The following is a 144,179-nucleotide window of genomic DNA, read 5'->3' on the forward strand; positions in this document are numbered from 1 at the left end:
TACATGGAAGATATGCAATCAATATTTGTTTAATGAATAAACAGATTTACACTGCCATGCTCTTGTTTAAAAAGCAAAATGAAACAAACTAGTTTGGGGTGTCACCACCTTCCCATATTGAGCCAGAGATCCTCTTGCAAGACCCTCGGATACTTCTTTGGACCAACAAGATGCTCCCACATACAGTGGGGTTTACAGCTGTTTGGGTCTCCTCAATTCCTATCTTATATAACCCTACTTTTCTCACTTTTCAGAACATGCCAGGGAAGGGAAAAACACATGCTTCTAAAACACACACGCGTGCGCGCGCACACACACACACACACACACACACACACACACACCAGTTTTGCTTTATAAAGTGGCCCATTTCCGACTGCCAGCTGTCCTCGGGGTTCCTCCTCTCACTAACCCTCTGCCTCCAGTTTCTCTGATACCTAAGAATCATCTCTTGCAAACACATGACCCTTCTCCTCGCCTTTCCTATTTCTTCTCATCATTTCCCCCCACATTTCTGGTTATCCTGAATTATCTACTTCTCCCTGAAATGTCAATCTGTTCTCCCATGTTGTAAACATACTGTTCGGATAAAAACCGAAGTAATTAACCCACACGACCCCAAATCTCTAACTGGCTGCCCTCTGCCTATTTACTAACCTTACCTTGTGCTCTCCATTGTTCCCAGGACCAAGTTCAAAGTCCTGACCACAGTTCATGAGCTGTTGAAAAGCTGGACTTTACCTGTCCGGTCCCATCTCGCACCAGCTCGGATAACTTCCCTTCTCCTCAGTTCCTTCTCTTTCCTATCTACAGCCTTCGGAATGTTTTCCCTTCTTCTGGAATCCTTTCTCCGTTACCCGTCTGGCTAACCCCACTTCTCTTGCATGTCACTCCACAGATGGCACTTCCTCCAGAAAAACTTCTACATTCCCCCGATTTGGGTCTGGCATCCAACATGCTATCATATTCCATCAGGCCATTATAAAATATCATCATTTCCTATTGATAAGCCTGATATTCCTCACTCAATCTAATTTAATGTTCAATTGTGGGGGAGGTTGTTTCATTAAAATGTGTGCATATGTCCCAAAATCCATGGCAACAAAAGAGAGCTGGATCCAGAAGCTGGCCTTAACAGTGCCTTTGTAGAATTAAATAAGGTTGTCCTTCCATTGCAAAATTTAGTGCTGAATGTGGTGAAAATTATTTTAAAGATATATACAAATATATAGAGATATAGATGTATATAAATGTATCTATCTCTCATGAATAAAGTGTAAATAGTACTCTCTGGACTTACAAGCTGTACAAATGTACCTATAATCCACAGCTGGGGCTCTCAACCAGACTCCTCAACCCAGCAGATACCTCAAATAACTTTCATAGTAAGTATTAAATAGTGAAAGCTATTATTGGCAATAATACTTCTATTTTGCAAATTGGTTCAATCAAGTATTGCACAAAAGAAAGCTAAATTTATTGTATGAGATTGTGGAGAAAAAAGTAGTCTGTTTACACCAAACATGTTATTTGTTAGACGGACCTCACAGAGGTCATTTGTAAAATGCCTGTTATATGTACTGATCAAATTAGATGATAATATTTTTATTGTTATTTCAAATTGCCAGTCACTGGAAGCCATGATGGATAGAATTAGAAACTTATTCTCTTTGAACCTTATGGGCTCAGAAACTCTCCCAATCAAATGTGGTCCAATATCACATTTATTTTTTTAAAGATTTTATTTGTTTATTTGAGAGGGAGAGAATGAGAGAGAGAGAGAGAGCACGAGAGGGGGAAGGTCAGAGGGAGAAGCAGACTCCCCACCAAGCAGGGAGCCTGATGCGGGACTCGATCCTGGGACTCCAGGATCATGACCTGAGCCGAAGGCAGTCACCCAACCAACTGAGCCACTCAGGTGCCCTCAGTATCACATCTAACCTTTACCGTATTATGACTATCTTTCTCCAAATCTACAAATTGTGAAGCTTCTGTTCAGTAATCATATTTGCTTGTGATTTTTTGTGCAAGGTTGATAACACACACACACTCTGTTATGGTTTAATCTGAAGATCACCTGTGGTTCTTTCTTGATTGTAGATGTTGGGGTAAACAAGTTACAGAACACGATTTGGGATACGGAAAAACTAAGGAGTTGCGAAGCCACGGCACCATACTGGTTGGCAGGAAGGAAGATGGTAGCAGCTTTGGAATATTTTAGAAAGAATGTTGGGTCATAGGTGAGAGATGATTACCAAGGGCTTATATTGTCTTCTGTAAACACGACTCCTACAATTACACGTTCTTCAAAGAAAATAGGAGCTAGCACAATGCCATAAAAATACTCACGTGAAATAATGAAACCTTAATGCTGACGGGAAGGAGCAGTGCGTGAAAGCAAGAGAAGTGTAACTGGTCAAGGGAACTTAAAGCTAGAAATGCAAAGAATCGGAATAGGCTGGTTCCGGAGCGGGTAGAATCCGGGGCCCAGCCTCCTCTGGCTTGCTCACCTGCTGTGCGGCAGTCACGTTAGAGACCACGTCCACGTCTCCAGTGTGCAGACTTATTTGACAGTCTTCATTACATGCCTCTTAAACGGACTTTCTCAGTAAAACACGGAATGCTGACAATTTCCTCAAGCGAATTGCTGGCTAAGCTTCCTCCAGTCTGAGAGTGAGAGGGTTAAGTGGTGTGACCATAAACCATACAGTAATTGCTCTCAGACCTATTAGCAGAATGTCTTGCATAGAGTGTCATCCTGCCATTCCCCATGGGTCCTGTTCACTACCCCCTTGCATTTTGACAGTTATTATCATCCAAGCACAAAACATCATTGCTACAACACAGAGCTATCTGCATAGTAATGCATCAACATCAACTGGATTCCTGAAAATAATTGTTAAAATCCTGATTTTAATTGGAACAGGGGAGAAAAAAGTCAAGCTTCTACATTTATTTTTAAAGGATGCTAACAAAATTGATTTCTGATGAGATCACAGGAAACACAACTATGTGCACCCTCTTCGGAGGCAATGTTGCCAGCTTTATAGGAACTCAGGGGTCCTGGGATACTGCCTGTGTACTCACCTGGAGAATATGCCTGCACATCGGGCTCTCTTTAGGATTTTGTGACATGTAAATTATACACTGAGAATTTCCGGGGATGCTGATTTTCAGCAAAATGAAATGTTTTCTTTCCTAACTCTTCTGCTGTGATGCTTGCACTATAAAACTGCCCCTTCTTCAATATTTCTCAGCTCTCCTTTATTCTAACAGGTTTCTTCATTTATAGACTCAGGTCTATTGGCTTGTTTTGTTTTGTTTTCTACTCCTTAATTTTATTAGGACTGTTTTAAACAAAGAATTTTCTGTTCAGTGAATTTGAATCCTCATTCCTTCTTTTATTAAATAAATACTTATTTTGCTCAACTTTTAAAATAACTGACCAGAATTCACTTGTCTTTTTAGTCATTCACTATTGCAAATGTGGCAGGGGCTCTCCCAGGTGCTAGAGATACAAAGAAAAATGAAACATTGTCTGTGCTCCTGAAATGCTCACCATGTGGCTCTGGGTTGTCGCCTGTGGCCATTTAGTGAATCAAACAAAGATAGGATTCTACTCTAATGGTGCCAGTCATATACATCTAGCTTACCCTGAAACCTAACCACAGTCCATTTACTCATCTTTGAGTTAAACAATGCCTATGGAATATTAAGTGTTACAGACAATATAAATTGACAGGGGAAGAGTATTTCTGATTTCGAAGCATAACTTCTAGCTTAATTCAACAAACCAGAATAATGATGTATAACACTGGACCCCAAAACTCAGTGGCTTAAAATAATAACCAAATTATCATTGTTCACAGGACTACAGTTTAGCTGGGAGGTTCTCCTAGTCCGAGCTGGGCTTCCCATGTGCTGACACTTAGGTGTGGATTGGGTAGATCGGTCTGCTCATTTTGGCCAGGTCTCATTCAGTCTGGGGGTCAGTTGACTGACGGTTGGTCTGGACTATCTTCAAATCTTCCTCACATTCTCATGAAAAGGCAGAAAAAGGTATAGGAGGGCGTGAGCCTGACTGTTGAGTGTAAGCAAGAAAACTAAAATAAAAACAAAGAGAAAACAGACATTTTTAAGCCTTTGCGGTCATTCCCTTTGAAATGTGAATTTTTCTTCTCTACGGTCTTCTAAAGGGGTATCTAAAAGCCTCACAGAGCTCTGCTGCTCTTTCCTTTTCCCCCCTTTCCCCCCGAAACCCCTTCCCTGTCCTTCTCTTCCTTTCTTCACCTTCCTCTCCTTTTCTTTAACTTCTCCCTTTTTCTTTTCCCTCCCCGTGGTGTTCGATGGGATTTCAAAATATCGGTGTGATCTCATGTTTTTCAGTGTCTTGCAATACATATAGAAATAAATCCAAATCTATATCCACATACTTAGATTCTCTCCCTCTGTCCACTGTGAGGGCCGAGCAAAGAGATACCCCAGCAGCAGCAGCAGACACTGGCTTCTGGATATTCACTAACAGAAGAAAAGTTCCTTGAAGAAACGGCTGATTCTCAGGTCTAGGGCCAAGAAAGTGAAAGATGAGGCTGGGGTGTCTTGTGGGGCTGCAAAATGACAGAGACATCCCCAAAGGACTCAGAACTCCACCTGACGGAGTTCCCACTGGCCAAATCTTCAATAATTTCAGCATCAAAATAAGGAATGCTCATATGGGATTATAATGCATAGAATGAAGTTGGAATCCATGACTTTAAATAATATGAAAATAAATAAATGAATATATCAAGTTAAGAAAGAGGAAACATGTGGGTTCAAAGTACCACCCCACAAAAAATGCATTAATTTAATATGCAAGAGTATAGTAGATACAACAGTAGTCACAACTCCTCAGTAACAGGACGGATTCAGTGTGTGTCACCTGGAAAGCTGCTCTGAGAGCACAGCGTTACTTCTGTGGTATTTGTGCCAAAGACGAATAACATGACTCCAAACTTGAGAAAATAACAGAAAAAAAAATGGAGGCATATTCAACAAGGTAACTGGCCTGTATCCTCAAAACCGTCAGAGTCATGAGGGACAGGGCAGACGGAGGCACTGCTGTGATTGCTGTAACCGTCGGGATCTGCGGAAGATGAAAGACACGTGACTCGTCGATGTGGGTGTTGTTCTGGACTGGGTTGTTTGACCATGAAGTACGTTATTGGGACAAGGTGAAACTTGAATAGGGTCTGAGAATTTGAAGATTGAAATATATAATATGGATATATTATGAAGCTTGATTTATATGGTCTTGTGGTTATGTCATAAAATGTCTTTGAAGGAAATAAATGCTAAAATTGGGTTAATAGCACACCTGGTCAGCAATTTTACTTTCAAATGGTTTAGCAAAATGAAGAGTTCTATGTAGCAACTAGCTAACTCTATAATAATTATTTCAAAATTTTAAAAAATTCTCCTCTCCCACAAAACCGAATAGATCTTCAGTTAGCAGCTATGAGCCATGAGCCATTTAATCGTGCCCTGAGCCCCAAGACCAATACACATGCAATATAGCCACTGAAGAAATGGAACTGATGGCGGAAACATTCCTTATTTTTAACCTCTAGGAAATAAAATTGGAATAATTATTTCTTGACCATTTACTTTCTCCTGTCACTGAATATATATATATATATATATATATATAATTTCTAATCCTTTGCTAGCATTCCTTACCGAAGTCTAGAAACTGTATCTAGGCAAGTTAAGTTGTGCCGTCAGCCAGAGGAGCAGCTGGGATTTAAATCTGTCTGGCTTTGGGACTCAGCCTCTTCCTGCGGGGCTGTGCTGCCCCCGCTCTGTCCGGGAGTTAGAGCTTTCACATTCCATGGTCTGGTACGGGGGTTCTGAATTGTTTCCACTTCCTTTTTTTTTTTTTTTTTTAAAGATTTTATTTATTTATTTGACAGAGAGAAATCACAAGTAGATGGAGAGGCAGGCAGAGAGAGAGAGAGGGAAGCAGGCTCCCTGCTGAGCAGAGAGCCCGATGCGGGCCTCGATCCCAGGACCCTGAGATCATGACCTGAGCCGAAGGCAGCGGCTTAACCCACTGAGCCACCCAGGGGCCCTGTTTTCACTTTCTTATTTCTCACATCAGCAAGTTACAGAACTGAGTTACCAAGTGTTATAGTAATGTCTTGAGATGAGTTTCTTTCTTTTTTTTTTCCAGAAAACCCTAGAAAGGTAATCGTTAATGAATGAGATATGTTTCAATGGAGAAATGAGAGAAGAGGATAAACACATTTTGTATTTCTGGGAGAACTAGAGCAAAGGGATAAGCGGAGGGCTGGGAATGAGAAGAACTAAAAGAAGCCTTTTAGTAATCCCCACAAGGCCAGGAACGTTTTGCTTAGACGAGTGTCTAGTACATACTAGGTACTCAGTAAGTAAACATTGAATGAATGAAGGAGTAAATTGAAAACAAGGGGATTCCAAAGATAAAATTTGGCCTTCTTTATAATTTTGCCTAAAGCTACTTTGAATTCCATCCAATATGTGTTAGAGAGTACTGTGAGTGCAATTAATCTACCAGTTACGCTGGGTAACTGCTCCTTAAGCAACACTGGTTTCAGAAGGAAACATTTAAATATAAATATATATATATATTTTTTCTCCTAATGTCTCTTAATCCAAATCTTTCTGATGCTGCATAATGAATGTTAACCATGGGTGAAAGATGGGTAGTGACTGTTCAAGTGCAGTATAATTTGATTTGGCATACCCAAAATATTTTTGTCTTCTGATAAAGCCCTTACAATAAGTGTCTAAGTGTCCCAGTGTTCCTGCCAGAAGATATCAACATGACAAGTACAGCCAAACTACCCAATGCAGGTCAAGACCAACTTCCAAATGTGGAACCATTTCCAAGGTCTCTGGATGATACGGCAGCAAAACAACAAGGTGCTCTTTGGTATCCTTAGGCCCAGTTGTCGACAGCAATAGAAAATAGCACCATGCAAACCCATCCTCAGAATTCCCATCAGTCTTTATGGACGAAGCCCAGCTTGTAAGTCTGCCCAGAAACGAGTGGGAATTAATTCTTTCTAGACACCATGTGTCAACCTAATTTGTGGAGTCCTTCCCTCCTGAGTTATTGGCAGAAGAAAATGAAGTGTCAGTTGCATTGTTTGCTCACCTGAGCCACAGTTAGTCCACGTCAGTGTTCACACGAGCAACGACTGACATAGAAATAGAGATGGGACGTTAAGGTAGGTTCAGAATTTCGGAAATTTTGAGGTCCTTCATCTAAACCCTCTGCTAGTGTAATAGCACGTGCTCCTTCATGAGAGAAAATACAAATATCCTGTTTCTGAAATTCTTTTGGTGTGTCACTAGGTGTTTATCTTCTCTAGGGCAATGTAGATGAATTGCTGTGGGACCATCTTTAATGTGGTCCCTATGAAACGTTGGTCTTACATGCCATCCTGCATGTAAAGCTATGTATGTTTTCCCAGGTCTTTTACACTGTGGTCTTGGGTAAAGACAGACTACATCTAATGTGGTCTTTATCTTGGCCTCCTGGAGCTACCGTCTACCAATTTTCCTTCCCTCCTGCCCCAACTCCACCATACCTTACCTCCAATAATCACGCCCTGTTGATTCTTCTTTCTAAATATTTCTAGAATGTATCGCTCTGTCCATGCTTACTCCCACCATCTACCCTTCGGCTCCCCCTAGACTATCTCAGACTATCAACAGCCCATAACTTGCCTCCTTGACTCTAGCCTTGGCCCCATCAAGCTCATTCTCCACATAACAGCCAGAATATTTAAAAATCTGACTTAATATTCTCAAATTGTTCACTCTCAATCTCTCTACAAAGAAGAGAGCTTGCCTGTCTTGTTCAGTGCTGTTCCCTCAGCGCCCAGAGCACTGCCTGACTCAAGGGGAGCATGCAACAACTATTTGTTGAGCAAAAAAATATGGGGTTCAGAACCAGAGGCCTTGACAGACATCCCTGGGCTCTTTGTTACCCTGCACACACCAGCCCTCCACCGGAGACTGATCAGTTTCCGACCTAGAGAACAGAGACTACCATTTATAGCCTCGTGTGCCGGGCCATCCTGACCTGGCTGCTGCCTACAATCCCACCGTCAACTCCGGCTACACATTTGAATTCTGTGCATTCGAGTAATTTTGAAATATTTAGAGCACTGACACACTGCCCCGATCTCATGCCCTGTCCATCTGAAATATTATTTTACCTCCTTTTTGCCCTTTACCAGAAATTCTCCCCTGATCGCTACCTCCTCCCCTGCAGCCACACAAACACATACTTCTCAGACAAGAGAAGATACTCAGAATAATCCGTGCATTTAGCTGCCGTTGTCTTTCGTATCTTACTCTGTAACCATCTGTTCAGGCATCATCCTCCACCCTCCCTAGAGTGTCATCTTTGGGGATTAGAGACCATGACTTATTCACCTTTGTGTCCTTAATACAAAGCCTGGGGCCTGCTACACTCAGAATCAGCTTCTTGAATGAATAAATGATGCTCAAATTAGGGAAAATATAGTAGAAGTAAAGGCTGTGCTGTGTTTATATTTCTATTGTGTTGTGGCTTTAAAATTAAGATATTCTCCTGATTAAACCTTTTGTTCTAGTGAGCAATAACAAAAAGTACATTAAAATTTCAGCAGTCACATCACATTTCAGCATTATATTTTTGCTTTTCTCAGAACAAACCCTGTCTCCTCTAACACTTTCTTCGCCGGCATCTGTAATCAAGACATTAGCTTTCGCCCATACCAATCAAACAGCACAAATCATAATACAAATGTAAGGAGATGATTACTTAAATTTGTGAATTCACGTTTCTTTGCTAGGACTATTTGATGTTGTTCTATCTTTAGTGAGCAGAGTTCACGCAAGCTCTGTCTGACCAAGTCGTTAACACCACATTTGGGATGGAATGAGAAGACTTCTGTGTGGGGCTGCTTTTATGTGGCTGTGAAGTCTGTCCTTTAATTAGCATTCCTATCTGTTTGCAAAGCATGCTGTTTAATTCAATTTCTATTTAAAAAAAAAAAAAAAGAAAAGAAAAGAAGAGAAAACACAGGAGTATTTCTTGCACCAAGAGTGACAGAGGAGCATGTTTGAATTTTTAAATCAAAAGTGTGTGAACCACTTAGGCTTGAATATCTATCATCTCTGCAGAAGTTCAACTGGGCCTAAGACTGAAGGGCAGTGGGGCTTGGGAGACATGCACTGAGGCTAAAGCTGAAAACCTAGCTGAATGCACAGTGTCTCTCTGAGAAGCGTGGTTGCTGTTTTAGTTAGAGGTAATTGATGGTCTATAGGGACTGGCTTTGTCACTTCTACTCTTTTGAACTAAGCCTGATGAGTCTCTTGTTATCCGTAGGGATGCTACCTCTACCCCCAGAGCACTTTTTAATTCACTATCTCCTTTGGACAAGTGATTGAGTTCCCTTATAATATCTTTAATGGATACTGCATTGCTAAACCAAGGAAGCTTGGGATGGAAGAGACAGGTATTAATTTTTAATGGGGTCACCCTCTATCAGGTGAAACTTTCTGCTTATGGGTCAAATGCACGTGTCACACTGAATCCATGTTTCCCTAGGATGAGCAGGGAGCAGAGCTTGTTTGTGCTGTAGTTCCTGGGCCACCTGTCTTTGAGAGTACGCAGTGCTAACGGGCTTGTGAGTCGCCCTTGTAGACAACCGGTGGCACGGAGCCGTAAGATTCAAGGAGTAAGCTGGATATTTTTTCCCAGTGTATGCATGAGGATTTTGTCTTTTTGGTATTTCAGACACTGATAATTCCAGCAAGTTAAGCTTCTATTTGTCTACTGTAGGGCAGGGCTTCATCAGATGTTAGACTTCTCCAAGTCCTGCTCAACAGGATTAAGCTAATTCCTGTGACCAAGAATCCTTGACCTGTGGAATTTGTGTCTTAGGAATCATCCATCCTCAAAATCTTTACCTTAAGTACTTTAAAAATTATTCCTTGTAGGGAGACCTGGGGCGCTCAGTGGGTTGAGCCCCTGCCTTCAGCTCAGGTCATGATCTCGGGGTCCTGGGATCGAGCCCAGCATTGGGCTCTGTGCTCGTCAGGGAGCCTGCTTCCTCCTCTCTCTCTGCCTGCCTTTCTTCCTACTTGTGTTCTCTGTCTGTCAAATAGATAAATAAAATCTTTAAAAATATATTACTAGTAAATTTGTTAAAAAGACAATGCTGCTGTTCCACACTTGATACTGGGTGGAAGCATTAGGAATCAAAACTACAGGAAGGCTTAGTTTTTAGTTTTTGAAAACATGCAAGTAGCTCATATTGTACATTCATACATTCTTTTTTTTTATTGTTCTATTTTTAAAATAAAAGGAATTACTAAATTATGTATGTTTCCATGACTGTAAGTTTTGATTATGGTTCTGCTACTAACCAGATGGATGAAGTGTGGGTATGATTTAATTAACAAATAAAATAATGGGATGAGAAGGTGGATTTCTCACACCCATTTTGATTTTACGAGTTTATGATCTTGTGTTCTTCGGGAGGCCAGAAGATATATGTTACCTATAAACTAACCTTATGTGATTTCTACAAAGTCTCTGTCTAGTATTTAACTTCTTAATTTCTGTGAAATTTGAACTGCTCTATGTGGTTCCTTAATAGTTTTTCTCATGAATAACAAAATAGTAGCTGACAAGGTCTTAGGAACGAACCACGTTGTCAATATTGTTGAAAGGCTTATTATAACATACCCTCCTTAAGATCTCAGGATGTCGCCCACACTTGGTAATCAGTGAATGAATGCAGCAAGGAATATGGCTCTAGAAATCTATTCAACTCAAGACATACACCAGCCACTCCCTTTTTGAGCAATGAGGGATTAGTTTTCCCTTAAAAAAAAAAAAAAAATACTTTCTTAAAAAGAAGAAAGGAAGAAAGAGAGAAAGGAGAAAAGATTGCTTGTAAGTCTAAAAATATGGAGAGAATACCCCCTAAAACAGTAAGTGTATTCAACTCAGGCTGGACAATAAAATGTATCTAGTAGCTACCATGTTCCAGGCTTTTGTCTAATTAGTGGGGGTATCGAAATATATTAGACAGCCTGCTGTAAAAATCTTATAGTTTAGTTCATGTGTCAAGTTACCTATACTGAGAGTTGTATTGTTTTTTATGATGTTATGTTCATCACCATGCAGTGCATCATTAATTTTTGATGTAGTGCTCCATGACTCACTGTTCGTGTAAGCTCCCAGGGCTCCGTGCAATCCGTGCTCTCCGTAGTACCTGTCACCGGGCTAAGCCACCTCCCTATCTCCCGCCCTTCTAAAATCCTCCGTTTGTTTCCCAGAACCCATAGTCTCTGTAATGAGAGTTTTAATGCAATGTGGTAGATTCAGGGTGAACTCTGCCATGCAGACAGAGAGAAGGGGCCTTTTGGGAAAATCCTTGGAAGGAGACTGGGCAGAGGAATCAAGGAAAGATTCCAGGGAAGATAACTTCAAACCCATATTTGAACAATATGCAGGGATTTTTTTTTTTTAAGTTGGAAATATGTCTCAGTGTATGTGGCCATGTTTACATGTAGGTATGCGTGCGTATGGCGTGCGTATGGGTGTGGATGTGGGGGGAGTGGACACGAAGGGGAGGCCAATAGTTGGGTCAAAGAAGGAGCATATAAAGAAAGGTTATATTTTTATTAAATAGAGCAATTAAACAGATGGTTGTTATATAGAAAAATATTAGATTGGTTGACTAGTTTTTTTTCCCAATCTGTTGATTTGCAGCCATATAGACCCTATCACAACTGATACTTAACTCCACAAAGCAAATGTAATGCTAATTTATGAGGAAGACCAAAGGACACATGACTCTGCTAATCACAGTGCTAGTATGAAGCTTTTTACTTTATGTACAAAAATAACTTATTACTGAAACAACTATTTCAACAAAATCAGAGAGATATTTGGAAAGTGAAGGCAAAAAAAAAAAAAAAAAAAAAGAAAGAAATTCACTACCATACCACTGTGATTATTGTCTTTAATTTTAGGGTTTCTTCCATTTCTTCTAATTTTTTTTCTTCTTTTAACTTTTTTTTTAGTATATGTAAAATAAAGCTCACTATTTTTTTTAACCTATCTTTTTAAATGTATAGATCTGAGTTTTGATGAACGCTTAGGGTTACATAATCATCATCATAATCAAGACACAGAATGGTTCTGTTACCCTAAAAAAATTCCCTCATGCTGTCTTTTTGGAGTTAAACATTTCTCTCCCTCTTACCAGTTACAACTACTGATCTATCCTCTGTCCCTATAGTTTTCCGTTTCCCAGAACATCATATAAACAGAATCATACAGGTTATAGCATTTGTGCCCAGCTCCTTTCAGTTACTGCAATGCATTTGAGATTAATGCAGCTGCATTAATCATTCATTTTTTTTCATGTATTGCTGAAGATTTTACTGCATGGTTATACCATGGTTTACCATTCACCAATGTAAGTACATTTGCATTGTTTCCAGTGTTTAGAGATTATAAATAAAGTTGCTATAAACATGCATGTACAGATTTTTGTGTGAAAATAAGTTTTCATTTCTAGAAGTGGGACTGTTGGGCCATGTGGTAAGTGTATGTTTAACTTTATAAGAAACGAAGAAACTGTTTTTAAAGAGACTAACATTTTGCATCTCTACTAGAAATGTATGAGAGTCCTAATTACTTTGAATCCTCATCAGTACTTGATGTTGTGTACATTTTAGCTTCTCTAATGTATGTGTTGTAGTATTTCATAGTGTTTTAATTTGCACTTCCTTAATGACTAATGCTGTTGAGCGTTCTTCTTATGCTATTTGCCATCCAGATATCTTCCTTAGTCAACTCTTTTTGCCTATTTTAAATTACGTTTGTTTTCTTACAGCTAAGTTTTAAGAGACCTTTTCATATTCTTGATAAAGTACTTTATATGGTATTTAATTTACAAATAATTCTTTCCTGTCTTTTCATTTCTTTGAGAAAGTCTTTTGCAAAGATTTTAATTTTGATGAAATTCTATCTTTTGTTAAAGATTGATTGATTTTAAAGACAAAGCATGAGTGGGGTGGAGTGGGGAGAATGGGGGAGGTGTAGGGGGAAGGAGAGGGACAAGCGGACTCTGTGTTGAGTGTGGAGCCAGATGGGGGTTTAGTCCCATGCCAAAGATCATAACCTGAGCTGACCCCCAGGGTCTCATGCTGAATTTACTGAGCCACCCAGCACCCCTATATTTTTTTCTTATATAGATGATGATTTTGGTGTTATTTTTTCTATTTAAAATGCCTTTTTAAGGGGCACCTAGGTGACTCAGTTGGTTAAGGAACTGACACTTGATTTCAGCTCAGGTCATGATCTCAGGGTTGTAAGATTGAGCCCCATGTCAAGCCCTGACTTGGGCTCTGTGCTGGGCATGGAGTCTGCTTCAGGTTCTCTCACTCCCTCACCCTCAGCCCCCTCTCCCCAGCTAATGCTCTCTCTCTCTATCTAAAAAAAAAATTTTTTAAATTCTTTTTAAATATTTGTAATCTTAGAATTCACGCAATTTTTTATTGTCTATTTTCATCCATTGTTATATCAAGAACACCTTTTGGTGTTATTATATTCATTCATTCTTGGAAATAACACATTTCCTGTAGAATATAATAATGTATCCATTTGTTCAGCATAAGTTCATTGAATACTTATGATGTTCAGAGCATTATAGTAGCAAGAAAAAAATAACATTCCTTTCTTTTACTCTTACATTCTAATGTAACATTCTCCAAAATTACTTGATTTCTTAAAAATGCAGATTGTCTAGTTCTTTCCCTGAAAATTAATGTAATAAGTGTGAGATACAGCCCAATAAATCTTTTATAATTGCCTATAAGTCAAATTTTAAAAACCTCAATCACATAGATATTTATATTATGTAATGTTTCATAATCATTTTAACCTTATTGAATATTTAGATTGAATTTTGTTTTTCTACAATATAAATTATGTTAACAGTGTACTTTCATTATTTTTAACAAAGTCTACCAACACAGGTAACAATAAAGATGAACAATGATAGACTAAGAGAGATCCACATACATATGAACCCAGTGAAAACAAAGTACATTCTGTTCATATAAACTCTTCAGCAGCTGATGACAGAAATGTCCAGATTTCTTGAAAAGTGAGCAATAAATATCGTATTATCTTTGTGTATACCTAACTTGAGTCCACATTTGTAGGTATAAAACACAGTTGATCCTTGAAAATATGGGGGTTGGGAGACTGACTCTCCAGTCAAAAATCCACATTTTTGGTCCCCCAAAAAACTTTACTAAAATCTTACTGTTGACCAGAAGCCTTCTCAAAAATATACACAATCAGTGAACACAAATTTGTTATGCTATATGTATTATATACTGTATTCTTACAAGAAATTAAGCTAGTGGAAAGAAAATGTTATTAAGAAAATCACAAGAAAGAGACACTACATTTATAATTCTGTATTATATTAATAAAAAAAGATATCCATGCATGGCCAGACCAGTGCCATTCAAACTAATGTTGTCCGAGGGTCAATTGTAACTGTTCTTCTCATGACTAACTCAGATGAAGGGTATAAAGGAAATTCACATTATTTTCTTGACAATGTCTTAATGCAATTTCAAAAAGCTGGAGCTGTGTGGGAAGAGGAATAAAACTCTTAAGGGTCTATGCAATAGAAAAATATGAAAGAACTTCCTAACCAAGCAACAGATGTTCTCTTCAATAAAACTTATGATCCAGCTGCCCTGTATTTAGTTCGCTGAGCTTGTAACTGACTCTACTCTCAGTGTCCAGGAGGGAGAGTTGAATACCCAGGAAAGTTGGCAAAAAGCACACGATTGTTATGATTGCATCCAAATATGAGGAGTTGAAATGACACATTAATAGAAACCCATTTCCTTCATTGACCTTAATACTGCCTCTGGCTTTGTCAAGATAGTACATGTAGGACCTGGTTATCTGCTTCCTGAAACTTGAAATTCCTTAATTGACTTTAAAGAATATACCTATGGGGAAAAAGGAAAAAATGATTTGAATAGGGATCCTTGGACTGTTACTTCATACAAATATGTATAGTGAAACTTTCTAGAAAGAGATGAACAATTTCCAGAACCTTAAGATTAGCAGAATACAGTATTCAAATAATCCTGGGTGAGGATAGCACAAGTATCTTCTTCTATTCACTATGAACTTTGAAAAGATGTTCAAGTGAGGACTAGTAGGTTTACATAAAGAAAAAGGTTTATTATGAAAAATATATATTTGAGACCTGTTTTTTATATCTTGATTACTGCATCTTACATGGTGTTATATTTTAAATAATAATTCTCACCAAGTTCTAAAAATATCTCTTAAATGCAACACTTCAGTAAGTGCAAACATATTCCCAGGACTCCACCTGAGAATTTCAACACTTGTACCCATTTTTCAGGATTAAAGACTCAACCCATTCATCTAACAAATTCCTACTACTTTTTATTGGAAATTTATTTATTTATTTTTATTAACATATAATGTATTATTTGCTTCAGGGGAACAGGTCTGTGAATCATCAGTCTGACACCATTCACAGCACTCCCCATCGCACATACCCTCCCCAGTGTCCATAACCCAGCACCCTACCCCTCCCCGCCCACTTCCCAGCACCCCTCGGTTTGTTTCCTAAGATTAAGCTCCATATCACCCGGCATCAGGGAAATACAAATCAAAACCACAATGAGATTTCATCTCACACCAGTCAGAATGGCTAAAATCAACAAGTCGGGAAATGACAGATGCTGGCGAGGATGCGGAGAAAGGGGAACCCTCCTATACTTTTGGTGGGAATGCAAGCTGGTGCAGCCACTCTGGAAAACAGCATGGAGGTTCCTCAAAATGTTGAAAATAGAACTGCCCTATGACCCAGCAATTGCACTACTGGGTATTTACCCTAAAGATACAAACGTAGTGATCCAAAGGGGCACGTGCACCCGAATGTTTATAGCAGCAATGTCCACAATAGCCAAACTATGGAAAGAACCTAGATGTCCATCAACCGATGAATGGATCAAGAAGATGTGGTATATATACACAATGGAATACTATGCAGCCATCAAAAGAAATGAAATCTTGCCATTTGCGACAACATGGATGGAACTAGAGCGTATCATGCTTAGTGAAATAAGTCAAACAGAGAAAGACAACTATCATATGATCTCCCTGATATGAGGAAGTGGTGATACAACAGGGGGGCTTAAGTGGGTAGGAGAAGAATCAATGAAACAAGATGGGATTAGGAGGGAGACAAACCATAAGTGATTCTTAATTTCACAAAACAAACTGAGGGTTGCTGGGGGGAGGGGGTTTGGGAGAAGGGGGTGGGATTATGGACATTGGGGAGGGTATGTGCTTTGGTGAGTGCTGTGAAGTGTGTAAACCTGGTGATTCACAGACCTGTACCCCTGGGGATAAAAATATATGTTTATAAAAATAAAAAATTAAAACAAAACAAAAAAAAAAGAGTCTCTTACCCCAAGATGCCCTTCAACGGACGAATGGATAAGGAAGATGTGGTCCATATACACTATGGAGTATGATGCCTCCATCAGAAAGGACGAATACCCAACTTTTGTAGCAACATGGACGGGACTGGAAGAGATTATGCTGAGTGAAATCAGTCAAGCAGAGAGAGTTAGTTATCATATGGTTTCACTTATTTGTGGAGCATAACAAATAGCATGGAGGACATGGGGAGTTAGAGAGGAGAAGGGAGTTGGGGTAAATTGGAAGGGGAGGTGAACCATGAGAGATTGTGGACTCTGAAAAACAATCTGAGGGTTTGCAAGGGGCGGGCGGGGGGTTGGGAGGTTGGGGGAACCAGGTGGTGGGTATTATAAAGGGCACGGATTGCATGGAGGACCGGTTGTGGTGAGAAAATAATGAATACTTTTATGCTGAAATTAAATTTAAAAATTTTTTTAAAATAGGCAAACTAAAAAAAAAAAAAAAAAAGAGTCTCTTACGGTTTGTCTCCCTCCCCGATCTTATCTTCTTGTTTCATTTTTTTCCCTCCCTCCACCCCACAACCCCGTAACCACCTCTCAAATTCCTCATATCAGAGAGATTATATGATAATTATTTCTCTGATTGACTTACTTTGTTTAGCATAATACAAAGTCTTATTATATCTTAAAAATATAAAAGTTACTCACTCACCTGAGGGAAGAGGAGAAAGGAATTAACCTTTATTATATTCTGGATACAAGCAATTTTTCATAGTTCCTCTCGTTTGACCCTTACAATAATTTTTCACAGATGGCATAAACATTTTAAGGATGATGGAGACCAAGGCAGAGAAACCAAAGTAAACCTTTTAACCTTGACACTTTGTACCTCCCAATAGTGGAAAAATGATTCTTTTTCTATGGAGTGCGATCAGATGATCTTGTGAATATGTTATTAATTGATGTCAGGAATAAAACTCTAAGAACATGTCACATAATTGCAGTACTCCTTGTCGACCTTTGGAAGACAGTAAAATAATGCACACGTTACCTAATATGTTTATAAGATGAATGTGTCCAAATGGTTGGGTAACACTTTTAGAAAAAGAAAAAAAAAATCTCCTTATTGAAGCATCTGTCCAAAAATTAATCAATTAATTAATCAATTAATTTCTCTCTCTCTTTCAACATTTATCAAGCAAATATTATGAAACTAGACCTTTAATCCACATTGTCATTTTTTAAAATGCAATCAGAGTTTTGCGATTCCTGATTTAAAAATGGAGAGACTAAGGCTCAGAGAGGTGAAGGGACTCAGGTCTTCCGTGGGCACAGCCAGGATTCAAACCGATCGCCTGAATCAAAGCCCTTCACTCTGCCTTTGTCCAATTTCTTATCTAGATGCTTAGCAGATTGCCACATCTACAACATATGCTATACTTTCCCTCTTAAATTTTTACATTTCATCTTACATGGGCTTCCCAACAACTCCACCTGAAGCTTACTTTTCCTCTCTTATGCTTGGCTTATCATTTCTCCTCTCCAGGTTGGTATCTGATAAAATCTCCCAGTTTTGCTTTAATTGGCATTGGCAACATGTGGTCTCTGATAAAAAGCATATTTTCTTTCGAGATTGCAATCATCAGTTGGGCTCATTTTTCTTGGCCCCACCATCAAGCTGAACTTATTTGGAAAAAGAAACAGCAGCTTGTGGGTTACTAAATGCCAGAGAGCTGAACTTAAAAAAAGAGAGAGAAAAAGTCACACAGGAAAACAACTTAAAAATACATTCAGAGAGCCTCGTGTGTGTGCATGTGTGTGCGCGTGTGTGTGCGTGCGTGTGTGTAAGCACAGACTTACATCAATCATTCTGTTCACATATAATATATATGCAGAATTAGTCTGTGTATGCAAAACTCTTAAAGGGCATGATTTTTACCCATAGCCTATTTATTCCAAACATAGCTAAATGAGGAGGCCAAATATAGAAAGTGATGCTCCAGGGGCCCTACGGCCTATATAGAATTTAAACTCCAATGATTTGCAAAATCACTGCTAAGACAGCTTGCTCATACTGTCAGCGCGCCAGCACCAGAAGCTCGTGGTGTATTTCTGTCTTGGCAGATGCACATTCTGTTCTAAAGGTCTGTTCATCTGATGCCTTCCTTGTTTTCAGGTAATGCTCAGCGCTTTCTTGCGGGGGGGAGGAGTGCCGTGGAGCCCGTGTCCCTTCTCCCTGTCCTGTAGCAGAGACAAGTCTACACGGACTCTGAGGGTGCGACCCGTGCCCCGGTCTACCACCATCACACGTTTATTCCCGCACCACCACACTGTGGGTCACGGCGCTCTGCTTTCTTCCCTTTCCTGTGATTCTATTTTATTTTCAGTCTTTGTCAAGGCAGAGGGAAACACATCAGTGTCAGGTGATATTGACAATGATTACATTTCTTTAAAAGTCACCTTAGGTTTGAGGAGTGAAGTGTGTGTGTGCGTGCGTGTGTGCGTGCGTGTGTGGTTTTCTTTTTTCTTTTTTTTTTTTAGATTAAAACATGGTTTCCCAAACTGATTAGCATAGTTTTTAAGCCACTCTGAAGTGTTTGTTAGGCTTCCATGCTGGTCTCCATATGCCTCTTTTCAATTACATGTGCCGCCACCAGTATGGCTAAATGAAACGCTTCTTTAAAAACAGAAAGCAAACTGTTAGGCTTTGTGCAGTGTAACTAGTTAGAGTGTGACATCTCAAACTGCCCTGATTTCATCACCAAACTGCTAAATGTTCTGATTGCAGAAATAGCCATGAAAATGTATCTTGAAATGAGATAACTCTATGGGAATTAAAGAAGAGGAGAACTGGAAAGGATTAAAATGCTACAAAATGGAGTTTAAGTCACAGTCGTCCTGGAGGCTCTCTGTGGGGAGGATTTTTATCATTGTGTGGTTGAAAAATAATAGTAATCAGCCGTAATAAGAATAAATCTTATTAAATAAAGTTCATCGACCTACTTCTTAAAGGTTAGGCGTGATTCTAAAATCTTCACATTATGTCAGTTTATTAATCATCCAGTTCGTCATCACAGCAACTCTGTAAGGAAAGTATTGGAATTTTACATATGAAGAAACTGATAGATTCAGCAATTTTCCTGAAGGCCAGAAGCTAGGACATGGTGCAGCTAAGAGCAAGCCTAGGTAGTGTGGCTCCAGAATTTGTGTCTTATTTTAAGGTCACTTGGAGAAACAAATGCAAGCATTTTAATAGGAAACCCTTTGTTCTCTAAGCTTGTGCCGCTCTTCAGTGGGTTGTATTACTAGATTGTAAATTCTCTTGTATCACCCACCAGAGTGCCTGTCATATATCCAGTTCTCAGGAAATGTTTGTGGAATAAATGAATAAATGAATGAATGATGTCCTACTTTCTGGGAAGTGCCATAAGTAAACCAATTAGAGTGCAAAACAAGACATCAGTTGGGCAAAACAAACAAACAAACAAAAAACAACTTGTGAAGCATCTATTCAGCTTCTCATTTACTCTTTTCTTTTCCCAGCTTTATTGAGATATAATTGACATAGAACATCATGTAAGTCGAAGGTGTACAATGTGATGATTTGATGCAGATATCTACTGCAAAGTGTTAACACCATAAATTTACTTCAGGATGTGAAGGCGATCTGGCTGTGACGTCGGTTTTCCCCCCCAACCGGATCACTGGGCTTGATTGTGCTGATCGGGCTAGGTAAGCAGGTGTCTGTCCCCTTCTTCCCTTACTGCTTCACGTTTGTCCCTCCCAGAGCTGCAAGAGGACAAAAAAACAGTAAAGTTACTTAACACTTCCTTCACCTCTCATTGTTACCATTCTGTTGTTACGGTTGTCATCATTGCTGTTGTTGTAAAGGTGAGAATGTTAACGTTCTACCTCGAAGCCATGTTCAAGTACAAATACAGCATCATTAGCAACAGGCACCATGTTGTACGTTAGACTGTGGAACTTATTCATCTTACAACTTAGAGTTTGTATCCTTTGGCCAACATCTCCCCATTTCTCCTACCCTCCAGCCCCTGGAAACTACAATTCTACTCTGTTTCTATGAGATCAATATTTTTAGACCCTATACATAAGTGGAGTACGTACAGTATTTGTCTTACACTATCTGACTTACTTCACTTAGCATAAAACCATCAAGGTCCATCCGTGTTGTTGCAAATGGCAGAATTTCCTTCTTTCTCACCATTGAATAATATTCCATTATACATACATATACACCATAGTTTCTTTATCATTCATTCATCAACAGATACTTTGTATGTGTTCTTTGTAAAAGAGTCTACTCAAGTCCCTGCCATTTTTAAATTGAATTATTTGTACTTTTGGTATTGAGTTTTGTGGTTTCCTTATATATTTTTAACTTTTCATCAGGGATTTTAACTCTTTATCAGACATACGGTTTGCAGTTATTTTATCCCATTCCATAAGTTGTCTTTCACTTTATTGATACTTTCTTCTGCTGTGTAGAACATTTTTTTTTTTTTTGATGTGTTTAGTGTTGCTCTTGTTGCTTGCCCTTTTGGTGTCATATCCAAAAGATATATTGCCAAGTCTGATGTTAAGGATGCCAATGTTTTCTTCTCAGAATTTGCTGTTCAGGTCTTATGTTTAAGTCTTTAATCCATTTTGAGTTAATTTTTGTGCTTGGTGTAAGATAGAGTTCCAATATTATTTTTTTGCATATGAATATCCAGTTTTTCCAGCAGCATTTATAGAAGATTATCCTTTCTCCATTGAGTATTCTTATTTTTTTAAAGATTTTATTTTTATTTATTTGAGAGAGAGACAGTGAGAGAGAGCATGAGCGAAGAGAAGGTCAGAGAGAGAAGCAGACCCCCATGGAGCTGGGAGCCCGATGCGGAACTCGATCCCAGGACTCCGGGATCATGACCTGAGCCGAAGGCAGTCTTCCAACCAACTGAGCCAGCCAGGCATCCCTCCATTGAGTATTCTTAAAGAATACTTGTCGACTATTAGTTGATCATATATGTATAAATTTAGTTCTGGGATCTCAATTTTGTTCCATTGCTCTATGTGTCAGTTTTTGTGCCAGTGCCATACTGTTTGATTACTATAGCTTTGCAATATAGTTTGAAATCAGGAAATGTGATACCACCAGCTTTGTTCTTTCTCAAGAGTACTTTGACTACTTAGGGTCTTTTGTGGTTTCAAATAAATTTTTGAATCTTTTTTTTCTATTTCTGTGAAAAATTCCATTGGAATTTCCATAGGGATTACATTAAAATCTATGAATGGCTTGGGTATTTTTTACCTTGGGTATTTTTTAAAGTATTAACTTTCTGATCCATGAACATGGGATATCTCTCCATTTATTTTTGTCTTTTTCAATTTCTTTCATCAGTGTCTTATAATTTCTGACACAAAGATCTTTTACTTTCTTAAATTTATTTCTAAGTATTTTATTGCTTTTGATGCTATTGTAAATGAGATTGCTTTCTTTTTTTAATTTTATTTAATTTATTTCAGTGTTTCAAAATTCATTGTTTATGCACCACACCCAGTGTTCCATGCAATATGATGGGATTGCTTTCTTATTTCTTTTTCATGGTTCATTGTTAGTGAACAAAGTGGAACATATATATTTTTTTAAGATTTTATTCATTTAACAGAGAGAGGAGGAAGCAGGTTCCCTGCTGAGCAGAGAGCCCAATGTGGGCCTCAATCCCAGGACCCTGAGACCATGACCTGAGCCGAAGGCAGAGGCTTAACCCACTGAGCCACCCAGGTGCCCTGGAACAGATTTTTCAATATAAAATATAACTTGCTAATTGGGTTAAGAGGCATTGCAGCATGATAGGAAATGGTTATACACTAGTGTGAGAGCCAAAACAAATTCTATTCTTAGTTCCAAAGAAGCAAGATACCCACTTGATCTTATTTGGTCACTCCAAGTTGGACTTCAGTTTTCTCTTTGTCAAATAAGTGTATTTAATTAGAGAGAAATTCTTTCTAACTCTGATATCCCATAATATTTCCAAGCAATCAAGATTAGAACTTAACATTGGTTTTGTTTCTGTTTGCGTTTCTTTGAGATAAGTAGTCATTGAATATCCATAGAATGGATCTAATTTATCTATTTTTTTCTTTTTAAAAAACTTATTTATTTTTTATTAACATATAATGTATTATTTGTTTCAGGGGTACAGGTCTGTGATTCATCAAGTCTTTCACAATTCACAGCACTCACCATAGCACATACCCTCCCCAGTGTCCACCACCCAACCACCCCATGCCCCCACCTCCTTCCCTTCCAGCAACCCTCGCTTTGTTTCCTGAGATTAAGAGTCTCTAATTTATCTATTTATGAGCATGGAAAATGTTACTTTCACCAATACTATGAAATGTCCATGAAATCTGAGAGAAGGAATGATATTTTACTTTTTGTAAATAAAGTGAGGTAAGTTGTTTAGAGAACAGTGTAATTTGTTGAGTTCAACAACGTTTAGTACATTCTAGAAGATCTACAGAACAAGGTATGTAGAAGTTAATAATTTTCTATGATACAATGGATTGCTTTGGAATCACTGGCCAATTCATTGGTCCTTCTTTTATACAATGGTTCTGTTCCTGAAGGTACTAGGTATATTTAAATAATTATAAAATTAGTAATATTTTAAACATACTAGAGACATTAATTATTTAATGGAAATAAAATAGAGAGAGAAGAATCCTTTGATAAATGAATTCTCAAAATTTTAAGGGTTTATTTGAGTAAATTTCTACTTATCAAATAAAGTTGGGATCCAGAAGTGCAAAATCTACAGGTTTTATATCTACAGAAAACACAGGAACAGCCCAGAGATGGTTTTGCTCATTTCTGGAACAGGATTTTGAGTTACAGGTATATACCTGGTCACAGGAAATCCAGACACATGGAGAGCCAGATTTATACATATGATAAATTATTTTAAGGGTTCTCTGAACACCAACGCCATCATCCATCAATGTGAAGCTGCTTCTACAAATGTGCATGCATTTCCTGAAAGGATTTATAATCCAGCCAATACGGTACATTTTGAATGTGTTACAGAAAGGACAGATTTACAGGAGACAATCTGCCTTCATGATGATTGCATATTGTGGCATTTCTAGTCCATATGGATCAGTAAGACTTGGATAGCAGGCATTTGACCTTCAAAATCATGCAAATGTGAAACCAGACTTCTACTCTTACAGCTGGGAACGTCAGTGGGGCTTCTTTAGCTTATTCTAGAGGCATTGATTAAAACAGAATTTGACTTCTAAAAATTATTGAATTTTATTTTGATGCTTACTTCCCCCCTCCCTGGAGAATGATTTGGTCTTTTGCTCCCCTCATCCACATTCCCTCTGGCTAACCTTTGCTCATCAGCACCCAGAACTCAAATACTGATCATTTAAGAGAGAACTTGCTAACTCAGAGCCACAGGCTAACTGTAAACATGACTTCAAACCTTTTTGTTCATGCCATAGTTAATCTCAAGTAATAACTTCTGAAAACCTTTGAAAAGGTCTGAGAGTAGCTTTCTGTCAGAGGCCTTAGGAAACTGTACATTTTCTCACTGTGAAACCTTGATCATGCCAGATATAATCAGACTGTTTATCTGGCAATGTTAATTTTCTGGGTTTACAGTATAACAATTCTCCAAGATTATTGGAACAGAATCACAAGAAGTTATATTTGTTAATCGGCCAAATTTTTTTTGCATTTAAACATTCAGTGCAAAATGGTATCACATTTTCTAGAGTGCAGACGAGACTGTACTTGAATAAATGCATTTTGCCAAAGCAAAAGTAATATTAAAAAAATCTCAAAATTGAGAGAACAGTTTCAACAGTTTTCCTCTTTGTGATTTAAAGCTTTGAGAACCTTGCAGGAGAGGCGAACTAGAAGAAGCTATAGGCATCTTTATGACCACATTCTGCCAGGCTAAAGATAACATGAAAAACTATGATACAAGGGAAAAAAATAGATCTGAACAAGATCTCTGCCTCTAATGAGGCAAAATAGGATTTTCCTTCCTCTCCTAGCACCACCAACCACCTCAGTCACTCCAAACTCTTCCATAAAGGGATGTTTTTATGTTTTGGGTCTGGACAGCCTTTGGGCTTCTGGCTATAAGCCTTAAAGAATTCATATGTTTGGTATTTTATGTATTCCTATTTCAAGGTTGCACTCCAAGCAACTCATTTTAAACTTATTACGAATTCTTCATTGATAAACAATGAATCTTATAGTACCTGGCTTTTGTCTCATAAGTCAATTTAACCATTTCCCAAATGGAAATTTCTTTCTGCCCATTAATAATCAACTTTAAATTTTAACAGATGTGAAGTTTAGCATCTCCATTTGCTTATGATTAGGGCAATGTATTTCAGTTTTTTTCTGGAAGGTGTAAGCATCCAGTCTACTGACTCCAAAGCACCTGATACTACAGCAGCTAGTGTTTACTAAGAGAACTCACCATGTGTCATGTATAGGTTTATGCTCTTTCCATGCATTTCTGCTCATTGATTTTCTCACAATGACCCCATGTAGTAGGTATTCGGATTGTCCTAATTTCACAAATAAAGAAAGTGAGGTCTAAACGAGCTAGCTGCTGCCAACTGTATTTCCTTGGTCACATTTGGCCCTCATGAAGGATCTTGATACCAAGAGTTTGAAAAAAAATTGAAAAGTCTGCTATTTGCTTGTTCAGACAGAAAATGGCCAACACACTGATGGATATGTATTTTCATTGTTTATGGACTTGTTCAATTGCTGTATTTAATCAAAAAGTTTGGTAGAAAATTAAAAATCCTTATCAAGTATAAATTTACCCTAATAGTTAGGTAAAGTGATGACCCAGCACCATTAAGGTACAGATACGAGGAACTAGGAAGTGATAGATGGAATCGACCAGTGGTAGGCAAGTCATATTCTCTTATGAGGTCTCACCGTCCCCCTGTATAAAAGAAATAGTTAGAACAGATGAATTCTAAAGTCTTTTCCAGAGCTAACATTCCATGATCTCATGGTGAATCTTTAGTGGTAAAGACCACATTGTTTTTATTCATAAAATTTGGTATATATATATAAGCATAACTCAGAAAAAGAAGGTATATATAAGCACAACTCAGAAAAAGAAGGTTTCTTTGTAGGAAAAGTAGCTGCATCTAGAAGCTTCTCTTCTAGCATATGAAGACCACTATATATTTCATTATAAAAGCCAAGACAGGCATAATTTCTACTCGTTAAGAACCAGTGTGGCAACTTCAGAAGAGCCATATCTAAGCCGATTCGTGTAAGACTTTCCCCTACCTTCAGTATATTCCCACTATTTGTATCAACTTAAGGTTATCTTGTCGATCACACAAAAAACATTTCACGTACCTTGGAGAATATCTCGAAACTTGAAACTTGTCTCCAAATACTTGTGTGTGTGTGTGTAGGGGTGGCGTGGTTAAACATTCCCTGAAGAAAAATACATATGAACCCAGTTGGCATACATGTTCTCTGTGTTCCAGGACCATGTGTTTGAAGTGAAATCACCTTAACTCTTTTTTTTTTAAAGATTTTATTTATTCATTTGACAGAGATCACAAGTAGGCAGAGAGGAAGGCAGAGAGAGAAGGGGAAGCAGGCTCCCTGCTGAGCAGAGAGCCGGATGTGGGGCTCGATTCCAAGACCCTGGGATCATGACCTGAGCCTAAAGCAGAGGCTTTAACCCACTGAGCCACCCAGGCATCCCGTCACCTTAACTCTTGATTGGAGAGTTTAACAAAGAGCAAAAGAAAGTCTGGTGTGAATAGGACATGGTTTTTTTCCCCTATAGATACATCATGGGGCGTGCTCGCTTCGGCAGCACATATATACTAGATACATCATGGGGCTTTGGGCCAGGGTGGAGTTTTTCTGAAATAATGTTCAAGATTATTCTGCACGTGCGTATAGAAAGATGTCATCATAGTCTCCAAGGAGTCTCTACTCAAAACTGAAGAAAAGAGGGTCTGTTAATAATGAAAATAGTCACATGCTTGCCAAAAGGCCAGGATCCCAAAAAAGAAACTACTTATTAACAGCAAAAATATTTCTTCTACTCAACTTATGTTACCCCTTACCCTTGTTTCCAATGTCTGGATACCCACTCCCCCAAAATGCTCTCGTCTAACTTCTACTTGTAAAGAAATAGACTTCTATTAATGCACTCTAGATGGAAGAAATCAAAATTAAAATTCAGACTGATTTCTTTTTATACAAAGTAGTTAAACAGGTTTTTGTTTTTGTTTTGTTTGTTTGTTTGTTTTGTTTTGTTTATGCAGACTTTTGTGTTAAGGAGAATCCTTAAGTGAGGTAATTAGTTGACCAACTGCTCATTTGTTTTCAGATGCGTCTTCTCCCTTTTTCTGCTCTGCATTTCAGGAAAATTATCTTTAAACCTGCTTGTTCTCTTGCAAACCTGATAGAAGACTGAAGTCTGAGAAAGGGAGGTCAAGGTTTTCCCCACAACCCTTTCCAGATGTGTCTGCTGTCCTCCATGGGGCTAGCTCTACTGCTCGGGACTGTTTGTGCCTCCAGCTCCCCGTGGGAGTGTGCTTCTAGCTCTGCTGAATGGTCCTGGCTTCCAGATTCTGGGAATACCACCTCCCTCTGTTCTTCCAGCTCTAGCAATGTCACTATCTATTGTTAATGATCTCTAGTTTGTCTTACCATCTCCTCTTTGACCTTCAGCTAGTCATAACCCTTGTGACTCTGAATTTTTTATTCAAGACTTCTACAGTGGTTTCTGTTGTCCTGGTTGAACTCTGATCATCTCAGGTAGATTGGCTGTAGATGTGCTATTTCTGGTGTAGGAGGCAGGGGGAGTCACGACAAGTATTCTGGAAAGCAAACAGATCTGAAATATAGATAGAATGGTGGTATATAATTTCTGATAAAAGATACATGTGGAAATATTTTTTGTGCAATATAGGCAGTTTTCTATGACTCACTTTTATCTAGGCATACAGAATACCTGGTATATTTACTGTCATTCTCACTTTCAATCTATTTTCTTGCTGCATTTTGCCCTATGGAATCTACAGGTCCTTCTATGTCACATTATGTAATCCCAGAGTAATTAAAAAACATAAATTGCCTGGGGTTGAATAAAATTCTTTTCAACTACTTTGAATGAAGAGACCATGACATGAGTGCAGATATCACTTTACAAATGCACAATTTCAGCCAAATAAAATACATAGATAAGGAGACCTGTAGGTTTTGTACATTTTCCTCTGTGGGATCCAGTGGGTAAGCAGTGGCCTAGAAGTCAAAAGCCTTTGAAATATCCTCTACTTTGTCCCTCATGTTCAGCGACCTTAAGTAAGTCACCTAAACTGGAGGCAACACTGGCTCTGGAGGGAATGATCTAGTGTCTGGGACAACAATCCATTTTAAGATAAAACTGGCTGTAGAGATGTTCAGTGCTAGAAAAACTTAACAAAATGGCATTTGGATGTGTCCATGTGCATGAAGCCCTCTGGAGAGTTCTCTCCATTATTATAATCAGTCATGTTTAGTTATCTCTGTTTATGTTGATGCATGGGGATTTATATCTCTAACACCCATTCTTGTTAGCTCCATAGGCCCCCTAGAGAGAAATTCATTTTATAAATTCAAAATAATTGCTTAGTTTTCATTTGAATTAAATTTCCCATCTTTTCCGCTTTGCAATAAATGTCAGCTGGTTAACGCAGAAAACACTGAGACTTAGGTTAAAAGTATTTGCAAACATGCAATTAGGAATTGACGAAAACAGTTGTCTACTTCCATGTTTGATTAAAGCATCAACTGCCATCTTCAGCATTGCATGCCAGATTTATCAGCAAAAGGTTACCTTCCTCACGTTAGGGGGCACTTTCCCCCTGGGTGTGCCCTTGTTTTAAAGAGAACTGAACATCACACCGCTCATTCTGGAAATCTCATAATCTAGATTATGATTCAAGTTGCCATTAGAACAAGGCACATGGGTTCCGCTCCTTCCCCTGTGTCCACCACAAACATTGACAATTACTTGTGGCATTTTTTTTTTTCCACTGAACACTTTTCAAGCTAGTGTTTCAGGAAACCTTTACCAATTAGTTGGAAATATCATACTGGCAAAATTACTCTTAAGACTTGTTTTAGAACATATAATGCAAACTCTTTAACACAAGATTGACATCAAGTATTTATCTTAATATGAGGTTCTTGGACAATTCCAGCAAATAGTGTCTTTCAGAAAGTATTACTATGAGATTTTTAACTTGACAGATCTGGAAGAGAACACAGCAAAATTTGCTGGCAGTAACTAGTGTTTGAAACCTGTGATATATACATTTTCCCTAGGAAGAGGAAAAAATAAAAGTTGAAGGCAATGGGAAAACCAAGAAGCTCATTTTTGTGTCATAAGGATAATATTCTGAGACCTGGAAGGGATGTCACTTGGGTATAATATCTAAATTGGGGTTGTGGCCAGTATGGCTTGGGATATTTAATGGCGGTAAGAAGAGAATGTTTGGGTTTGACATAAGGCAGAAACCAACTTACTTGATTCTCACTTTCTATGTTTAAAAGAATCTTATTTTGGTAAAGGATGACACTAAAATTTAAAAATTATAATCTAGCTCATTGAGAAAGTTTTAGCAACAACCTGTTTGTAGAAATCCTTCAAATAAATATTTATTAAATAATCACTGTATATAAGACTGTGTTTGGGCATTTTGCTCCTCATAAAATAGGGAACACAATGCTTATTTTGTCTCTCTCACAAGGTCACTGGGAGGATAAAAGTGAATAAACGTTTATAAAAGCATTATTGAAATATCAAGGAGTATCTTCTTATAGACATATTTTAATGATATTTTTTATTACATGATAAAGGAAGAACTTGAATAGAAATTAGTCCTTATTATGAAATGTAAGCAAAAGGGGAAAAGCAAGCAGGGATTTCATAAGATTTTCAAAAATGGTCTGGTATTTTAGAGCTATCACATAATATTTTGAGACCCAGAACAATGTCTTGGTCATAGAGTTACTCATTAAATGTTGAGTAAGTGGAGAAATTAGCAGATGATTAAATTTAAAAACATGAGACTTTGTGACTTTACCTTGATGGTGATTGTGTGTCTCTAATCTCTTTTCTCATGTCACCTGGGCTTTAAACCTGCCATTTTTCTGGGTCTTTATAAACTCAAGTTTTATGGGAGCAAGAAAATTCTCTGCTGACTCCTTTCCTTCCATCAAGGACTTTACATTCCTATGGGCATTTGTAAAGTTTCGTTCTCTAGCTTGGATCATGATATGACCATCTTCACAAATGCCTTTATATGGTCCCATAGCTTCACTTCTGAATTTAATCTAAATGTCCAGCCCTGACCCTAAACTTCTGACCCACATTTACAATGGCCTGCTAGATATTTCCTCACAGAGATATTTCTCTTCTCTCTCTCATCTTCTTTTTATCACAGCAGTCATGAAGCCAAAAATCCAGCTAAGAATCTTGCAATTATCATCAGTTTTTAAAGGTTTTTCTTATTTGAAAGAGAGAGAGAAAGCGAGAGACAGAGCGTGAGTGGAGGAAGAAGGGCAGCAGAAGAGGAAGCAGACCCCCGCTGAGCAGGGATCCTGACTCCAGGCTTAATCCCAGGACCCTGAGATCATGACTTAAACCAAAGGCAGACGCTTAATCAGCTGAACCACCCAGGTACCTCAGTTATTATCACTTTTGTCCTCTCTTTCTTTTTCCCAACGATCCTCCTCTGGCATTTAATGCCCAGTTTCCTAGTACATAAAGTTCTACATCTCCATTCCTACGAACACATAGCCTCCACTTTCTGCCTCCTCTTTGGGGCTATTACATCTTTGGACTTTAGCTTTTAATTGCTTTGCCCAAAACCCCATTTCCAACTTTTCCCTAGTGTAGTATATGAACCCCGTTTGCAACAGGAATAGCTCTCTGAAACATCATCTGCTCTCACATCACCACATGCTGCTCTACATCCATCTCAGCCCTGCTAGAACCCTCATAGCTCTAAGTCATCTATAGAGTCAAGAACAAACGCCTCAATGTGTCCTTCAAAGCCCTCACCAGTCTGACCCCTGCCTACCTTTTAACCTCATCCCTCGGTTTACTTTCAGTCACTCTACGTTTCAATAATGCAGAACGACTTATTTTTTCTCAGAACATGCCTACCTCTATGCTTTTGTCCAGTGTTTTATCCAAATAGAACGACTCTCTTCTTCCTTGTATCAAAGTCATATACATCTTGGGCTGAGGCACAAATCTTTCATTGATCTCCCTTTTAAATTCTATAAAGGATTGTCAGTAGATTGTCCCTTTCTTAGAGTTCTTATTTATCTTTCTTACTCTCCAGTGGGACCGTCTATATCCTGCTTTGTGCTATTATATGGAATTACGTATATGCCACCTCCACTGGAAGTTCTTGGGTAAAGGACGTTATACATTATTAATTTGTGACCACCATTCCATCTCTAAATACCTGGCACAAACATAATTATTGTTCATTAAATTTTAGTTGAATTGAAGTTTTATAGAAAAAAATTCTTGGTACTGCTACGGACATTTAAAATTACTAATATATGGGAGGAAAGTAAGCCCTGATTTATTTTCTGTGGGGGTCAGAAAATTAATTTGTGAATTAAATAAAATATTGGGTCAAGGCAAAAGGGCTCTACTACATTTTGCTATCATTTCTTTTTCATATACATTTATATATATATAAATATATTAACTGTACACATGTTCTTATGATTTCAGGATAATTGATACAAATCAAGTGAATAAGACAAAATTAGTTAGATCTGAGCAATAGTTAGTCTGGAAGGAAAAGATATTGTTAAATGGCGAAGATGACTGCTTAACATCAAACAAGATTTTTTTAGGATTAATTGAGAGGAACTTCTTAAAAGATAAATTTCTGTTTCTTTTAGGTACTAAACCTATTCATAGTAAGGCCTGAATAAAACTTTCACATTTAAGATGAAAAAGAAAAAAACAATTTTCTCAAATTTCATTATTATTAAAGAAATTCAATATAAAGAGTAGCAAGTGGGGCATCTGCGTGGCTCAGTCGTTAGCTCAGTCTGACTCTTGATTTCAGCTCAGGTCATGATCTCAGGGTCATGAGACTGAGCCCCCGAATTGGGCTCTGCACTGAGTGTGAAGCCTACTTAAGATTTACTCTCTCTCCCTCTCCCTCTCCCTCTCCCTCTCTCTCTCTCTAAAAAGAAAAAAAAAAGTAGCAAGTGAATTATACTGTTTATGTTAAACTGATCTCAGAATTACATAGTACATAGTATTTTATTTATGCCTTATTACTGCAAATCAATTATTGAAAATGCTTCTCAATACTCAGCTCAAAATACTGGTCGCTCCAAATAAAAAAACAGAAAGTTCTCATCTTACAGGCATCCATGTTTATATACATAAAACTATCTTATCGGCATATAATATTAGACATACAAATGGAAACTAGCCCACTTATTTAAAGATGATCAAAGTAACAAAAGGAAACAACCGCTCAGATAGTAAATAAAATACGTTGGATCTATGAATTAATCCCAGCTTACTTAGTCAAAATGAAGAGTCACAATAAAGGAAACCTTTAAAAACTATTTATAAGATTTTACTACCAATGGTAATTTTTAAATGTTGTTTAACTCAATACATCCTAAAGATACTTTTTATGGACTTTTAAAAAATATTCCTTGATACAACACAAGTATCAGGAGCCAATTTTCCAGAATAGCAATTAAAACAATGGAGTAACTGTAATTAGTATTAAAAAAGCTAAGAAAATAATCACTCTTTAGACCTTACGGTCGAATAAGATTATTACAAAATTATATTGTTTTTAGTAAAAATCTATTTTGTGAGGGTGACACTTAGTGGGACACGTTCCCTGTCCCTCTGGCTATAGCCTCCTAAATATTCTAATAACTCAAGTAAACTGCCGGGACAAACAACGCAGCTATGAATGTGTCTGGAGATTCTGCATCTGCCTTCCTTAATCAACTTCCTTTCCTGAATATGAATTGCAATAATGAGTCAATTAACGTCCTCAAATGCCAATGAGATGCAAAAGAGATTGGTGGTGGTGGTGGTGGCAATGCGTTTCTCGGGAGCCGTTCCAATGTCTGGATTTTAACGAGAATCACACACTGAGCTCACAACTGATTATTTATCTCATGCAAACGTGACTGGCTGGCACTTTCCCCTGTAGCCTTCCCCGTCGCTCCCCCAAGAAAGTAGGGAAGATAAATCTAGCCTTATTATCTAGACAGTCTCTTTGGTTTGGAGTCATTACTCCGAAGGCTTCACTCCTAACCTCTTTACTCCGATGAAAAGGTACCTTTTTGATAATTTTCCCTATCGATGTTCTGCATTGACACTTTACACATATTCTGAGATTGTGATCCTTTTTGGTATATGCTAACGAGACATTAGCAATCTATTTTCAACGCATAGACTCTGCATATTCCTTTAAGGTGCATTTAAATAGTTTATTATAATGTATTGTCTTCTAACTGCCAAGAACTTTAAACATATTACTGTATCACAAAACACATTTTTTTGTTTCTTTCATTGTCTTTTTTAAAAATCAAATATTATTGGTAGGTAACATCCTGTTAGTGTTAGGTGTACAACATAATAATTTGAAAGATGATCAGCACAGTAAGTTTAGTTAGCGTCCATCACCACACATAATTCTAATTACTATTAATGTAAACATTATAAGTATGATTCCTCTTCCCATTTAGCAGACAATAGAACTGAGGCTCAGAAAGTTTATACAACTGCGGAAAGGCAGCTGCCGACTCCACATCAGGCCCATCGGCCTTAATGCTTATGTTCTTTGCACCAGGAAGCAATGCTCACAGCTGTGTGAGATTTGATTTCCTGTCTAACTGTTTACATGGAATTTAAGGGAATATTAAAACTCCAAATTTCAAAACAGCAATTCTCTATCTTTAATTTCATTAAGAATCCTTCAGGTTTAATGAATATTAAATGTTCCAGTGCAATTTACCTCCCAGATTTTTCAGTTTCCTCATTTTAAAAGCCTGGACAGCTGGCTGACCACTTGGCAAACACAAGACCCCCAAAGTAAAATGATAACTCTGGCCGCATGGCCACTTTTCCCTGACAGATTGGAACCCCTCACTGGCCATATTTTAATGTAAAAACTGAACTACTGAAATTCAGTCATATGCTCTCTTCCCAGGGAGTCGAGAAGTGTCTTTCTGAGGAGCACGTAGGCATCCATAATAAAATCTGCCATGCCAGAATGACCAATTTGAAGCTTGTTCTTCTGAAAATTCATCTTTCCTAATTGTAGCCCTAGACAGAGTGGAGAGAAAGACATAGTTTAGTGAATTTCCATGAAAGTCAAGTTATTCTCAAGTTAACTGGGGTTTAAAAAAGACTATAGAGAGATGGTGGCTTTGTTTGCACGAATTATCCATGCCATTTTAGCGATGCCTTTTGTGGACTTGCAACGTGCGCCAAGTTAGCTTCCTGTTCATTGTTTATATCTGTGTCATGAAAAAAAATTCTCATATTTCAGACAGAGAATCCTTTAGTTCTAATAACACTATTTGCCAATGCTGACACTGTTCTATTTAGCAAGAATTCTAGAATCATCCTCTCTCATTAAGATGCATCCTGTAAAACAAAACAAATTGCATTTGAAATACAGTTAAAAGATGTGTGTCATTATTTATGATGCCTTGACATGTTTCACTACGAAAAAGGCGGAGATACTATGACCTTTCATTCATGAAATGTACCATCAAATGAGGAGGATGTAAAAGTAAACTGGGACCTCGCCCCCTTTCCTTATCACGTGTGGAGAGACGTGTTAACAAATGTGCGGTGGCAGCGCATCAGTTAGGGGCCGAAGACATCATTTTATGCTTAAATGTTGAAGTCATGGTGTTGGCTTCTTCAAAAGAAAATATCTAATGGGACCTTGGTGTAAATGCTTTAGGAATTAAATTGTGCAGACACAAGATAGTCTTGCCATTCTTTAGCTTGGGAAACCCTTGCAGAGGGATCCAAAATGAGGCAACACATGAGGAAGAAAAAAGTCATTACGCCTTGAGAATCCAACAGAAACCCAAACAATTAAGCTGTTACTGGGTCCTGTAAAATGATACTCAGAAAAGTAAATCCACAAAGGCATTCCACAATTCATTGCTGCCAACAAATCACACTTTGGCTTGCTTCAGTTTATCAAGACTGTACTTTAAGTCACAGAGCACACGCAGAGAGAACCGAGAAAGGATCTCGGCATTCCGTGACGTGGCCTGGGGTTGGCAGCGAAGTAAGCTCTTTACACACGTTACTGAATAATCTATACGCTCGAATAATTAAAAGCAACAATCCCAGTTTACTCATAAAAAGTTCTTCCAGAGTCCCCTTCAGAGTAGTTACAGATGTTCCTCTGCTTCCAATCTAAATGAGCTTCAATAAAATGCACTTTACAACTCTCCTTGGTACATTTAGATTCCTAATGAATGTCAAAAAAATTCCCCTTCCCTTCAACCCCCTTTAAACAAATGGGAAACTAAGTTCTTTACATCTCCGAGAAATAATCTGATAGTTTCATCTAAGAAAAACTTTTTATAAAACTCTTATGTCCAGCTTAGTTTCCTACAGCTCATAAAATTTGATTCTGTAGAATGTGACTATAAGCAAGGTTTTATTTTATGAAGCCACATAAAAATCATCACTGAGGAACCTGAGGGGTGGGGTCGGGGTTGACTGACATAATGGACTTCAAGTACTTTGTGACTTTAACCTATCACTTGTGGGAAACTCTTAGCAAATTCTGAATTTCTGATATCTGAATTTCTTTGGATTTTCTGAATAAACTCAAAGTGAGAATGTCTACTACACACACACACACACACACACACACACACACACAAAAGGTGTACACAATTTCATTGAAATAATAACCAGTGGTTGAACTTGAACCAAGTTGCAGCAGTTAGGTACCACAGCTATCTCATTTCTGTGCTCAAAAAAAAGTTCAATATGGGACCTTTTGATAATATATTCAGTAGAATCTCACATTCTGCAAACTGGCTTTTTCCCAAATTCTGCCATCTGATCTGTTTTCTGCTGGTGCCTTTCATTCTTTCATAAGGCAGGTGGTCAGAATTGAGCAGAGAAGGAGTCACCTCATGGTCAAAAAGATGCTTGTGTTATGATAAATTGACCCCATGACTGCTAAGTGTTTTTCGTTGTTCCTTGAGCACAATCATCATTTTTAAATGTATACTAATTTAGCAATTAAAACAATGATTTATTAATAAAACATATGACATAGATTCTAATGATAAGAAAATCATGAAAGAAAACCCAATATTTGACAGAGAATATTATAAAATTCCATTCTTTCCAGAATTTTCATTTTTCTCAGTAAGAAAAGGCCTCATGCATAATGTTTTTCAAAGGATTCTGGTGCTGAAATTATCAAGTGCTGAGGAGAAGAAGGCAAGAAATATTATCACAATGGTGACTTGGTTATTTGTGGAACTACCTTCATTGATAAAAACAAAAACCTCTCTCATGAGCTGAGAAGTTGACACCTCAGTCACGGATGGGCAACTGAGATAATATTTTACTCAGTGTTTTAGAAGTTGTAGGGTGAGTGGGCCATTGACCTAAATATACAGTGGAGATGTGGAATACATCTCTAAGACCATTGAGTCGACTGTAAACTACCTCAAATATCAGTCTAAGTACTGTCTTAAAACTTCCCATGACACCATCATTTTTTCTGCCACATACAATTGAAGCATAAGGTCTCATTCACAAAATGTATAATCACTCAGGATTATTGCCTAAAATTGTAAAAATATTTAAATTACAGCATTGTAACCAAAATACAGCCATAATCGCTTGCCAATTAAGTGCCAGATAATGACTTTGGCTGGCCAGGCTTTCATCACTACTTCAGGCTCTGTCCTGACACAGTGGAGATGCAGACAAGGTCTGGTGGGAGCAAAGATCTTCTGAAATGTCTTCACCTTTTGGATCCATTCTTTCATAAAGGAACTAACAGATAATTATATATTTTAAAGCTGGTGTCTTAGAAAGGCATACTTCAAATCCTCTCATCCTTAACTCGGTTCTCATCTTTACTCTGGCCTTCTCACTGTGGTTTGGACACACCAAGCACACTGCTGTCACACATAGTCTTCGCTCTAGCCTTTCCCTCCACCTTCCATGCTCGTCCCCTCAATTTCAGCATGCCTCACTGCTTGACTTTCCAGATTTTGTTCAAAGATCTCCCCATCAGAGAGATGTTCCTGCCCACGAATTGTAAATTATTAACTACTGCTCTTCCAAAATTCTAGCTCTTTACCCAGCTTTATATTTCCTCTTGTTCCATGTTGAATGTTATATCTTTATTGATTGATTGATTTAGTGTTTCTCCCACTAGAATTTAAGTTCCACAAGAGCAGGAGTTTTGCTTATTTTGCTCATTAGTATAACCCACCACTTGTAACCATAACAGGCATACAGTTGATGCTCAATAAACATTTGTTACATGAATGAATAAAATCAACATCACATACTTGGAGAAGCTATTGTGACTCTCTTGTATGAACTTCAGGGTAGAGGTACTGCTATGCATTTTCAATTTAAAATCATATATATATAGTTGCCTCATACATGTTAGATGCGATTTGTATTATTCAACTTGAAGAATTAAGTCATTTCTAAAGACTTAATTTGTAGGTAGGCATATGGAAGGAGGGACCATGTTTATAATTAAAATATTGGAAGAATCTCTATTAGTAGTCTGCTGATTGTGTGATCGCGGTAAATCTCCCTAGGGTTGCTTCTCCTTACTTCCTTTTTATTTCACTTTCACACAGATTCACGGGAAAATATTTGAGATTATTGCCTCTCCTTTTAAAATAATTCAAGATGTACACTCACCAGCAATATTAAATTCTTGGGTCATGGAATAAACATCAGATTTTATATTTAGTGCAGAACCTGACATATCATAGTTCAGTACAGACTTGTGTTTGAATATTGCAACAGTGAGTTATCAGCTGTATGACTTCGAGTAAGTTTCACAATTTCTCTGTAAGATGAAAATAAGCCAACAGCTACCTCACAAGATGATTGTGAGAATTTAATGAGATAATATATTAAAAATTCGGCATGATATGCAAATTACACACAAGAAGTCTTTGAACCTTTTTTTTTTTTTTTTTTTTACTTTCCCTTAAAGAGTTATTTGGAGAACTTCCAAAAATCAACTATTTTGAATGATGACAGCATTAAGATTAATGGTTTTAATTTATTAATTAGAATAGAGCTAATATTTACTGGATATTTATTTTGTGCAAAGTACTATCTAGGTAAAATATATATTTTATCTCCTTTAAAATATATATTTTATCTCCTTTAAAGATCACAAAAACCGCATTATGTGGGTATTATCTTACTTTCCTCATTTTAAAATTGAAAAAACTATCCAAGACCACACAGATATAAAGCAGGTATCTGAGTCTTGGTCTTTCTGATATTCAATCACATCCTTCTAATCACTGTGCTATACTACCTATTTTATGTGTGTCTTTGAGAGTACTGTGTTTGAAGGCACAAAGATGTTTGAGGATTGAATATACATAGACTGTATATATATACATATGTATACATATACTACGTATTTCATCCCATTTAATTAAAACACATTTACCAATTACTTAATATGTGACAGTGTTTGTTAAATGCTATCTTATATGGAATTATAAATATAACCTTTGACTTCAAGGAGCTCTTTATATATATATGTGTGTGTGTATATATATACACATATATGTGTATGCATATATACATATACACGTATATATACATATACACGTGTATATATACAGATACACATATATATATGACTGTGTATGTGTGTGTATTAGCATATTCTTTATATGCCTACAAGAAGAAGATTGACTTGTCCAACAGAGCTTTAAAAAGCTTTTAACAAATATATTAATCATACAAAGTTAGTCAATGAAAAATTATTCCTAGAAGTCAAACTGAACACCATCAGAAAATGTTATTATTTTATGAAGAAGATAAAATTATATAAAGCACATCAAATAGAAAACTGAGGGAATATTAGGGGCAAAATAATATTTGTGACTCTAACAATGTTCATACATAGGCTCTGATTCCTAGAATATTAGAGTTTATTTTTTTAATTTTTAAAATTTTTGTAAGTTTCATTTATTGACACAGAGAGAGAGCACAAGTGGAGTGGGGTGGTGGGCAGGGGCTCAGAGAGAGGGACAAGCAGACTCCCTGATGTGAGGCTCAATTCCAGGACTCTGGGATCATGACCTGAGCTGAAGGCAGATGCTTAGCAGACTGAGGTGCCCAGGCACTCCTGAAATATTAGAGTTTAAAAAGAGGTCCTTGATCTATGCTGGCTTGTTATACTTCGACATTGTAAGTCTTTGATAAAGAAATCGATGAAATAACTATCACAGTCTTTCAATTCATGGGTAAAGGAAAGAAACACTGGAGTCATGAAGGAAGTTAGCTGCATTCATACACTAGGTTACAACCAGAAGGTAGTACCTTGATTTCCTATTCTGTGGTTTTCCTGCAATAGATGTATTATTTCCATGGATATAGAGAAGGTAATTAATTCCTGGCTGGATTCATTGACTTTTCCAAAGGTAAAATTACTCATTGGCCAGTGTTAGATAAAATGTCTTAGATTTGATTAGATAAAAATGTCTTAGTTTTGTGATATTTAACTTGTGCTCTGGTCACTTGAAGTTTCCAGGGATGAAGCTCAGAATGGCGAGGACTCTAGGACTTTTGCATTTTCCCAGTTACACGTTGGGGTTCCATGAAACATACCAGAGACATATGGTAGTGGAGAAGAGGCAAATGCTGTCTGGACTAAACTAATCCATTCTTTTGTTCTTTTGGGCAGTTAAATGACACAGAATTATCACTCTTGGGTTCTCAATAAAGAATCCTTAGATATTCTGGGGATTGCTCACTTTGAAGTTTGGTAATTCATTGTTTATTTGGGCATCTCACACTTTCCTCAACTGGCCTGTTCAAGACCCTCCTCTCAGGTCATCATCATTGTTGCCCCACCTTTCATGTCCATGGCAGATATTACTAATTTATTAAGGCATTCTTTGCTGTTGGACCTTGAAAAAAACCTCAACGGTCTTATTAACATGGTACTTGGGTAGCCAATACCAACTGATCAGCATCTTCATGTGTGATGAAAGCTACTTGCTCTTCCTGGTGCATTAGGAAAAACTGAGGGTATTGAATTACGGGGTTCAGTTCTAGTGATAACTCTAATTACTGCATAATTCTGGACAATACACTTAACCTCCCAGTTCTCAATTTCATTACTTATATAAGGGAGAAAATAGTTACTTTTACAATAATTACTTTTTCTAAGTTATAGGATGGTTGTAAGGATAAACGAGATTGTATATGAACATCCTTGGAGAAAAATAAAAATCTCAAGAACACCTATACCACTCTAAGTTGTTATTACCTAAGTGTGGAGAATTGTCTACCAATATTCAAGTCCAAAGGTATTCCCATTTTTTGCTTCTTTTACCTCTAAGACCACCTTTTTCCTTATCTATAAAATGTCAATATTAATACTTACAGAGTTACTGTGAGGATTAAATGAAAAACGTACGCAAAAGGCCCTAGCTCAGCTTTTGGAAGAATTCAGACTCCATAAATTGTCATTATTATCTTCCTTACTAGCCAGCCCTCTGGCCAATGTTAGCAAAGTTATGGGTGAGTTGGCTCTTATCCTTCAGTATAAATGAGCATGTTCAGACCACACCAATGTAAGAGCCAGGAGGATCAACATGCATGTTATGGTTATAGAATGTGACTCTAATTAATAGTACTGTAATAGAAGAGTCAAAAGTCACTAGGAGAGTAGATCTTAAATGTTCTCATCACAAAAAGAGATGGTAATTATGTAAGGTGATGGAGATGTTAACCAACAATTCTGGGTAATCATTTTACAATATGTAAGTATATCAGATTTTCCCTTTGTACACCTTAAACTTATATAATGTTATATGTCAATTATATCTTAATAAAGCTGGGGAAAAACATAAAAAACAGGAAATAAAATCCAATGGGGGTTTGGGGTTCTATTGATGGTGATGTATTGGAATAGTTATATAAGCTCGATGATTCATTCCAGAAAAGGTAAATAAGATGAGAAAGGAAATGCATGTGTGAGAAATGTTGGGTGCTGAGAAATGTTGGGTGAGATGTGGCCACTTGTAATCCAGAGGACTACAACTTTATGACAATGAAAACATGATGATTATCATCATCATCATCATGTATATATTATGGGCTTACTAACTGGCAGGCAATACAGTAATTGTTAAATATGGTACCTGATTTTCTATTGTTAGCAATCCTAAGAAGACCTGTGTTACAGCAAGAAAACTGAGACCTGGAGAAGTTAAATGATTTGAAAGCAATGAAACTGGGAATGAATTCAGACATAAGTAATTCTTACTCACATAATTAATGTAAAAGTCAAGTTGTGGTTCATGAATCCAATAGATTTCTGAATGAGAAGAAAAGGAAGATGGAAGAATGAGGAAAGAAGATCTTTACAAGTAGAGAGTCAAATAAAATACAGGATGCCTACTCAAATCTGAATTTCAGCTAAAAAATAATGTTTAGAATATATATGGGCCAAATATTTATTAGTTATGTGCATATTTTATGAAATGCTTAAGCACAGTAAAATTGGTCAACACATCCTTTACTTCACATAATTACCTCTTTGTTGTTGTTTTTATGGTGAGAACACCGAAGTTGTACTCTCACAGACTTCAAATATGCAGATAGTATTGTGAACAATAGTCACGATACTACATATTAGATACCCAGAAATTACTCATCTTATAACCGAAAGTTTGTGCTCTTTGACCAACATCACCTCACTTCCCCCACCATTCTGTTTAGAAACCACAATTCTGCTGTTTCCATGAGTTCAATATTTTTGGATTCCACACATCAATGAGATTGTAAAACATTTGTCATTTCTTATCTGAATTCCTTCATTTAGCCCAATGCCCTCATGGTCTATCCATGTTGTGGCAGATGGCAGGATTTCCTTCTGTTTTATGACTGAATAAGAGTCCATTGTGTGTGTGTGTGTGTGTGTGTGTGTGTGTGTGAATAATCTTACATCCTTACCCATTCGTCCGTCAACAGATACTTACGCTATTTCCACGTCTCAGCTACTGAAAGTAATGCTGCTGTGAACATGAGCTGTGGTTCTCTCTTCCGGATAGTGATTTCATTTCCTTCAGATATATACTCCTATTATTCTGATCTATGTTTAGTTTCTTTCTTTTTTTTAAAAATTTTTTATTTTTTATAAACATATATTTTTATCCCCAGGGGTACAGGTCTGTGAATCACCAGGTTTACACACTTCACAGCACTCACCAAAGCACATACCCTCCCCAATGTCCATATTCCCACCCCCTTCTCCCAAACCCCCTCCCCCCAGCAAGCCTCAGTTTGTTTTGTGAGATTAAGAGTCACTTATGGTTTGTCTCCCTCCCAATCCCATCTTGTTTCATTTATTCTTCTCCTACCCATTTAAGCCCCCATGTTGCATCACTGCTTCCTCATATCAGGGAGATCATATGATAGTTGTCTTTCTCTGCTTGACTTATTTCGCTAAGCATGATACGCTCTAGTTCCATCCATGTTGTCGCAAATGGCAAGATTTCATTTCTTTTGATGGCTGCATAGTATTCCATTGTGTATATATACCACATCTTCTTGATCCATTCATCTGTTGATGGACATCTAGGTTCTTTCCATAGTTTGGCTATTGTGGACATTGCTGCTATAAACATTCGGGTGCACGTGCCCCAAATCGGCAAAGAAGAAGTCAAATTATGTTTAGTTTCTTAAAGACCATCCATGCTGCTTTTCTTGATGGCTGCCCCGGTTTACATTCCCACCAACCACACACCAGTGTGTCCTTTCCTCCTGATCTTCACCAGCATTTGTTCTCTCTTCTCTTTCGGGTAAGAGTTGATCTAACAGCTGTGAGGTGACACTACAGTCTTCACCTCCACCTTCTTCTCACAGTTCTACAGGTTTAGGTCTTACCTCTAAGTCCGTAATAGAGTTTGAGCTAACTGTGGGTGGTATAAAATACGGGCCCCGTTTCCTTCTTTTGGCTGAGAATATCCAATTTTCTCAGTACCACATGTTGAAGAGACCATCCTTTCCCCACTGAAAATTCTTGGTTCCCTTATGAATATTAGTTGACTGGATGTGCAAAGGCTTATTTCTAGGCTATCTTGTTCAGCCTGCTTCTTTGTCTGTGCCAGTACCATATGGTTTTGATTACTGTAACTTTGTAATGTAGCTTGTAGCTAAAAAGTGTAATGCATCCACCTTTGTTCTTTCTCAAGATTGCTTTGGCTGATTGGGGTCTTTTATAGTTCTATATGAATTTTATGAATATTTTTTCTATTTATGTGAAAAATTCCATTGGAATTTTCACAGGGGTTGCATTGAATGTGCACATGGTTTTGGGTAATATGGACATTTTAGCATATTACTTCTTCTGATCCATAAATATAAAACATCTTTCCATTTGTTTGTGTCTTATTCAATTTCTCTCATCAATGTCTTATGGTTTTTGGTGTATTAGATCTTTTACTTCCTTAGTTTAATTTATTCCTAAGTATTTGATTGCATTTAATGCTATTGGGAGACTTTTTGCTAAATCTGGAAACTTTTTAAAAGGGGAAACAGCAAGGGAAAAATAAGTGAAGAAAGTTTCGCTAAGTAACATATACGCATAAGGGACATTTTCAGGAACACATTATGAGGAGAAAATCCTTAATCATATCTACTACAGGCTACTTGATCTCTTTATTTCAGACAAAAAGAAGGCTTGCAGAAGATACAGTATTTTATCCTATATAAATGATTTTTTATCAATTTTTTTAAAAGTTTCTTTTAGGTTAGGGAGTCTCTGAAAATCTAATAGAAGCTACAGACTATCTCTCCAGAAAAAGCTTATACACATGGCTAAATCCCTCTCCCAAAGCCAACAGAGACCATAAAGAAAACCCATGTTTCAAACCATTCAAAAGGAGACAGCATGGCTTACTGCATAATGTGCCTTGAAGTCAGAAAAACATGTCTCAAATAGTGATAGACTAGTAATTGTGAACACCTGAGTCTTGGGGTGGGAGAGCCAATTCCATGGTATAAACAGTCCCACTGTGGTTGACTTCTAGCCACCTGCATAGTATGGCATCACTGAATACAGAGTTGGGAAGACATACATAGTAGCACACAATCGTATAGAATTCCATTCATATACATATAGGAACTATAAATGTAAAAGAACTCAAGTACATAGATAATAGTAAAATATAATGAAATATTTAGAGCATGGTGAGTTCTAAGTATTTATTACCTTGTATATAATATAGTTTATATAATTGTAAGCTTATATAATTTAATTTTTATTAATGGCCTTGTTTAACAATAACTTGCAAATTTCCTGAAATTTCACAAAAACCTCTCCCTGGTTCAGCACAGCACTGACCTGGTTCCATGTGGAGTCTATAAGTAAGTCTTATGGTTGTCATAAAAACTGAAGATAGGTAATGTATGTGCAAGGCATAGAATTTTTTGAATAAAGCAAGTAATTATAAATGAAAGTATTATTTCTATTGCTATTAATGGCAACTTTACACAGAAGGGCTACTCTTCTAATTCTAGTCAGTGAACAAGAGAATTAATATTTTTCTGTAATTTTCTGTGTTACTGTTTCATAAACAGGGACTGGGGGATGCACTCTGTTCCTTCCAGTTTAAGTGACGTTGAGTGAAAAGTACAGTCACATACTTGCTACATAATAAGTGAGTCCAACAATATCACATTATAAATGGAACTTGATTATTTCAATAAAATATTCATCGTAAGTGGTATTACATTGGGTTAAACTTCCCATGAAATGGTATATAATTTTTTCCAAAATATACTAATGGTTCACTTGGTCACTGAAGTTTTTTAATTTATTTTCTTTTATCCACACTATCTGCCAATTTTAGGTGCTTAGAGAATAACTCAATTCAAGTTTAAATGCTCTCACTAAAACAATAAATCCTTGCTTTTTGAAAAATGCATTTAAAATATATTTTCTTGTCTCATTTCCTTTTCCCTTTTAAATGTGATATTAAAAGTAGTACTGCAGCTGTTTCTACAAGCTACTTAACCACTGAGACAAAGAAGGGAACACCAGGGAATGTATTTTTTTTTAAGTTCCGTAAATTGCCCCTTTGTTTCTAGGATATGTCGATAGACTGCAGATACTGTGTGTTTCTCTATATCACTTTCCTACAGCAGGATAAAACTGCCAGGGCCCCTTCTAGAAGGTCATCATTTATGGAATAACCACAAATGTGATCAATCAAGTCATTCCAATGGAGCAATAGCCAGTATGACCTCAACAGACTTTGGCTTTTGGAGCCAGATCGCTTTAGTGACAGACATAGCCCTGGTGGGCCGGCAGCATCCTTCACTGCTCACTCTGCCATCTGCCACTGTGGAAACTTCATCATTAAAGGCAGAGTTGTTGCTGGACGAATTTGCAAATGGTTTTGAGAGCATTATTATTGCACAGAATGTTACCATCTGTAAGTAGGCAAATCTGAATTACAATGTATGTCTACCTAACTTTATTTCTCTATGTATATCTTAATAGAAAGTTCATGCATTAGTCTCAAAATTGGAACATCTCAAAAAGGAATATTTCCTTTGTAATACGAAATTATGGCCTTGCAAAAGACCTTGAGAGCTTAACTTCTGACTTTTAAATACATCTGCATTTAAACTATCACAGATCAAAAAATATCTATATTACTTTACCTGTCCCTCACAAACTATTTTTTTAATTTATTATTTATTTATTTTCAGCATAACAGTATTCATTGTTTTTGCACCACACCCAGTGCTCCATGCAATCTGTGCCCTCTATAATACCCACCACCTGGTTCCCCCAACCTCTCACCCCCCGCCCCTTTAAACTCCTCAGATTGTTTTCCTGAGTCCATAGTCTCTCATGGTTCACCTCCCCTTCCAATTTACCCCAACCCCCTTCTCCTCTCTAACTCCCCAAGTCCTCCATGATATTTGTTATGCTCCACAAATAAGTGAAACCATATGATACTTGACTCTCTCTGCTTGACTTATTTCACTCATCATAATCTCTTCCAGTCCCGTCCATGTTGCTACAAAAGTTGGGTATTCGTCCTTTCTGATGGAGGCATCATACTCCATAGTGTATATGGACCACATCTTCCTTATCCATTCGTCCATTGAAGGGCATCTTGGTTCTTTCCACAGTTTGGCAACCGTGGCCATTGCTGCTGTGAACATTCATCTTATAACAAAACCAAATAGCTTAGCTTAAAAATTTATGTTTGGGGAGAAGATTCAGAGTGGGAGAGCCCTAGGTATATCTGGTCCCACAAATACAACTACATGATACTCACAGCAGTGCAAATTACCCAGAAAATGACCCACAGACTGGCAGAACAACTCCACAGTTAAATGTAGAGAAGAGGCCACAATGAAGAAGGTAGGAAGGGCCAAGAGGCAGGAAGTAGATTCACAGGGCTGTCCGTGGGAGGGAGGGACTCTGTGGACACAAAGAGGGGAGAGAAATAACCCTCAAAATGGAGATCCTGCATGGGGTGACAAATCCCTATAACATTTGGCTTTGCAAAACAGAGGGGCCCAATTTCATGAGTTCTTACAACCCATGGGACTTCAATCCTGGAATTTTAAAAAGTCCGTAAGGTTGGCTCTGGGAGAGTCAGGAGAACCAGAAGAAACTGATTCCTCACCTTCAAAGAGACAGCACATCTAACAACCCACAGAGATACAGCATAGAAGCAACAGTTTGAAAGGTGCTAGCTCATATAGGAGGGAGAGTTATTTGCTAATCTCAAATCAAGTCCCAGTGGGACAGAAATCATTGGGAAACTGCTCCAGGAACAAAGAAACTAACAGGCACCATTTCCTTCCCCACCCCCAGCGTAAACACATGGCTATGTGGGGGACATGTTATCTAACTTGCTAGCAAGGCTTCCTGTCCCCCCTGCACTGTGCTCACACCAATCTACTCCTCTGGACAGCCCACTGCAGTCCTGGCACTGTAGGGTCTCTCTCACACAGGACCCAGGGCACACAAAGCTTGTTAGCACCACTTCCCACACCCACACTGCACCCCAATGCTGTGCTTCAGTGGATCTTCCCTCTCCAATACTCTCTGGGAGCTCATTCATGGCTGTGCCAGATGCCTGGCAGTATGCGAGCAGCCACTGCAGTGGCCAGTGCCACTCCAAAGTGACTTCTGCTTCAGAAAGAAGGAAAGATAACCACACACATGAGGTCTGACTGCAGACCCCACACACCAAAGAAAGCTTCTTAGGGGACAATAGAAGGAAAATGCCTGGCAGTGTGGTGCTGCTACATCTCTGGCAAACACCTGGTCTGACCCAACTCAAGCCTAAGGAGTCCCCAGACTGGCCCACTAACACCACAGGAACCAATCACTGCCCACAACAGGCAAAGAACCATTGTAGATGACTGGACTAAAGGAAAAATTGGCTCAGCCACAACAGTAGGGCACATGCAACACACATAGGAGACACTCCCGAAATGCCAGTTTCCAGTGAAGAGAGGATGCACATATCAGGGCACTAAAGGAACTCTTCTTCATAAGGCCACTAGGTTCCAGTGCAGGAGACATGGCTGTCTCTTCTAACACAAAGAAACAGACACAGACAGTTAGACAAAATGAAGAGACAGAGGAAAGTGTACCAAGTGAAAGAACAAGACAAAACCATAATAAGAGACCTAAGGAAAACAGATATAATTAATATCCCTGATAGAAAATTTAGAGTAATGATCAGAAAGATACTCTCTGGACATGAGAAAAGAGTGGAGGAAATTGGTGAGACCCTTAACAATGAGATAAAAAAGAACCAATCAGAGATGAAGACACAATGAATGAAATTAAAAATACACTAGATAGTAAAAATAGTAGGCCAGAAAAAAACAGAAGAATGAATCAGTCACCTAGAGGGCAGAGTAATGGATAGTAATCAAGCTGAGCAAGTGAGAAAAAAAATATTATACAAAAAAATAGACTCAGGGAAATCAGTGACACCATTAAGCATCATAGCATTCACACTGTAAGCATTCCACAAGGCGAAGGGAAAGAAAAGGGAGCAGAGAATTTATCTGAAGAAAAAATAGCTGAAATTTTCCTGAATCTGGGGAAAGAAACAGAAATCCAGGGGCAGGAGAAACAGAGATTTCCCAGGTAAATAAACCCAAGGAGGACCACACGAAATTAAAGAGCAATTAAAATGGCAAAAAGTAATGATAAAGACAGAATTTTAAAAGCAACAAGAGAAAAGATAGCAGTTACATACAAGGGAAACTCCATAATGCTATCAGCTGATTTTTCAGCAGAACAGAGCAACATGTTATTTTCAAAGTGCTAAAAGGAAAAAATTCAGCCAAGAATATTTTATCCAGCAATGCTATCATTCAGAATAGAAGGAGACATAAAGAGTTTCTCAGACACACTTGATCTTAGCCAACAGGCTGAGAAGCGATGGGAGAGTTTCTCAGACAAACAAAAGTTAAATGAATTTATGACCACTAAATGAGCCCTACAGGAAATGTTAAAAGGGACTCAGAATGGAAAGATCATAAATAAGACTTAAGAAAGTAGGAAGCCCAAAAGCAGTAAAAATAAGTATATCTGTAAAAATCAGGCAATGGAATCAGAAAATAAAAGGATGTAAAGTATGACAACACTTACCTAAAATGTGGGAAGAAAACGAGTAACGAATGGATTCAAATTTAAGAGACCATCAACTTAATATAGACTGCTACATGCAGAAGATGTTATATACAGACCTAATCGTAACCACAAATCTAAAGCCAGTAACAGATATGAAGAAAAAAGAGAAAGGAATCCAAGTATATCATGAAAGAAAGACAACTAACAACGAGAGAAGAGAACAAGAAAAGAAGGGAATGGATAAAAACAATGAAAATGACCATAAAATGAATAACAAAATGCCAATAAATGCATATGTAGAAATAATTCCTTTGAGTGTAAACTGACTAAACACTTCAATCAAAAGACATAGCATAACAGAATGGATACCATAGATGTTTTTTAAGTTATTTATTTTATTTAGGTCTGGTGATGGATGAAAAATGTTGAAGTTTATCTTAATTGACTTGAGATACTATAACCAAATACCATACACTGGGTGGTTTCAACAACAGATACTTATTTCTCACAGGTCTGCAGCCTAGGAAGTCTAAAATAAGGTGCTGGTCAATTTGGTTCTGTTGAGATCCCTCTCCTGGCTTGCAGTGGATGCCTACTTGCTATGCCCTTAGATGGTGGGGAGAGAGTGACCTCTGGTCTCTTTTCCTTCTGTTATGAGGATACTAATCCCATCATGAGGACCCTACCTTCATGACCTCCAGAGAATCTAATTACCTCCCAATGGCCCCCCCTCCCAGTGCCATCCCATCAAGGGTTAGGACTTCAATATATGAACTTAGGGGGACATCAACATTAAGTCAATAGCAAGACATTAGGTGGTCTAGAGGTATTAGGTGTTCTAATAAAATGACCTCAGAAAAGGAGGAAGTATTTGCAAACATTCTAGTTTTAACACCAAAATACTCCCTATAGCATGTCTTTAATTATTCCATGAGTCAAATCAGGATGCCCAAAATTGTACCGGCACTGGAGAATAAAAAGTAAGGAAATGCAGTACCTCTTGGTCTAGTCTTCTTTAAAATTAGGTTGAAAATATTATGCAGACACTGAAAGGAATGAGGAAGTTTTGTATATACTGACCTGAAATGACTGGATATATTAAATTTTTAAAAAATCAAAAGGCAAAAGGGTTTTTAAAAGTAAATTATATTTTGTATAAGTGATAGTGAAACATAAATATAGATATATATTTGTAGAAAGAAACTTAGGAAGGATAAATCGATGTTATAAAAATGGTTATTTAAATGGGAAAAAGTATAGCATAAAGAAGGTAGTTAACTTGGAGTTCTCTAAATAAGTCTTCTTATGTAATTCTCACCTTTGGGACATAGGTAATTTTCATACTCCAAAAATAAATTACTTTGAAATGGAAAAATATATCTAGGGGTACCTGGGTGGCTTAGTCGTTAAGTGTCTGCCTTCCACTCAGGTCATGATCTCAGGGTCCTGGGATCAAGCCCCACACTAGGCTCCCTTCCAGGAGCCTGCTTCTCCCTCTCCCACTCCTCCTGCTTGTGTTCTCTTTCTTGCTGTGTCTCTTTCTGTAAAATAAATAAATAAAATCTTTTAAAAAAAGAGAAAAATAAATCTAATCTTAAAACACTGAGTCAAACTGAAATGAATGAGCCAATTATATATCAAGTTGGCCAAAAAAATACACAAAGAAAATACTTATTGTAGTTGACTTTTATACCCAGTATTTTTACTGTAAATCTTTGATGCAATGTATTAAAAACTGAACTTCAAAAAAGTCTTACATTTCATTCGTTAATCTAATTATTAGAAATACTATTGATACCATTAATTTTAGTGTGTGTGTGTGTGTTTGTATGTATGTGTGTTAGGATAAAGCAAAAAAAACAATTTATGAAATTCCACATATAACTGTTAAAAAAAACTGTTAAAAATAACTGTTAAAAATAAGATAAATAACATGATTGCATTTTTCTTCCATTCATTTATTAAAATTTTAACTTTCATTTATTTTATTATTTTTTAATATTTAAATTCATTTTTTTAATGAAACTATATAATTTGGCTTAAAGATTTAAATTCAGCTTTAATGTGAAAACATTTAGGGTTTTACCATTGTGAACTCTTTGGCACCTGCCTGCTTGCTAAGGAGAGAGTCCCAGCTGCGACTGCCACGCCTCCTATCTAAACACTGCCCTGTTGTTTTGGACTCCTGAATGAGGGTTTGGGCTTCATCATGTCTGCCATGGCTGGGGCTGCATCAGCTCCAGTGCACAGGCCTGACTTGACAAGACCAGAGTTCTAGCTCCTCTAATTTTGTGTACTCAGATGATATGTGGCATACTAGAGTGTGGAATTCGGTGTACTTAGGCTCCCTGAGTAATTCCAGGAAACACATGTGAAGTGTAGGACCATCAACAACTCTTGAGACAAATTTGACCAGTGCGCCGGGAGTCAGGAAGGAGCCTGAAAATAAATTCTTCTCACTTCCTTTGCCCCCACTGAGGACTATTTTAAGGCTGATTGGAAGGTTTCTTACATGACTAGCCTTCTTCCTCTGTCTCAATTCCCTTTAACCTCACTCCACATGTCCTGTGTTTGGGTTTGCATCTTCCAGTAAATAAACCCTTAATAGGTAATCTGCCTCCAGTTCCGTTTCGCAGACAATCGGGGCTAAGAAAGCAATTTCATTAACGTGTTAGCACACACACACACAAAATTATTGTAAAGGGGGGCAAAGAGAGGGAGGTACGAAAATAAAGAAGTAAATAAAAATCATGTAATTCAATTTGAATTGGAAATATCTGCATGAATTAACAAAAATAACAGCTACCACCACCTCTTTTCCTGGTTTTGACCACTGGAAAGCAGTAATAGTAGCAATGAGCTTATCTATTATCTGGATTATGATCTGTATTTATTTATTTCCATAAAAGTATCAGGATAATGGCTGTGTCTAAATTTAAGCCAAGTTATATAAGATGAACCTAAAATCTGGGGGAGGCCAAAATGCAAGCTATCAAAGAAAATGGATTTCCTCGGGCGCCTGGGTGGCTCAGTGGGTTAAGACGCTGCCTTTGGCTCAGGTCATGATCTCAGGGACCTGGGATTGAGTCCCGCATCGGGCTCTCTGCTCAGCAGGGAGCCTGCTTCCCTCTCTCTCTCTCTGCCTGCCTCTCCGTCTACTTGTGATTTCTCTCTGTCAAATAAATAAATAAAATCTTTAAAAAAGAAAATGGATTTCCTCAAAAGACCTCAGTAGCCAAAATGGAGAGGATCTCAACAATCAAAGATAGTAAAATTTAAGCATCAAAAAGAATACTGAATACAATTTATTAGGAAAAAAATTGTTACGTAGAAGTCCATAAGTTCATAATGTAAAAGAGAGAACCAACAAAACTCAATTCATTAGCTAGCTTATTCAAAAGCAAAAAACTAAAAATAAAAATTTGACCTGCTTTTCCTTCATGAAATGAAATTGAAGCTAACTAAATAGTGCTGGTTAATAATGGAAAGTCCTTTGAGAAGAATTCTTACTGGCAGATATTGATGGAATAATAGAATTGGAAAATAATGATTTTGTCACCTTTATTAAATAATATTTATTTTGAATCTTAACAGGAAGTGAATATTTACTCACTTCTCTAAGAAAAGACCTTTCAATAAGAATGAAAAAATGTATAAATAGATTAAAAGAGTTTTGATTTATAATCTGGAGATTAGAAATTCTTTTGATGCCAAGCTATATTTGTGAGAATATTTGTTATATAAAGTATTGTTCACTTAAATTTTAAAATACTTTTCTTATTTATTTGAGAAAGGAGGTGGCACAGAGGGAGAGGAGCAAGCAGAATCCTCACCGAGGACGGAATCTAATGCAGGGCTGGATCTCAAGACCCTGAGTTCATGACCTGAGCCCAAATCAAGAGTTGAGTGCTCAACTGACTGAGCCACACAGGCTCTTAAAGTGTTTTTCCTAGCAGTTTGATTTTATTCACAAGATTTGTGATAATTTAGTTGCTGATTATGACCTCACTGATCAAGCTCTCAACAGAGTAGTATAAAAGAGAAATGTAGAATCTTTTAGCATGTAGAACATTGCTACAATACTTTCTCCTTAAACAATATTTATTATTATTATTATTATCATTGTTATTATTTTAATGCTTCATGAATTTGCATGTTATTTTTGTGCAGGGGCTAATATTCTCTGTAGTGTTGCAACTTTATGCACTGTCAAAGTGAGCACAGAAGACATTATTTTAAAAATAAATAGTGCTTCTGGTAGATTAAATTAAAATTTAGAGTAAAAAGTTAATGGATCAGATAAGTGTTTAATGTTTCAGAAGTAACTGGAGGTGATCTGAACGATCTATTCCAAATAAGAGATCAGGGAGATAATATTTTAATGACTTGAACTCAGCAGCAGAGAGTGGGCATAATTATCTAAATTTGAGAGGTATTCCAAAAATGGGGGTTTAGTTTGGAAAAGAGGAAATATTAAACAGAAAGTCACAATATAATCCCAAGGGAAGAGCTGTGGTGAATGCTTGCCTAGCTTTTTCATAAAAGTCGAGATACAGATTGCATGGTGTTGAGCGGTGACTAAGAGATGAGGAAAAGTGTTTCGAAAGCTCCACTTTTGCATCAGCATGGACGGGACTGGAGGAGATGATGCTGAGTGAAATAAGTCAAGCAGAGAGAGTCAATTATCATATGGTTTCACTCACTTGTGGAACATAAGGAATAACATGGAGGACATTGGAAGAAGGAAGGGAAAATCGAAGGGGCGAAATCGGAGGGGGAGACGAACCATGAGAAATGGTGGACTCGGAGAAACACACTGAGGGTTTTAGAAGACAGGAGGGTGGGGGTGGGGGATGGGTGAGCCTGGTGGTGGGTATTAAGGGCGGCATGGATTGCGTGGAGCACGGGGTGTTATGAAAACAAACAATGAATCCTGGAACACGACATCAAAAACTTACGATGTACTGTACGGTGACTAACATAACATAATTTAAGAAAAGAAAAGACAGCTTCACATCATGATATAATATCATGACATTTAAGACATTTAAAAGTCTAAACATCTCCCCATCTCCCCGTAAGTCAGAGCATTACAGTCCCTGCTAAAGCTCCCTTTACTCTCCAATAAACCTGTCTCTGACCCCCAGTGCACTCCTCCAACGTCTTGTGAGTCAGTAGTAGAAACACATTCTGAAGTTTCCCACCTTGTGTTTTTATCTGTACCATTTCCCCCTGTGTGACATAACCCTTCTCTCACACCTCTGCTGCTTGGTGAAATCACTCTGGTTCTACAAGGCTCAGCACAAATGTTGTATGCTTCACCTCCCAGGAAAGATCAATTACTTTTTTTCTATGTCTCTATAAAATTTAGTTCATAATTTAATTATAACCCTCATAACATAATTATTTTCAACTACAGGTTTCAGTCTATTCCACTAGAATATAAGTGTTTACATGCTTAACTTTGTTGCATAAATGAAAGTTTCCTTATGTAAACTGCTATGTGTTATTTAACATTAATTAAGACATATTTACCTACTCTTGTCATTCACTGTGCTAAGCTGCTAGTGATGCAACAGTAAGTCAGAGTGTTACGGTCCCTGATAAATCTAACACCTACGAAAGGACACAGAGATTCAAAGAGACTAATAAAACGTAGTGTCATAAGCTTGATAAGCATAAGGATGATGGTGATGATTATGTTAGCTAATAGTTACTGAGTATTTTTATGAGCCGAGCGTGAATCAAGCATGCTACATGTATTATCAAATCCAACCCTCACAATGTCTCAGTGACAGAGGAAGCACAGGAGAACATTTAAGTAAGACTTTGAGAGTCCGTGAAAGCTTCCCTAACAGAGGGATTTCTCTGTTGAGACCTGAAAGAATGATTGGAGATTAGGAGGTAAGAGAGAAGAAGAGTGAGGGGCCCCTGGGTGGCTCAGTGGGTTAAAGCCTCTGCCTTCAGCTCAGGTCATGATCCCAGGGTCCTGAGATCGAGCCCCGCATTGGGCTCTCTGCTCAGCGTGGAGCCTGCTTCCTCCTCTCTCTCTGCCTGCCTCTCTGCCTACTTGAGCTCTCCCTCTCTGTCAAATAAATAAATAAAATCTTTAAAAAGAGAGAAAGAGAGAAAGAGAAGGGTGTGTGTGTGTGTGTGTGTGTGTGTGTCTGTATTCCAGTGAGTTGCAGACAGGAAAATTATTTCTAACAGAAAGCAAAAACCAAAGTTTAATCAATATATATATTTAGTGGATATTGGGCTTTTTACCTCCAAAGTCAGACCATATCACAGAGCTTAATTCCTTTGGAAACAGTCGCAAAAAGCTAAAAACTGGACCAGATCCGTTGTCCTCATTTTTCAGAGAGAAGCCCTGAATACTGGTTCAAGGAAATGAGTTCCCAGTTCCATACAGAGTCATTGGCAGGAGTCGGGCTCCCGGGCCAGTCTATTTCCAGGACACCCTGCTGGGGCCTCTATGGACTGTCACGTGGTTTCCATTTCAGCCAACCAGCCATAAATGTATGCAGACAAAAACACGTTTTATGATTCCCAACCACCACATTCCAGCTCACGTTCTTCTCTTGATTATTATTTCATAAGAAAACTATAAATTATGGAATATAACAGTACATATCTGTACTTAATCTCTAAACAGATGTGGTCTAGAAATGATTCCTCTCAATCTTCCCTTCAACACATCAGGTCCATCCTGAAAATGCATCGTGACTTGTTATCTCGTAGGCTGTATTTCCATCTTAATCAGGTCTCTGATGGACGGTCTTAGTTGACTCCTATTTTGAAGCGGCTTATGTCAGTGGTAAAAGCATGGCCTTTGAGGCTGACAGACTGGCGTCCCGATTCTGGGTCTGCCACTTACCAGCTACGGGACCTTGGGACAGGCATATAATATAATATAATATAATATAATATAATATAATATAATATAATACAGACATGTTATAGTCTGTATTAGTGCCTTGCCTCATGGTGTCCTTGTGGGCACTGAGACAGCACGCATGTAAGATACAGTCATACTGCCTGATACATGGTTCATTGTGAGAACGTTCGACTTGTGAGACATTTTTTACATCAAATCATAAAATCACAGCTAAAATAATAGCTGCTTTAACTATTCTGCTTTACCGATAGGACCTACAGACTGATAATGTTCTTACCTGCCAAAATGAAATACTCCTTCAGCTTCTGCCCCTGCACTGCAGAGTTTGGAAGAGCAAGAACCGGGAATTTCCTTTAGACTCTGGCATCTACTAATATGATCATCACACAGTGAGTACTCACATGTATTGACTGAATTACTTACTTATTTGGTGTCTGAGCCAAACTAGAACTCAGACATCTAATTACATATATAAGTATATGTTTCTTTTACTACACCAAAAATTAAGAAAAAATAAAAATTTATGATTCTTCATTTTGTAGAGCATATTCTGGGAGAAATTTGGTCTTAGAAATTTCAAGTTATTCTATGATGTTCCAATATGATGCTTCTTATTCCGCTTGACCCCAATGGTACAGATTCACATGAATATTAACAGCAGGGAAGTGAGCTAGGACTTCAGCTGAGCCGTTAGGAAGTGAGGCAGTGCTTAGCATGAGTGCCCTGCTGGGTAGTGGATATACGGCATGGCTCAGGCACTGTGTTTATGCATTTTAAATTGCTTTCTTTACAACTCCAGTCCAGAGGAAATATTATCTCTGAGCCAAACTGGATCAGGGCATTCCAACCCACTGAAGTAGAATAGAGAAATCTCAAATAGGCATCATACCCCTTGAACTTGGCTACAGCTATTTTTGTAGAAATAAATCCCACAAATGAGCCCCTTCAACATACCATCCTTACCCAAACCATAACCTTATAAAGAGACTATGAACAAATGCCATTTCCAAACCCACTTAAGTCACTTCAACTGTGGAGTTCCTGGCCCTAATTTTAGTAGCAGCATTAACAGCTGATGGAAATAATGCTGTGGCTTGCAGATGTAAAATACCGTAGAAACCTGAACAGTTTCTCTTAATGGGATGACTTCAGATTCTCCTAATAAGTGAATGCATGCTTTCTGGATTCACCTACTTTTTTACAGAACAGCCGTTACTGTATGCCAAACAGAGTGAGCAGTGGTTTCCCTTCCTCCTATTACTCTTTTCTCTTGAGTCAATGACAAAATACACATGGAACACATTACCCCTGTCTGCCCATTGTGGTTAGATGTACAAAATTATCCTTTACCTTAACATTCATGAAGCAATTGGCTCTAAAAATAGTGGTGACATGGGACACCTTGTGGCTCAGTTGGTTGAGCAGCTGACTCTTGATTTCAGCTCAGGTCATGATCTCAGGGTCTTGGGACGAAGCCCTGCATCTGCCTCCAAGCTCAGTGGAGAATCTGCTTGAGGCTTCTCACTCTCCTGCTGTCCTTCCCCTGCTCAGTCTCTCTCTCTATCCTTAAAACAAACAAATAAATCTTAAAGAAAAAGAAAAGAAAAGAGTAGCAGTGATGTGATGGTTTTCAGACAGTAAATTGTGCTAACTACTTGAGAATACCCAAAATTTAGGAGCTGGCAGATTCCATTCTTAAGTAGAAGAGGTGCATTGTGATGTTTGGGCACTGGTTAAACACTCAGTCATCCTCTGCCCTGTCTGTGGGAAATATGCTAATAGCTTATTGTTACTGCTTGTGAACTTCCTGGGCAGTTGAAACCCAGAATTTCATCACCCTGATGCCAGTGGGTCTCACTGCATTTGATGGATGCAAATAACCGTGGCCTTAGTATTTTGATTGATCTGGAGGGAATTAACAAGGTATTTTTGTCAAAAGAGAATCATAGAGAAGCAAATCTTGCTCCAAGAGTTCGTTCAGTTTACCCTTACTAATGCCTGATGTCTTTGATCTAGAAATGTCTACTGAGTTTTCATATTCTGTATTAACAGTACGTATTTTAGGTGGTCATCATCCAACAAATTAAAGTGAGCCTTTAAAAATAGTGTGTCTCCATATATCTAATTTTTCAGCAAACAAAACCAAAAACTACATAAAAATATCAAACCTTTAACTTTCTGGAAAAGTTAAAAGTCCTTGATACTAGGAAAACTTATATTTTTAGGGAAAGGACAGCCAAAGGTCTGGTTTGGCATAGGGAATAAAATTGCAAGTTAAGAAATGGAAACAGATTTTTTTTTTCCAGCTATAAAAGAAAGAAAGAAAAAATATAATCTGTGGCATGTGGTAAAGTCTCCCTGTTGTGAGGATCATGAAGCTTATGAGGTTTGTGACTCAGTGGAAAGCTCACAAAGGGACAAGAAATCATTTAGTTTTACTGGGTGAGTCTCATGGATATGTTTAAATGTATACAGTGATAAAATACTTTTAAAATATTTATATTAAACTTGGAATGTTTGACACAATTGAAATTTGAAAGTTTTATGTGGGTTCCTAGTAACAGCAAAGATTTTCCTCTCCTGGTCTGATTTGTGCCCATATTTCAATTTTCTTTTTCTTTCTTTCTTTTTTTTTTTTTTAATTTATTTGACAGACAGAGATCATAAGCAAGCAGAGAGGCAGGCAGAGAGAGAGAGAGAGGAGGAAGCAGGCTCCCTGCTGAGCAGAAAGCCCAATGCAGGGCTTGATCCCAGGAACCTGAGATCATGACCTGAGCCAAAAGCAGAGGCTTTAACCCACTGAGCCACCCAGGCGCCCCCAATTTTATTTTTCTTTCTGGAGGGTTGGGTTCCCAGATTTTGGGAGGGGAAAAAAAATGAGATTGTGCACAAAATTTCCCTAAATAAATACAAGGTGTGGCCTTTGTTGTTGTCTCTGTCAGCTGGTGAACTTCTTGGCCACATAATAATCATGTTCATACTCTCATTTTATGACAATTTTATGGAACCATTGTGTGCCAGGTACTTGCCCTTTATAGATATAGATACTCTTTCTCAATCAGACAACTGAGGTGAATAAATATGTACAAGTTGCAATAACGCTGGAAATCTACTCTGGCAGCCCATCTCATGTTTGGACTGCTTTTAGGTTGGTCTTCATTTGGGGATAATGTACTGAGCCAGGACACAGGCATAAACATTAACCCTGGCACTGCAACCTTGCTGGCTTGTACTGTGCTAGAATTTATGAGGTCTCTTCATAGAATTAGGACTCCAGTAGTGATTTAAACCAAATTAATCACACTGGCCATATTGGTTCAGTTCAACTCTGGGATGTCTTAATTTGGTCAGAGATGCCTTAACCAGCAATTAAAATAAACACAAAAATATTTATTGTTCTTTCACTGATAGGCAAAACTAGTAAGTATAATGTAATTGAACTGTTGAATTATTCGGTTTTTAACAACCCTTCAATATTTAAAATACGTCTTGTGGTAAGGATGCCAGGGTCTATTTAAAAATAAAAACAGACTTTCCCCCATTTATGATTGTTCGACTTACAATTTTTGAATTTATAATGGTGTGAAAGCAATAAGCATTTAGTAGAAGTTGTACTGAAGATTTGGAGTTTCAATCTTTTCTTGGGCGAACAAGATGCAGCTCAATGCTCTTGTGATGTCGGTGGCAGCGGCCGCCGTCCCAGTCAGCCACAGTCTCCGGAGGCCGAAGAACTGAGGTGCTGTCCAACACTCTGTGCCCTCACAACCATTCTGTCTTTTCACCTTCGGTACAGTAGCGAATAAGTTACATACATATTCCACACTTTATTCTACAGCAAGCTTTGTGTGACGTCATTTTGGCCAACTGTAGGCTAATGTAAATGTTCTGAGCACATTTGAAGTAGGCTCCGCTAAGCTATGCTGTTCAGAGGGTTAAATATATTAAATGAATTTTTGACTTATGTTATTTTCAACTTACGATAAGTTCATCTGACCATAACCTCATTGTAAATCAAGGAGGATCTGTAGGTAATGTAAAGCAGCTTGTATTTATATAATTATTGATATTTATTGATATTGATATTGATTTTTATTGTATTTTTAAAGTATTAATTCCTTTTCAATAAATATATTTCAAGTTACTTCATCTAAAAATAAACCCCACCAATAGCAATAATTCTGGAAGCCAAATTTCCCTTCTTCTTTTTCTCGTAACACCCAGCATAGAGATTATTCATAGAGGGAAAGAAGACCATAGTGCTGTTGGGTTAAAACTAATGCAGATTTTAGTTTCTGGATCTGTCAGCTTTGCCACAAAAATGTTGTATAGCAAACATCTCTAAAACACGGCGGCTTAAAACAACAATTATTTCTATTTACCTATAAGTTCTTTCCTGAGCTCATCTCAATGTTATAGGACCTTACCAAATGCAGTTAGTAACAATCACCATATTTTCAACTTTTTGCCTCAAAACTTTTTTCTTCCAATGCTGGAAATTCAATAGGTATTTCTTTTCTCTTTTTGAGGTTCTCATAGGTGATAGGTTTAACACATGCTGTCTCTATGTAATATTTTCCCAGGCTTTTCTCAAAGTTCCTTTGTTCTCCACCAGCCAATCCCAAAACTGACACACATATTTCAAATATTTGTTAAGGCAGCACCTCACTCTTGGGTACAAATTTCTGCATTAGTTAATAGTGCCACAAAATGCTACTTAGAAAATCACTTCACAATCCAGTGGTTTAGGAGTACCAATCATTTATTCTCTTTTGTATGTTAATAGAATGCCTAGGGCTTGCTTGACTAGGCTGGGCTCAGCTGGTCTTGGCTGTGAGCTAGGGGATGGGTCGGAATCTCCTTTAGTCTCCACTGACGAGTGGGCTCAGGTCTCTTCCAAGTGTGATAATTCTGGGGTCAAGGCTATCGTAGTAATAGTTATCCAGGGGAAACTTTCCTTTTCCTTTCTTTCTTTCTTTCTTTTTTTTTTTTTGTTTAAGATTTTATTTATTTACTTGACAGAGAGAGACACAGCAAGAGAGGGAACACAAGCAGGAGGAGTGGGAGAGGGAGAAGCAGGCTTCTTATGGAACAGGGAGCCTGATGTGGGGCTCAATCCCAGGACCCTGGAATCATGACCTCAGCCAAAGGCAGATGCTTAACAACTGATCCAAGTAGGGACCCTGGAGAAGCTATTCTCATGGTAACCACAGAACTGTAGGATGTGTGGCCAAGCACCAGCACATTTCAGGCCTCTGCTCTATCCCATCTGCTAATATTTTTTTGACCAAAGCAAGTCACATGGCAGAGGTTTAGGGAAGTACACTTTGTTTCAGAGTGTAGGTGTAATTAAGAGTAGAGGGAATTAAACAATTTTCACCAATAATTCAATCTACCATAGATTTCTCTGTTGAATATCACTGAAATAAACAAGTAATAATTATCCTAACAAAGCCCATGAACAGTAATACCTGAGCTATTTTTCAGTTCCACATTCATCATTCTTACCATATTTTCTAAGATACCAGGTAAACAGTAGTAACATTAAACCAACTTAATAATCTTATAATCAACCTGATCATATACTTAAAAAGATTACTAAAACATGAAGCAATCATTTGTGCATTTTATAAAGCTTAACAATTTTCTTAGGAATGAATGAAATAACAAAGAAAATCATCAGATATTTCTTTTTTAAATTAATTTATTTAATTATTTATTTTCTTTTTTCAGTGTTCCAAAATTCATTGTTTATGCACCACACCCAGTGCTCCATGCAATACATGCCCTCTATAATACCCACCACCTTCCACCTACTACCCATCCCCCTACCCCCTTCCCCTCCAAAACCCTCAGATTCTTTTTCAGAGTCCACAGTCTCTCATGATTCATTTCCCCCTCTGATCTATCTCAATTCACTTTTCCTTTCCTTCTCCTAACGTCCTCCATGTTATTCCCTATGCTCCACAAGTAACTGAAACCATATGGTAATTGACTTTCTCTGCTTGACTTATTTCACTCAACGTAATCTCCTCCAGGCCCATCCATGTTCATACAAAAGTTGGGTATTCAGCCTTTCTGATGGCTACATAATATTCCATTGTATGTGTGGACCACGTCTTTATCCATTCATCTGTTAAAGGGCATCTTGGCTCTTTCCACAGTTTGACAATTGTGGCCATTGCTGCTATGAACATTGGGGTACATATGACTTTCTAAGTTGTTTTGAAAGATTCTCTTCAATACAATACCATTAGGAAATAATTTTTGTTAATTCCTTCTCTTAAAAACACCTGACAGGCTTATATTAATGGTAAGCTCCCTGTCTGAAATCTAACTCTTTATCTTGTCATAACTGGTTTATATTTCATTTGGTCCTTAATGGTGAAATGGCAGGGAGAGTAGAAAGAGGCCAATAGTCCCAGGTCACATTGTCCTGAGAGGATTAAGTTTCTTAGTCCAAATCCATGCTTTAGTCATTGTTCAAGGGATTTTAAGGATGGGCATAGGTAAGACAATGGAAAGCTTTGGGCAGAGTTTAACTCTAGCAATTAAAGGCAAATTTATTCCTAAATGCAGATGAATTTTGTCCATATTAGAGCTGCCAGTCACAGAGATACAGAGTCATTTTCCAGTAACCCTGAGAGAGGAGACTTATTTGGCTCTATTTGCCAGGTTTAGAGAACAGGAACAGTTTCAGATCTCATTTATTGACATGGGAGAAAGCTCTAAGAGTCTGCCATCTTGGTAAGGATTGGCTTTAAAAAAGTCCTATGTATTATTTAAGAATTTTTCTGACATTTCTCCCCTGGTTCCTGAGAGGTCACCTACAAATCTCTGGAATTCCGAGTGATAAAAGTGTGTTTGTTATTTACGGTGAGCCCCTAAATAGTTTTGGGTAATGAGATAAACTCAAGATGGAGGCTGGCCACAACCAGAAAGACCAATCATGTAATTAGAGGGTTGTGGCTTGAGTCACATGATAACCACCAAAGCTCCAGGAAGGAGAGAGAGACTGAAGACTGAGTTCAATCACATAGCCAATGATTCAATCAATCATATTCACTTAATGGAATCCCAACAAAACTCTGGACACCAACACCTGAGAGAGCCTCCCTGTTGGCAATATTCTGTGCATATTGTTATACACTGACATGCTAGGGGACTGATACATCCTGGTTCCACAAGAAGATGACACTGGAAGCTTTATGTTGGAACCCTCTCAGGCTTCCCACTATATACCTCTTCTTTTGGCTAGTTATGATTTGTATCTTTTTTGTTCTTGCTATAATAAAACTGTTATAAATATAGTGCCTTCCTGAGTTCTGCGAGTTATTACAGAGCAAAGATAAAGGGGTAATGGAAACTTCAAATGTGAGTCAGTTCAGGAATGAGGTACCCAGAGCTGATAGTCTAACTTCAGGGGGTCAGCATGAGAAGTACTGAGAGTGGTCGGAACAGAACCTGCAATTGCAGCAGTTGCCTCCATAGAGAGAATGGGCTGAGATGGCCAAAGCAGGTTGGGATTTGTATTTGCAGATGACTAAAAAGTCCTCTTATCTCTCTGAGGTAACAAGAATTTCATTTGACTTTCTAAGCACATATTATTTGTATGTATGTATGTAGTCAAGATTTCCTATTAAATCATATTCAAAGCAAATGTTCAAAGTATTAAATAATTGTTTGTTAATAAATATTACAAGTATAATAATTATTTTAATGTTCATATCTTTCAAGTGTTTGAGAAAAATGTTTACCAATTGTATATTATTAGTATTATATTATTATTATATATTATATATACTAATAATGTATATTATTAGTATACATTATTTACCTGGTCCTTTTATTTGTTTGTTTGGGGTTTTCTGTCCATCTGCATCATTCTGTGCTCTGTTCTGTGCCATGGTGGATAGATGTCTGGAAACTATAATTCCCAGCCACCCTTTTCAGCTGGCTACCTTTATGTTTTGGCAGTGGGAGGTAGGGGAAAGTGACAAAGTGAAAGGGAAAAGGTATTTTTCTTTTTTTCTCTTTTAGACATTAGCTCTGGCAGTGGCAGAAATAACAGCAAAGATACAAGTTCTTCTATGGCAGTATGGACTCCAGATTTCCACTCAGGTTCTTGATGTAGAGTTGTTGGAGGCAAGAGGTACTTCAGATGTCACTATAGAACAGTGTTCTTGGGCTCTGAATCCATTGCTATAGCTACAGGCTTTGGGATTTTGCAATGTTAGTAGTAGTAGAACCTCCTGGTTTCTTTCATCTGGCCCCAGGGACAGCAGTTACAGCAACCTCAGTGGCACAGTGATCATGGGATCTGGCTGATTTTCCTTCCTCTATCCTAGGAGCAATAGCACCTTTGTATAGTTTCTAAGATCAGAGTTATGTCACCCTTTTGCTCTTACAACATTCCAACACTTTTGTATCCAATTCCTGGTTACATTTTTCTGTTTGTAATATTAATATTTTCCTGACCAGATACAGACTGATAAAGAGGGTAAGTAATATATTCATGAAAAATTCATCAAATGGAATTTTTACAAATTACAAAATACTTTATGTAAATAGGAAAACTCTTTAGAAGAAAAAAAAACCTTCTGAAAGTGATATACCCAATTTGAATTCAAGTACCTATTACATAAATCTTCTGCTACATAAAATTTTATCTTATGTTCCACTTTTTTTTTCATTTTAAAGCTATTTGCATTGCAATTTTATTCCCAATTTATTCTACTCTCATATTGTTTGCAAATCATTTTAATAATTTTAAAGAAAAGTATATTGTGATAATGTAAATATGCTATTGTCAAATTTAATAACTAACACAATCAGCCTGAATGACAATGCAATTGGCTTATTTTATCTACTTAAGTTTAGAGTTCCAATCTATAGCATAAATGCTGAATAGAGCTTGGGCCAGAAAGACTAAAAATCAATTTTCCTAAACAATGATATACAATTAAAAAAAAAAAAAGAAGAGAGGGCATTGAACAAGTTGGCAGAGGAGTAGAAGACCTTAATTTCATCTTATCCCAGGAATTCAGCCAGATAGTTATCAAACCATTCTGAACACCTATGAAGGAGATCTAAGAAAAGAAAAGCAGCAATCCTATGAACAGAAAAGTGACCACTTTCTTGAAGGTAGGACATGAGGAGAAGTGAATCTGAGGTAATATTTGGGAACATAGACCACAGGGGGAGGGAGTCGCCATCAGCCAGCAACTGCCAAAGGAAAGGGCAACAGAACACAAAATCAGAACATTTAGAAGTCTGTTCCATGGAGGGACATTGCTCCAGTGGGTAAGCAGAAGGTGGAACCCTTGCTGGGACAGTGTGGTCTCAGGTCCTTCAGGGTCACAGAAAGACTGAGGATGTCTGAGTGCAGCAGAGCTCCCAGGTGTCAGAGTGGGGAAGCTGGCTGCAAAAATGGAGCCAAGGGGGAAGGGGGACTGAGCTTGGGGTTGTCATAAGCTGTGGCATAGTCAGGCCACTACCCTTCCAGCTGGGGCCTTGTAAGTGGCAGATCTGGGGAGACTCCCCTTCCTCCCCCAGGATGAGAGGCATGGGATCATACTGCAGGAGTCTACTGGATTGGAAGATTCCAAATGGGATCATGTGCCAGACATAGAAATGTTTGGTAACAGGCCAGGTGAACAGAGTGCAACTGGAGACTAGGGAGACAGGAAGGATTGAGTGCTTTTCTCTGAGGATGTACTGAGGAGAGGGGCCCCAAGATCCTGGCTCTTCCAGGGTGAGAGATTGGGAGGCCGCCATTTTTATTTTATCCTGTAAAGCTGTGTGGAAATCCTTTAGGGAACAAAAGCTACTGAGAGCAAACCCTAGCAGATTACTTAGTCCAGACCCTGACAAGGTTGGTGCAAATCCGTCTCAGGCAAAGACGTTTGAAAATCTCTGCACAGGCCCCTCCCCCAGAAGATCAGCAAGAACATCCAGTCAAGACCAAGTTTACTAGTCAATAAGAACTGCAAAACTTCAGTGCTAGGGGAACACAGCACGTAGAATTCATGGCTTTCCCCCCCATGATTCTTTAGTCTTTCAAAGTTAACTTTTAAAATTTTCTTAATTTTTCTTTATTTTTTCTTCTTTTTTTTCTTTTTCTTTTCTTTTTTCTATTCTTTTCCTTTTCCTTTTCTATTTTTTAAATTTTTCTTCTTTCCTTTTTCAACCAACATCTTATCAATTTCTTATTTGAAATCTTTTTTGAAATTTTCATTTTTACAGTCATAGTCTATCCCTTTATTGTTTTTAACCTTATTTTGTGTGTGTGTGTGTATATATATATATATATATACCTTTTTTATATATATATTAAATAACCTTATTTTATATATAGCCTTGTTTTATATATATTATTTTATATATAAATAATATAAATAAAATATAAATAATATTTTATATATAAATAAGCATATATATATATATGTTTTCTTTCTTTAAAATTCTGGGATGCAGTTTCTTCTAACAGACTAAAATATATACTAAATCTAGTGTATGACTTTGTTCTATTCACCCACCTGATTATATTATCTCCTTTTAAAAAAATTTTTTTCTTCTTTTTCAAACGAACTTCTTATCAATTTCTTTTTTAAAATCTTTTTTAAGTTTCAGTTTTACAGCCATATCCCACCCCTACACTGTATTTACCCTTGTTTTTGTAAATATATGTGATTTTTTTTCCTTAAAATTTTGGGAGGCAGTTTCTTCTAACAGACCAAAATACACCAAAAATCTGGAGTGTGGGTCTATTTTATTCACCTGTCTGCTCAAATTCTTCATATCTTTTTTCCTCTTTTCCTCCCGGTTTTGGGTCTTTTCTGATTTGTTTAGTGTATATTTTTCTGTGGTCATTGTTATCCTTTTTGCATTTTGTTCTCTCATTCACCTATTCTTTTCTGAACAAAATGATAAAATGGAAAAACTCACCTAAAAAAATAAAGAACAAGAAGAAGTACCGACTACCAGGGACTTAATCAACATGGACATTAGTAAGCTGTTGGGACAGAATGACAATTATAAAGATACTAGCTGGGCTTGAAAAAAGCATAGAAGATACTAGAGAATCCCTTTCTGGAGAAATAAAATCTAACCAAGTCGAAATCAAAAAGGCTATTAATGAGGTGCAATTAAAAAATGGAGGTTCTAACTGCTAGGGTAAATAAGACAGAAGAGAGAATTAGTGACAAAGAAGACCAAATGATGAAAAATATAGAAGCTAAGAAAAAGAGAGATATACAAATACTGGATCATGTGGGAGAATTTCAGAGATAAGTGATACCATAAGATGAAAGAGTATTAGAATAATTGGGATCCCAGAAGAAGAAGAAAGAGAGACAGGGAAGAGGTACATTGAAGCAATTATAGCAGAGAACTTCCTTATTTGGGGGAAGGAAATTGGCATCAAAATCCAGGAGGCACATAAAACTCCCTCAAAATCAATCAAATTGGTCAGCACTTAATCTCTAATAGTAAAACTTACAACTCTCAGAGACAAAGAGAAAATCTTGAAAGCAACTCAAGAAAAGGGGTCTGTAACCTACAAAAGTAGAAGGATTAGATTGGCAGCAGACCTATCCACAAAGACCTGGCAGGCCAGAAAGGACTGGCATGAGATATTTAATGCACTAAATGTGAAAAATATGCAGCCAAGAATACTATATTCAGCTAGGCTGTCACTGAAAATAGAAGGGGAGATAAAAAGTTTCCAGGAAAACAAAAATTAAAAGAATTTGTGACCACCAAACCAGCCCTACAAGAAATATTGAAATGGGTCCTCTAAGCAAAGAGAGAGCCTAAAAGCAACATAGATCAGAAAGGAACAGAGACAACATAAAATAGCAGTCACCTTACAAGCAATGCAATGGCACTAAATTTGTATCTTTCAATAGCTACCCTGAATATAAATGGGCTAAATGCCCCAATCAAAATGCACAGGGTATCAGATTGGAAAAAAAAAAAAAAATCCATTGATATGCTGTCTGCAAGAGATTCATTTTAGACCCAAAGACACTTCTAGATTAATAATGAGGGGGTGGAAACAATGGACCATGCTAATGGACATCAAAAGAAAGCAGGGGTGACAATCCTTATATCAGACAAATTAGAATTTAAACCAAAGACTATAATAACAGGTGAGGAAGGACACTATGTCATACTTAAAAGGTATATCAACAAGAAGTTCTAACAGTTGTAAATATTTATATCCCTAACATGGGAGCAGCCAAATATATAAAGCAATTAAAAAGAAAATCAAAGAAACACACTGACAATAATACAATAATAGTAGGGGACTTTAACATCCTCTCTCACTGAAATGAACAGGTCTTCTAAGCAAAAGATCAACGAGGAAATAAGGCTTTTAAATGACACACTGGAACAGATGGACATCACAGATATATTCAGAGCATTCCATCCCAAAGCAACAGAATACACATTCTTCTCTGGTGCACATGAAACGTGCCCCAGAATAGAACACATCCTGGGTCGCAATTCAGGTTTCAACCAGTACCAAAATATTGGGATCATTCCCTGCCTATTTTCAGACCACAATGCTCTGAAACTAGAACTCAATCACAAGAGGAAAGTCAGAAAGAACTCAAATACATGGAGGCTAAAGAGCATCCTGCTAAAGAATGAATGGGTCAACCAGGAAATCAGAGAAGAATTGAAAAAATTCATGGAAACAAATGAAAATGAAAACACAACTGTTCAAAATCTTTGGGATGCAGCAAAGGCAGTCCTGAGAGAAAAGTATATAGTGATACAAGCCTTTCTCAAGAAACAGGAAAGGTCTCAAGTACACAACCTAACCCTACACCTAAAGGAGCTGGAGAAAGAACATCAAATAAAGCCTAAACCCAGCAGGAGATGATAAATAATAAAGATCAGAGCATAAGTCAATGAAATAGGAACCGAAAGAATAGTAGAACTGGTCAATGAAAGTAGGAGCTTGTTCTTTGAGAGAATTAATAAGATTGATAAACCCCTGGCTAGGCTTATCAAAAAGAAAAGATAAAGGACCCAAATAAATAAAATCATGAATGAAAGAGGAGTGATCACAGCCAACACCAAAGAAATAGAAACATTTATAAGAACATATTATTAGCAACTATATGTCAGGAAATTAGGCAATCTGGAAGAAATGGATGCACTCCTAGAGACATCTGAACTATCAAAACTGAACAGGAATAAATAGAAAACATAAACAGACCATAACCAGCAAGAAAATTGAAGCAGTAATCAAAAATCTCCCTATAAACAAGAGCCAAGGGACAGACGGCTTCCCAGGGGGAATTCTACTAAACATTTAAAGAATTAATACCTATTCTTCTGAAACCATACCAAAAAATAGAAATGGAAGGAAAACTTCCAAACTCATTTTATGAGGCCAACATTACATTGATCCCCAAAACAGACAGACCCATCAAAAAGGAGAATTACAGACCAATATCCCTGATGAACATGGATGCAAAAATTCTCACCAAAATACGAGCTAATAGGATCCAATAGCACATTAAAAAGATTATTCACCAGGAACAAGTGGAATTTATTCCTGGATGCAAGTTTGGTTAAACATCTGCAAATCAACCAATGTGATACAATACATTAATAAAAGAAAGAACAAGAATGATAGGATACTCTCAATAGATGCTGAAAAAGCATCTGACAAAGTACGGCATCCTTTCTTGATCAAAACTCTTCAACGTATAGGGATGGAGGGTACATTCCTCAACATCATCAAAGAGATCTATGAAAACCCACAAAAAAATATCATTCTCAATGTGAAAAAAACAGAGTTTTTCCCCTAAGGTCAGGAACACGGCAGGGATGTCCACTATCACCACTGCTATTCAACATAGTACTAGAAGTCCTAGCCTCAGCAATCGGACAACAAAAAGAAATTAAAGGCATCCAAAGTGGCAAAGAAGTCAAACTCTCACTCTTTGCAGATGATATGATACTTTATGTAGAAAACCCAAAAGACTCCACCCTAAAACTGCTAGAACTCATGCAGGAATTCAGTTAAGTGTCAGGATATAAAATCAAGGCACAAAAGTCGGTTGCATTTCTCTACACCAACAACAAGACAGAAGAAAGAGAAATTAAGGAGTCAATAACATTTACAGTTGTACCCAAAAAAACGTAAGATACCTAGGAATAAACCTAACCAAAGAGGCAAAGAATCTGTGCTCAGAAAACTATAAAGTACTCTTGAAAGAAATTGGTGAAGACACAAAGAAATGGACAAATGTTCCATGCTCATGGATTGGAAGAACAAATATTGTGAAAATGTCTGTGCTACCTAACACAATCTACATGTTTAATACAATCCCTATCAAAATCCCATCCATTTTTTTCAAAGAAATGGGACAAATAATCTTAAAATTTATATGGAACCAGGAAAGGCCTTGGATAGCCAAAAGAGTGTTGAAAAAGAAAGCCAAAGTTGGTGGCATCACAATTCCAGAATTCAAGCTCTATTACAAAGCTGTCATCATCAAGACAGTATGGTGCTCCACAAAAACAGACATATAGATCAATGGAACAGAATAGAAAGCCCAGAAATAGACCCTCAACTCCATGGTCAACTAATCTTTGACAAAGCAGGAAAGAATGTCCATTGGAAAAAAAAAAGCAGCCTCTTCAACAAATGGTTGTGGGAAAATTGGACAGCCACATGCAGAAAAATGAAACTGGACCATTTCCTTACACCACACATGAAAATAGACTCAAAATAGATAAAGGACCTCAATGTGAGAAAGGAATCCATCAACATCCTTGAGGAGAACATAGGCAGCAACCTCTTCGACCTCAGCCTCAGCAACTTCTTTCTAGAAACATCACCAAAGATAAGAGAAGCAAGGGCAAAGATGAACTACTGGGACTTCATCAAGATGAAAAGCTTTTGCACAGCAAAGGAAACAGTTAACAAAACCAAAAGACAACTGACAGAATGGGAGAAGATATTTGCAAATGACATATCAGATAAAGGGCTAGTATCCAAAATCTATAAAGAACTTACCAAACTCAACTCCCAAAGAACAAATAATCCAATCAAGAAATGGGCAGAGTACAAGAACAGACATTTCTACAAATTCATCCAGATGGCCAAGAGATACATGAAAAAGTGCTCCACATCACTTGGCATCAGGGAAATATAAATTAAAACCACAATGAGATACCACCTCACACCAGTCAGAATGGCTAAAATTAACAAGTCAGAAAATGATAGATGTTGGTGAAGATGCAGAGAAAGGGGAACCCTCCTACCTTGTTGGTGAGAATGCAAACTGGTGCATCCACTCTGGAAAACAACATGGAGGTTCCTCAAAAAGTTGAAAATAGAGCTACCCTATGACCCAGCAATTGCATTACTGGGTATTTACCCTAAAGATACAAATGTAGTGATCCGAAGAGGCACGTGCACCTGAATATTTATGGCAGCAATGTCCACAATAGCCAAACTATGGAAAGAATCTAGATGTCCATCAACAGATGAATGGATAAAGAAGATATAGTGTATACACACACACACACACACACACACACACACACACCCAAACACACCACAGCCATCAAAAAGTGAAATCTTGACATTTGCAATGACATGGATGGAACTAGAGGGTATTATGCTAAGCAAAACAAGTCAATCAGAGAAAGATAATTACCATATGATCTCCCCGATATGTGGAATTCGAGAAGCAAGGGAGAGGATCATAGGGGAAGAGAGGGAAAAAATGGAACAAGATGAAACCAAAGAGGGAGACAAAACCATAAGACACTGTTAATCTCAGGAAACAAACTGAGGGTTGTGGAGAGGAGGGGAGTGGAAGGGTGTGGGAGGAATGGGGTGGCTGGGTGATGGACGTTAGGGAAGGTATGAGTTGTAATGAACTCTGGGTATTACATAAAACTGATGAATCAGAGACCTGTACCCCTGAAACAAGTAATACATGATATGTTGATAAAAAAATAAAAATGTTTTAAAAAGTAAAAAAAAAAAAAAAAGTGCAGATATTATTATACATGTAATTATTTAGGATTTATACTGCCAATTGAAAATGGCCTTGACACTAAGATTGCTTTTAGCAGACGAGTTCAAAATGAGTTCAAATAAGTCCAAAATGGTGCCTCATGAAATCTGAAGGTTTTCATGGATTTTTATGTCGGAAACCTTTAAGAATAAATTTAAAACAAGAACAGAAGCCCTAATCACTTATAAGTAATGAATATTTATTTTAAGCAAATAATGCACATTCCAGGTGATCGTTATAAGACTGACTGATATGATACGTGTCTGTAACTGGGCCAGAGACAAAGCTAGAATGATGTTTAGATGGTTGTCATAGCTCAGGCTGCTGTAGCAAAACCCCGTAGTCTAGGTCGCTCACGGTTTACTCTTGGTTAGAACCTTTTTCTTGCTTTGTAGACACTTGCCTTCTTGCTGTGTTTTCACGCGGTCGAAATAAAAAGATCTCCAGTGTTTTCCTCTTCTTATAAAGACATAAATTATTTTCCTGACCTCCTCTGAACCTAATCATGTCCCAAATCCTCATCTCCTAAGACCATCACACGGAGGATTAGAACTTCAATGTATGGATGAGGGTGGGGACAGGGACACAAACATTCAATACATAAATAGAGTTAAACACAGTTCATAGACTTTAAACAAGGGAGTCATGGCTTAGCCAAATGCAATAAATAAGGAAAAGAACCATTTTAGTAGTCATCAGATAATAGTATTCCATACTTTTTCATGTCCTATTTTACAGCCTCAGTCCTCCTAAAATAATAAAATAGGAACTGTCATTTTTATGCTGATTTCAGCGTTAGTATATTCTGTTCCAAATTTAAGTTGTTTTAAATTATGGGAGCATCCCTTACTGCATTTCTCTATTTTGTAGTTGATATTCTGATTAGGAGCGAGGTATATTTACATAGCATAATGACATCCAGATGAAAATATTAAAAAGCCGTTCATCTACTTTTATATTCAGATGTTTGGATTCTATAAATTACAGAACTCTTGATTGTTTTTTTAATCTAGCTATCATAGCCTTATTCCACAAACATAGCCGTATTCCTTACACTGCTCTACACCTCGGTTTTCTTGTTTATAATATTTGAGTTTGGTGTTTATCAGTAAAATAACCAAAATATACAAAATTATTTTAAAATTTGGTGGGGAAAGCCCAAATGCAAGTTATCACTACAATATCCTCATCGTTAGGGGTGTAATTTTTATTTCTAATATTTAAAAGAACTTGCATAATTAACTATGATCATCATATAGTCATTCCTTTTAACCCAGTAACACTACTCCTTTTTCCTCTCAGTATCAGACCAGTGATGGAGATAGTGTTACAACTATTAAAAAAGAAAATGCCCATGATCTGGATATTATGTCATTTATGCCATGGCCATTAAAAAATGTTAAATCCCATGGCAGTCAACATCATGTGTCTCTGTGATTTATTAGAAACAAAGGATTAAGAATGACTTCAGTGATAGTTCCCCAACAATGCAATGTTATAGACATGATACCATTTGGACCTTCCAAAATTTGTGCTTAATATAGAACTTTAATGGAAACACCCCATATGTCATTAAGCATTTCTACTTTACCCCCACATCCTCTGCCTTTTTACGCTTTGCACTCTTTCTTAGGAGTACTTGTGGGTACTCCAGTACCAGATATGGTGTTTCTGAAGGTATTAAACATATATAGGAGAGGCTATCTGAAACCTAGGTTGAACCCAAAGGCTGGGGTTGTCACCGAATAGAGATATATCATTCATTGACAATTCTGCTTTCAGTGGGTCTGATAATTTGTAGGGAAAGTTTCCATGATAACCATGGAAAGCTTAAAAAGGATAAAAATGTGTAGGAAACAATGGAAAAGTAGAGCTTAATGTAGTTTTTTACTTTTCCAAGAATTTTTAAAAATATATATATAATCCTACATAAATGTATTTTAATTTCAGAATTTCAGATTATAGAAAATATAAACTTGAGTTTGTGATTCTAAGAAAAAAACACAATTTTAGTGTGAAAAATAAAGTAAATATTAACCAAGCAAAATTTGATATAGGTTTTATATAAGTCTAGCCCAAGAACGTTATAATAATAGGTGATTTGCAGTTTTATTTATTTACATAAAGAATAAATTAAAACATGGTTATTACATCCAAGCTCGTGTTTGGACCTGGGAAGACCCCAAAGATGGTCTTTACCTACAAAGATGCATTTGAAGGTATCCCAACATTGAAAGAGCTTGCCATGTCGTCCAGGAAGTAGACTGCATACACGTTACCCAGGGAATTAAGGAAGCAAGAATGAGGAAGGTAAGAGAGAGGCAGCTGTTACTGATGTGACTGGATAGGGGCCAAGTGTAAAGAGGCTAAGCCTCCAGGTTTCAGTTTGGAATGTTGCTATTACAGAGAGAACGGTCCGACTTCAAATTCCATCCTAACACATGGTTTCTGGTAAAGAGCCCCAGTAGGTCATTGGTCAAAAGAACAGGGTATTTGGAGAGACTACTGTTATGTGTTACTGCTGAAAAAAAATATCAGCAAAAATACTAATACCCAGATTGGAAACAGAACTCAAGAGGGGTCACCTTTCCTTTTCCTGGTGTCTTTTTATTTGTGTTAATAAAATCTAACGCAATATGCTATTTTCCACAGGGAGCGCATTAGCCTTTATATTAAAATTACATTTAGTGGCCAGAGTTTAAAAGCTCTATTTAAATCTGTAAAATGCTTGGACATTGCCTAAACTGGTAGTTCAAAGCTTGAGAGTCCTCAGTCTTAGGGATGCTGCAGAAAACAGTCCATATGTCCTAATATTTACTACGCAGAGGGAAAAGACAAAATTTGTAACTTTTGCTCTGAGTTCAAATGGTACATAGTTAAAATAGCCTGTGCTTCTAAAACACCCCAAAACTGTTATAGTCATAAGGTTTGGTGTTAACACCTTTAATTCAAGGCCATTTCAAAACCATATTGTATGTGAATTGGTGACCCAGTAGTTGCAGAGCAAGATTGTTAGAATAGACTGGAAAATGGTTCTCTTCACCCAAGATTGGAAAGGGGATTTTATTAGCAGAATAAAAGAAAATCCAAATATACATGGGATCTGCACATTAAGAGGACCTAGAACAGGCCGTGTGCTGGTTTGCAGCGCTCTGAATGATAATGGTGCGTTTCTATATGGTTCTGGGTGATAACACAAGATGACCCTGATGGCAAGGTCACACTGAAGAAACACATACATATTTTTTCTTTTGTTTGTAATTTTCCTATCCTTTCCTGAAATGCCAGTTTGGGAGATTTCATGCAAACACAAGGCTAGAAAGATAATAAAAATCAAATGAGTGCTTGGCACATTTCTCAGACTGTAATGAAACTGGAGTAATTGAGAGAGTCAGCAAATCACAGTTATCAATCAAATTGTGAAGGTGGTGGGTACAGATGCCAGGTCTGATTTGCTGTTGTGGTCCAGAGAACCTGTTTTGTTTTGTTATTGATTATTTTTATTTGGTGTTTGCATTATTCTTAAAAACAGGACGGCACACATTGTCCCATTAGGACATATGCACACTTCAACGTGAGAGTGAGGGTCAAAGGTCAGGGTACGGTCAATTTTTAAAAGGAATCTGCATAGCAAATAGCCGATCCTAAAAGTGTAAAGAAAGCAGATGAGCTAGTTGCAAATATAAATAAAAAGAAAACAGGCACTTCAATTAGTGCATCAGTTAATCTGGATAGATTGAAAACTCACTTCCCACTCAACTCTAAAATTAATCTTCTCTGATAATGAAAGAGATGTCATTGCAGTGATTTCAGAAATAATGAATTTACCAAGAAATTTAATAAAAGAAAAGGATAAATCCCAGAACTTGGCATTTAAGGAAGATATTGTTGCTCCTAAATTTTCATTTACCTCCCTTTTTCTTCCTTCAGTTGATCTTGCTTTTATCCAGAAAACACAATTATCTTTTTTTTTCTTCCTTTTTTTCTAAATAAAAGACCATTTCTGGTATTCAAAGTGGATTCAGAACAAAAGCATGTTTTACCCTAATTCTGAATTTTTAAAATTTTGAGATTTTGTGTGTGTGTGTGTGTGGTTCCAAACATGTTACTGAATGTAAATGTTGACAAGAGAGTCACCCAAGGCTCAATTTTTATCATTTAACTCTGATGAAAAAGGAACTGGCTTTAACCACCATTTAAGGGAAAGAACAGTTGCTTCTCTCCTACTGATGAAAATTTCAGCACTATAGGCAAGTTCCCTTGATGCTAATATAGATATGGTGGGCCCAACAGACAGGTGGAGTTGGCAAATAAATGTTCATTTCTTCCTTTTATGACTCAATGTTATCATGAGGGAAATCGAGAACATTTCCACAACACAGCTGTGTGGGATTCTCCAGCTCGTCTATCAAGATAACGCGGAGTCTTCTACTCCCCTGCAGTTTGGCAACCAGTGCAGATCTGAGTAGGAGACAGAAGATTACTCTCGAGTTCTGGGCTCCACAGGAAATGCAAGTTGTGTTTCAGAGTCGCCGCCTGCATCTATCAAGTTAAGAGTCTCTGGAGCTGCCTGTAGGATGCTGTGGCTCATAGAATCATACAGTGGTAAGACTGGACAAGACAGTCGGCGTCTGCATCCCTCGCCGGCTCCCTGACAAGTCATTTTCTAGCACGTGGCTGTGCGCCCCTGGTGAAAGGAAACTCACCACTTTCCAGAGGGATTTCTCTGTTTCTGATGGTCTCTCATTTTTAGATGGGTTTCCATCATATTTGTTCTTGAAACTGCCAAAACACAATTTTTACTTATGATTCCTAATTTTATACTTCAAAGGCATCCATAAGAAATGGATTCTTTTTTTTTTTTTTAATACAAAAACAACCTTACGTGTTTGAAAGTAGCCATCGTGTTCTTCAGGCTGATGGTCTGGTTATTCTAAGAACTCCTTTTGAAATGGGGTCTCAAGTCTTTTCTGCTCTGGACAGAGTCATTTGACTCAGCACCCAAAGTGTGATCACAGCCCTGAGGGGTCAGTGGGCTCTTGCCTTGGCCGACCCCATGGCCAAGCTCGTCCTCTGCAGTTCAGTTCTTCCTCTGATCTCAGCCAGCATCAGCAAGAGAAATCGAAGATATTGCTGGCCATTTCTAAGAATCATATTTGCCTCCGGAAGCTTCACAGTTAGGGCAGACAAACAATAATAATTTATACTTTTAAATTCCTCCAGAAAGGACTTCAGAGAAAAAACAAAATCCATAGAGTCAAAGGCCAACTTGTCATCTTCCCCTACCAGTCAACGACCTTGGAGTCTCCACTGCACAGGGTTCGATGTTGGGACCCTCCTTCCCTCCATCTTCCGTGCTGCATCCAGTGACTTGTAGCTTCACTGTCCCCTCTGCTCTACTCCCTCAGACCTTACGGCCAAAGCAAAGCCTTAGACTCACAAAGTGGTGTGGCCTTAAAGGCATCTACCCCAACCATGCACCCGGCTTGAATCTCCTCTAAGTTTCTTAGCCTCTGATGCAGTCAAATTAAGTGAGTGGGAGCCACAAAGACGGGGATTCCAACAGACTGAAAAGTTGACATCAAGTGCACAGTGGACCATACTCTATTGCTAAATATCCTTGTACAGGAAAAAGCAGACGCAATATCGCCAGGTCCGAGTTTTTTTTGTTTTTTTTTTAATTTTTTATTTTTTATAAACATATATTTTTATCCCCAGGGGTACAGGTCTGTGAATCGCCAGGTTTACACACTTCACAGCACTCACCCAAGCACATACCCTCCCCAATGTCCATAATCCCACCCCCTTCTCCCAAACCCCCTCCCCCCAGCAACCCTCAGTTTGTTTTGTGAGATTAAGAGTCACGAATCCGAGTTTTCAAGAGAAGCAGAAAACCATATTTTAAAACAAACTTCATTGAATTTTTAAAAGCTTTTTTTTTCTGTTTGTTTTTTAAACTTGGTTCTCCTTCCCAAATATGTCTTCTGGATGGTTCTAGACCGTAGGCCGTCGCTATGGCACCTTTGTTCCATAGCTACATTTTCTCAGTTATCTCAATAATTCCTATAATAACCATAAAAGTATTAAAGAGAATATTAGTTAGACACTAAAAATGGTATAATAAAACATGCACCAACTGTGATACAATGTCAAATAAAACAATGAAATGTATGTCTATCATGAACAACAATTATATTTTTAAAACACTGATTTAGAAAAAAAGACAATTAGAAAGCATGAAAATGATGAGTTTGGATGGAAAGATTATAGTGATTTAAAACTTCCCTTCTTTGTCCTATGTCACATTTTTCTAATTCTCTTCTGTGAGCCTATATAACTTCTAGAAAGAAAAAGGAAATTAATAAGTCTCAACTATTATATGTTAATAAAAGGAAAATTAGAACACAAGATTTTATTGAGACTAGAAGAATTTCTTGATATGTTAACTGTTCCTTGTAGCATGTCTGTGCTTTTTAGTCTTTTGATATTCTTTTTTAATGCTAACACATGCTCAAATTACCCTTTTTTCAGAATCAATTTTGGTAGAAAAACTAGAAATGTTGTAACATCAAGATGAAGGGAACAGAAATGGAAAATGAAAATACAGTATTTGTTAATAAGGGTATGAAATAAGAGAGAGAATCATACACTAGACACAAGATTGATGGAATTCTCTTAGGCGGCTGCTTTCTAATGGGATCTGACTTATTCAAAGCTAACAGCTTTGAGCACTCACTCACTCACTATTATTATCTCCATATTAGATAAAGAAACTTTGACCTGGGGAGGTCAGCCCAATGTCACGGCTGCTAAGTGCCAGAGCCAGGATCCCCACCCAGGCCGTCAGCCCTCCAAAGCTGCCATGACTGCCCACTGCATACAAGCCAAATAATCTCAAGTCAGATGGAAAGCTCCCTGCCGCCCAATAAAGCAAAACAAAACCGATTTCGGATCCGAAGCTTCTCTAATGTCTCTTCTCTCATCAGATTTCCAGCCCATCATGTGGCCCCGTCACCATGACCTTGAGTGTTTCCATTCAGCACAGTTATGTTTCCAATGAAGTTTCTTTCCTTTCTTCCACACCCCCCGCCCCCGCCCGCACACACTTGGAATAATTGCTGTGGCCGGCAGTTGTAAATTAGCCTGGGGCAGCTGACTCCTAGGGATAGGGAACAACTCACATGGGAGCATGTCGCTCCTACCAGACTAACCATCCACAGCATCCACGGCCTGCACCCCAACCCCTTCCTGCAATGGCCTCTCGCACTCGGGGCCACTCTTCTTCTGGCTTAATCATCCCAGGGCCAGGTGCCACAACCAGGAACAGTCTCTATGTCCCAGAGCCTGCTGAAATTATTCAGACGAGCCCACCCTAACCTTCAGGACAGTCTGGCCCGTCCCTTCTATGGAAAACACGGTCAAGACTCTCGTCCGCATTTTTCGCTTATCCCCTCTGCTTCCTGACGGACCCTGGTGTTTCCTGATGTGGCCCCCTTGGCACGGAGGCCCCTCCTCTTGGTATCTGTGAATACACCAAGCTGTCTTTTCAATGGCAATTACCTCCTAAACTATAAGCCTCACCGTATCTGGATAAAAGTAAAATCTACATTTTAGAACATTCTAGAAAGCTTTGGTCTCACGGCAAGATTCGCACAGCCTGGAACACTAAGATGTTGTTATGAGTCCGTGTGTGCTGGGCGTGGGCCGCGCAGCGGCAGCTATGACTCCGACCGGGTCTGCGCAGCCCCGTTTGGACAGTAGCTCGGAAGTGACCCCACCGATGTCATGGGACATGGTCTGGTGTATTCCGTGCGGACACACCCTTCTGTTTGTCGGCAGACGATGCCGTATATAAATAAGTGGTGTCAGTGCTGGGAGCGCGAGGCAAGGTGGGGTGGGCACCCTCGCCCTTCCGGACGGTCTGCCCCCAGAGCCTCTGTCCCCTTGCCTTGACTCCTCACCAGCTAAGGGAACATCCTAGTTCTAGGTCAGAACTTAAAAGCCACACCCACGTGACGAGGAGCTTCCAGACCAAAAGATAAACTCTTCGCGTCCACTCTGAGGAAGGCTCTAAATGCCCGAAATGAAGTCGGGCTGGAGAGAACAGGCCAGCAGCTACCTCATAAAGCACTGTTTATTTTCTCTTATGAAGGCTCACTCCCTCGGCATCCTTTCCGAGCCAAGGCGAGCCGTTCTCTGGGGCAACCTCCCATCACCGCTGCTGCTAGCCAGCTGGTCACTGCAGTAGTCAACACACTGACCCTGGAGAGCGGCGAGAGGCCCCACTGCCAGCCAGCTCGCAGGATGCAGCCTCAGCAAGGGGAAAGCTCCCAACAGCCCAGTGCTCTCTGGCTCAGACTTGGCAGTTTGGGGAGGCTGCCAGGACAGCACCAGGAGGGGAGCCAGGGGAACGGTGTGCCAGAGCCAGCAGGTGGCCATGGCCAACAGCGGCTCGGAAAGCAGATCGGTATTTCCAGCAGTTAAGACAGCCCACGGAGGTGGGAGCCAATGCTGCCCTATTATCCAACGTATAGGCATTGTTATAAATGACATCGGAGCCCCTGTACGTCCCTCATTGGGCTTGTTAGCCAGGTGGTAGTTTTACCGGAGTCATCACCGCTCCAAGCAAAGCGTATGTTATATCATTTAACTTACATTAGAAACTGGGGAATTACGTTTCTTAAAATAATGTCATGGAGACCCCATAACAATGATCTCTGGTATTCATACAGCACTTTCCTCTAAGGCGGTTAACGCACCCGACAGACAGCGTCGAAATCAGACTTACACCACCGGTCCCTCGGGCAAGAAGAGGAAAGGCTGTCTGCTATAAACATTAGAAACCCAAGATCTAGATAAGTTGTTTCGGGATGAGGGTCATGCAAAATTGGAGACAGACTTGAGATGAAAATCCAGGCGTTCTGAATGGCATTTCACACAGAAGCCCGTGTATTAGTTGGTGAAGTGTATGGAGCTCTGAGCGACGCTGCTGTGCTTGTGTCCGTGTTCTATTTCGTTCAAATGACAAGACTGAAAGATGGTAAAATACAGGTTCCTTCTCACTTCGATCTGGAGTAGGATTACATACGTACTGGAGAAGAGAAAAATGGTCATTCTAAAAGTTGTTCTAAATTCTTTCCAGAACAGAGATAATAGAGAAAGCAGATGTTCTAAGAGCCGTTTTCCAAGTCGGAACAAATTTCAGTAAGTTGTAATGTTTCTGAAATGAGCAAGGCCTAGCAATCAGCAGGTATTTACTGCTTGCCTATCACTGAGCCAGCGCTGCCGTACTGGGCAAACACACACAAGAACTCCAAGACCACGTCTGTGCTTTTAGGACATCACCGTGTTGACAAAGCGGAACCAGTGACAGAATCACCACCCAGCATGAAGGGAGACTGTGCATCGGCTCCTCCTGCCGTCAGCGGAGGAAAGGAGAGCTCAGTGGAGCCTGGAGAGGGGCGGGGAGGTGCCCAGGAGGGGGGGATACAGGCTGGGCCTCGGCGTGGCTAAGATGGGCCCCAAGAGCCTCATCCTACAGAGGCCTAGACAGGGAGTCTGAGTCTTATCTGTCGAAACTTAACAGGGATTACTGGAACAAGCTTCGGGCGCTGAGACCCAAGAACGATGTTGGGATATTGGTGAACAAGACAGGTTGTGATGGCTTTGAGAAGTGGAGAAAGGAGTTTTGTGAATAGCTCTCGATGTTCCCAGGTCGACCCACATCCCATCTAGCTTGCCGTCGGTGCTTGGAACCATCCTGTAGGTCCAAGGAGTCAAACTCACCCAAAAGAAGAAGCAAACATATTGCCTCGGTTCAAACTTCCGTCCACCTGCTGTCTTTACAAAGCCAATGCTTATTTTTATGGCTTTTTAAAAAGCAGAACCAGTTGGAAACGGGGTAGGGAGCTGAAAGCTCCTTCTCCTCCTCTCAGTCCCCTCCATCCCGGGCGTGGACCCCCCGATGGAGTTTAGCTAAAGCCCTAGGCCCTGGGAGAACACAGTTCAAAAGTCACTCGATGTGCTAACTCATGAAGGGCTGTTGCATCCTGTGAGCCTGAGAATAAAGCCAAGAATTCCAGGTGTTATTTTTAAGTTCAGGCGAAGGCTAAAGACGCACTCTGTCTGAGGCATTGCAGTCGACAACTGACATGCGAATTCGGGACCTGGATCCGGGCCACACTCAGGGCCTCCCCAGCAACACCTCGCTTCCTGTGTGGTGCTTTACAATTAGGCTAACACATCACCCCCTTCTTTTCTTTCGCTGCTGTCGACATCCCCTCGCTAACAGGGGGACTGCCCGCACCTTTACTCCAGTCGCAAGAGAGGTCGGCTCCGGGAACTTCCCTCTCCCAAGGCCACTGAACATTTCAGCAGGACCGAGTCATCTCACACATCCCCTCGCTGTTTCTAAGCAGCATGTAGCACAAATTGTTTAGAACGGCTGCTTCCTGGCTTTGGATTTGTTTCATGCTATTATTATTATTTTATTTATTTATTTTTTTTTTTTAAAGAAGAAGAACATTTTGAGCTGACTTCCTCTCTGGTACCATTCTCTTTTCATTCCGTTCAGTTCTGAGGCATCTGGGCCAACTCTAGGCGTTACTCAGCTTTCTGCTGACATTTGCCGAACCCCTGGTAAAGTTCCCCAGCTTCCTTCATAACTGAGAGTGGGGACACTGCTGTCAGGAGGGAAGAAGGGGAGGTGTGACTGAACAGACACAGCATCCCCACCGGCCTCTCTCCCTTCTGGGACATGACCCCGGGTTTAGAGAAGCAGCCGAGGGGCTGCCGGATGGCCTTGACTACAGAACAGAGCCTTTGCGCGATCCCTCAGGGGACTCGCTGGCTCAGCACGGTCAAAGTCCCAGGGCTAAGTTCCTTCTGTATCTTTTTTCCCACAACCCTCCACTTAAAATAATTTAAAAAGCTGAATTTGCCCATAGTACAAAGGCTGCCAGGGCCCCAGCTAAAATGCCTTATTCCAATCCCTCAAACGGACCGAGCCGGCTTCTGCCACAGGACGCCCGCCCAAGCCCTTCCCTGATGACTGTCTGAAGCAGCAGCTTCCCACCCCACACCCCGGGTGCCCTTCAATGCACTTTCCTGTTTCGCCATCCAGAGAGCAGTTCTCAAAATCGCAAGTGATCTGGTTAATTTATTGGTTCAGTTTCTTGCTCTATTGTTTTTTACCAGCTGCTCTGTATTAAAATATAAGTTTCACGTATAGTGAGCGTGTCCCTGACTGTATCCCTGGCATACTGCCTGGCCCTATGGTGTGCACCCCCAACTCGCCCTCCCCCCAAGAAAGAGAACGAGTAGGTAAGAGGCTTGTTGCTTCAGTTAGGGCTCTGTGACTGTCCTTCACCGGCCCCTTCTCTTTGCTCCTCTTTCCTTCTGACGCTGGAGCAGACAACCTGGATGGCATAGTGTGCTCAAGTACAATGACGGCTAGCAGCATTGTTGTTTGAGAGTCTGTAAAAATAGAATTCCAGGCAGCACCTCTCCCACGTCCGCTCAGCTTCGAGGGAATTAGCCACTTGCTGGCATCAGGGCGTTGGCTTGTCAAGGTGAGTAGCCGACGCAGGCAAATGGGAGGCAGGGGAGCACACAGGGATCAGGGAGGGAACAGGCTGGGATTATGGCCCACGCCTCTTCCCTTTAAACATGCATGTGCCACCCATGTGGTCTCTGCAGTGCAGGGAAGCAGGAGACTTGTTGATTCTTGTTTTGAGCAAGTTATAGTTATGACCCGCATTGTTCAACACTTTTGCTTTGTAGTCCGAGATTTCAGATTGTTCCAAGGAATCCTGGAATTCTTGGAATTCCATCTTGGAAGCACATATGGGTGTCAGACTACCAGTTGTAGACTTGGAAACACCATGTCTGAACCACTGAATCTGGCAAGCAGAGATGCACGTTTGCAGTACCAGGACCTCAACTCATCCTACGTGCAGAAACACGGAGTCCTGTATGCATCACGGCGATGTTCAACTCCCAGAGTGAGAAGAGAGGAAGACAGCACATTGTGGCATTGGTTCCCTATCAAAATCAAAATAGAACGGCATCAAAGGGAATACACTAAAAGAAGCACACACTGAAGTATTTATCAAGAAAATACCTTGACGGAACACGAGCTGATCTTAGGTGAAGTGCTTTCGTGGGTAGCTGATTTTGCATTGGAATCTTTACCTAAGAGGGAGGGATTGCTTCAACGGGGCAGCCCTTCTCCAAGAAGCCATCATTGGGCCCATCTGCTGAAGAGCTGTGGGGAATAACGTCTGCCCTACTGGCCTCAGCAGTCCACTGCATTAATAGGACGTAAGTGCTTATGCAATGGCGCTGGATCTGTGGCAGCTGTTTGTTCAATGTTTCATGCTTTTAGCCACATCTGCTCCAAATGAGTGTTAATATTGCAGTGGCATCCACCAAGGATGGGCTCTGTCAGCTTTGCTGAGGATCAGTCTGACCCCAGCAACAATGGAAAAGCACTCTGTGCCCAAGTGCCACCTTTCCAAACATCCTTCTCCTCTGAACCTGCAGGTTACATCATCATACCCGCTCTACCTTCAGCTTTCTCCTTTTCCGTGCCCCTCCCCAAATAAAAACCCAAGTCAGTGATTCTCAAGGAGAAAAATTGCATTTATTTCTAGCACCCTGTCCAGCAATGTCAGATAACAGTTTATTCATCCCCCGGCCCCTGGATGACATTGAAGCATATCAACAGTGACAAAAGTATATTGAATAATTATCTTGAAATTAATACATTATCCCAAACTTAAATAAATGTCATCTGATCAATATATCTTGGAATGGAAAGGGAAGAGAATGTGAAGGGCATCGCTTCATTATTCATTAATTTTAGAGTAATGTAGGCAGATGAAATGGTTATTTCAGAGCACTGCTATTATACTCACTGGCATTTTAAATAACTCCCAATATTTAACAGTATATATTCCCTTGTTGGAACAGCTTATAGATGTTAACACTTTAGCTTCCAGATTCTGCTGTTCTGGATGTGGCTATTCCCTTTATTTCTCGCTTTAAAAAAATGCCTTTCCATTTTCACTGGAAACTGGTAGCTAGAGCATATACTTGTCTTTAGTCCTTATAAAATGGCTTGTTAATGTTGCAATCTTGAGGGTTCTAATTGTTCCATTCATTATATTCCCCAGGACGAAATAAATCATCCAGTGGTATCTCTCTTCTCTAGTATGCAAATGGGATGTATAAGATAATACTTCCCAGAACTTATATAAAACTCTACGGTGGATACCTTTAAAGGAAGACAATGTATATCATGAGGAAATCAGTCTCTGGCTTCAGGAGATACACTATGACCAAGGACCATGATTAATGCAAATATACATTATAGAATATACATATTCTATTTGTATTTTTCTGTTCCATTTCCAAATTAGAAATCAATGCATTTCTATATATAGTTATTGTAATAGCTTATAAATCAACACTGTGTTCATATTTAATCAAGTTGCTTACTTCCTCCCTCGCCCTCAAAAAAAAAAAAAAAACCACTAAAAAAAATGATTGCCCCAAACCTTAGAAACATGTCAATGTAAAAATAGTGTTTGTTAAAAATTGAGATATGGAACTCTTAATATCAGTGAACCCTAAGGTTATTTAATGATAGAACTCTTCATTTGTAAGTAATAGGAAAGGGTATCAGTACCCACAAAATCTACTGAAAGTAGAATGATTGCCCGAAGAAGCTGAAGAAGAAGCTTCTATCAAACCTAGCGAGTTCTTAATAGGTGATAAAATCTGTTAGAAAATAAATAAATTCAAAAGCTTTCAGGACAGCGGATGGAATGTTTCTACCTAGGGGTGCCTTGTCTCCCAAGTGCATGTGCTTATTACCCAGGCACGGACTTGGTTAATTAGGCTGCCTTGTATTTTCTGCCTCTTACGAAGTCTTTAAGTTGTGTCAGGTCTCAGGCAGACGCAGTGAAGGAGGAGCTGTCAGTGATCACCACAGATCCGTGACATACCTGCTTATTTTACAGGCCTGGGTATTTCACACAGAGAGCGGCCACCTGTGCTGGGACTCAGGGCACTCTGATGACCTCAATTCAGAGAAAGTAACACAATTTTTAAATGCTCAGTTTTTCTCTAACCTGATAGATGTGAATTCAGGGCAGTAGACTGACATCCTCTTATTGGAGCTCGTAACATGATCGTCATATGTTCTGGAGTACAGACAGACATTTTACACACTAGCTTGAGGAGAATTGATAAGATGTGACTCTTCTTGAAACCTAAAAATTAAGTTTTAAAAAACTGTTTGAATGAAGTTTTTTCTTATTGATCTTTAAGCCACTATATTGTGAAAGTCTTCACTCTTATGCTTTCTTTTGAATGAGTTTCCTTTTTCTTCATACTCATTCATGACAAACCAAACAATTCTCTAACACCCAGGGTAGAACACTTCTCTATCATGAAGCCTTTCCCACTCTCTTCATTTCAGGGAATCTTGCTCCTTTGAACTCCTAAAGTGAACTTCTTTTTCAAAACATTGTCTATGGATAGTCTGCATCAGAATCACCAATATTAAGATTAATTCAATTAAATTAAAATTTAAAAAATCCAGAATACCCTTCAGAACTATTGAATCAAAATTTAATAACCCTTATCAAAGTACTTTTCTTGGCTTATGCTTTAATTAAAAATTTTCTGGAGAAATTTCTCATAGGGTTGTTATTTCTTCCATTTTCATGTACTTGCCCTCTTCCTGGGATTTATTTTTTTGTTATTTCTTCTACTAGGTTAGTATCTATTTTTGTATTTACTTATTTATTTTTATTTCTATATTATTTATTTGTGTTACTTCTTCCACTAGGGAAGCTCTCTCTGAAATGGTGTTGGTTCAAGACACGTTTGCTCAAACGACTAAAAGAAGGCCACCAATTCTGGGAAGAGTCCAAATAATGCAGAACTTTTTAAACCAGGATGGGGACTTTGAATTTTATTCCAAGTATGGGGAAGCCATTGGCTACAGAGTGACATGATTTCGTTTGAGTTTTTAATAGATCAATACAGCTACTTTATGGAGTATAGACCATGATGGGACAAGAGTGCCTCAAGGGCAATGGGTTGGAGGCTGATACCAATCTAGATGAGTGGCAAGGGTGGCTTACAAGTAAAATGGAGATAAACTCAAATGCATTCAAAGTCTGCTTCATAGATAAATGAACAAACTAACGAGGGCCTTTCAACTGAGAGATGGGTTGTGAGGTTGAAAAAGTATAAAAAGGTAGCTAGCTGACACAGTTTTGGCTGTTAAATATGTAAACACAGTATTTCAACACAGAACCCTATTTGCTGCAAATCTGATGCATACAGAATTCAATGGACATATACAGGGGAACATACCTAAGATTACCTAAAAGAATCAAAGAACGTTATACAAAGAGATTTAAAGGATGCATATATTTCAGTACTGAGTAAAGATGAAGAGTTCAACTTTGTACTTGCATGTCACCACATACTGGTTGAGCTTCTGCCCTCAACTCCCTACTGACATCTGCTCATTTCCCGATGTTTCTGATATTAAGTAATCATGCCATCACAATTTAACCTCCAGAGTTATATCCTACATGGTGATGTCCACATACACAAAATATTTAGAGTAAATATCATCGATAATGAGAAAACTTTAGAAGCATTCCTTTCAAAACAAGAAATGGTAAAGATGACCACTACTACCTGTTGTATTCAATATTCTCCTGAGGTTTTATCTAACGTAGTAAGATGAAAAAATGAAATTTAAGATACAAGGACTGGAAAGACATTAACATTTTATTTTCAGATGAAATTTATTTTAAAAAGTGATTGAAAATCCAAAGAAACTAAACACAACTTCTTAGACAAATTTTTGGTTGTAAGAGGAATTTAGTAACTGGCATATACACCAGCAACAAATAGAAAATATAGTGAGAAGGAAAGCATTTATAATAAGAATAAACATTTGATGTACTTAATGTTTACTTAAGGTACTAAACAAAATACATAAGACCTGTATGCAGAAAATTTTAAAACTTTTGTGAATGACGTAAGATAAAATAGTAATTTAAAGGATATCCCAAATTCATGTTAAGTAAACTCAAAATCACAAAAAGATGTCAATTTTTCCCAAATTAAGGTACAGATTCACTGTAATTATAATGAAGTGTTCAAAGAATTTTTCATAAAATTTAACAAGCTAAATGAACAATAGGCCAATAATAGCCAGAATATTCCTGAAAAGAACAATCAATATATTCCTGAAAGGAAAAATCAAGGTGGGAATATAGAAATTAATTCATCTGTAAAATGGCACTGTAGTATTCAAAGTCTGTTATGCAGCCATCTATTATAAAATCTGAATTATAAACTTTACCCACATTTATTTGGTAATGCCTATCAATCAAGCCTTCTAAATAACAATGAAAATAGCCAAATTCACAAACATAGGTCTAACAAGAACCAAGTTCCCAAACACATGTCTAATGAAAGGACAGACCCCTTTCACAAAGAGCTTATGATATTTGTGAGTTCTGACTGCTCTTTTACAGGTAACTATATGCTTTTATGCACTGTAATAAAAAAATAAACTTTAGAAAGAACAGCTCTATTTGTTTATTCTGCTTGTTTTCTGAATTTGTTTTTCTAATTAATTTTTTTTTGAGATTTTATTTATTTATCTGACAGGCAGAGATCACAAGCAGGCAGAGAGGCAGGCAGAGAGAGGGGAGAAGCAGGCTCCCTGCTGAGCAGAGAGCCCGATGCGGGACTCGATCCCAGGACCCTGGGATCATGACCTGAGCAGAAGGCAGAGGCTTTAACCCACTGAGCCACCCAGGCGCCCCTAATTAATTGTTTTTTATGTTGAGATGATTGTATTTCATATCAGTTGTAAGAATGGCTTCCCCCAGTGATAACATCTTGCAACACTGTAATACAATATCACAACTAGTGTAGTGGCATTGATGCAGTCAAGATTCAGAATATTTCCATCACAAGGATCCCTTATTTTACATTGTGGCTTTTTATACTCACAACCACTTCTTCCCACACTATCTGTTTCTTTACCCCAGACAACCACTAATCTCTTATTCATTTCTATACATTTGTTATCTCAAGAATGTTGTATAGATTGAATCACAGAGTCTACAACCTTTTGTGATTGGCTTTTTTATCCAGCCCAATTCTCTGGAAGATACCTCCAGTTGTTGCATGTATCAATAACGTTTCTTTTTATTGCTAAATAGTATTCCAGGGCATGGGTGTACCACACTTTGTTTCGACATTTGTCCATCAGATAACATCTGAGTTGTTTCTATAATTTGTCTATTACAATGAAGATGCTATTTGTGTACAGGTTTTTATGTAAACGTAAGTCTTCATTTCTCTGAGAGGCATGCCCAGGAGCACCACTGTTGGACCATATGGTATTCGCATGTCTACTTACTTCTGACCCACATGGTATTTGATGAAAAAAATCCTCTGTCGTTCTAATTGTTTTTACCTTAATGGAAAGGGGACAGTTCTCTTTCACTGCCTTCAAGATTTTTTTTTTCTTTCTGTTTAATTTTCAGACTTTTAATTATGGTGTGTCTCCTTGTATATTTCTTTGGGTTTATCCTGTTTGTGTTTCACTCAACCTCTTGAATCTGTAGATGTATGTTTTATCAGTTTGGGAAGTTTTCAGCCATTATCTCTTCATATCTTTTTTTCATTCTGTTCTTATTTTCTTTTCCTTCCAAGACTCTTTGGGTGCCTGGGTGGCTCAGTTAGTTAAGGTTTTCACTCTTGGATTTGACTCAGGTCATGTCCTCCAGGGTCATGAAATTGAGTCTTGCATCAGGCTCCATGAAGGGCATGGGGTCTACTTAAGATTCTCTCTCTTTTCCTCTGTCCCACCCCCACCTCTGAAAAAAAAAGAATCTCATGACATGAATGTTAGATGTTTTGTTATAGTCCTACAGGTCCTACAGGTCCCTGAGTTTTTGTTATTTTTTAAAAAATAACAAATAACAAAGTAACTATTTTTTGATAGAATATGAAAGTAAAACAACAGGATTTCCTGTCAGATTGAACATGGGATGCTGGAGGAAGGCAGGAGTGAGGGTAATGCCAACAATTTTTATCTGAGCAACTGCAAGTATAGAAATGGGGGAGGCAACAAATGAAGTAGGATTAGATTGTGTGTGTGTGTGTGTGTGTGTGTGTGCGTGCACATATATGTAAGTGAACAGGTAGGTTGGGAGTGGGAGATTGGATAGTGTTTAAAGCCATGAGGCCAGATGAAGTTGTAAAGATAAATGGACCAAAGACATTTAACAAAAAAAGTTGGGGAAATAATACAGAACTTACTAAAGAAAGCTGAGAAGGATCGGCCAGTGAAGTAACAGGAAGGCTGGGAAAGTGTGGGGTCTTGGAACTGTAGAGAAGAAAGTGTTTCAACAAAAGAGATATAATTCATTGGGTTAAATCTTGCCAAGAGGTCAAAAAGAACTGAATATTAGATATTGCAACACCAAAGAATTACTGGTAATGTTGACAAGAGGAGTTTCAAGGCTGTTGTGGGGGCAAAAGCTTGGTTGGAGTAGGCTTGGGAGAGAGTAAGAGAAGAATTCCAGAATTCAAGTACGGGCAAATTTTACTCCTGATGCGATCTCTTTATCAACCATGTTATGTGACAAAAATCACAATAATTAAGAACATCTGACCAAAAAATCATAAATAATTAAGCTTTAAAAAAATCAGTTCTGTGTCTGTGATCGTGTATCCTTTCTCATTCATATATTTTTCTCTCATTTTTACTCTGGAGGTAATCTTTCATAATCTTTTTCAAAGTACCAAGTTTTGGACTCATTTATTCCTTCTCTTATTTATTGATTTTCAGTTTAAGTAATTGAGCCTTTATCTTTAATAATTCCACCTTTCTAGTTTCTTTAACACATGTTTTTTTAAGTAGGCTCCATGCCCAGTATACCCAACACAGGGCGTGAACCCACAACCCTGAGATCGAGACCTCAGCAAGATCAAGAGTCAGAAGCTTAATCAACTGAGCCACCCAGGCACCTCCCCTTTTAACACATTTTGTAGTTATTTTTCTAACTTCTTTCTTTTGGCCATGCAACCAAATAACAAAGAAATAACAAATATTTCTATGAGCATAATTTTCCATTACCATGTGTTCTCATATTGTTTTGGTTTTTTTTTATATCTGGATTTGAATTTTCTTTTTATTTACTCTTTGATTTAAATATATTTCTTAATTTCTATGTAAGTAAGACTTCTCTCACTGTTCAATTTTTTCTTTTTTAAAATTATATATCTATATATTTAGGGGTTTTTTTGTTTGTTTGTTTGTTTTTAATAATCTCTACACCCAGTGTGGGGCTGGAACTCATGTCTGTGAGATCATGAGTCACATTCTCTTCCAACTGAGCCAGACAGACAACCCTGTTTAATTTTTAATTTCTAGTTTTACTAAATTATGACCAAAAGGGGCCTGTATAATTTCTCTTTTTAAAATATATTGGTAATTTCTTTATAGATAATGATATGATTAATACAAATATCAACACTGACCATTTTCTCCTTCATTTCATGTACTGAATTATTAATTTAAGATTTTTTTTTAATCCTCAGGAAATTGTGTGTGTGTGTGTAGGTTTGAATGTGTGCTGCACTCAATTCTTCTTGACTTCTCTTGGTGTGTTTTTCATAAAACAAACAAACAAACTCGTGTATTTCTCTGTGTCCCCACACTGTTCTGTTTCAGTGGACCTGACACTGATTATTTGGACTATTTTTCTGCACTCTGACTACGGAACCAGTTGGGAAGTTTGTTATTTTTCTTTACTGGATTAATGAGGTTTACTTCTATTTTCTAAAGTATGCTAAAAGTCATGAATATCACAGAAGGTCTCTATCTTGATAAACTTGTGTTGTAGAAGTTGACAGGCTGTCAGCCCCTGCTGCGGCCCCTGGAAAGGGGCCATGGGTGGGGCACAGCAGGAAAGTGGGAAGGAGCTCATCACTAGTTCCTTATTCTTTCCAGCGGGACCTCAACAGAGCCTTCAGGACCCACTCTCAGATCCCAGGTCACAGAGCCAGAGAGACAAAAGAGCTGGAAGTCACAAGTAAAGGGAAAGGCATTTCATTTAGTTCACCTTCCCGACAATCACCTGTCCGTGAGTGTTGTCTCAGCTCATGGTGTTTTCCAGAACCCACTTAAATACTGAAATACATGAATAACTATTTTTATGAGTCATTTAAGAAAAACCGTGTCAGAGGAGATGTGCTTTAGCAGTAATGACATTTTTAAATTAAAAAAAATATATTCCCAAACACGATATTTGATACAAGCTTAACTTTGGAAGTCCAAACTGAGCAGTGACCCAAATAGAATTTAAAGAGGAATTCTGGGATTATGTTAGTCAATAGCACCATTTGTGAAATTTATTCAGAAATATTTTTTAGAAAACTATTTTTAGAAAACTATTGCAGAAAAGAAGTTGAAATGAGAAATAGAAAAATCTACTATAGTATTTCATAATGCAGTTATTCTATTAGGACCAGACATTTAAAATAGAATATATATTATCTTGTAATAAAACAGGGAATCGCGAATCTTTTTAGCCCACAGAGATTCACTGATTATCTCATGGTAAAGTTCTGATAAGTTTGTGGAATTTTAAAAAATTACTCATTATTCTTCTAGGAAAAGTAAAGTAATCCAAATTTGCTAAACTTCTTTATGATGGCAAGTGTATGACATGAGTATGCTGCCCAGCAGATATTTGAGGAAAAATATTAATATGTCCCTCCAAGGTAAAGGTGACACTAAGTAGCTGGGACTATGGAGAGGGCTTCTTTAAAACTGGTATTTGGAAATTTTTTCATTATTAAGCAGTATTTTTAGCTCCCCCAAATAAATAAATGTAAGATTTTTATTTGTTATTTCATTTATTTTTTAAAGATTTTATTTATTTATTTGACAGAGAGTACAAGCAGGGGAAGAGGGAGAGGCAGCCTCCCCACAGAGCAAGGACCCTGATGTGGGGCTCCGTTCCAGGACTGTGGGATCATGAACTGGCCTGTCAGGAGATGCTTAACTGGCTAAGCTACACAGGTGTCCCTATGTAAGATTTTTAAACCTATGCATGCTAAAATCTTGAAAATAAAACTTTCAGTGTATTGAAGAAATTTGTTAAAATTAATGTAACATTTCTTAGTAGTTGGCAAGGAATATTGTTTGGCCTCAGGGAAAGAGGAAAAGTATTAGTCAAATTTTAAGAAAAATAGTTTTGCTTAACTGGGGTGATTGAAGTTTTTTAAGTGAATATCATAATTTATTAATCACAGCCAAAAATATCCTCCTGTTTGGCTCACTATATTTCTATAAAGTATCTTTTCAACTATGGCAGTTATAACCAAATATGGAAATAAACTACGCTTAAAAGCAGATCCTTAAATTGCTGTGTTGTAAGGGTTAAGCCAGATTTGTAAGGCATATTTAGTCATTTTGATCACATGGCTATCAGTCCTAGAGGCCCTTTAACCCAAAATAAAAATGCTAGTGCAAGAGGGCTTCCAAATTAAGAATAAATAAAATCAAAATTATATTTAAAGCTTTATTCTTGCTTTATCTGTTCTTAACTTTTATCCTTGAGTATGCTTTACAATGTCTATATTATTCTAATAAGTCATAAAACAATGAGCATCTCTATTCAAAATATTGATGAGCGTATTATTAGAAAAGTGTAAAGGACACTGCAATATAGAGAGTATAAGAGCACACAAACACTAGCAAATGACAGACAAATGGGGCCTGTCGCATCTAAAGCATGATACTTAAAATGTAAGTCAGTGGAAAATAAATGAACAAGACTTCTGGCCTTCTCGAGAGAGGTTACTTATTCCCTAAAATGCTTTTCACATATTTTTGTACTAATTAGAATATGACTGCTAGGATTGATTTCCCATTACAACTGAGACAATATTGCTGGCAGAGCATAGATTTTGTTGGCCTTCTAAAGCTCTCCCCACCCTCCCACAGGATTTAGGTATATTTTGGATTAAAACGATTTCAAGACAGAAGTGTTCACAAAAATGTATAGTTCCAGAAATCACAATAACCCCAAAACTTAATCTCCCTTTTCCAATCCTACCCTATTCTATCCTTTCCAATCACATGCCAGTATTGGGGGAAAGGGGAACTATTTTAAGTAGATATTTTCAATAGACCATAGCTGAGTGTCAGGGCAATTCTAGGCCACATATCAGAAATCCCCGTGTTCTTTATCTTTTGCGACTCTGTTTTTATTTCTGGGAGAAACACATTTGAGTCCCAGGAATGTTTGTTTAGCCGAGATACTCTCTTGCAATTAGCTGAGAATGAAAGGAACAAAGGGAAGTCAATTATAGCTGTCTGGTCATTTGGAACCGCCCAGCATTAACTGTCAGTTAATGGGAGAGGCTAGTAACTTTTCCTTCCTCAGACCTTCTTATAATTAATACGGTTATTAATATTATACCTTACAGATAGAAATCAATAAATCACTGACAAGAAAGGCACTGCCTAAGATGCATGTGAAATTTAGTTCTTCTCTAGCTCAAAAACATCCAAACCGATATTTGCACACAGTGCACATAGACTTCTGCACACACACACACACACACACACACACAGACACACGCACACACACACACAGAACTAGTTCAGTGTGTTCACAGCTATCGTCAGGAAAGATGATTTTTAAAATAGATGAATCAATCCTTTTAAGCGATGTTTGCAGCCTCCACAGAAGATACTGCTGTGGGGTATGTAAGGAGGCATTATCTTTTACAGAGCCAGGCATCCCTCTTTATGCACCATCTCCTCCTAGCCAGTTGCCTGAGTGTGGAACATCTGTGTTTATTTTGCATGACGAAGTTGTTCCTTGGCTTTGCCAAAATGAGCTCCGATGTGGGACTCTGGGTTTGTGGATCTTCCATAGGGTAGTGATAAAGCTCAAGTGGCAGGACATTGTTTTTGTATATAATGCATATTAGATGAAGTCATGCATATTTAATGACAAGTGTGCTATATTTTTAATCTTTATAGCTTTAATGTGTGTAAGAGGTTTTAATAATTGGTGCTGGGATGATGGTAACTTCCCAGAAATGCTCAGCACAACTGCTATGGTTCTCAGCCCACAGTTTGCACAGGTTGTAAATTATAAAACTTGATTAGTGATAGACTTGGCAAGATGTCTTGTCTTTTGAAGATGCCAATCTGTGGCATCATGGGTACAAAATATTTCCATTCGCACTTTTAATATTCACCTAAATAGCCTACATGAAAAACCCCAGAAGAAAAATGATGAGCTATTCAGGGAAATGAAATTGTTCTCCTAAAGAATTTCTTAAATTTCTAATCCTATTGGCAGAGATATTTAAATTCTACATGCAGAAACTAAGCACGTTCACTTCAGTAATTATCCATTTAGGGTTATAATATTTCTGCTTATGACAGCAGAGTTTTAAATATTATAGATATAAATTCCACAATGTTTCTTAAAAAAAGACTTTGGGAAGAAATCATATATTCGTAATGACTAATGGGTTGCAATTAAAAATTTCAGGAATCTAACAATTTTAATCACTTTCATTTTCAGCAATACCAATTCTTTCTTCCTTGAACTTTTTTTTTACTACTTTTGTCTACACTTTCTGCTCCTCAATCCAGCAATCAGTCCGCTAATGCTCAAAGACAAGATCGATCAACCAATGAGCATCACTGAATCTTTACTCAAGGCAGTAAGGAATATCACTGGAGACTCCAGACCCTGTCTTCTACCGCACGGGAAAACAACTATCTCCCTTCTCATCCTCATATCCATCACAGCAGAAGACTGGGGATTTACTTTCTGCTGATCCAAGAGACCCTGGGCGTAATACCACCCGGCTCAACAGAGAGTAGAGAGGCTATAGTGAAAATACAGTTATATGAAAGTTCATGTATGAAAAATGAGACTCCACCCCTACAGGCTAATTTATCAAAGAACCTCAAATTGCTCAAATAATCTAGAGAAGGAAAAACAAACATAGAGATCTCACACATCCCGTTTTCAAAACTTGTTAACGAAGCAATAGCAATCAAAACAGTATGGTGCCGATAATGAAGACTGACAAATAAGCCAATGGAACAGAATAGAGAGCCCTGAAGTAAACCTTTGTCTACATGACCAAATGATCTCTGACAAGAATGTCAAGGTTACACAATTTGTAAAGGATAGTTTTTCAATAAGTTGTGCGGGGAAAACTGGGTACCTACATGCAAAAGAATAAATTTGGACCCTCACTTCATACCATGTACAGAAATTAATTCACAACAGGCTGAAGCTCTATATGTAATATCTGAAAATATGAAACTCCTAGAATAAAATATAGATCAAAATTTCATGACAGCAGATTTGGCATTACCTTGGATATGAAAAGTACAGTCAACAAAAGCAAAGAGACAAATGGACTACAACACACTTAAAAACTTCTGCACAGGAAGGGAAACAAAGTAAAAGAGAAACTTATAGAATCAGAGGGAATATTTTCAAACCATATATCTGGTAAAGAATTAATATCCAGAATACATACACCTTTACATTTATTTCAGCATTATTTATAATAGCCAAGATGTGGAAGCAACCTAAGGGTTCACTGATAGATGAATGGATAAAGAAGATGTAGTATGTATGTGTATATGTGTGTATATATAAAATCCATGTGTATAGTGGATATATAATAGAATATTACTTAGCCATAAAAAGAATTAAACCTTGCCATTCATGACAACATGGATGTATGCAGAGTATTATGGTAAGTGAAGTAAGTCAGACAGAAGAAGACAAATACTGTATGATTTCACTTATATATCACATTTGAGAAAAAAACAAACAAAAAACTCCAAAATAAACACCAAACAAACAGTCTTAAATATTGAGAACAAACTGGTGGTTATCCGATTATCAGGGGGGGGGTGGGTAGAGGGATGGGAAAAATAGGTAAAGGGGGTTAAGAGATAAACTTCTAGTTATAAAACAAATGAGTTATGGCGATGAGAAGTATCGCATAGGGAATGCAGTCAATAATATTTTAATAACTTTGTATAATAGTGGACAGTGACTATGCTTATTGGGATGAGCACTGAGTAACATATAGTCAAATTACTATGTTGTACACCTGAAATTAATAAAACATTGTACAATACTTCAATAATAAAAAAATATTGCTTACATATATAAAGAACTCCTACAATTCAAGAACACCAAAAACAAATAATTTAAAAATGGGTAAGGACCTGTGTAGACATTTATCCCAAAAAGTTATACAAATGACCAGCAAGCATCATCACTAATCACCAGGGAAATGCAAACCTAAACCAAAATGAGATATCACCTCACACATGTTAGGATGTTCACTATCAAAAAATGAAACAAAACAAACACAAGTGTGGGTGAGGATGTGAAGAAATTGGAACTCTTCTGCAGTGTTGATGAGAATGAGAAATGGTATAGCCAATATGGAAAAAAAATAAAGATTCCTCAGAAATTAGAAATAAAATTATCAATCACAGTTCTGTATATGTATCAATCACTAGCAATCACAATTCTGTATTATATACAAAAGAACTGAAAACCAAATTTCAATCAGATATTTGCATATCCATGTCCATTGCAACATTATTCAAAATAATTAAGAGGTCAAAACAATGTAAATGTCCATTGTCAGATGAATGGAGAAGGAAAATGTGGCATATACATACAGTGGGATATTATTCAGCCCTAAAAAAGAGGGCAGTCCTATCGCACACTACAACATGGATGAACCTAAAGGACATTATGCCAAGTGAAATAAACCAATCACAGAAAGACAAGTACTGCGTGATTCCTCTTGTAGGAGTTGTTTAAAGGAGTTAAACTCTGAGAAATAGAATCGCAGGGAGAGAAAAACCACGAGAGAATGTGGACTCTGAGAAACAAACTGAGGGTTTGGGAGGGGCGGGGAGTGGGGTATCGGTGGTGGGTGGTAGGTGGTGGGTATTAAGGAGGGCATTGTTGCATGGAGGCCTGGGTGTGGTACATAAACAATGAATCTTGGAACACTGAAAAAATAAAATTAAATTAAAAAAGAGAAAGAAAAAGAAATAGGGGCACCTGGGTGGCTCAGTGGGTTGAGCCTCTGCCTTCCGCTTGGGTCATGATCTCAGGGTCCTGGGGTTGAGTTCCGCATCAGGCTCTCTGCTCAGTGGGGAGTCTGCTTCCCCCTCTCTCTCTCTGCCTGCCTCTGCCTACTTGTGGTCTGTCAAATAAATAAATATCTTAAAAAAAAAAAAAAGAGAAAGTATAACGGTGGTTGCTGGGCCTCAGAGGAGGACAAAAAGGAGAGCTATTGTTCAACAAGTATAGTTTCAGTGTTACAAGGTGAAACACTTCTGTAGATATGTTGCACTATGATGTGCCTTAGTTAACATTACTGTACTGTACACTTAAAAATGGTTATGATCATAAATGTTATGTTGTGTATTAATTTGCCACAATAAAAAAATCAAGAAAAGAAATTGAGCAAATATCCAGAAATTAAAATCACCATGATATGAAATAGGAGAGATACTAGAAAAGCCGAAAAACTGGTCTAGAATTCCAATACCTGAATAATAGATTTTCTGAAAGAAAAAAAAAAGGTAAAAGAAAACCAGATATTTATATTTAAAATTCCATAAAATATCCCCAAAATGAGAAGCATAAGAGTCTAAATTGTAAGTGTGCCAAAAGTACCTAGCACAGTACAGAAAATAGACACACACTAAAGAATGTTATCATGAAATTTTAGGTGAATGAGAATGAAAATAACTTAAAAGCATTCAAATGTATGTGTGTATATGCACACACAACATTCTGTTTAGATAATGGGACAGATGCCTCTTGCATGCCCACTCACAAACACACACACATACTCACTCATAAAAAGATCTGGACTCAAAAGTACATCAAACCTCCCAACAGAAACATGGGAAGCAAAAAAAATAAATAAATAAAGCAACCATTAAAAATTCTGAGGGAAAAATGATTCTAACCTACAATTTTACATCCACTTATAAGGTCAGTTAAGGAAAAATAAAGACACTATTCAAGCACAAAATTTCTCAAAAAATTAATGCTCTAAATATTTTCTTAGCCACTGGAGGATGTGTTCCATACTAAATAAAAAGAAGACATAGGATGCAAGAAATAGAAAACCTTAATCTAATACAGGATATAAATGAAGAGGATCCCCAGAGTTATGGTGCTAAATTCTGGGATGACAACTGTGTATCAAGCTTAGAGAGAAAACATTATTATTAGAACAGAAGTTGATGGCATGCTAACAATACATTTGAACACTTTTCAAAGAAATTTGAATTTCTAGTATGGAGTTGGGGGAGAATTGGAGATAGTTATATCTAAGTTTAAATGAATGGCAATATAAGGCAAATACCAACCCCAGGAAAAACAAAAATTTTACAAAAAACCTTCTTTCCAAGAAAGAGAATGTAAATGTTTATATATCATATGAATCACTTATAAGTAATATTATAACTCTATAATAGCCAAGCAATAAACTGATCCCTGACTTAACCAAAAATTTTGACAAAATTACAATAGGGAAAGAAGAAAATAGCTAACCACTCACCTTGAGAATTAAGTGGTCAATACATAATATGTAAAATAGAAATTAAAAAATAGTGGAATAAGAAACCTAGAATAACTAAAGGAAGAAGACAGAAAGGACTGTAGGATGTATCCTACATGATTTTAATACTTACCATAAAGCTATAATAATTATGTGTGCTGTAGACATAAAATTTTTGAAAAATTGATGAATGATCAAAAAGATTCCAGAAAGTGATCTATACATATATGGTCACTTGATTTTTAAAAAGGTGTCAAAATAATTTTATGGAAATGTAGCTTTCAAACAAATGGTGATTGATCATTTGAATATCAATACAAAAAAAAATCCTTGACCCTACACATAAAAATTAACTTGAAATGAATGCAGTTTTTTTTTTAAAGAGTTTATTCATTTATTTCAGAAAAAAAGAGTAAGTGTGTGTGAGTGGGGAAACCAGCAGAAGGAGAGAGTCTCAAGCAGACTCCATGCTGAGTGGAGCCAGAGGTAGAGCTGGATCCCATGAACCTCACATCATGATCCGATCTGGAGCCAAGAGTCATCTGCTTAAACGATGAAGCCACCCTGGTGCCCCTGAATCACAGTTCTAAATGAAAAATCTAAATCCATAAAACTTCTAAATGAAAGCAGAGTAGAGAAACTTAATGCCCTTCATGTAGGCAAAAATTTCATAGAAAATAGAAGGCACTCATATGATTAAAATTGATAAATAGGAAGTCAACAAAATTAACAACTTCTGCTTTTCAAAAGATGTAATTAAGAAAATAATGCGTCAAATCACACTTTGGGAGAAAATATTTGCAGTAAATATGTCTGACAAAATACATACAAAAACTACGTTCGTGATTCTTACAACTCAAAAATAAGAGGAAAAAAATACCAGTAAAGTATGGGCAAGCACTTCAAGAGGTATTTCCCAAAAGAAAATAAATGAATAGCCAATAAACTCATGAATAGATGCTCAAAATCATTATGCTTTAGGAAGATATAAAACCATAATGAGCTATAACTACAGATCCAAGAGAATAGCTAAAATAAAAATACTGATAAAAATAAATGTCAGTGGGAAAGTGTAACTGGAAGTCTCCTACACCATTAGTGAAAATGTGAATGGTACTTTTTAGGAAAATGTTTTAGCAGTTCCTTGTTAAGTTAAACATACACCTACCTCATTCTACTTCAAAGAAATAAAAACATGTCCACACAAAGACTTGTGGAAAAATATTCATGGTAAATTTAGTCCTAATGGCCAAACATCAGAAATAACTTGAATATCCATCAAAGTAAAATTAATTTTAAAAATTGAGGCATATCTATACAATGGAGTACTACTAAGTCCCAATACAACAATGCAACAACATGGCTGCATTTCAAGATTATTTTGCTGAGCTGAAAGCAGCCAGAAACATACAGAATTACTATACACGATGTTCTAGAAAAATAAAACTAACTTATGTAAATTTATGTTGATAAAAATTACATCAGTGCCTTGGGTCAGAGTGGGTGGAAAGAGTGACTGAAAAGGAGTACCCAGGGTACTTTCTGGTGTGATGATAATGTCTATCTTTTGATTAGAGTGATTACATGAATGAACATATTTATCTAAACTCATCTTGTGATATATTAGAGCTCAGTAAACTTTATTTACAAAAATTCACAGTCTAAATTTGATATTTAGATGTACTGGGGTAAATGACCAAAGGACACAGGTAGAAGGATTAAGTGTATTGTATCTGGCATGTGGGATTTCAGAAATAGGGTGACTGATTGCTTTTTCCTTTTTTTTAGTTTTATGTCTCATTAAACTATTTGAATATTTAAATTAGGTACATATATCACTTTCATAAGTAAGAAAGGGAAGAAAGAAACAAAACAAAAGTCCAAGTTTCTAATTCACATAAGTTTGTGTGCTGACGCTACCTCTGCTGCTAACCTCCTTGACCTTGGGAAAGAGGTTCCACTTCTCTAAGCCTCAGTTCTTATTCACATCATTGGGGGGCTGCCTGGGTGGCTCAGTGGGTTAACACCTCTGCCTTTGGCTCAGGTCATGATACCAGGATACTGGGATCGAGCCCCACATCAGGCTCTCTGCTCAGCAGGGAGCCTGCCTCCCCCCCTCTCTCTGCCTGCCTCTCTGCCTACTTGTGATCTCTGTCTGTCAAATAAATAAATAAAATCTTTATTATTCACATCATTGGGAATTAAAAGCAACAGCTGCCTTATAAATTTGTTTTGAAAGCTGAAACCTGGGGCACCTGGGTGGCTCAGTGGGTTACAGCATCTGCCTTCGGCTCAGGTCATGATCCCAGGGTCCTGGGATCGAGGCCCTCATCGGGTTCTCTGCTATGCAGGGAGCCTGCTTCCCCCTCTCTCTCTCTCTCTGTGTCTGCCTCTCTGCCTACTTGTGATCTCTGTCTGTCAAATAAATAAAAATATTAAAAAAAAAAAAAAGAAAGAAAGCTGAAACCTATACTTTCATGGGGAAGCACTTAAGTGTAATGCTTGGCAAATGCTAAGTATAAATTCCAGCCATTGGTATCATTAGCTGTCTCTCTCCTTCTCATTTCCATACATTACAAATCCCTCATCAGTTATAATAGTCCTCCCTCCTCAGGTCTGTCTCTGGCATGGGATATTTTGGCTGTTCAGAGAAATCCAAAAAGTGACCACATACCTATATCATCAGTGTAAGAAATAGTGTACAAAATGTATCTAACTACCAATCTTGTCTTTTTAAAACATTATTTAAAAACTAAATTACAAATTTGTTAAATTTGGTAAAAATTTGTAAAATTTGTGTTATGTTAAAATCTATTTCCACTGGTGAGGCCTTCCATCAATAAGACTGAACACCTATTCCCTAAATATCTAAAAATTAGAATTTGCTTTCTATGTAAAATCATTCATCCGGATTTTATTTTGATTTCAGTATAAGGAGAAAAATGATAACCTATAACTTTTCAGGGAAGAAGATAGCTATTTGATCCCATAATAGAGTTGATATAAATAATGCAAGATCTCCCTAAAATTGGGGGTAATCTACAGATTCTATAACAATTTTCTTTAGATTTTAAAATGACCTTATTTATCTGCTGCTTCTAATAACTGTATTTAACTTCCTTTTCTTGGTATGACACAATGACTAGCAGCTTTAAAGTATTAACTAATAAAGGTGATAGGAAGTGTCTTTATTTTCTGAGATTTGTGCTGTTTAGCCAAATTTAAAATAGCATGGTAAATAGAATGTATAAGCAATATTCCACTGTATTCTCATCACAATTTTGGGCAGATTTATCACTAAATTGTCACCAAGGATTGATGACTGAAAGAAGGCAAAAAACTGTTTGGTTTTATTTATACCTCATTCTCACTGAAGACGTTCATAAACCAAAACAATGGAGAGAATGGAAGCAAAATACAGGGACAGAATTATCACAGATGACACCATCAGACCTAAACAGCCAACATATGTTGCATGATATAATAGAAAAATAATTCACAGAAGATTTAAAACATTTCACCTCACTAATAAAGAATTTCTAGTGAACAAATAATGAGAGATTTTTCTGCATAAAACTAAAAAGCATTAGAAAAAGTTTTAACACTTAATGCTGACAAAGGTACAAATTTGCCTTTGTCACATAATACCATTGAATAATAGTTGGTATATTCTTTTCTGAAATCACTTTAGAAATGTGCCTTTGGGAATGATTTTATGGGTAGGGCGTAGACCAAACTTTCAAGTCAGGAGACGTTATCGTTGTTCTAGACCCTCAACCTCCATCTTGAGGAATCTTCCTCTTCTGAGTCTCAAAAAAGTTATTCTTGTCCCTCGTGATTTTACTAACTGTTCCATTCGCCTTTCAACTTAAGGAATCCATTTGGAATTAAGTAATTTTTAAATATTTAATACTTTAGAGCGAACATAAAACCAATAATATTAGTTTAAGTGAGATTTCATTTTTATGTGTTAAAATGATATAGAAAGTGTTAGTATTTGGGAATCATAGGAATGAGGTTAGTATTGAGCTGACAAGGAGCCACATTCTCATACTATTCCTAGAGTTAAGTCTAAGTGTAGAAAGAGAATTTTTGAATGAAGTATTCTTTCTGCGTGGATGTGGGTGTGCTAGTGTGTTCCAGTGGGTCAAGAGTCAAGTATAAAATAAAACGACTCTCTGCCACCTTGTTTTTTCCTTTTGAAGCTATTAAATATCAGAGTCTTTGGTTCATGAAAAGCATTTTCCTAGGCAAGATTTTCAAACTGTACTTCATAGGATAACAATATAAACAACAAACTCTTATTAAATGTTTCATGGAAAAAAGAAGTGACTAAAGTTTGGGAAACATAGCCAATAATTTTTTTTTAATAAATAAATAAAATAAAACTTCACTATACTACACAAGGCATAATGGAGCCTTTTAAATACTAATCACATTATGAAGTTTTCAGACACATAAACTTTTTCTGAAGATTATATCACAGAATTCTTTGTTTAAGAAAAAAAAATATTCTGTTGAAAGCAGCTCAGATGTCCTTCTCCCCAAAAGTCTTTGCAGGCGAGCTCACTCAGACCATGACAGCTTCTTGAATTGTCAGAACAGTGATTTAAGGGTGACTGCTGTGACTTTTCTTTCTCCTCCCATGATTTTATAAAGGAATAAATTAGTGAAATAACTTCATAGACCCCCACTCAATGGTAAGGAGCTCCTGATCTAGAAAAGAAACAAAATTCTACCTTTAGAACTTCCCTATTCCTCCATCTGAAAATTTAGATACTTTTTTTTTTTTCATTCTATCTCTCAAGGATTCGTTTCTCACCAGAAACTTGGAAAGCCAACGGTAATGATTTGTGAATGGAAAGAGATCTGAAAGGAAATGAGTTGAGACGTGCTTTAAAAATTCATTCCCAGGGTACTTTTTAAGACGCATGAACTTCCTGATAACTGTTTGGGATTCAACATAGAGGGCTTCTGACAACTGATAGAACATTAGAAACGTAATTAAGATTTTAAACTTTGAGTAGGTTGCATTGTCCAATCATTTCCCCTGGCACTTCAAACTCACACACCATTGAGCAAGCACAATTTCAAATGTTCAAAACAAATATGTGAGAGTGAGTGAAGCAGACGAGACAGGGGGAATGTTTTACTCCAAGGTAAACTAAAGAGATGCTTGTGAAGCCATGAGAATTAAATAGAATGAAAATTTTAAATGTCAAGTATGTAAGCCTTGAAACACAAATGAAATAATGAAACTAGAGTGACCATAGAGGTTCCCACTATCAAATGAGATAAATGAAAAGTAAAAAAATGAAATGAAAGAAAGATTTTTAAAATGAACATTATTGAGAGTACAAGAAAAGTGAAACAACTTTTCTTTCCTCATTTGGAAATTCCACTTACTATGCTGAGAACTGCTGTTAGGGGGCATAGTTAGTGGCCACCCTACCCATTGCTGAATCCCTAGTTCCTGGCACATTGCCCAGAATAAACTAAGTTCTCAATTTACCTTGAGGTGTAATTAACCAACCATGAGGTGTGGTATGAAAGAGGTGGCAGGAATTGAAACTCTGAACATGGACCTAAGGCTATCATTGAGGCAACCACGTAACAAATTATAATATCTTTACTAAAATTGATTGGGGGGAAAAGTCTCAGAGCAAATTAACAAAACTTGGAAAACAGAGAAAAGAAGGAGGGAATGAAAATGTCTATAAGTGTGCAAATTTATTCATATTTCACACTTGGTATTCATTAGATACTGCCTCATTTCTAAAAGTGATAGATTAAGAGATATAGGTTTTATCATTATTATAAAAGTTTATAAAAGTAACCACAACTAGAATTAAAAACAGTGCTATACCTTTTCCTAACTATTCAAAATAACTAAGCATAAATAATAAATTAGGGGGAGAAACCTACACTAAAGAGTAAAATAGGACAGCAAAGTTAAATGAAAATGTTATTACAATGATAAACATCATAAACTCATAAGTTAAATGGTAGGGATTCCTGGGTTTCGTTAAAATAAAATACAATAAAATCTCATTATAACTAAATACTACAGGCTTATATAAAAGAAGTTGACTCACAGGGGCACCTGAGTGGCTCAGCTGGTTAAGTGTCTAATTCTTGATTTTTGGCTTAGGTCATTATCTCAGGATTATCAGATTGAGGCCTTCCTTGGGCTCCCCACTTAGTGGGGAGTCAGCTTAAAATTTAAGAATCCCTTCTCCCTCTCCCTCTACCCCTCCTTTTCCACATATACTCTCTCTCGCTCGCTCACTCAAATAAATAATCTTAAGAAAAAAAAGAAGTTGACTCATAATATTTCATGGTAATGAAATGATTAATGCTATAAAAGAAAATGCCAGAAAAAAAAAGAAAACAAGGGTTGCAATATAAATATCCAATAAAGATGACTTCATGTAAATGTGATGAAGTCTTTTTTTTTCAATAATTAGGAGTATGATCTAAAATTAAAACATTAGAAAACTGTATGTAAAAGTTGCTCATTATTTAAATAATTATTTAAGAAATAAATAAAAATTAACAGAAGCCCTCTGTCTAATCTCCAGTTCTCCCCCTTTGATTGCATGGTCAAAAATAGGCTATAGGTGATCTAAATAATGTAACTGTTAATGCTGAAGAAAGAAGTCTATAGCTTTCAGCATAGACTTTCAGCATTTTATTGATATGTCCTAAAAGCTTAAAAATTATTATTCTCAGAAGTCTACTTTATTCTGTGAGAGAGTAGTAACATAGCCTTTCCTATATAAGCAATTACAAAACTGTGTTATATAGGGGTAACTCTTTCTAGGTAGGATACAATAAGCTGTACAAAACTGTGATCCCTGAAAAAGGGAAACTCATAGAGTGAGCCTTATCTTCACTCTGTTCTCTGTATTCATTTAATTTCCCAGCACTGCATAAGACTCTCGGGAGCCCATGGCCTGACAAGCTGACGAGGCATAAACCACATTTTGGGACTGATGAAATTATTACATTTGGCAGAGCAAGGCAACTATAGAAAGGTGATTCCACAGGGTAAAAGTGGAAGTTCCCAAAGTCTGGATGGGACTTATACAGCTCTTGGTCAAGAGTCGGACCTGACATGTACACAGCAAGAGTACCCAAGGTTTACCAGAAAGTTGCCTTAATGGGGTGGGAAATAGGATGGGGATAGTGAAGTCAAGCAATAATGGGAGATTCTAGAGTTGCAGCTTAATCAGAGTGGATAGACTTTGTTAAAACTGCCAAGTATCTGGCTAAGATGCTAGAAAGCCAGAATTTAGGATTAAGTGCAAAACTCATTCACAAAAATATTACTTCAGATCTACCCTAACAAATCCTAAAGTCTAGACAGTTTCCAAGGAAGACAACATTTGATGTTTGAGCCATGTCAAGTTGTGTTTGGTTAATCCCTTGGAATTCCAACAACTCACTTGGAAAAAATTTAACAAATTCTAACTATACAAATAACTACATTAAATATGAATGAAATAAATACTTCATTTAAAAAGCAGAGTTTAGGGGCATCTGGGTGACTCAGTCATTAAGCATCTGCCTTTGGCTCAGGTCATTATCTCAGAGTCCTGTGATTGAACCCTGCATTGGGCTCCCTGCTCAGCAAGAAGCCTGCTTCTCTCTCCTACTCCCCCCGCTTGTGTTCCCACTCTTGTTGTGTCTCTGTCTACCAAATATAAATAAATAAATAAATAAATAAATAAATAAATAAATAGCAGTGCTTACAAGATTATAGAAAACGCAAGACCTAACTTTATGATATCAACAAGACAGTAAAATATAAAGACACACAATGGTTGGGAAAAAATAAATACCATGCAATACAAAAGCTGAAAAAATATATATATATTCAAAATATATACATTACAAGATATATATATATATATTACTCAAAGGTAGAATTTATGATAAAGTGTATTATTAGGGTAGAGAGACATTATTTAATAATAAAAGGATAGATATATCAAGAGACAACACCATCAAGAAAATATAGAGATATATTGTGAAAAATATTCGGTATACATATATTTAACAAACAACTTGCATTTAGAACACATAAAGAACTCCTACAGTGCAATAAGAAATTTGACTACCTAATTAAAACATTAGCAGAATACTTGAATAAACAATTCAAAAAAGAATATATACAAATAATTAATAAACACATGAAAAGATGCTTAGCATCACTAACTATCAAGAAAATGAAAATTAAAACCACACTATAACAACATTTCACCTATACTGCAATATCTAATTAAAAATACCAGCCACCAGGGGAGGAGTCAAGTTGGCAGAGGAGTAACAAGCTGAGATGACACCACGTAGCAGAAGATCAGCTAGATAGTTTATCAAACCATTCTGAACACTTACAAATCCAACAGGAGATCAAAGAGAAGAGCAGCAATTCTAGAAACAGAAAATCGACTGGCTTTCTGAAAGGTAGGACTTGCAGAGAAGTGAATCCAAAGTGATAGGAAGATGGACCCTGGGGGGGAAGGGGCCAGCTCCCAGCAAGCAGCAGGGCAATGGAGCACAAAATCTGAAATTTAAAAGTCTGCTCCACTGAGGGACATAGCTCCAGAGGCTAAGTGGGGGTGGAACCCTCATGAGGACAGTGTTGTCTCAAGTCCCATGGGGTCACCAAAGGATGTGGTGTCTCAGGATCACAGAGCTCACAAATATTAAAGCAGGGAAGCCAGCTACAGAGACAGAGCCATGGAGTGAGCTCTCAGTTGGGCGTTACTTTAAACTGTGATCCATGACACAGTTAGACCACTGCTCTTTGAGTAGGGACCCCACAAGTGGAAGATCTGGGGAGACCTCCCTGGAAAAGCACAGGGATCTGCTGGGTTTGGAGAGCCCAGGCAGGGCTGTGTGCCAGAGACAGAGATGCTGGGTCACAGGCTGGGTGAGGTCAGAGTATGGCTGGAGGCCAGGGAGATGAGAGTGATTGAGTGCTTTTCTCCGAGGGTGCACTGAGGTTTGGGGCCCTGAGCTCTCAGCTCCTTGGGGCCAGAGAATGGGAGGGTGCCATTTTCATTCCTGCCCTCCAGAATTCTACAAAAAGCAATCAGGGAACAAAAGCTCCTGAGAGCAGACCTGAGTGGATTATGTAGCCTGGCCCCTGGCAAGGGTGGTGCAATTCTGCTTCAGGCAAAGACATTTGAGAATCACTAAAACAGGCCCCTCCCACAGAAGATCAGCAAGAACATCCAGCCAAGACCAAGCTAACTTATCAAGAAGAACAGCAGAATTCCAAAGGAGGAGAAAGCAAAGCATGGAATTCATGGCTTTCTCCCCATGATTCTTTAGTCTTGCAAAGTTAATTAATTCTTTTAATTTTATTTTTTTCTTATTCTAATTTTTTTAACATTTCCTCTTTCCTCTTTTAACATTTTTAAACTAGTATATCTTAACAATACCTTTCATTTGAAAAAAATCTTTTTGAACTTTTATCATTATAATCATATTTTATCCTTCATTGTATCAAACTTTATTTTTTGTATACACATAGGGTTTTTTCCTTCTAAAAAATTTTAGGATACAACTTCTTCTGATAGATCAAAGTATACCCTAAATCTAGCACAGGACTTTGTTCTAGTCTCCAGCCTGAGCAATTCTGTCCACTTTCTTTTTGTTTCTTTTCCCAACCAAATTATCTTAACTCATTTTTTAGAATTTTTAAAAAATTTCCATTTTTACAGTCATATTCCATCCCTTCATCATGTTTACTTTCTTTAAAATTTTGGGAGGTAGTTTCTTCTAAGAAACCAAAATACTCCCAAAATTAAGAGGGTGACTGTGTTATATTCACCAGTCTAATATCAATATTTGCTTTTTTTTTTTTTTAACTTCTTTTTACCCGCTTTCTTCCCCTCCATGATTTGTGGTCTCTTCTGATTTGGTTAACACACACTTTTCTGGGGTCTTTGCCACCCTTTTAGTATTTTATTCTCTCCTTCATATATTCTTATCTGGATAAAATGACAAAGCAGAAAAACTCACCACAAAAAAAAAAAAAAAAAAGGCAGTACTGAAGGCTAGAGACCTAATCAATACAGACATTGGTAATATATCAGCTCTAGAGTTTAAAATGATGATTCTCAGAGTGCTAGCTGGGCTTGAAAAGGGCATGGAAGATGTTAGAGAAACACTGTCTGGAGAAATAAAAGCCCTTTCTGGAGAAATAAAAGAACTAAAATCTAACCAAGCTGAAATCAAAAAAGCTATTAATGAGGTGCAATAAAAAAATGGAGGCTCAACTGCTAGGACAAATGAGGCAGAAGAAAGAATTAGTTATTCTAATCAGAGAATAAGAGAAGACCAGAATTAGAGAAGACCAAATGACAGAGAATAAAAAAGCTGAGCAAAAGAGAGACAAACAACTACTGGACCATGAGGATAGAATTTAAGAGATAAGTGATACTATAAGATGAAAGAACATTAGAATAATCGGGATTCCAGAAGAAGAAGAAAGAGGGAGGGGAGAAGAAGGTATATTGGAGAGAATTATTGTAGAGAATTTCCCTAATATGCAAAGGGAACAAGCATTAAAACCCAGGGGCGCAGAATAAGAATAAGAATAGGTCCACACCCCGTCATCTAATAGTAAAACTTACATGTCTGAGTGAAAAAGAGAAAATCCTGAAAGCAGCCCAGGACAAGTAGACTGTAACATACAATGGTAGAAATATTAGATTGCCAGCAGACTTATCCACAGAGACCTGGAAGGCCAGAAGTACTGGCATGATATATTCAGAGTACTAAACGAGAAAAACAAGCAGCCAAGAATACTATATCCAGCTAGGTTATCATTGAAAAAAGAAGGAGAGATAAAACGCTCCCAGAACAAACAAAAACTAAAAGAATTTGTAAACACCAAATCAGTTCTACAAGAAATATTGAAAGGGGTCCTCTAAGCAAAGAGAGAGCCTTAACAGTAGTAGACCAGAAAGGAACAGAGACAATATGCAGTAACAGTCACCTTATAGGCAATAAAATGGCACTAAATTCATATCTCTCAACAGTTACCCTGAAAGTAAATGGGCTAAATGCCCCAATCAAAACATACAGGGTATCAGAATGGATAAAAAGCAAAACCCATCAATATGCTATCTACAAGAAACTCATTTTAGACCCAAAGACACCTCCAGATTGAAAGGGAGGGGGTGGAAAACAATTTACTATGCTAATGGACATCAAAAAAAAAAAAAAAAAAGCTGGGGTGACAATCCTTATACCAGATCAATTAGATTTTAAGCCAAAGTCTATAATAAGAGATGAGGAAGGACACTATATTATACTGAAAGGGTCTATCCAACAAGAATATCTAACAACTTTAAATATCTATGCCCCTAACATGAGAGCAGTTAACTATATAAACTAATGAATAACAAATTCAAAGAAACACATTGACAATAATACAATAATAGTAGGGGACTTTAACACCCCCCTCACTGAAATGGACAGATCATCAAAGCAAAAGATCAACGAGGAAATAAAGGCCTTAAATGCCACACTGGACTCTATGGACATCACAGATATATTCAGAACATTCCCTCCCAAAGCAATAGAATACACATTCTTCTCTAGTGCACATGGAACATTCTCCAGAATAGATCACTTCCTGGGACACAAATCAGGTCTCAACCATACCAAAAGATTGGGATCATTCCCTGCATATTTTCAGACCACAGTGCTCTGAAACTAGAACTCAATCACAAGAGGAAATTTGGAAAGAACTCAAATACATGGAGGTTAAAGAGCATCCTTCTAAAGAATGAATGGGTCAACCATGAAATTAAAGAAGAATTGAAAAAATTCATGGAAACAAAAAATAATGAAACACAATGGTTCAAAATCTGTGGGACACAACAAAGGCAGTCCTGAGAGGAAAATATATAGTGATACAAGCCTTTCTCAAGAAACAAGAAAGGTCTCAAATACACAACCTAACCCTTCACCTAAAGGAGCTGGAGAAAGAACCCTTCACCACAGCAAGAGAAGAGAAATAATAAAGATCAGAGCAGAAATCAATGACATAGAAACAAAACAAAAAACAAAAAACAAAAACGAAACAAAAAAAAAGCAAAACAAAAACAAAAAACAGTAGAACAAATCAACAAAACTAGAAGCTGGTTCTTTAAAAGAATTAGTAAGATTGATAAACCCCTGGCCAGACTTAACAAAAAGAAAAGAGAAAGGACCCAAATAAATAAAATCATGAAAGAAAGAGGAGAGATTACAACCAATACCAAAGAAATCAAACAATTATAAGAACATATTATGAGCAACTCTACACCAGAAAAATTGATAATCTGGAAGAAATGGATGCATTCTTAGAGATATATAAACTACCAAAACTAAACCAGGAAGAAATAGAAAACCTGAACAGACCCATAACCAGTAAGGAGATTAAAGCAGTCATTAAAATCTCCCAACAAACAAGAGCCGAGGCCCAGATGGCTTCCCAGGGGAATTCTACCAAACATTTAAAGAATAATTAATTCCTATTCTCCTGAAACTTTTCCAAAAAATAGAAATGGAAGGAAAACTTCCAAACTCATTTTATGAGGCCAGCATTACTTGATCCCCAAACCAGACAAAGATCCCATCAAGAAAGAGAATTACAGACCAATATCCTTGATGAACACAGATGTGAAAATTCTCACCAAAATATTAGCTAATAGGATCCAATAGTACATTAAAAGGATTATTCACCACAACCAAGTGGGATTTACTCCAGGATTGCAAGGTTGGTTCAACATAAGCAAATCAATCAATGTGATACAATACATTAATTAAAGAAAGAACAAGAACTATATGATACTCTCAATAAATGCTGAAAAAGCATTTGACAAAGTACATCATCCTTTCTTGATCAAAACTCTTCAAAGGGTAGTGAAAGAGGGATCATACCTCAATATCATCAAAGCCATCTATGAAAAACCAACCGTGAATATTATTCTCAATGGAGAAAAACTGAGAGCTTTTCTGCTAAGGTCAGGAACATGGAAAGGATGTCTATTATCACCACTGCTATTCAACATAGTACTAGAAGTCCTAGCCTCAGCCATCAGATCACAAAAATCAATTAAAGGCATCCAAATTGGCAAAGAAGAAGTCAAACTATCACTCTCTGCAAATGATGATACTATATGTGGAAAACCCAAAAGACTCCACTCCAAATCTGCTAGAACTTGTACAGGAATTCAGTAGTGTCAGGTTATAAAATCAATGCACAGAAGTCAGTTGCATTTCTATACACCACCAACAAGACAAAAGAAAGAGAAATTAAGGAGTCAATGCCATTTACAGTTGCACTCAAAACCATAAGATACCTAGGAATAAACCTAACCAAAGAGGCAAAGAATCTGTGCTCAGAAAACTATAAAGTACTCATGAAGGAAATTGAGGAAGACACAAAGAAATGGAAAAATGTTCCATGCTCATGGATTGGAAGAACAAATGTTGTGAAAATGTCTATGCTACCTAAAGCAATCTACACATTTAATTCAATTCCTATCAAAATCCCATCCATTTTTTTTCAAAGAAATGGAACAAAATCTTAAAATTTATATGAAACCAGAAAAGTCCCCCAAATAGCCAGAGGAATGTAGCAAAAGAAAGCCAAAGCTGGTGGCATCACAATTCCAGACTTCAAGCTCTATTACAAAGCCATCATCATCAACGACAGTATGGTGCTCCACAAAAAAGACACATAGATCAATGGAACAAAATAGAAAGCCCAAAAATAGACCCTCAACTCTATGGTCAACTAATCTTTGACAAAGCAGGAAAGAACTTTCTCTGGAAAAAAGACCATCTCTTCAACAAATGGTTTTGAGAAAATTGGACAGCTACATGCAGAAAAACAAAACTAGACCATTTCCTTACACCACACATGAAAATAGACTCAAAATGGATAAAGGACCAATATGAGAAAGGAATCCATCAAAATTCTTGAGGAGAACACAGGCAGCAACCTCTTCGACCTCAGCCACAGCAACTTCTTCCTAGGAACATCACCAAAGGCAAGGGAAGCAAGGGCAAAGATGAATTATTGGGACTTCATCAAGATCAAAAGATTTTGTACAGCAAAGGAAAGAGATGGGGTTGGGTTATGGGCATTGAGGAAAGTATATGATATAGTGAGTACTGTGAAATGTGTAGACCTGGCTATTCACACTCCTGTACCTCTGGGGCTAATAACATTATATGTTAATAAAAAAATTTTAAAAAATTAAAAAAAAATACTAGCCACCAAGTGTTGACGGAAGATGTAGAACAACTGAAACTTTCCTATTTTGCAGATGAGAATGTAAAATGATGCAATCATTTTGGAAAACAGTCTTCCAATTTCTAATAAAGTTAGATACAGATTTAGTATTTATTTATCCCAGCAATTCACTCTTACATATTTTTCTAAGAAAAATAAAACCTTATGTTTAAATAAAGACTTGTATACAAATGTTTATAGTAACTTCAGTCATAAAGTCCTCAAATTACAGCCACACAAATGTCCTTTAAGAGCTGAATGAATACCATATAATGGAATACTATAAAGACATAAAAAGGAACAAACTACAAATGCACATAAGAACATGGATAAATCTCAAATTTATTATGCTATACAACAAGACAGACACAGGTGTACATGCCACAAGATTCCATTTGTGTGATATTCTAGAAAAAGGAACATTATTTTATAGTGAGTGAAATGAGATCTCTGGTTGCCTGGCATGGGGAGCAATGTAAGTTTATAGTGTGATACAAATGTTCTATATCTTTTTGGGATGGTTTTCATGCAGTTTAAGCCTTTTCAAAACTCAGGAGACTGTATACAATATGGATATTTTATTGCATATATTTTATGTTTCAATAACTGATGTATTTTAAAGTACTGCTTTCACTATGGGGAACTATATCAGAATCAACAGGAACATTGTAAAAATATAGCTCCCTGGCTTCTTAATACTACTATTCCTGGGTTTAGTGTTCAGATGAGACCAAGAAGCTACAAATATGTTCTTCTTCACATACATACTAGAGATTAAAGATTACTGTTCTGGAGAGTAAAGAGATAAAGAGATCTAAGTATATGTATTTACAATTATATATAAGGAATAATGCAGTCAATAACAAACTATTAGACTTTGAAGATCACAGTATTAGTTGGATATCAAAGGCCTTACTTTAGATGTGCACAAAAGTCAAATCTAAAGCAGGGAGATATTGACTATAGGAAATAAATCAGAGTTACAGAATAAAACTCCAAATTGATAAAGCTGGACCTAAAAATTTTCTAATTTCCTCTTTGTATTGTGAAAGAATGTTTGGGCCATGCATCATTGGACAAAATAGAATATTTGACAATAACTGGTTTGGACATTTCTTATGGTTATGTCAATCCTTTAGTTAAAAATAACTTCTTTTTCAAGTAGGTGACAACAAATACTTGGAAGAATATGGAAATAGTTTTGTTTCTTGTTTTGTTTTCTAAGATAATTAAAAACTGAAAATAGCAAGAGTATAATTTTCACTTGCATTCCATTGCACATATCTCCTATAAAAATGGTGCCTTGTCCACTAGGGTCATTGAATCATAGAATTGGTAGACACCCTGATTTCATGTAAATACAACTTTCTGATTTCACAAGAGACTCAGAGATTAATGTGTTTGATATAAACATCCCATGGATATCAGAAGGTGTTCTTCCAAAATAACAAATATATGGATTTAGAATTGGTCCTCACAATACCAAGTCAAAGATAGCATACATAGGATGGTATCAATAGATGCTAAGCATTCTATCCAACTGTCTGCAAAAATAATGATGCCTGTACTTTGAGGTAACAGTAGAGTGCTATTCAAAGAAAAGCCCTGTCTGGGACACTGGGGTATATATCATTTTCATAAGATTATGGTAGTCAGGTAACCAAAGTCTGTTTGGATGCTAAAAGAATTACAATCAATTTGGTAAGAGGTGAAAGAAATCACTGAAATCTTCTATAAATAAATAGTTAAACTGTTTTTATTTTATGGGTGACCAATTTTTGTCTCGCTGTCAGTTGATTTGCTGTTTTCATCAACATTTTGAAATTATAGGTGAGCTTTTAACAAACACAGTATTTACCAAAACTTGAACGAATAAATGCATAATATATGAAGTAATCCACATGCAAAACAGTATCTGCTTTTGTAATGTGCAGTTGCTTTGAGAGGTTATTTACCTTAATAACCACCTAACTGTTCCCCTAGCTTCATCCTTTGCCCCCCAGAGTGTATAAAGTTTTCAAAGCAGAGAATTCCCCACTCGCCTTTTGACTTTATTACCCACCCCTTTCATCACTGGGTTGTAGCCACATTGAACTCCTGCTGTTCCAGGAACACGGGCATGCTCCCACCTATGGCACAGGGCACTGCTCTTCCCTTTGTGGAGAACAGATGTCTTCAGGGTTAACTCCCTCCAAGGTTTTGCTCAATTTCACCTACTCAATGAGACCTGCCCTGAAAACCCTGATTAATGTGATAAACTGTCCCTGCTCTACCCCTTTGCACTTTCAGTCCCTTTTACCTGCTCTAGCTCTCATCACCGTCTTATATACTCTATAATTTACTTATGTGTTATATCATTGATTATTATCTCCCTCTCATCCCCCAACCTGGAATGCATGCTCCAGAAAGGCAGGCATTTTTGATCATTAATGAATCCCCAATGCTCAAAAGTATATCTGGCACATAGTACATAATATACTCAATGCATATTTGTTGAATGAATAAATTTTATCAGATTTATAATAGAAGTCCATTGCAAAATTTCTATACTCATATACAATTCAGGAATATGAGTTATGGTTAAGTATCATAACTAATGCTGTTTTCTGAAGCATGTAAAATTTAGCTCTCTGATATAATCCTTTCTACCCACAGACCTGTCATAAGGAAGATCTGGAATTCCCACTCTAGAATTGGCCCTTTAGGTTACTTGATAAATTGGGGGAATTATCTCTCCCAAAGACCTCACTAAATCGTAATCTCTGAAATAGACAAAAGGGCTCTTTATTTTTTATATAATTTTTTATTTTTTATAAACATATATTTTTATCCCCAGGGGTACAGGTCTGTGAATCACCAGGTTTACACACTTCACAGCACTCACCAAAGCACATACCCTCCCCAATGTCCATAATCCCACCCCCTTCTCCCAAACCCCCTCCCCCCAGCAACCCTCAGTTTGTTTTGTGAGATTAAGAGTCACTTATGCTTTGTCTCCCTCCCAATCCCATCTTGTTTCATTGATTCTTCTCCTACCCACTTAAGCCCCCATGTTGCATCACCCCTTCCTCATATCAGGGAGATCATATGATAGTTGTCTTTCTCTGCTTGACTTATTTCGCTAAGCATGATACGCTCTAGTTCCATCCATGTTGTCGCAAATGGCAAGATTTCCTTTCTTTTGATGGCTGCATAGTATTCCATTGTGTATATATACCACATCTTCTTGATCCATTCATCTGTTGATGGACATCTAGGTTCTTTCCATAGTTTGGCTATTGTGGACATTGCTGCTATAAACATTCGGGTGCACGTGCCCCTTTGGATCACTATGTTTGTATCTTTAGGGTAAATACCCAATAGTGCAATTGCTGGGTCATAAGGCAGTTCTATTTTCAACATTTTGAGGAACCTCCATGCTGTTCCAGAGTGGCTGCACCAGCTTGCATTCCCACCAACAGTGTAGGAGGGTTCCCCTTTCTCCGCATCCTTGCCAGCATCTGTCATTTCCTGACTTGTTGATTTTAGCCATTCTGACTGGTGTGAGGTGATACCGCACTTTGGTTTTGATTTGTATTTCCCTGATGCCGAGTGATATGGAGCACTTTTTCATGTGTCTGTTGGCCATCTGGATGTCTTCTTTGCAGAAATCTCTGTTCATGTCCTCTGCCCATTTCTTGATTGGATTATTTGTTCTTTGGGTGTTGAGTTTGCTAAGTTCTTTATAGATTCTGGACACTAGTCCTTTATCTGATATGTCGTTTGCAAATATCTTCTCCCATTCTGTCCGTTGTCTTTTGATTTTGTTAACTGTTTCCTTTGCTGTGCAAAAGCTTTTGATCTTGATGAAATCCCAATAGTTCATTTTTGAAAAGGGCTCTTTATTTTATGTTTCATGAGAACTCTTCTGATAAACCGTAATAATTATCACACTACAAGGCAGACTCAAAAAAAAAATCCAAAGCTACTTATTAATATTAGCTAAAGACACAATTATCACCCAATTCTCTGGACAGAAATATTTGCTATACATTGATGACCACCAGTCTATACTGAGCAAGGAGGTGCTACCATTTCCCACAGCTCGACTCAACTTTAAACCGTTTTCTTCCTGACTCTAAGTCCCAAATCTCCCTTTTCTTTTAGGACATACATTAGAAAATGTATATAGTAAGGATGCCTGAGTGGCACAGACATTAAGCGTCTGCCTTCCGCTCAGGTCATGATCCCAGGGTCCAGGGATTGAGCCTGAAATCAGGCTCCTTGCTCCACAGAGAGTCAGCTTCTCCCACTCCCACTCCCCCTGCTCATGTTCCCTCTCTCACTGTACCTCTCCCTGTCAAGAAAATAATAAAATCTTAGAAGGAGGAGGAGGAGGAGGAGGAGAAGAAGAAAGAAAGAAAATGTATATTGTAAATTCTTTCTCTACCCCCCTTTGAGATGTAAATCTTCTCCCAATCTCTTAACAGTTTTACAACTTGGGAATGTCTTTATCCTGAACCCAGGAAGCATCTTATTGAACTCTGATCAAGAAAGACATGCCCCTCTCTGCCAGTCTCTATGGGAGGGTAGGAGCCCAACATCTACTAACACAGATAAGCTAACGACACTGACCAGCCTCCCACCTGATGTCCTCCAGTACTTCTCCACTAGCTCACCCCAGCTCCTAACAGTTCTCCTGACTTCTGCCTCCGGGGAGGTGAGTTCACTCTCTCTTGCCTGGCCCCAGTAGCCCACCCCACCTGGTTAACGTCTGGTTCAAGCTTCCTTGGGCAGCGCTCTCCTTCATTTCATATACTGGGGTCCGATTCTGTATTGAAATACTGGGTATTTGTTTTTGACACTAATGGTTAAACAACTTTTGCTGTCCATGAAATCACCTTATACTTGGCATATTTGCAACAGATTCTAATGAACTTAGATTGTGTAAATGACCTCAAATGGGGAGGTATGAAACTGATAATGTTCACTCAGGTGCTAAGTAAGATACGGTAGTAAAAGATGGTAGATCCAGATGAAAGAATCATAGCAAAAAAATAATTAGGAAGCCCTCACAACCAGGGAGCTGTGTTTGGAACCTGAGAGTTAGTTTTGGGGGCTGGAAAATATGTGTCCAATATGAGAGCATTTGCATCAGGCCAAACTGCTGAGTACAGGATTGAATTGCAGGTTCAGTTTTAGGTAGGCGGTGGAAAATTTTGCTGTTGGATCATAAAACTCAGTATGTTCCATTCTGGAGGATTCTACAGAAAGCATGGGGTTTTATGTTTAAGTGGGGTTTAAGTGCCAGCCTTGCCTTGCTAATTGAATGATTCTAAGGTAATGACTTAAATTTTCTGTGCATTAGCTTCCTTACCATCAAAATGGGATAATAATAACCACTCCAGAAAGTTATTTCAAAGACTAAGTGAGAAAATCCACGTGCTTGGCTTACCACAGATCCCCAGTAAATGGCCCGTTTAAATATTTACTCAATAAATTGAACCTTACCACGGATTAGTAGGATATATGATTTAATTTCTACTTTTAAATATCTTCTAGGATTCCTGGGAGATAAATCAAATATAAATATCAGAAATTCATTTATCAAGTCAACAAATCTTTTATTGAGCACCTGATATTTTCCAGGTACTCTTCTAAGCTTTGGAGACACAGCTGTAATCTAGTAATCTCTACAGACAAGATCCCTGCCTGCATAAACCTTATAGCCCAGTGTGTGTGTGTGTGTGTGTGTGTGTGTGTGTGTGTGTGTGTGGTGATGGGGGGGCAATAACGAAATTCCTAATTGCGTGAAACAATATTTATTAAATCATAACCTAAACCTTGCTTCACACACTGTTTATTAGTTCAACATCACCTTTTATGAGTCAATTCTCTGCTAGATCTTGAAAATATATTAAAAATATCTGACATTCCCTTTGTTTTCATAAGCGTGTAGTCTAGCACTATGTTTTCACCACTATTAATCTCCACAGTTTATTTGTACTAGATTTGGACGGCAATCTACCCAAGTCTCTTGGCATAGCGTGCAGGGGAGCTTTACTTAATCTCCTAGAAAAGAAAGCAAGCTGCAGACTGGAGTTCATGCCCCTCAGAAAACATACGATTATACCCAGAAGTCCATAACAGGGTCTAAGAAATAACCATGGTTTTCAAGCTTCAAGTTTTTAAGACAAGCCTCTAGGACAATTTTGAATATTTTACAGTAAGAAAAAATGTTAGAAGTAAATGCAGTTTAGTAGGTAATATAAAAATCATGGCTGAACGAGAACTCACCTGAACGATAGCCTTCTCTGGTTGCTGTACCTCTATGTTTAGTTTTATAGAGCATTTTAAGTATTTTTATGTTCTTTCTACACAGTTGAAAAATGAGTGAAAAAGATTTACCGAAAAAGAGAAATCAAGATCATTTTGAAAGGGGATAATCAAAATGAAACGAATTAGTAGTATTGTTAGCATAATTTAATACTAATGATATGATACACATATAATAATTTCATACATTTGCTATTTAAGATAAAACCAATACAACAAAAAATAAGACTATTAAAAACATACTTAAGGCCAGAAATCCTGGGAGCTATAAATGCTTACAGAAACAATTTTATGGAGACTGACAGATCTGTAGGGGTAGATCCAAGAATCCTTAATAGAGGTGATCATTCACTCAACAAACATTTATTGAGTAAGCCAGACAGTAGATGAAAACCTAATGCCTGTACATAACACATCTACATATATCATTTCATTTGCGACTTGTTACAAGCCTGTGAAGTGTATACAGAAAGTCAGCGGGGTTAATGGCCATGACCTAGCTCATCCCGTTAGTAAGTAGAAATGCTGAGCTGGAAACCCAGGCTTTTCGGCAGCATGTTTCCTGCCCTTCCAGTGTCCCGTGCTCCCTTTCCTGGCCACCTGTACAAGGGTGGGGCTAGGACATTCTTCTTCTCTGGCTTAATTTTCTTTAATTAAGAGTCCTTTTTACCACAAAGACAATGAAAAGGCTGAGACTCTCTTAAAGTGGTGTCGAACCAAGCGCAGGCGGAGGAGGGAGAGGAGGAAAGAAACAAAAGGACAGGGGGGCGCCGTGAAAACAGAAGCTGCACAGGACGGGACAGGGCCATGGGAGTGAGAGCGAAGGGGGTACGTGGGCACAGGGCCACAGAGGGGCAGACACTCGGGGACACTTCCTTTGTTGTCTGTATTTTTTAAGTAGTTTTGGTGCTTATTATATTAGCTTCTCAAGACATTACTAGGGGGAAAACATGTTAATCACCAATATTTCTTAATGTATGCCCAACATGCATTCCCCCCAAATTTTATAACATCCTCAATACATTCTCACAGCACAGCTTCCATTAGCCCATTAGTCACTAATTTCCTAGTTTTTATTTCAACCCAACTGCTGTCAGGAAAAGGGAACATTTCCAGATGCCTCCTGAAAAAAATCAACTTAGAGAATGCCCCAAGCACCTGAAGTTCAACTTGTCCAAACCCTAACTTACAATCTGTGGGAAAACCTCTTATTCCTCCTCCTGCCTCCGCTTATGCCCTTCGTCTCCCTCGAGCAGGAGAGCGACCTTTGCTCCCACGACAAGCAAGTCGGCCACGGTGCTGCTCATCGCTGCGTCCTTTGCAGCCAGTCACCAGCACTGGGCCTTCGCTCTCCCTGGCCGTGTGCCATCTGTCCTCACTACCTTGGTAGCCCGTCCCCGTTTCAACTACCACAAGAGCCGCCTCCTTCTTCCTGCCTTCTTTGTCGTTCCTTTCCGTCCCGGTCTCTACACCATTAGTAGAGGAAACAGCCTAAAACACAAATTTAGTCATGTAATTTTCTGGAAAAAATAATTCATACTGGATTCCCTACCAGCCTCAAGGTCAAGCCCAATTCCACCAGCTTGGCTCTCAGTGCTCTCAGGAAACTATATCAACCTTCCCGCCCATCTTCAGCTCCCTCCACTCTTCCCCAAGCCAAATTTAGGGGTGGTGGTTCCTGTTTTGTTGTCCTCGTCGTTGTTTTCAGAGCACTCATCAAGGCTTGGGACTGTCTCAGTGATGGGCATTGCTGGTCTCCTCCGCCACTAGAAGGCAAGTTTTCTAAGAGCAAGCACTCGATTTGCTTTGTTTCCTGCAGAACCTAGTGTCCAGTAGAGTACCTGACCCATAATAGGTCCCCAATAGATATCTGTTGGTTGACTCACCCGGAAATAACCAGACAATTGCCTTTGAAGCCTAAACCCATATTATCTGTTATATATTATTATATATGATAGATGGTCACTTTCCGACTTTTCACCACACCTTGCATTCTAAGTAGTAAAATTTAAAAATTGATACATGAGGGAAGTACGTGTCAGGGTATCAAAGACACTCAGGTGTGGACTCCAGCTCCTCATTAACTCCGTTACCTCACTTAAAAAATGTGGAAATACTTTCTTCTTTACCTCGCTATTTTAAATTGGGAGTAATACATGATTTATACAGCCAATATTTCCTCCCTCTCTTTCTTCCTTCTACCTCCTCTTCTCTCTCTTGGTACAGAATGTGGTTTTGCAGGATAAAATCTCTGGTGGGAAGGAAAAGGAGAAAAGGGGACGTTTCCACATATTATTTTTAAATTATGTCCCTTACAGATTAAAAATCACAGTGTCAGGTTTGGAAGAGGATTTTAAGATTCATCTGGTCTCCTCTAAGATGTTGATTTCCTCTATAATTTCACAACCACGTGACTGTCCAGCCTATAGTTAAACAGCTCTAGCAAAAAAAAAAAAGAAAAAAAATCTACCTCCTATTACTACCTAGCCATCAAAAAAAAAAAAAATTGTAAACCATATATCACAACCATGTAAAATTGTAACATCAGCTAATATTAAAGATAGTTTGTATAGTATAATAAATTAATTAAATTATCTTTACTGAGTCTATTTGAATGGAAACTTCAACATCAAGTTTCCTGCAATTTCTTTATCAGGACCTCTGAAGTTGTATTTTTATTGATATTTTAAAAATAAATTCCTGTAACATCAAACCTATAAAGGGTTCATCACAGACCAAATACCTCTCTAACCTTTTAAGCTTTCACAGTAAAAACTGTCTTTTTTATTTATATAAGTTTGGGAAAGATACAAATGTAATCATAACCCCCAAGGCAAAATTTTATGGCACTTTTCAGAACTCTTCACTATAAAAACTACTCAAACCTACAAACATAAAAGTTTCCAATAAAATTTGTTTTAGATTCTGGCAATAAAACATTCTTTGCTTGCCTCTTAACTCCAAATTTTGAAGCCATGGCTGTCCAAATGCCAAAGATATATTTCACATTCCCCAGCCACACATTCTCCAAACTTTTAATCTCCAATTGAAAAACACTATTATTATTTATTAAATATCAGTAATATTTCATATTTAAGGAAGTGTGTTAATGAGAATAAAAGAAAAAATAGGTCATAGTAAAAAAAAAAAATCACAAACAGAACATCACATAAATCTTTAAGTAAGTAACTCTATTTTAAAATAATGTCTTTATATTTTCACCTAAAAATGTTTGTGTTTTTTAACCCAGAACATGTTTCATAATGAAAGTTTAAATAATAAGGGAGATAAGTGTGCCTATAAGCATATATGTGATTCATGCTGGAAAGTTTTCCGAGAGCATGTCTATGTTTTACTATTAAGGGCATTTGGAAAGCTGATTTCTCTTCCAGTGCTGGCCTCTCAGTGCAACGGGGGAGGCTGCCGGGGCTTCCATACTCAGGAAGCACCTGGAAGTATCGCTCTGGGCCCAACAATTTTACCCAACGGTTACTTTCTGGCCTCAGACCCTGAGGTCAGCTCATTCCATTCATTGCTCTGATCTCTGTTTCTCTGAGGCACCAGGCAAATATAACCCGGGCTCATTGCTTTAACAACAGTGTCACCATGCAGATGGCACCCAGGGGTATATTGTCAAGGCACTTGCAGACCTGTTCCTCTGCCTTAAAGAGTGTTGTGTGCAAGGGACAAATGGATAAAGAAGATGTGGTCCATCTATACGATGGAATCTTACTCAACCATCAGAAAGGACGAATACCCAACTTTTGTATCCACATGGACAGGACTGGAAGCGATTATACTGAGTGAAATAAGTCAAACAGAGAAAATGAATGATCATGTGATTTCACTTACTTGTGGAACACAAGGAGTAGCATGGAGGACTTTAGGAGAAGGAAGGGAGAAAATCAGAGAGGGAGACGAACCGTGAGACTGTGGACTCCGGGAAACACACTGAGGGCTCTGGGGGTTAGATGAGTCTGGTGCTAGGTATTACGGAGGGCACATATTGCATGAAGCACTGGCTGTGGGGCATAAACAATGAATTCTGGAACACTGAAAAGAAATTTAAAAAATAAAATGAAAAACAAAACAAAACCTCCAGGAGACAGCTAGAAAACTTAAGAAGCAGCTATAATGTGAATACAATTCTTAGATTCTAAGATTATTTCTGGTAACATTCTACCAAAGGTGTTTTCTACTCACCAAAAGCTACAGCGTTCAGTGAAAGTCCTCCCTGAAAATGCATGAAGGGCATTCATAGGCATTACAAACTGAACAGGAGGCATTTTACAGCAGACGTTTCTGCAGAGCCTATTTATAAGGAAAGAACATAATCTTCAGCATTTTACATATCTGTGGAATTAGTGATTAAGGAAAGAAAATCCCAAGAACAATGGAAAAAGAAAAACTGAAGTCTATACTTTAAAGATTGGACTGCACATATAGCTACAATGTTAGATCTCAGACCATAGAATAGTCTATATTCAGAAAGTATGATTTTAGACGGAGAGCCTATGAATGCTTCAACTTTTCAATCATTTCCAACAGCACCACGGTGGCTACCTAGCTTGGACTGATCTAGAAATAGACAAGATGCACAGGATAAAAACAGATCCGCGCAAGACTCAGGAAAGGCCAACACTACAGTCCGACCGAGACTAAGGGAGGCCTTACTGGGACAGAGAACCGTCCCCAGCCGGTTTTCCTACGTATAAATGAAACCGAATTGGGAATTAATATGAGAAGAACTGTTCTGATGCTTGATGTATAGCCTATTGCTGAAACTGATAAGATTTGTTAAAAAAAATATACAGCCAAAAAAAAAAGAGTGTTGTGTGCAGACATGGGCAAAGGCTTTGACATCAGATCGTTTACGTTTGATCCTCAGCACAGCCACTTTCTAACTGTCTGAGCCTGGCAAGTTAAGGAATTTTTCCAAGTGACAGTTTCCTCATCTGTAAAACTAGAGGTGGTGGTGGTGGGGGGGGGGGGTCCTTCCTTTTGCCTTCTTCTGGACTCATGGTCCCACTGCTGACCTCTTTACAAACGCTTTCAATCTTATACTCAGTTGCTCTTTAAATAAAGTCCTTGTCACAATTCATGTGCCACAAAAGCAAACCTGAGACAAGAAGTCATATGAAGTGACTCACCAAGGTACCAGGAGAGACCTGGAAGGGAATGAGGGGGACAGGGCAGAGAGAGAGAAGAAGTCAAGCAGGGATCCACCTTCGGGCAAAGACTTAGCCTCACTTGATCCCACACATGAACCCTGGAGCCTAAACTACTCCTACAAGTCTGTTCCTCTTAGGAGGTTGCCAGATAAAATACAGGACATCTGATTAAATTTGAGTTTCAGATTTAACAACAAATTCTTTTGTAGTGTTAAGTATGTCTCAAACACTACATGGAACAAATTCACACTAAAAAAAAATATTGGCTGTTTACCTGAAATTCAAATTTAATCGGCCATTCTATATTTTCATTTGTAAATCCAGAAACCCTACGAAGTCCACGCTACTGAAGCACGGCAGTGAGGCACGGGGAGGGGACGTGAATGGGGTGGGGGAGCCCCCATGAGCAGGAGAAAGGTTTAGATGAGATCCGAGTGGACCACCGTCAGTGTCTTTCGTTTTCTTCACACAGTGTTCCTTCCACTCTCTTTCCATTGTGGAAATTTGGCTCATCCCTAAAAAACCCATGCTTCCTTTGCAGTTTTCACAATGGAGCCTGCTTTTTTTCTGTGAAAACAACAACAACAACAATAAAACTAGCTTTCTGCAATTCTTCACTGTGGCTTTTAGACCACAGATTCCTTGTTCTGACTCCCTGGAGCTTAAGTCTCTCATCTCTGAGCTCTGGCTGTCTGTTGCCTTCTACCCTGCTGAAGTTTTGCCAACTTTCAAGTGATTCTTGACTGACTCACTGATAACAGTGGCCTCTAGATCAGAGGTACCCTCAGACCACAGATGCCCCCACTAGTTTGGTCGCTACTTTATCAATGAAGTAGTCTCAGAGTTTGGGTATCTCTTCTCATTTTCCACAGCACATTCTCTTGATTTTTACCTTACCTAACCATTCCTTGGGGCTGCCCCACCCTTGAAATTTTAACTTAATTGGCCCACTTTGACAATACTCTTACTCATTCAGTTTTCATTCTATTACTCCATTACATTAGGCCTTGACCTTAATGGAGACACTTACCTAATCCATTAAGTCTTCCTGAATTTGCTTCCTTCTCTCTTCAGCCACATATTTCATCCTTTTACCAACGTTTCTAAACATTTGAATATCTTCTTCCCTTTTACATTCTTGTATATCCATTCTAAACCCTTCAACCCTTAGTTATGCAAACACTTCCTTCCTCCATTCTTCCTGAATTTGATTAGAAGGTTATGATGATTATAATATATATTGGGACACCAGAACTTTCTTTAATAATAAGAGAAACAAGTTTAAATCATACTGAAGTTAACTTATTGTATTGCTATATTGTATTTCCAGTAGACAGTGTTTTAAGTGCAGAGATGCTATGATACATTGCAATTTTTCTCTAGAAGTCATTAGGCATTTAATATGAAGAATATTAGTTTGAATAGACTAGAAGCTTGGGTCTATGTACTTAAGCATTTCTCATGCTACAGTATAAATTATAAATATGAGTTTTTTAAATGCCAGACCTATGTTAATATAATATATTCAAAATAGACACAAGGAAAAGATGTAATTCTTTTTCTTGACGAGTAGGCTTGAATTTAACCCTTATTTCCAATATCTTTGATTACATATGCCTACTTTGAAATCTAAAACAAGAAAAAGTCAGAAATATGAAACAAAGTAAGAATTATCATGTGTACAATATTTACTTATACATAAACACAAAAATGAAGATGACACAAGGGCACTTGTCATACAAACATATTCATGAAAACAAAAATGAAATATTCACAAAATTTAGGTTCTTCTTTTTCTTGAAATTAAATAAAAATAATCTAAGGAGCAATTTAAAAACCCTAAAACATTTTCAAGTTCAACATTGTACAATTAAATATAGAAGCATAGTTATTTCAAAACAGAGCTAATAATATATTTTATAGTAGGTTCGTAATTCACTAACCTATCACTGTTTAAAACCAAAACAGTTAAAAGTTGAAACCATGTCAAGAAACTCCTCTACTCCAAATAGTGAAATTGAGGTAAAGGTTAATCATATCGTAAGCCTATTTTTTCCTTCCTTGTCTTATTTTACTGTCTAAGTCATTTAGCATTTAGTATTCATGAAGGTGTGTGAACATTAATTTTGGTTTTTATATACTTGTTTCAGACATACTTAAACTGAAATAGTTTGATTACTACACAAAGTATAAGGTACTAAATCATAACGCTTCTCCATTTAGTGAAATTGGATTTTACTAATCTTTTGCTTTAAATTTTATTTGCTGGGCTGTAATATCCTCAAATATTTCCATATATTGCTAGACTCCTTCAGCATGTGTCCTGAGTCCCAGTGAAAGCTGTTGTGTGTGGGGAGATGGCCTAATAGGATCAGAAAATGATTACTTCAAGCAGCAGGAGTAAGGACCAAAGAATGAGCTCCTGATGAATAATAACTTGTTAGATTCTCTTCTGATTTAAAACTGAATCTAAATTTTCAGGAGACCCAAGTAGTTTCTCACAACTGGAGCTTACAGTGACTCAGGGAATAGTACCTTCTACAGATGTTCCTCTGGGAACTTAAGCATGTTAATGCAAGAAGCTGTGGGGGCATCTAACTTCACTCTTCACCTGCAAGGTGCATGCGTGTGTGTGCACGAACACATGTGCGCACACACACACACACACACACACACACACACACATTAAATGAGTTGGGTGCTACGGAGATAGACATTTGTTTGAGACCCATTACCTAATATAGGATAGGTATTCTAGACCTAATAAGTATAAAGTTCTCCTGAATAAAAAGTTTCCTAAATGTATCCTTCCAGGTGATACCTGTAAAATGTTATCTAAAAATCTCTAAAAATTCCTGGAACAATTATATTTTTACCATGTAAGCTTTTCATTAATTCATTTGTTCATTCATTTAACAAATACAGATTAAATGTCTATCATGTGCTAGGCACTCCACTGAGTACTGAAAGGAAGGGAACTAGGCCAAAGATAAATGTTGTCTTAGGACCCTGGAAACTTACATATGACGAGTATGATGACCCAAACGGCATGCACTGCGCCTGGCCAGGGAGCTTTACAAGTCTGAAAGCCAGGGAAGGCTTCTTCACTCGATTGACCTTTGAGACGAGACGCGATTTGCATAGCCAGAAAGAAGTGGAGAGAATCCAAAAGATTGGATAGCAACTTCTTGAAAGGATTAGCTTTTTATTTTTTCCCTGTTCAAATAACTACATTCGCAGTGGTTTAAAATAAACTAAGATATAAAACATAAAACATGAGCTATAAAACATAAAACATGAGCAAGGTGAAATTTGGCATTCTCCATGGTATTTCTGTTATTGGAAGGGTTCCTTCATGTGGGTTTGATTTGAAAACAGATGGCATGTGGTAGTGATTTAATGAGATAAATGCTCCTCCCCCTTAGGATCTGTGGCTGGGTCTTTCTCTTAGTAAAGTATTTACTAAAGAATAAAGTCATCTGCTTATATATTAGTACTTCCTAATTTGGTAATATTTTATGTTCTTGTAACCAATGTTAGAATTTATGATCTGGGATATGGAAATGCTATCAATTCAGCCAGTATTTTGACTTCTTCTGGTTTATCTTAAACAGGACTACTGTGTAATTGCTTTTGTGCTTTCCCATTTGTTTTCTCTTGTAAAAGAAAAAAGACTGAGAATATTAACAAGCCAGCTGTTAGCACTTCTTTGATATTTCCCTGTGGCCTGCTCCATTAGAGGGGGCTAAGTCCTTAATATCAGTTGGATTTGTTAATTATTGGTAAACAGTGCTCTATGAGTATTAGGTAATGGATTCATTTTCAGCATTTATTTTTATCTTGGCAATTTGAGTGTTCTCTTGTCTTTAATTGCTTTGTTTAAAAAGTACCTAAAAGCATAATCCAGAATTCCAAGTCTTCCACCGAAGTAAAGAAAGCAATACTTTCCTTTATGTATGTGACCAAAGCAAATATAATTTCCAGCTCATTTTCAAAAATTTACTTCAGATGACTTGAATCAAATTTTCTATATCTAACATTGTGGGGAAAAGACTTTAAAAGGCCACTACATTCATGATATGAACAAACTCTTTATTCAATTATTCATTTACTCAGGGTCAACTTTATACCAGGTTTTGTGTTGGGCTTTGGGGAGATGAAAGCAATGATAATGATGGAGAAAATGTCACCCTAGAGACTCCTAAATACTTGATCCTTTCAAATAAAGTTCAAGGGCATTTGGTATGTCATTTGCTGTTCTATAAGAAACAAAGACAAGCTCTAGTAAATTATGCCACAAGACAGCCAACGAATGCCTAATTCTAGTCTCCTTGGTGGTTGCCCAAGTCTGGGATATATCAGTTCATTTCTTTATAGCACATCACAAGAGATATCCATGGGGAAACCAAGAGACATAGATCTTGATGTTTAGCCCTAAGGCAGAGAGATGACAGGAATAATTTATTTGAATAGGAGTGTTTTAAAAAGAGAAAGGTCCTCTGCTCAGTGAGTTCATGTAGAGAACATCTCTGAGATGAACCATATAATATCAGTTGTGGCACCTGCTGCATGGTTCTAAGACCAGACATCTGGGAGAGCTCACCTTCTCCCATGAGGCAATCTTCAGAAAGTATGTGTCAGCTGGAAACACAGAGAAAAAGATATTGATGGAACTGAAGCCTAAGGTGCTTTCAGAATCCTCAAGACCAGGTTTCTAATTTACCTGGGATAGGGCTGAATTTTATTTATACTTCTTGCTGAGACAGAAGCATAAATAACATGCACACTGCTTCACAATTTGCTTAGCTGGTGATTGTTTCCCAGAACTAACTTCTAAAAGCCTATTCAGTCCGTCCCAAGAACATCCTAAAGAAGTTGACCACTTCCTTGATGGGAAGATTTACAAGGCAGTAGATTCCCCTCCACCTCCCTGTACATATAGGTCCATGGAGAACAACAAACGGAAATGATCCTCCTCTCCTGGAACCAATATGGAGGCTACATGAATTGCAGGGAAGTCCCCCGAGTCCTAAATGGCCTTCAACAGACATGTCCTAATGAAGCAAAGTTAAAAATCGGTAGTAAATTAATGAGAATGTGCCTCTTAGTGGCAATCATCCATCCATTCCCTCTTAGAGCACCTTTTAATTATTGTTACTAATGACAGAGTTTGGGGGTCACTGATTTCAGAAAAGAAAAGAAAACTTTTTTGCTTTCAAGGCAGTAATGTGCAGCCTCTGAATTCTGCATGTTTGGAATAACCAATATTTATTACTTGTGGCTGTTAGTTTTTTAAGTGTGGGCAATGCCATGGCTTTACTGGGCTGAAAAGACACTTTCTAAATTTACCCTTTTCCTTCTAATGTCCAAGGACATTGTCCTTTGGGGCTGTTCATCATTTGTAGATAGGAACAATAAGTATAATATGCCCCACACACCTTCTCTGTCTTCACAGGGTACCTCAATAATCCTTAAGGAGTCATAGAGGTAGGGGGAAATCTCTGTTTTATCTATTTCCCATCTTTCTGTTATCTGGGCTTATACCCAACTTAAGCAGAGAATCGTTCAGCTGCTCCCTGGTGATCTCCACAGCTGCTGGCTAATGCAGCCTCTTAAACATCTCTAAGAAGCTTTAAAATCTGCTTAGGAATTTGTCAGAGAGACACACGTTGGCAGCAATGTAATTTCATAAAGAATCATGGAGTGAATGCCCTACCCACCTCTCCTCTCCCGCTTTCCTTCCTTCCCATGATACCACACGACATATTCCAAACGGATGACTTTCTGGGGTTACCTCTCCTAGAATGTCACCTACAAGTTGGGAAGGCAGAAGAGCAATCAACACAAGTCAACAATTTGACACTTTTTCTTTCTTTTTTTTTTTTTTATTTATTTTCAGCATAACAGTATCATTATTTTTGCACCACACCCAGTGCTCCATGCAATCATGCCCTCTATAATACCCACCACCTGGTACCCCGAACTCCCACCCCCCGCCACTTCAAACCCCTCAAATTGTTTTTCAGAGTCCATAGTCTCTCATGGTTCACCTCCCCTTCCAATTTACCCCAACTCCCTTCTCCTCTCCATCTCCCCATGTCCTCCATGCTATTTGTTATGCTCCACAAATAAGTGAAACCATATGATAATTGACTCTCTGCTTGACTCATTTCACTCAGCATCATCTCTTCCAGTCCCGTCCATGTTGCAACAAAAGTTGGGTATTCGTCCTTTTTTTATTTAAATAGTAACGAGGCTGTGATTGGGGAAGAGAGGGTGAGGACAAGCCACCGGGCAGCAACAGAGCAAGGAACAGAAGCGACTGTCTCAGAGTTCCCTGTTCAGCCACCCATGGAAAGCTCATGGCTGCTGCTGTCTTGCCTTTTTACTTCAACCACCAAACCCATTTGATCTCTTCTACATCCTCAAACTTCCAGATTCAGAAATGGTGGAGAGTGCCAAAAAGTTATCAAAGGAAAATGAATGGGTGTGTTTTGATAGCAACTCATGAGAAACTATGGCCTTCACCACTTTGCTGGTGTACTAACTTTAGCTTACTCCTTCCTGTTTAACAAAAAAAGGAGACATTGTAGGCAGTGCTAGAAAACTCACTATTAGGAAAATAGAAAGGATAACCATCAATTTATATTTTTAAGGAATTTGTTGAGCTTACATTTTCAAAGCTCCTTCCACAATAAAACGTTTTTTCCCCTTCAAGATTGCTAATAGAGGATCTATCCCTCAAGAGAAAATAATGTTGTGAGAGTTTTTAAAAACAATCATCGAGTGGAGAGAGATTGTAGGACTCATCTTTTTAAATGAATTGTAGGGTCTGTATGCCCCACTCTTCACGGTTTAGTCCTGGCAGAACAAAATATTGATTCCAGTCCACTGTGAAAATACCCAGCACAGTGAAAGAAGTTAATGTAGGCCGCAAACTCATGGTTGATGCCATTCACTGAGAGATTTACATAACGAAAAGACAGGCGTCATCCGATTTGGTGTTTGCTCTCAATCCTCACGAGGCCAGCTAGCCTCAGCCCATCTTATCATTTCTATTAATTCCCATCTTTGGATGAAACCTGAACACTGAACCATCCAAGTTCCCCAGAGGCTTTTGCAAAAAATGTACCCTCCCCAGAATTAGCATCCCTGGTACAGTTTTTCTAAAACGCTAATGCAGTCAACCCCCTTTGAGGAGAAACCCTTTGAGGGGCAAAAGAAAATGCAGTCAAACACACCAGCCTCAAAGCTCTCATTGATAGTGAAATAAGTTCAGCAGAATTTCTTTCAACTGATTAAACTCTGAAATATCATCCACACGACAGCAAATGCAAAGTTACTCTTCTGCCTTCCTAGGACTGGAACACCTTCTCACCACCAATGACGAGGCTTCAAGCCCCTGACACTGGTGAGAGATACCCTCATCTATGTACATATTCATATGTTTTGAGGACTTTTCCCATTAAAAAATGTTATTATTCAGTTTCCCAGAAGTCCTAGAGGTCTTGAGAAGAAACCACAAATTTAAGTCACTGTGGTTTGAGTGTTAAATCGGGAGCAACCATGAGAAAGGCTGCCCGAGTTGATTATGTGGGGTTTACCTGCCCTGCAGAGGTGTGAATTATATTGCACTGCAGTTCCATCATGATTTGTACCACTCAGAGAAGTAAATAACCCTCCCATTTCTACTGTATGATTTATTTAACACCACATGTATCTCTTAGCCAATGGGTAGAAAGTAATACGTTATTGGTGCAACTCAGAAATAAGAAGCAAAACCGTGAGGAGCTGTAGTTTGTATATAAACTTGCTGATTCTAGTTTCCGTGATTAGAAGTTGACAATGTACCTTTATCCCAAACCTTCCATGGGATCTCTGTGTCCCGTGAGACACAAAAAGAGAACTGGCATTGCTTCCCTTAATTCAAATCCCAGCCATCTACTGCTCTTTAGTATTAACAGTCATTGCTGGTCTGCCTCTTACAGCACAGCAGCTTCGGCTCCACATCTCAAGGTCTAAAGACCATCATCACTTCTCTAATGAGCCCCAGGAGGATCCAGGGGAGCTCAGCCCGTTAAACAAGCTGGGTCTCAAGCAAGGACTGTTGGAAGTTGACCTGAAACTGCCAGAATTCTCCTCTGTGGGGCTCCGCTATGAATCATAAAACTCACTTCCTCCATGGCAAATCCAGCAGTATTTGTTAATTGTGTCTCTGCTCCATGCCATAAGCTTTACCTCACCAGAGCATCTGCTCGGGCTTCATCCTGTTGCTAATGATCATTTCTTACTTTCCAGTCACTAATTTTTAAGAAGCACCAGTGAGATATAGTGAAAATATGCCCCTCAAGAGGTGCTGTGAGACTTGATTTCTATTCCCATTTCTTCCAGTAACTGTCTCAATGACCTTGAGGGAGATGTGACCTCGCTAAACTTTGGTTTCCTCATCTGCAAAACTTGATGACACACAAGGTTCCCCTGGCTTTAAAATCCCAATTATAGCCACATATAAAGAAAGGACTTTAGTCTTACTAGTTTATTATAACTTTTGGCGAAAGTGGGCAATTTCACATGGCGTTTAAAAATCCACTACATATTCAGTTACTAAATCCTGGGGCTAACTCTTTAAAATTGGAGAAAACTTAAAATAATGTAAAAAAGAAAAATACACAACTCTGAGTTTCACAGCACACTAGCCCAATATGATTCTATTAGGGTGCAAAAGATAATTTAAATCTTTATTATTCCCTTCTTAAAATCTGGATTTGCTAAAAGTAATGCTTGGTGTTTAGTATTGTGTGGTTTCATTGTGTTTGTTTTGCAGCACTTCAATTAGCTTTATTTTATAAATATGGAAATTAAAACACAACAACTTTGAACCTGTGGTCTTTTTTCATTCCTCATTACCATCAATCTCTTTGCAAAATTTGACAATTGTTCATTCCCTTAACACACTCCTCTCATTCAACTTCTATGATACTATATTTCTAGATTTTCTTTCCCTTTGTGTCTGCTCCTTCTTTTTTTTTTTTTCTCAAAATTTATGGTTAGTAAACATACAGTGCAATATTGGTTTCCAGAGTAGAATTCAGTGATTCATCACTTACATGCAATACCCAGTGTTCATCACAAGTGCCCTCTCTAATACCCATCACCCATTTAACCCACCCACCATCCACCTCTCTCCATCAATCCTCAGTTTGTTTTCTATTAAGAGTGTCTTGTGTTTTGCTTACTTCTCTTAACCCCCCGTATATTTTGTTTCTTAAATTCTACATATGAGTGAAATCATATGGTATTTGTCTTCCTCTGACTTATTTTCCTTAGCATAATACACTCTAGCCCAGTCCATGTCATTGCAAATGGCAAGATTTCATTCTTTTTGATAGCGAGGTAATAATATATCACGTCTTCGTTATTCATTCATCAGTCAATGGACATTTGGTCTCTTTCCATAGTTTGCTATGGAAATATTGCACTATTGTTGATAATGCTGCCATGTATCCCTCTGAATCGGTATTTTTGTATCCTCTGGGTGAATACTCAGTAGTACAATTGCTGAGTTGTAGGGTAGTTCAATTTTTAACTTTTTGAGGAAACTTCCTACTGTTTTCCAGAGTGGTTGCACCAGTTTGCATTTCCACCAGCAGTGCAAGAGTTTTCCCCTTTCTCCACATCCTTACCAACACCTGTTATTGCTTGTGTTGTTAATTTTAGCCTTTCTGGACAGGTGTGAGGTGGTACCTCATTGTGGTTTTCACCTGTATTTCCCTGAGGATGAGTGACATTGATCATCTTTCCATGCTCCTTCTTGACTTCCACTGGATCCTCTTCTACTGCCCTAACACATGAGTGTTTTCCCAGTCTCCATTCTAAGTTCCCCATGTTAATGCCTTCATACATGCCCCATTAGTAATCTCGTTTATTATGTGCCCATCATTTTCAAAGTCATTCCTTTCATTTGAAAAACAGAGAGAGACTAAGAGAATGATTTTCTGTCTCTTTATAAGGGTGTTGATCCCATCATTAGAACACATCTTCATTCTCACATCTAAATCTAATTATATCCCGAAGTCTCCATCTCCAAATACTATCACATTTGGGGTTAGAGCCTCAATGGATGGATTTTGGAAAGATATGATTCAGTCCATAGCACCAATCTTGCTGTTAACCATTCACTAAGGGTTTCTTCGTCTAAGAAATGTTCTTTCCAGTTGAATGTTCATGACCACCCTTTATCCTCTGGCTTTCAGCAGTCCATCAGATACATAAAGACTGTCTATTGAGGATAACTTGCCCTCCAGACAGGGATCAATTTCAAGTTCTGCACTTTTCCAAGGGCTCACTTAGCCTCCTGGCAAAATTCAAACTATCTTTCCATCGATGGAAGCCCAGGTTTCTCCTTCTATAAGGTTCTTCACTCCTCCACAATCAGGTCACTGTCAGACATCTTCAGGTGAAAGTTACAGAGCATTTCCTGTGTTCTTCATCCTGTCCCGTACCATGTTGAGAATTCTGAGTAGATTTCTGAAACTACTTGGCATAGAGGCCGGAGAAGGAATCCCCTTCTCAAGAGGTGGTAGAAAAATACATGGTACATCAGTAACTCTCTTTCTTTATATTTTTAAAACCCCCAGTCTTCAGTTATATATTTTGGGGACAAAAGTGAAGGACGGCTGACTTAAGAAGCTGAAACCCAATTTTTATAGCCGGAATGTAGTTTGTAGAGAGGAGAGTGACAGATAGTGAAACCAGACAAATAAGCAATATTGAAATCATATAGTCTTGGAGATCATGGTGAAAAGCTGGGTTTTATCCTAAATGTAGTGGGTAGTCATTGAAGGTCATTAAGCAGAGAAGTGATGTGAGCAACAGACTGAGATTTACATTGAAAAATGTATCTCTATCTGTTATATAGAAAATGTATTATAAAAAGGAAAGAGTGGAAGCAAGAGCATCAAAATCAGACTCCCAAGTAATTCAGGTGTGAGATGTAAGTGATTTGACTTAGACTGATAGCAGTGGAGAAGAAATATAGGGGATGAAAATGAAATATGGTTTGGAAGAAGAATTGAGAGGATGTGCTAAAGGACTGATTGTAGAGAGTAAGAGGATAAGAAGTTAAGAACGACTTAATTTGGGAGTGAACAACTAGGTGGATGGGTTACTATTAATTAATATGGAAAATACTGAACTAAGAGTGGTTTTGTTTTGTTTACTGAAGTTAGTTGATGTCAATGTTACATTAGTTTCAGGTGTATGCATAGTGACTTGACCTCCTATACATTACCCCATGCCCTCACAACAGTAAGTGATTCCCATCTGACACCACACAACTTATCACAAAATTATTGATGGTAATCCCAATGCTGTACCTTTAATCCCTGTGACTTATTTGTTTTATAACTGGGATTTTATACCTCTTCATCCACTTCACTTATTTTGCTTATCCTCTCAATTCTCTCCCCTCTAGCAATCACCAGTTTGTTCTCTTTATTTATGATTCTGTTTCTGTTTGTTTGTTCATTTGTTTTCATTTTTAGATCCTAAAGACAAGTGAAATCATATTATATGGGGTTTTTTTGTATCTGACTTATGGATCTTGACCCTCAAGGTCCATCCATGTTGCTGCAAATGGAAAAATCTTTATGCCTGACTAATATTCCACATCTTTATCCATTCAGCTGTCAATGGACACGAGTTACTTACATAGCTCAGCTGTTCTCAATAATGCAGCAGTAAACATAAGGGTGCATATCTTTTTGAATTAGTGTTTTCATTTTCTTTGCATAAATGCCCAGGCATGGAATTACTAGATTGTATGGTTTTTCTACTTTTAACTTTTTGAGGAAACTCCCTACTGTTTTCCACAATGACCGCACCAACTTACATTCCTACCAACAGTGCACAAAGTTACCTTTTCTCCACATCTTCACCAACACTTATTTTATTTCTTGTCCTTGTGATACCAGCCATTCTGACAAGTGTAAAGTAATATTTCAGTGTGGTTTTGATTTGCATTTTCCTAACGATTAGTGATGCTGAGCATCTTTTCTTGTTTCTGTGTCATTGTTCTTTGGAAAAATGTCTATTCAGATTCTCCACCCATTTTTTAATCAGATTATTGGGGGAGGTTGTTGTTGAGTTGTGTAACTCTCTATATATTTTGGATAATAACCCTTAATCAGATATATCATCTGTGAATATCCCCTCTCATTCAGGAGGTTGCATTTTCATTTTATTGGTGGTTCCTTTTATGGTGCAAAAGTTTTTTTATTTTGGTGGAGTCTCAATAGTTTATTGTGGTTTTGTTTCCTAAGAGTAAGTTTTGTTTTTATTTTTTTTCTGATCTGTGTTTGAGGGCAGAAGGGATTATAGAGTTTTATTTAGGTTATATTAAATTTGGGATAGTTAATAATTCAAGTGGAGATGATAAAAGGCAAATCCACAAATGTTCAATTTTGGAACTCAGTTGCCATGGCTAAAGAAACTTAACTGCCATTGATATAAAAAAATGAGTGATAGTTTTTCAGATTCAAGCATGAATTGAAAGTTAAGTTCGTTATGTCCTGGAGATAACTGGTTAACAACTAGCTAGGAGACAAGCATGTCCTGTATTCTGGACTTACCAGAGTTACAGCTTTGAGAAAGTCATTTAAATCATGGGCTCCAGGTGTCTGTTTAAAGAGTGGGGAAGTGGACAGAGTAGAAGCTTTTAATGGTTTTCCCTAAATTTTATGAATTTTAAGTTTTCTTTCTTTTTCTTTTCTTTTCTAATTTTTATTTATTTTTTAAATTTCTTTTCAATGTTCCAGAATTCATTGTTTATGCACCACACCCAGTGCTCCATGCAGTCCATGCCCTCCATAATACCCACCACCAGGCTCACCCAACCTTCCCCCCACTCCAAAACCCTCAGTTTGTTTCTCAGAGTCCATAGTCTCTCATGGTTCAGCTCCCCTTACAATTTCCCCCAACTCCCTTCTCCTCTCCATCTCCCCATGTCCTCCATGCTATTTGTTATGCTCCACAAATAAGTGAAACCATATGATACTTGTCTCTCTCCTTGACTTATTTCACTCAGCGTCATCTCTTCCAGTCCTGTCCATGTTGATACAAAAGTTGGGTATTCGTCCTTTCTGATGGAGGCATCATACTCCATAGTGTATATGGACCACATCTTCCTTATCCATTCGTCCGTTGAAGGGCATCTTGGTTCTTTCCACAGTTTGGTGGCTGTGGCCATTGCTGCTATGAACATTGGGGTACAGATGGCCCTTCTTTTCACTGCATCTGTATCTTTGGGGTATTTCACATGATTTTCTTTGTTTTGACTCTACTCATGGATGAAATCCACTGCAAAATGGATTAAGAGCTTCACTTAAATAGTCTGTGCATAATTCTCCTCACACCTAGGTTTTAAGGAACTTCATAAGGAATAATAATTACTTTTTGGTATTTTTGCAGATACATACCAAAGCTCCAAAATAACTCTTACTGTAAATCTGTCTAAATAGCATGCTGGCAGGCTAGAGTGCAAGCTTTCTAGGAACATGTTTACTTCAGTTGAGTCTGAGATAATTTACTTTGTCTAACACGCATTTGTAAGGTGTCTTTTAAGAAAACATACAGTTTCAATATATTTAGTTTAAAATTTTCAAACTATTAGAAACTGCACATTCAGGAGATATTTCTTTGGATCTTAAGTTTGCATATGAATTTTTATTTAGCTGAAGACATATACAAAATGTAATTTAAAGTGTGACTATCATACAATCAGAAAGTTGTAAACTATTACAAATTTTTTCCCTTTTCAAATACGTCAAACTTCACTTAGGAAAATAAATATCATCATTTGGTTATGAGGAGTTATTTTGGGCACTGAGACCCCAGCTTTCTGAAGACCTTACTCCTAACTACAGGCACAAAACTGGTTCCCTCCTTCTGATTAGCAGTGGGATCTTTTACCTAGAGATTTCAGAACAAAAGGTAAGAAAGACAGTTAATTATAGCCCAGGCCTCACATGCAGAGTTAATGAATTTTAATGCACATCAATTAATAACTAATTGGGTTTTTGCCTGACTCTAGATAGAGGTTTTGGGTGATGAGAAGAAAAGAGGCCCCATTTTAATTGAAATACAACAGTCATTCTGCTATGGCTTTGTGTCCCTGGCTCTCCTTGTCTTTAAGTCAAAATCAAGAATTAAAAAAAAAAAAAAAAATCTGAAGATTCTTAAAAGGTACACAGGTCTTTTCACACAGTGTAAAAACAAAACTCTTTATTACTCTATATAGATCAATGATGTTTCACAACATTTTTATGTGATGTGTAGGCAAAGTGGATATTATATTTTTAATTTAAATAAATAAAAATTGAAAAAGAAAATACAGAAAAAGAGAAGATATAAGAGCTTAGATTTAAAAATCTTGATTTCATTTCTTTGCCAGTGAAATTAAAACAGATATAAGACTCTGAGCCTTATGAGTCCAACTCTAGGACCTTCTCAGCACAGTGTAAAACACCATCCAACTTCAATATACTGTTAAAGAAAAACAAGGACATACAATCAAGCTATAGTAATCATGTTTGGTGGTACTGACTGAAGGATAGACAAGTGTATTCATAGAAAAAATAATTAATGGAGTAGAGCAGGAGAAACACATACATGTGGCCAACTGATTTTCCACAAAGGAATCAAGATAATTCAGTGGGGGAAGGAATAGACTTTTCAGCCTGTCATGCTAGAAACAACTACATAAATATTTAAGGGAAAAGTTGAACCTTGACTCCTATATTGTACCACACACAAAAATTAATTTGATTTGAATCACAGGCCTGAAAACAAGAAATCCAAAATTGTGAAGCTCCTACAAGAAAAAAGAGAATTTTTTGTTATTAAAGTAGGAAATGATGTTTTAAAATAAGAAGGAAAATAAAAACCATAGGAAATCAATAAATTGAACTTCAATTTCTTTATCAAAAGACACAATTAAAAAATAAAAAAGCAAGTCACATCCAAGAAGACAATATTTTCAATGAATCTATATGACAAAGGACTTGTATCCAAAATATGTAATGAGCTCTTCAAAATCAATAATAAATAGACAACCCAATTAAACAATACTTAAAAAAACTTGAGCATAAAGTCTTTCAACTACACTACAAGTATACAAATGGCTGACAACTGCATAAAAAGATGCATCATCAGAAAAATGCAACTGAGCTGTGAATTGTGTAAACCTGGTGATTCACATACCTATGCCCCTGGGGCTAATAATACATTATATGTTATTAAAAAATTAAAAACTATTTTAAAAAAAGAAAAGAAAAAGAAAAATGCAACTGAGAAGCCCAATGAGATACTGCTATACTACCACTAGAATAGACAAACTAAAAACATTGATAATTTTTTATCATATTTATATTTATATAATATTTATATATTTATAAATTTATCAATAAATTTCCTGTTTCATTCCAGTGTATAGAGAAGAGTAAAGATCATTAATCTCAGTCTTATAATTAAAAAAAAAAGACTTACCAAATTCAAAATTAATGTCCTTTTTTTAATCTATCAGAAAACATTCACTTCTGGGCAGAAAACATTCACTTTTCATGGAAAAAAGAACCAGGAAGATCCATGGAAAAGAAGAACCTACCTGGGTCGACTGCTGCCAGATACCATAAAGCTAGTAATAAGAGTCAGCTAGTTTTTTTAATGAATTACTAAGGGCCAAATATACAGAGATGGGAGAGTAGTAAGTCATTTGCATCTGCTAATATAGTTTTCCTCCATGAATCACACCAAGTACTCACAGACCAGACTACAGAATTCTGAGAAAATTTCCCTCGTGATACTTGTTGGGGGAGCGGAACAGCAGCCATTGCCAAAACTTCATCCACACCCATCTCCCCTAACTCCTCTGTTAGGAAGAGAGACTTCTGGGACAAGATCCACAACACTCTTCTTAGGGCACTGCTGGAAATCCATCCAAGCTACAGAAAAGGAGCGGGGAACATGAAGTTCTGCCTCTGGGGAAGGGGCAAGAACATGGACTAAGCAAAGCACTCTAGCTGGAGCAAGGAAGGGCAGGGGCACTTGGGAAGGCCACACCACTCTGAGTCCCAGGTTCACCCTGCCTAAGGATAAGGCTTAATCAGAACATCAGAGAACATTTCCTCCCCCCACCTCCCACCGCTGTACTAACAGCGTCTGGTGATTATAGCAGTGGGACGCAGGTGGAGGGCTACATCTTCTCTGGGGAGAAAAAAGTGAGAAGACGACCTCTGGGATTCTCCACACCCTCTAAGTGTAGGAATTCAAAGCCTGTGCAACAAATTGCAACCCAGCCTAACTCCTGAGCGTATTACAATCCCCACTAAAAGCCCAGCATAAAGATAGGCATACACATATCCATGCATAAAAAGTGATTTACCTCAGTCTCTACTGTTCTATACAATAGGTCTGTTTTTTTTTTTTTTAAGATTTTATTTATTTATTTGACAGACAGAGATCACAAGTAGGCAGAGAGGCAGGCAGAGAGAGAGAGGAGGAAGCAGGCTTCCCGCTGAGCAGAGAGCCCGATGCGGGGCTCGATCCCAGGACCCTGAGATCATGACCTGAGCCGAAGGCAGAGGCTTAACCCACTGAGCCACCCAGGCGCCCCTAGGTCTGGTTTTTTAACAACAACAACAAAAAAATTACCGAGCAAGTGATGATGCAGAACAAGCAAAATTTTGAGAAGACAAAGCAATTATCAGAACCACACTGAGATATGACATGGATGTTGGAAATACCAAAGAATTTAAAATAACTATAATTAATATGTTAAAGGCTCTTAATGAAAAAGTAGTCCATGTAAAGATCTGAAAGATATTTTCATGAGAGAAATAGAAACAATAAAAATCAAATGGAAATGTTAGAAATATAAAACATAAGAACACGGAGGCAGCTCGGTGGCTCAATCGGTCCAGCATCTGCCTTTGGCTCAGGTCATCATCTTGGGTCCTGGAACTGAGCTGGGCATTGGGCTCCTGGCTCAGAGGGGAGTCTACTTGTTCCTCTGCCCCTCCCCCCACTCAGCTCTCCCTCCCATTCTGTCTCTCAAATAAATAAATAAAATCCTTAAAAAAACAAACAAACATAAGAACAGGATGAAAATTACCTTCAACAGACTCCACACAATTTACACAACCAAGGAAAGATCCATGAACTCACAGATAAATCAATAAAAAGTACCCAACTTGAAGCACAAAGAGAAAAAGTGAAAAAAAGATGATCCATGAGCTGTGGGACATTATCAAACAATCTAACATATGGATAATTAGACTTCTGGAAGGAGGAAAGAACAAACAGTCTCAGGTATTATTAAAAAAAAAAAAAAAAAACAAAACAATGACTGAGATTTTCCAAAATCAATGACAAGATACCAAACTACAGAATTAAGAAGCTCAGAGAAGGGTGCCTGGGTCGTTCAGTGGGTTAAGCCTCTGCCTTTGGCTCAGGTCATGATCTCAGGGTCCTGGGATCAAGTCCCACATCGGGCTCTCTGCTCAGCAGGGAGCCTGCTTCCTCCGTCTCTCTCTCCCTACTTGTGATCTCTGTCTGTCAAATAAATGAATAAAATATTTAAAAAAGAACAAGAAGCAGCAGCTCAGAGAAGCATGGGACTGGGGAGGGGGAAGGAAAAACTATGCATGTCACTGTCAGACGGCTAAAATCCAAAGATGAAGACAATCTTGAAGTCAAGGGAAAGAGACACACTACGTACAGAGAGACCTACAAAGTCTACTTACAAAGAATTACTGTAGACTTCTCATCGGACACCATGCGAGGTAAATAGTACAGTGAAATATTTCAAGCACTGGGAAAAAAAAAAAAAGAAAGAAAGACTGTCAATCTGAAATTCTATACGCAGTAACTTACCATCCACAAATTAAGGAGAAATAAATATTTTCTCGAACAAACAAAAAAGGAGTAAATTTATTACTAGCTGACTATCTGGAAAAGAAATGTTCAAGGAAGTTCTTCAGGCAGAAAGAATGTAAGAAATTTAGATTTACACAAGACATGAAAAGCAATGGAAAAGAAATAAAGTAAGGTAAGATAAATTTTTGTTTTTCTTAATTTTAACCTTTTTAAGAAAGATTGTATCTCTTTGATGGAGAGAGAGAGCATGCAGGCAAACAAGCAGAGGGAGGAGGAGGGATGGGGGAGGGGAAGCAGACTCCGCAGGGAGCTGGACTCAGGGCTCCATCCCAGGATCCCAGGACCATGACCTGAGCCAAAGGTAGACATTCAACCAACTGAGCCACCCAGGTGCCCCTTTTTTTCTTAATTTAACTTTTTAATGGTAATTGACCAGAGCAAAAGATGGTAAGTGCATTGTGTGTTTGCAGCATATGTAACAGTTAAAATATATAACACAGCACGACAAAAGATGAGGGGAAGAAATTGGAAATACACCAGTATAAGATCCTAAGGACATGTAAGATGCTATAGTTTTATCTGAACATAAACCCCCTCCTACAACCCCCCGCACACATACATCTGTATAGGAGAAATCTAGGACAACTACCAATTTTTATAAATATACAAATATTAAGACAGTAAAGAAGATAAAGTGGAATTATAAAAAAAACCCTCAAACCCAGAAAAAGCAAAAATTTAAAGAGAATTTGAAATAAAGAATACATGGAACTAATGGAGAAAAATCTGGTTAGATAGTAAATTTTAATCAAACCATATCAATTATCACTTTAAATATATATATTTAGAAAAGAAGGAAGATATACATAAATATCTCCAGAACCTATTAAAAATTGAATGGTTTTGATGGCTGCCAACATTTATGGCTACAGCAGATTTTGTTTCTTCATGTGATTGTTTTTTAACAGGGCACGGTGTGATAGATGTTAATTGTCATTTTAAAATTTTTGTTTTACTTTTGGCTGTTCATTTGGTCACATGACATTTGATAACTTTCTTTTTGTAGTATTGATAGGGCACTGCTTCATGTATTAAAAATGGATGACTTCCCAAAGTGCAGTATGTCTTACTTCTTGGCTAGCTTCCCATGTGGAAAAATAAGTGTTCATAATTATCTGAAGAAGAATGTTTGCATATTATTCCTTAAGCATATAATTATCTCTTATATTCTGGGAAGCACTTTA

The 144,179-nt window shown here is 37.7% G+C and overlaps 1 long non-coding RNA gene across 1 annotated transcript; it reads left to right on the plus strand.

The window, feature by feature from the left end:
* The first annotated feature begins 18,611 nt into the window (after nt 1-18,611).
* Nucleotides 18,612-96,495, plus strand: LOC132016119 (uncharacterized). The gene is made up of 5 exons (XR_009403890.1): nt 18,612-18,727; nt 20,205-20,283; nt 55,690-55,827; nt 92,502-92,642; nt 95,160-96,495. It is a non-coding gene; the product is annotated as an uncharacterized LOC132016119 (long non-coding RNA).
* The last annotated feature ends 47,684 nt before the right edge of the window (nt 96,496-144,179 follow it).

Source organism: Mustela nigripes, chromosome 1 (genome assembly GCF_022355385.1).
Source record: "Mustela nigripes isolate SB6536 chromosome 1, MUSNIG.SB6536, whole genome shotgun sequence".
Lineage (NCBI taxonomy): Eukaryota > Metazoa > Chordata > Mammalia > Carnivora > Mustelidae > Mustela > Mustela nigripes.